This window comes from Centroberyx affinis, unplaced genomic scaffold (assembly GCF_046629955.1).
Source record: "Centroberyx affinis isolate AG114_WGS23_722 - 3 ecotype Tasmania unplaced genomic scaffold, CSIRO-AGI_Caff_v1 ptg003554l_1, whole genome shotgun sequence".
Lineage (NCBI taxonomy): Eukaryota > Metazoa > Chordata > Actinopteri > Beryciformes > Berycidae > Centroberyx > Centroberyx affinis.
In genome coordinates this window covers 1-144179 of record NW_027281489.1, presented here as the reverse complement: position 1 = coordinate 144179, position 144179 = coordinate 1, and the positions used below count along the sequence as shown (strand labels likewise).

At 41.7% G+C, this 144179-nt stretch overlaps 1 protein-coding gene across 1 annotated transcript; it reads right to left on the bottom strand.

Moving 5' to 3' along the window:
* Positions 1 to 52361: 52361 nt before the first annotated feature.
* On the bottom strand, positions 52362 to 134880 carry tafa5a (TAFA chemokine like family member 5a). Its single transcript, XM_071540038.1, has 5 exons — positions 134790 to 134880; positions 105230 to 105379; positions 71172 to 71299; positions 63519 to 63643; positions 52362 to 52482 (listed from the first exon to the last, which is right to left on the bottom strand). Exons 1-5 carry the CDS (start codon positions 134878 to 134880, stop codon positions 52362 to 52364), a joined length of 615 nt encoding a protein of 204 aa, XP_071396139.1.
* Between the last annotated feature and the right edge of the window lie 9299 nt (positions 134881 to 144179).

The window sequence follows — 144179 nt, the reverse complement described above, 5'->3', positions numbered from 1 at the left end:
AATGGGAGCGTTAGACATATTGCAGCATTTCGTAAAGGGGCGTAAAAACTGACTTACAGTAAGTCAGAGTCAGAATCCGCTTATAATAATCTGGTGGAAAGGAAGAAACACCTTGATTTACAAAATCAGCACCTCAAGTGCACTTCTTGCAGAATGCATAACTCCAGGGTAAGAAAGCATACAATAGATGTAAAATGTCATCATCTAAGGCAGTAATTCTCAACCTTTTTCATATCAAGGACCCCCAATTCAGTCCACATTAGGTCCACGGACCCCCATTTGATGAGATTTTGTCTCTCGGACCCAAATCTGAGAACATTTTTATTGTTAGATATGATTTTGTCCAGAATCCCATGACTATCTGTGTTGTAGGTAGAGAGATAACAGAAACCAGGATCAAAACAGTCATTCTTCTGCGTTCTCTAACTGTGTTAACTTCTTGTAAATGTCATATGCTGAAGTTTAACAATTCATCCATTTGCTGGGGACCCTCTGGAACCTCCTCAAGGACCCCTGGTGGTCCCCGGACCCCACATTGAGAACCACTGATCTAAGGGAATGTGAGTAATATGTTATTGATGAAGGTACAGCACTCTATAATGTCAGTGTGTCCTCACTGATGACAGGTGCCTCCATTTAATGAGTTCAGAGACATGTGGGTGACAAATCACTTTGTTTTTTTTGCTTATTTACTTTTTTTTGCATGTAGCCGTGATTTATGCAGTGCTGTCGGAACTAGCAATATTGTCGAGAGGAAACTTTCTGACTAGCAGAGCAAGAAACGGAAACAAAACAAAAATCCCACACATTAAAGAAGACATCAAAGTGTGCGTTGATGAGGGTGCAGCAACACAGGGGCACCAACATTAGGCAAAATAATTTACTTCAGATTATTCAAGGATAAAAGGGTGAGAACGAAGCAAATCAGCGCTTATATTTGTGGAGCATGCTGTGCTTACGCTTTTCACAAACGTTTCAAAAGACATGTTTCATAAGAACAATGTTAATTTATTCATGAAAACAACTGCAGTTGGCACCTTATCAAGGTCCAGTAATGAAGATGATGTCTACATTGTTGATTTGGCCCCTAGAGGAAAAATTTATTGTAGATAATAATGATGATCAAGGTCTTCTTTTTTTGTTAATCATGGGAATTTATGGCCTTCCTCAGTTTGAAACAAGAGACAGAGCAGATTGTCATCAGCAGATGATAGACTTGATTACTAGAGTGACTGAATGTTTTTTTGTTTTAACATCATGTCTCACATGTGGCCCACTGGGTAAGATCTGTCAGATTTAGCCTTGAATGACCAAGGCAATGTGGGAAAGCCCAGGAATGATTTGTCCTTGCCATGCCTCCCTAAGTTTAGGCCACGTTCAGGAGACCCCAGCACTTTGGCAGAACTTCAGTCTTCAAACCTTTTTCTGAATCTTTCATTACAGTTTGCATTTTTTTTTGTAATATGGTAAAGTTCATCTTAATTACAACTTTCTGTTTACTGTTATTACCTGTTTTTGTGAAGCTGTGACGCACCACCATCTGTAAAGACTCCATAGTGTGTGTGTGTGTGTGTGTGTGTGTGCGTGTGCCTACCCACCTGGGTATGTGTGTGCAAGCGATTGCACACAAAAAGCACACACAACACAAATGTGTGTGTGTGTGTGTGTGTGCTTGTGTGGTGTTTTGTCTACTGGTGAGTGTTTAGAGAACAGATTTCTTTGACGTTGACGGCGGCAAAGCAATACAGATTTGGCAATTAACCTTGATGTCACTGTAATTACCAAGTCACTTTAGTAAAATGAATTAATTTCCCAAAAGGACTCCGAAACAAAATTACCTCCTCTCTTCCTGAAGAGAGCCAATATGGCGTCTGATAATTAGGGGAGAAAAAGTGAGCTGCTGCCATATTCCTGTCTCTCATTGTGTGTATTCTATGTAATCTGCCACAGGGGGAAAGCCACCGATCTGCCTGCCGCTCTCATAACTTCCTCTGGGTTCACGCTGTCACGATGCTCACTTGTTCATTTTTCAACTCACCACGTGTTGAACAGCACGCCTTTTTTTCTCTCACTCTGTCTATTCTGCCTCCATCCTCTCCCATCTATTCTTGTCATCCCTTTTCACCGAACAGAGAGGCTGGCCCTATCAATCACCCGACACCGTTTTGTTGCCCTGTGTGTGCCGAGGTTTTCGTTATGTGTAATTGGTGTGTGAGTTACGTGAGGCAACAAGTGGTATTGGCGCTCTCTCTCTCTCCTTGTCGCCTGGAGGATGCCACGCAGGAGGGGAGCAAGTTTCCTCGGTTCGCTTAGTGTGGTCTTAATCCTCAATCCCCCACCGACGGCCGAGGTGCCTGTCATCCCTTAATTGTACGCTGCTTCAATTAGTATGCAAATTTCCCCTCCCTCCCTAAACAAAAAAAATAGGTTGTAAGGATTTCTCAGGTGGCGCCAAATAAGCAAAGTTTTCCTTTGGCCAGACAATCAATAAAGACAGGGTCGAGAGAAGGAAGTACATGAAGTGTTTGCTAATTGAAAGTACTGAGCTTTAAGTCCCTCAACCACACTGGTTCCATCCTCCCTGTTCTCTTGTGGAGCAACAGTCTTAATTGGAACATATGTATAGACTTGGCGGATTTATAATTGACATGTTGTTTTTTGTATCAGCCATTTCTCTTTTAGTAGGTAGTGTGCGAGGTGGAGAGTAAAATGGAAGAGGGAAAGAGGTGTTGGCATGCAACATGTGTCAAGGGGCATATTCAAACCCAAATCAAGCTAATAGCATGGTGCCCAGTTCAAGTCATATTTGACTTAAATAAATTGGTGCACATTTGTATGCAGACTATAGAGCCACCTATCACACAGGATGGAGACTTGGTAGGTGAGAGTGACCAGAATTATGATTACAATGATGATGATGATAATAAGGACAATAAAACAGTTATTAATATGGTTATTTTACAGAGTTTCTACAGTAAGTCTCATTTTCTAATATTGTTTTTGGCTGTCTATGCTGGTCGTCAGAGAACAGCCAAGTACGAGCATTAAAAGACCCATATATTGTACTATTTCCAGACGTCCATTACACTGCTATTGAATCAGGTCTAATGGTACCGCTACATCTCTCTGCGGAGGCTTACATGTCATCGACTTCAATAGACCCAGTATATAGTAATTGATGCCTAGCTGCTATTTCAACCATTCTGCTATTGTAAGGCTATAAGACGTGTTGGCAGTTTTCCTCCATGGTGTTGCATTTCCAGGTGTGCTGTCATATAATGTCTACTATAATGATGTACCTGAACTTTGTCCATGCTGGTTTCCAATAATATCGACTCTGACTACCGGCCATTAGAGCTAATAGAGCAAGCTAGTTGCTTCTGTTTCAAACTAGTTCAAGAGCTATTGCTTAATATAGTATATAATAATAATAATACTAATCATAATAATAATAATAATAATAACAATAAACTTTAATAATAATACAACAATAATAATACAATATAGGTGAGTAAAATAAAATAATAAAAAAAACTGCAAAAGCCCGATAGCCCTTAGTCACCAGCCGGGCTCTGGGAACGACCAGAAAGCCACTATCAGCCGATCTAAGAGGGTGCCCAGGCACATAAGGGGTTAGTAGATCTTTGATATAATTAGGGGTCTGGTCATGTAAAGCCATGAAGGTCAACAGTACAATCAATGCGAAATAGGAAGCCAACGCAGGGAGTTATATGATCTCATTTTCTTGAACCAGTAATAATCCTAGCAGCAGCATTTTTAACCAATTGAAGGCGAAAGAGGGAAGCCTGAGTAATATGTGTGTATTACTCAGTGTGTAGAGGGCATTACAGAAATCTAAACGAGAAAAAATAAAGGCATGGACAACCTTGTGTAAATCCTCAAAGGATAAGAAGGATCTAATTTTTGAAATTAACTTAAGTTGAAAGAAACATGATTGAAGAACCTTCTTAACTTGGTCATCAAAACAAAGGCCAGAATCAAGTTGGCTTAATGTTGTGCGAAAAGGCTCCAAGATTGCAGGCTATCTGACTGAAAGACTTGGGTGTGGCAAACAAGATCATTTCCTTTTTGTCATCATTAAGTTTGAGGAAATTTTGAGAAGTCCAGCAATTGATATCAGAAAGGCAGGCGGTAAGTTGGGTTAGGCTGCTATGAGTAGTGGTTTGTAATGGGATATATAACTGGGTGTCGTCAGCATAACAATGGTACTGTACATTGTGCTTATTAATGACCTTAATGAGAACAGTAATGGCCCCAAGATTGACCCTTGAGGAATGCCATGAGTGAACTGGGAAACAGAAGATGAGGAATTTCCAATAACAACAGAAAAGATAGATAGGAGCGTAATAAGTTGCGATCAGACCCTGTTAGACAAACCCAAGTTTCAAGACGCTGTAGAAGGATAGAGTGGTCTACTGTATCAAAGGCCACACTCAGGTCTAGCAGGACCAGAGTGGAGCTTTCACCTTTATCTGCAGCAAGGAATAAGTCATTTGTCACCATGACTAGGGCCGTCCCAGTACTGTGTAGAGCTCTAAAACCAGACTGATAGTTATCAAAAATGCTGTTAACATTCATATAATCAATCAGTTGAGAGGCAATAACTTTCTCCAACACCTTAGATAAAAAATAAATTTTAGAAATAGGTTGGTAATTGCTTAGAGTGAGCGAGTCAAGATTAGGTTTATTTAACATGGGTTGCACAATTGCATGTTTAAAGGAAGAAGGGAAAATACCAGTGGCCAAGGAGCAATTAACAATTGATAAAATGCGGGGACTGACAGTACGCAATACGTCTTTCAAAAGTTTAGAGGGAATAATATCAAGCTGGGAAGAGGATATATGGAATCTCTAGGCTTGTATGCAGGGCTGAAATCTCTGTTTGTTCTTTTAGTCATGGGTTCACTCAAGACTTCTTCGAGCACTGGCATTATGTCTTATTAGAAGTGCTAATAATGAGTCTTACAACTGGTTATTTATGATATAATGAGCAAAACCTGGTGGCAGGTCACTGGTGAAACAAAAGGCTATACTTTTCGTACTGCACATTACACATAATATGACAGTGGACAGGACACAGCCGGCGGGGAGAGTTGAGTCAATTAGGCACAAATGCAAACCTTCAGCCTGCATTTGAATAGAAGGAGCAGAGAGGAAGCGTGTTAAACGAGTCTTGACCAAAGGCACGGGTGACCCTTCCCCCAGCTCCACATCATTAGCTAGCAGTGTTTCTCCTCTGGTTCTTGGCCACACTCAGATATGCCGCCTGACCATGATGGCATGGAAAGACTAATTGCTCTTGAAATTGTCCAAAGAACATGAATCGTGCGTGTGTGTATGTGTATGTGCGCGCAGGAGTGTGAGAGCATGTGCGGCCTCAACGTATTTCTTCAAGACTGTGGCCGCGCTGGTCCTGACATGTCCAGTCATTTCTAATAGGTTCAATTGCCAGCTAGCTCTGTGTGTGTGTGTGTGTGTGTGTGTGTGTGTATGTGTGTTGCCATTGAGAGTTCAGTGCAGAGGGGGAGGTCAAAACAGAGACAGATGTGAGAGCAGGCTCTCTGACAAGAACCCCCGTCACAGCCATCCGATGTCAGTGCTGCCCTCCCTGTGTGACGCAGGTCACTTCACACGATGTGAGTGTGTGTGTGCGTGTAGGTGTGTGTAGGTGTGTGCAGTGTCACACAGAGGGTACAGAGAGTACAAGGTACAGCAGGCTGTGTGGTGTGTTAGAGAGAGAAAGAGAGAGAGACGATGAAACAGTACATTGCAAAAAACGTCCATCTTAACGAGTCATTTAGGGCGTTTTCTCACCTGCGCTTTTAGTCCGGTTAAATTGGACTCTGGTTTGTTTTCTGGTTCGTATTTTTCTTAAAAGAAGAGAAAAATTCTGCTAATGGGGGTGATAACTCCACTTGTTTCCAATGCAGTTTTACTTGTTTCAGGAATTTTCTAGAAATGAGTGTCATTATCTTGAATAAAATGTCAGAATAAGGCAGATCACTGCACTACTATCAAGAAAATGACAAAATTCTTGAAACAAGTTGATTTGCATTGGAAACAAGTGAAATTATCTAACGCCATTGGCAGACTACAACGTTTTTAGAAAATTACAATTTTAGGACTCAATAATAGACTGAATGACTTGGAGATTTTTTGCAGTGTACAGGCTACAAGGCCACAGTAAAGTAGATTACTGTGAAGGCTGTTTGTACATCTATGTGCGTTTTATGCATGCACAAGTGCATGTGAATGCGTTTGCATGCATGCACACGTGTCTGTGGACGTGTGTGTGTGTGTTTCAATGAGTGGGTGAGCAATAGCAAAGGTCAACAACATGTATGACATTATCACTTGCAGTTCAATGCATCGAATCCATGTACTTCACACAGTAGTCTGCTCTCTCCTCATGTCTCACCCTATACTGGCAAGGTTACACATCCGCATTTACATTCACACTCTGCCCATATTCCACAGGGACATGATGTCACACTGCGCACAAAGGACATGTACTTTTACAGGCATACAATCATAATGTAAGCCTTGCAAAAAGCCTTACATAAAGATAGTTGCAGCAATGCAAAGATGGCATCAAGATAGAATGTGTGAAATGGCTTCAAAACCCATTTCCCCGTTTAAATTGGCGTGATACTCATTATTGATGAGACTCGATGATAATGAATGTGATGTTTTTCATTGCGTTTAATCTATCGGAGAACAAAGAGGCAGAATCTGTTACCATGAGCATAGGCAGCATAGTATTGTCTTTGCCATGCACTAAGAGAGCGTGTGCATTCATCCATTCATTACAATCATTATAATTGTTCAGTTATTTCCTGTTCCTCATCTTGTCACAAAGAGGAGAATATATGTACACCATGCTGTTTACAGCAGTTATTATCTTCAGCCACCAATTTAAAACAAATGCCTCTTTTCACAATTATAGCTATCAGACATTTATATTTTCAGTGTTAAGATTATACAGTTTTAGAACCCTTATGATAAGATATAATACAGTGCCCACCACCAGTATGAAACAATGCAAATGTGCAGACAGAATTCATAATAATCAAATAATCTACATAATAATGAACTTAATGAAGTGTGATGGGTATTTTGAAACACTGATTGAGTTTGCAGCGTCTAACACTTTATAGTCTGCCAAGCTTCATCGCTGATATAGAAGCTCAGTCAAATTCAGAATAAGAATCACTTTGAATGCCACCAAATGTTCAGAAATTTGTCTTGGTGACATTGATACAGAGAAATATATGACCTCTTAAAAATGTCACAAATTAGCAGTTATGAATTTTCCATTTTTGCCTCGGTCCTAAATGACAAACATTCATGAATTCATGTGCTCCCTCTGTGTTTTTCCCACCAAATTCCTGAAAGGGGTGTTTGATACAGTTAGTCCTATAGTTCAAGTGGGATATTTATTATCAGTGGCTCCCTGGCATCAGCATTTTTCCGGTCAAGTTTTAAGCATGCGGTCCAACCACTACTTAGAGACAAAAATCCCCAAACATCCATCAAAACCTTTGGAGAAAGTTGTGTCCACTCAATTTATAGCTTTCATGAATCAAAATTACATGTTTTAGACATTTTAATCTGGTTTTAGAATGATGCACAGCACAGAGACTGCCCCCTTTAAGGTAGAAAATCGTCACTGTCAGGTGAAAACCTCATATCTCCCAAATGCCAAGTCTTCAGGAACTAAGAAAAACAGCTTTGCTTTCAGATTCACCAGCATGCATTTTTGAGTTTATCTAATGGGTTTTGAAATATATAGTGGTCATACAATTTTCTTAATCCATAGAAGACTGTAAACTTTCAGCAGAAGTTAAAACATGAAAATCACCAGGACTGAAGTTACAAGGATATCACAAGACAACAGTGAAATTATATTCTTAGTGCAGCAGATTTAAGTAAAAGTTCTATTTTAATCTGCCTAAATCTTGTGTGCGGCTTTTAACACCAACACAAATCTTATTGAGGTCACTGTTGATTCTCAGGTTCAGCATCAAGCATTAGTACTTATTTAGATTTACAGTACATTCAGCATCAGAAATGTTAATTAAAAGAGTCAATGTGGATTCTTCCTTTTTGAATGTGATTGGACAAGACAAGACACTAGTGGTGATAATGTTTGGTAGGTCCTTGATATAGCGAGTAGCACGCAAACAGACAGCATGTCAGTTTAGTTCACAATAACAATGATCATGCAAAGCCTAAATATGGGAAATATTACTCACTCTCTGATTAACTAGGACAAATAGCAAATCTAAACAGTTCCCTTGTGAACAAACATAGACAGAATGCATTGTTTCAAAGGGAAAAAAAGCACACATGCATAATTAATCACCCCAAATAAAGGCTGTGACTTCTATTGTTTATTGCTGAAAAATAGATCAAATAGAAAGCAGATTAATTGTGTCGTCCTGCCACACACTTTGGCTCTGAGGAGGGTAACTACAATAGGATAATAGATAAATGCAATCACAGAAATACATTAATCACACACTTAGTCCAAAGTCATTCAGTGTTTGACTTTAAAAGCAAAGCTTCACAATGAATGAATGACTGCATGTTTGTGTGTGTGTGTGTGTGTGTGTGTGTGTGTGTGGTGCTCTTGAGAGAGACAGATGGGACAGACCTCCACCAACCTACACTTCTCTCTCCCTGCATGAGCTCTCACCACAATCTGAGGGCTGTTCTAGTGCCAGAGCATCACACACACACACACACACACACACACACACACACTGAGCTCATGTGACATAACTTCTGTTTCATTAATCATCTGTATGTGTAAATTGGCCATGAAAAAAAGAGTATTTGGAGCATAAAACCTTGGACATACTGTCCTTTGCTGTGTTGTGGAATAATAAATCGGATGATCAAGTGAACCTAAACTAGGTCCTATCCTGGTAAGTTTGTGATCAGAACGACCTCACTGAAGTTTAAACAGGACTATTGCACAAAAGTTCCCAGTATTTCATGTTCAACAAAAACCCACTCAAGCACTGAGAGCAAAAATGGAAACGTTTCAACTTTGAGAGTAAAAAAATGCATTGCTGTGGTCAGGTTTTTTTTTTATCACATCTTTGCAGTTTTTCAAAACCAATTTTAACACATATTTGTGTTTATGGGTAAAAGCGTTGGGATATAATGAGAGAGCTGTGTGTTGTGCGCTTCCAATTAGCTCAGTTTCCATGTTGTCTCACTCAAACTGCTCTGATTTCATTTGTTTTGCCAGGGCGTCCACTTCTCACTTTTTTTCTCCCTCTCCATTGCTCTCTTTTTTTATATTCACACTTTCTCTCTCTTTCATAATCACACTTTTTTCCCCTTCCATATGTTGCTTTCACATTTAATGCCAACAATGATTTATCTGTGTTGCCAGAATTAAAAGACTTTTTGAACGCTGTGTCTTGCCCCCAAGATTAACAAATTACCAAGCGGCTTATTAGAGCAATTCATCAAATCAGCGGGCAGTGTTGATTAAATCAAGTTGGTAATAAATGGAATGATCTAAAGCCTTCTGACGCCCGGAGTCCTCACAGCCCACCTGCCTGATTAGGAGGCAATTTATCCCATAGCTTTCCACAGAGTCTCACTCTTTAATTGGGTAAAAAATGTGAAAGTCATTTTGTTTGCATGATGGGAGAAACTGCAGGTGCTTGATGAAGGATACTGGGGCAGCAGGGTGGCCTAGTGCTTAGAATAAAACATCCTGTAACCATAACAGCCAGTCCTTGTGCATCAGTATCTGGATAAGAGCGTCTGCTAAATGCCTAAACATGTAAAGCGGAAATGGAAAGATATGTGCTGTCACTCATGCACGCAAGTTCTACTGTGTATGCAAACAAGCAGGCACACACACACACACACATTAGATTGTTATCTGTATATTTTAGGAGTTTACTTTTTCTCTTTGTCAAAGGTCACACACTTTGCAATCTGTGTATTTGTCAAAGGTCACACACCTTTACACACGCTTTGTAGCACCGCCAACTTGTTTTTGATTCATTTCACTTTGTTTACCACATAATCAAGCTCTAAACTGACTAAATTAGTAGCTACCTTCAGTATGAATGCAGATGAGCTGGCCTCCCTCTGAATAGGGGTGGTTATGCTAATGCGTGTGCAGGTTGGTTTCTGCGTCTGTGTGTGCATGTGCATTCGTGAACGTTTGTGCACATGCGTGTTTGTGTGCACATGTCCGTGAGCGCGCTTGCTCATCCCCACTTTTGTATGATTGTATATCCGTATGCAGTAAGCAGTAGGCAGTAAAAGTGGAGAATGTTGGCGAAAGCAACTGAGCAAGCATCAGATTGCTTGTGATGAATAGTCAATTAACTACAAACTTGTTCCAGGAATGACCAGTGAGAGAGGGAGGGAACAGTGGCTCTTGGAAAAAAAAAGGCATCCATTATCTTGCAGCTAATTATCTAGGCACTGCCATTTCCATCCATGAGATAGCTATGTGATTACAGGGCTTGGCCAATCAAACAGATAACAGGGATTAGAACTGGGAGGAAGGGAGGGGAGAAATGCCTAAGAGGGAAAGAGAAAGAGTGAAGATGGGGAGACAGAGAATATGAGAGAGTGACAGAACATGAAAATGTGGAGAGGGACAGTGGACGTGGCAGGGAGAATGAGAGAGAAACAGCAATAAAGTGCATAGAGAGTGAGACAATAAGGAATCATGGAGATATTTTTTCTGGGACCGCCAGCCTGCAAATCACAGCATATTGTCAGTGAATTTCTTCTGAGTTATTTGCAGCCTGAAACTGTTTGTATTGAACTCAACATGGTTCAACATTAGAGTCTTATTTACTTACGCAGACAGACAAACAAAGCATGTGGCCTTTCAGTTGCTCATTTTCTAAAAAGTTAGAAAGAGGCATATCTGTAGGTTCACTAACAAACTCTTTGGCTTTCTTTGGCTCCATCCCAACTACAGGATACAACATGGTTCTCTGGGATATCCATATGATAAAATTACATGTCTGTCTCTCTCACACACACTGAAACCCAGATATATCCCTCCTTCTTGGGAAAAGAAAATCACACTCCACTCTTCCTCCCTTGTTTTTTCCTACGGAGGTCAGTCAGTCAGTCAGTCAGTCAGGTAACGCTTAGTGAGATGTTGCTTCGTGGGATGGCCTCTAGGGCATCTTTGACTAAGAGATGGCCTCTCGCCTATGGGCTGAATGCCACATTGAGTCCCATACTGATAATGCCATATTGGATCTCACACAGAGCCACACTGTTCGCCGTCAATTAATTTACAGACATCCACATCTTCTGCTGTCCTGCAAACCTTAACGGTAGGTCAGGTTATTACCTGTGGTATGTAATGTTGGTGGAATATGTAATTTAACCGATAAACGTGTCGCACCAGCCGAGCATTGCTCCCTCTCTGAGCTCCACTCTCTGCCATTAATTTACATACATCCACGTCTTCCGTTGCCCTATGAACTTTAATGTTAGGTAACGCTATTACCTGTGGTATTTAAGTGACGTTAGCGGATTTATTTAACCGATAACCATGTCATAATGCTTCAGTGAATTGAACACACATACCGTGGGTCTGTACAGGATCTGTGCTTGTTTTCACATTACATCCCATGGGTTTAACTCAGTCTATGTTGTTTCTGATCATATGTGACCATACAGTATATTACCACTTATATGTGTGTGTATGATTGTGTGTGTGTGGGGGGGTGTTTTAAATTTTTTTCAAAGCACTTTCATAGCAGTCTCTCTTTCTCTCTCTCACACACACACACACACACACACACACACACACACACACACACACACACAATGGGCCCGAACAGCTTGATCACAGTGTGTGTGGTGGATCCTCTCTGATTGGACAGCAGCTCAGGGAGGCTGATTTAATCTGGGCCCAGCGGGGCCTCTCTGATTGGTTAATCCCTGGAGGGTTCTGTCCAGTGTAGACGTGGAAGGTCAGGTTGCCACTCAAACGGTGTTCAAACGGTGTGACAACCAACCAAAACATCAGATTCACACTAACAAACATGGTTCCTCCACACACACACACACACACACACATACACACACATATGAGCGCACACACACTCAAATACGGCATTCAAACACACAGTCACATGGGAGTACAAATACATTAAATTGCACATTCTAACTAGCCCTCCACACACATATACATGCATGCACACACACAGAAACACACACACACACCGAAACACATGCCAAAAGCCCTCCGCACACACATAGATATAAATACACACAGACACACACAGTCACACACATAGTCACCACCCAGACAGAGACCATGAAATATTTATGACCAATATCACACTGTGGAGTCACACACACGCACACACACACACACACTCACACACACAGGGGGACACTCCCTACCCTGTCACTGCCCCCCCCCACACTCCCTTCCCCATAGGACACTAATAGAGACATTTAACTTCACTGTGGGCCTGGTGGGACGATTACGTTTACCCCACTTACAATTATATCACAGCCAGAAGATTGAAGTGTGGTTGACACATGATGAAATCAGTCTGATATTTTGTGTTAAAGTGACACGAGGCATCTTCACAGGTTGGCGGCTCCAAAAGGCAGCGAGAGGAAACTGTTTTGAAAAATTTTAAATTTTAAATCACGTAACGAGACGTCGGTAAACTATAGACAGCATGCTCACGTTTACTGACTTGGATTTATACTAAAGGATTCCAAATGGAAGAAAGAGACAACATATCTTATGTTGGTGAGTCCAGCTTTCTCTGGACTGTTGTTTAGGAGACTCTAGTTTTGATTTGTCCCTTCCTGTGGATGGAGAAGTGCACATACCCGACACCAGAATGTAATTTAGCACATAGGGCAAATCTACGGTATCTCAATTAGGGGGGATGAGATGCTTTTCTCTATTGCAGCCCCACTTTGTCATTTAGGTTGATAATACATACAATCTTGCCTAGTGCAGCTTTGAGCTAGCCTGATATTCAGACTGAATGGCCATTTTGTTACCACTCCATTATTCAGCCTGAAATTGCCTCCTCGTTAGCCATTTTCTGTGCGGGCGAGGGATGATTTTCCCCTAACCAATCACTAGTGGCTGACGTATCCAGCCGCTCTGACACCATTTTCAGAATTCAAATTCAAGAAATCTATTCTGTTGAAATGGCAATGAAATGGCAGTGACAACAAGCTGTTGACGAGGGAAACACCAGACTCTCTGAATCACTCGACAAAAAAAGTGGGCGGGACGCGATTCAGGAGTCTGGAACCATGAGGCTAGCTTTGAGCATGAAGAGCCAAGCCAAGGCGACCCAAACAGAGAAAGTCAGAGCATGTGTGTGTCTACAGTATACGCATGCTTTTGTGTGTATAATCACTTGGATAGTATACAGTATGTGATTATACAGGAGAGCATGCGCCTGTGTGTTTGTTTCTGCACAATTGTTGTGCGTGTTTGTCTTGTGTGTGACGTTCAGTATGTGTGAATATAGGCCAACATTTGCTCTTGCATATATCTGTGTGCTCAGGTGTGAGCACGCCAGGAGTTGAGCGTGTGTGTACATGGTTGCACATGTGCATGTATGTGTGTGTGTGTGTGTGTGTGCTTGTGTACAGCCTTGGTAAAGTAATGCATGGTGATTTGTGAGAGCAGGCCATTGGGATGTGAAGGACAACAGTTGACCACCCAGCTGCTGCTGCTTCTGCTGTTCATTACAGAGTGGGAGGGAGGGAGAGAGAGAGAGAGAGAGAGAGAGAGAGAGAGAGAGAGAGAGAGAGAGAGAGAGAGAGAGAGAACATTCTCCTATCATTATTTGGACAAACACTGAATTTGAAACTGTCCACCAGCAAACCCATTACATGATATCTTCTGAAAAAATCTAATTCTACTTTCTATTCAGTATTAACTCCATCGTTATAATGGTCAGTGGCACTACTGGTCACTTCTGACACTACAGCTGCAACCACACTGTATACCACACTGCTCAAATTTACAATTACTGTACATTTACAGTTTAGACATTTAGCTGACTCTCTTAACCAGAATGATTTGCAATGAAATGCATATAGCAATGGAATATTGAAGGCTGAGTGTATATATATATTATTGAGTCTACTATCCTAAATATATCCTACACTGTCCCTTTGCAATGTATGCAAGACCTTGTTGCCCTTGTTCCACGTGAGTCCATATGTAGTGTGAACTGTATGTTGTCAATATGTTTCTGCACTAAAGTCACCAAGTCTAATTCCTGTACATTTATTGTACTTGGAGATTCAAGTTATTCTGGCTGCAGCATGTGGCAGACTGCCATGTCCTAAGGTACAGTGTGAGCCACGTTTCCCTTTGATCATACCTGGTACTCATTCCCCTCAACATATTCAACTTCTCCATGTCATTTTTTCAATAAAGTAATTCAGTAGATGTTTTAAGTTTCATTTCATAAATGTATTTCTTGCAGACTTATTATGTCAATAAAACTTGAAAACTTAAACTGAATTGAGGGAGAAAGAGAGGGATAGAGAGAAAGAGAAAGAGAAAAAGAAAAACAGAAAAGGTAAATGTGGAGCAAATAGATGGGTGGGTGGGATGAATTTACAGGCTGTGCAACCTGAATGGATGTCCTCTAATTAAGACAAATGAACACCAGCAGAGAGGCAGAGAGGTGTGTAAGAGAGAGACCACAGTGAATCTATCTAGTCCATCTTTTGCACTTTTACCTTAGTTTTTTTTCTTTTCTTTTTTTCACAACTTCACATCCAGTTTTACTTATGCATAGCCCCTTTTTTTTTGTCCGACTAACAATATGGACTGCAGCACACACAAGATCCCACCTCCCTATCCTCTTACATTTGGGATCTATAAATCATGTATGGCAAACCTCACTGGTAAATGAGGTTATACAATGGTAGTCATTGTGAAATTCCTTCTTCATCCATTTATTCTGCATGTCATACATTAATACTACAGGGAATTATTTCCTAAATATTGTACAGTACAAACAAATTAGGTTATTGTTTCACAAAACTCAGTGTCTCTCAGCCAAGTAGTTACCAGGCCATTCCCTGTATTTTCTGACAGCATGAAAAAGTGCAAAATTTGATTTTTTCCAAATATTGACTCTTGTGGATGGAGCAAACATGCTGCAGTAGCTCAGCAAACAGAGTTCTGTTCCAAAATGAGATATTCACCTACTCTGACAAAATGAATACTGGCCTGGCACCATATGTAAAGGGAATATTACTGACTGAGCTATCTTGAGCCTTTTGCTTAAAAAAAGTAACATTTAACAAGATGTAATGTCTTTTTAAAATGCTGCACAATGAATCTGATAGAAATTTGGAACACAACCCTTCACGTGTTGTTAACATTATTAACACATGTTATGTTGAGCAGTAAGAAAATGTAATTTTTTCCCAAACTACTCCCACAGATGTGTTGAAAATGTCTTTACACACTAAAGAGTATTCCACAGAGTATATGTTTGAGGAATGCATCAAGGCACCTGATTTTCCCGGAATTATCCTCCCGGGAACTTTTTTCTTTTCACAGCATACAGCATGTTCAACATGTGTAAAGTGCAATGACCGCACAGCTTTGATAATCCTCTTGTAACATTTTCTTTTTACAGTGTACACCATGTTCAGCATGTGTAACGTGCAGGTACAATGATGTTCAGACTTTGACGCCTTGATCTATGCAGTCCCCCATAAAAGAGGTTCTTAACCAGTGACCCTGTCAGTAGCACACGCTGGTAAAATGCCGGTGGCTGTGTGACCGTGATGGAACTACTGATCTGGGGTCAGATGCTCCTGACATGGGCCTTAAATCACTGTGGTAACATAGTACGTCCCTGGACTCTCCTAAGGAACCACAAAGAGCAAACCGCTCCTGGCTTGACTCACAATACCTGACGCCCTGGAAGTCATTAATACTGGAGCACAGCTGAAGCGTTACTGAAAAAAAAGGTAATATATTACTCTTTACTTGTTACCTACTTCAAAAGTAATAGCTTTATTATACTTATTACTCCATGGGAGCATTTATTTGTTACATGTAACATGTTACAACCCAACTATACTCAAAGGCACAGGAGACATGATGACTAACTCTGCTCAAATACTTATTTTCTGTGTAAAAACTTTGAATGAGTTCTGCAATTCACAATTCAAATTGTAGGTTGGTGTCAAGTTTATATGCAGATAACAGAACACAGTATTCAAATGTTATTGGCATTTGGTACTATGTTGAGAAGGGAGATATGGCTTTTATTTTAAGCAGTGGAATGAAAGAATTTGACCTGAAAAGGCTGAGGCTGCTTGATAAATGCGAAGATGCCTGGTACATTTTCTTAACAGTCAGTGCTCATATTGGTAAAACCATAGTCCCAAAAAAAAAAAGACTTTTGAAAGAGCTGTTTCAGAAAAAGACCGGAGGGCTTAACTGACAGTGAGAACTCAGATACTCTCCAAGGATTGATTGTGTGGTTAGTAAGTGGTGGTGCGGCAGTCTTTTAGGCAGTCTCCAATGCCTTTGATTGGCTCCATCAAAGGCTTGATGAGGAGTTAACTTTGTACCAACTACTTCCAGGTCTTTTGCGGTCACTGCTGATTACATGGATTATCTGATTTTATCTGAAAATTGCATTGCTATGCCTCAAAAAAACAACAACACTTGATGCAAGGATAGTGCCTGTCAAACGAGTAGTTTCACGATAATGATATATAATTTCCAGTGCTCTCTCATTTGCGCCAGTTGTTTGGACATTCACACACACGCCAAAGGCCATCGCTAAAGCCAGTCTTGGGCTGCAGCGTGATTTGATTTTTGATCTGCATTGACAGCCAATTATTCTGCACCCAGAGATGAGTGCTGAACTGTTTTGAAGAAGCGTTGTAATTGGTTAATGAGTCGGAAAGGGAAAGCTTCTTGATCTCATTTCCAGTGCTTAATTAACCTTGGAGTTGGAGATTTCCCCTGGTGCTGGGGACAAGGCAGGGTTACCTCACTCTTTCTCTCTGTCTTTGTCTCTCTCTCTCTCCTCTGTCGCACTCTCGGCTGTTCGTCTCTCCCTCCTTCTTTCTGCCTCCTTGCCACAATGACAAAAGGATGGCTTGCTCTTTTTGTATGTCCTTCTCTTAGGCAATAACCCCTGCTATTGACTCAGACCTTAGCGCATTAGACTCGTGACTGTGTGCAGAGCATGTACGCACAGGTTTGTGCATATATTTCCCAATGCACACCATACAGTACATGTTTAAATGTGTACACAAGTATGTCTTGGCAAATGTGTGCACACATATCTCCTTTTTCTCTTTCTGTGTAACATTTAAGTCCAGAATAAAACCGATATAAATAGTACCAGAGCATACTACCCCCCCTCCCCCCACTCTCTCTCTCCTGCTCTCTCTCTCTCTCTGGGCCAGCCCAGTTCTGTGGCCCCGGGGGTATGAACCCAGTTCTGACAGAATAGATCTCTGTTTCCTCTTCTCCCTCCCTCTGTCCGTCTGCACCCTTGGGCCCACAGAGACCAGCCCGACACCCAGCCTGCACAGCCAGCCCAGGCCAGCATGTCTTCCCTCCCTCCCTCTCTCTCTCTTATATCCTTCTGTCTGCCCTCCCCTCCTTCCTCCCTCCCTCCTTCCATATGGCCTTCTGTCTCTCCCTCCCTTTCTCTCTCTGCTATTCCTACTTCTGTTTATTCTTCATTTTTTACCGCTATTCTTTTCTATTCTGTCCTTTCCTTGCCTTCATTGCTTCTTCCACTATCCCTCCCTCTGTTCATTCCTCTCTTTTTACCTCTATTTCACCCTCCCTTTCTCCATCCCTCCCTCTGCTATTCTCTCGCTTCCTCTCTTCCTCTCTTCCCTGCACTTTTCTGTCCTTTCTGCCCCTTCATTTCTGTTTATCCTTTAATTATCACTACTATTCTTTTCTATTCTGCCCTTCCTTTACCTCCCCTGCTATCCTTCTCTCCATTTATCCCTCTATCTTCTCCCCCCCTCACTTCCTCTCTCCCTCTCACTACCTCTAAATCTCTCTTCCTCTCACCAGGCCTTCTGTTTCTCCTCCCCTCCTTCTTCCCCTCTTTACCTCTACACCCTCTCTCCCTCTTCTCTTCCCCTCACTCCCTTCATCTCCAGATTAATGCCAGGTGTGCTGGTCTGGATCTTTCTCTTTACCTTCCTATGTGCTCTATTCCCCCCCTCTGTTCTTCTTTCCCCAGGTGAGCTGGCATCCATCCCTCTCTCCCTCTCTCTCTCTCTCTCCTTTCCTCCCTCCCTCCTTTCCCCTTTTTCTTTCCTCTGCTCTATTGCCAGGTGAGCTGGTCCCTCGTCCCCACCTGCGACCACCCTCCCCTCCCTCCTCCCTCCTCCATCCTTCCTGTTACCTCCAGATTAATGCCAGGTGATCTGCTTCTCACCGCGTACCTCTCCCTTCCTCTCTTTCTCTCTTCACCCAGTTCCTCCCCTCCACCAGGTGAGAGAGCCACCTTTTCTCTCTCAATCGTTTTTTTTTTTAGCCTCAGCTAGTTGAGTTGCTTTCCACCCTCCCTCTCTCCGGTCCCGGTCCTAGCCCTCCTTTTGTTCTTTATCATTCTTGCCAAGTAAGCTTTCTCCCTCCCCCACCTCTGTCCTACCCCTTCATCCTTGCCCCATTCCCTCCATCTCTCCCTCCTACCCTCCATCCCTCTCTCTGAGACAGAGCCATATGGCCGGGTGCGGCCCAGGCCTGCCCGGCTCTCAGCCTCGTTTAAATTCACAGCCTGCGGGCCATTTTGCCTCTGTGGTGGGACGGCAGACACAGCCATGGAGGAAGGGCGGAAGGAAAAACCCCAGCGATGAGGAGAGGAGGTGAGGAGGAGAAAGCGAGGGCACAATTGTAGGAGGAGAAAATGCAGCCTGGTCTCACATCAAATTGGTTCCAACAAGTAATGCACCCGAATTTTGTATGATATTCTACAAATCGAGTGAAACGGGCAGGAGTTTGACATTGAAATATTGCAGTGGAAAGTAAGGGGTGCCTTAAACTTTGACGACCTCAATTCAATTCCCAAGTGAAGCAAAGAAGTTTTCTGCTGTGAGAGAAGTTTTCATTTTCAGCAAAAGTTTTTCTTATGACCAAAGCCATGACCAAAACCTTACCCTAACCTTAACAAAATTGTTTAGTTGCCTAACCTTAACCCTAACCTTTACCAAAGTTGTTTTAGTACAGTGACAGGTTATGCGGCTGGCCATGAGTAGGTATAGTATGAATCAAGGGTGCAGAACTTTTCATAAGATATCATAGCAACGGTTGTATGAGTTGGAAATGAGGAGAGTAACCAGCAGGAATAAGAGATGGATGGAAAGGTGGAAAAGAAATAAGGAGGAGAAACCGAGGACAGTAGGAGGAGAAAATGAGGAGAAAAACCAGCGGGAATGAGACGAACAGAGAGAAGGAAAGGAGATGAGGAGGAAAATCAGAGCAAAAACAGCAAGAAAAAGAGAAGTGTTGGAAGGAGAGGAGCCGAGCAGCAGGAATGGGAGGAGAGGAGAAGCAGAGAGGAGCGCAGTAGAGGAGGAGAGGAGCGGACCGAAACAGCAGGCATTAAAAGAGAAGAGGTGTGAAATTGAAACCAATAAATCCAGAACAGATTCCCATGGTTGTGGGAGCCACAGCGGGCCGACACGTGGCCTCACTAGTGTTCTCTTTTTAATTTGAGCTGAGCCTATTGTTCTCTGAATAGACTCGGGCTTGCTTAAGACACTCGGGCTAATACCTTAACGGGATTGTGCACACAAATTTCAAAATGACATTATGTATTTTCTTGAAAAGAGAATAAAGGTCCACACTTTCTGACCATTGCAAAGTAGAAGAAAGTGAAGAAATTCAAGTCCCAAATCCCAACCCTCTCTTTCTATTTCCCACAAGCACACAAATAGTTATTTTCCAAAATGTTGTAAGCTATATCCATTTCAGAAGAAAAACGATTATAGATGTGCCTCATTAAATATCCTGAAATTACAGAAGACCTAGTATGTATAGTGTTATCTTTGTTCAACCAATGACTTATGTTTCCAATTCTCCTTTTTAAAGATTAACAGTGACATAAAGTCTTCTCTAATTTCAAGCTATCAATTATTTTGAATGGATGTAATTTTTCTCAAATTGTGGAAATGTCACTTTGGAACAAAACGCTTCATATTCACAAAGCTACCTAATGCACCTTTTGTTACTAGAGCGATAGCTTTGAAATTTTCTGTTATGTTATCTTATATACAGTGTTTTAGAATAAAGCTGTTAACTTCTAGATGGTAATCCTGTTCTATGTGGTATTATATAGTACTTAAACTACATTACACGTACACACATCTATTGTTGGAATAATACGTTAATGGAATTGCCTTATATCTTGACAATGCGGAGGATTTATTCTGGGGACATTGAAAGTGGGAATGTATTTTCAGCTGCTTGAAAATGTCATCACTTTGGAAACGTCAGTTTTTCGATTTAAACCCTCTCAGATGATGTATGAATGCAGCGCAGCAACATGGCACACGCTAATTGACTGAGGCATATTGTGTGGATATTTTCTCCACTCAAGATCTTGAATACCAATCCCCAACTTCCCCCCTCCGTCCCCCCCTTCCCCCGCCCTCTCTGTATAGTGTCGGCAAAGTACAGCGCTAAGATTCTTATAGACTTTAGCTCCGCCAAATGTGCTTGTTAATATTCCCCATCTGGAGCTCTCTTAAAAAATCTGATAAATGATGGCCGGGCTTATCACTGACAGTGGGCTCTGGCCAGCATACATCAGAGTCCAAAGCCCCCCTTCTTGCTTTATAGAGGGCTATTAGAACCTGCTCCCAGGCAACAAACCATACATAGCAAATCTGCCTCTTTAGTAATATGATAATTTATAAAATGCACCAAGTGAGAGAGAGCGAATATTCTGCAGAACTCCCCCACATACTTTGTGCTTAATAGATGGTCTGTGTTATGCCTACTCTCCTCAGGACCGCACCAAATGTGGGAACTCCTGGGGATGATGGAGTGAAAGCCGACCTCAGCCTGACAGCTTTTAATAACTAATGAAAATACTGGAGGGTAAATTTGCAAAGAGGGGATTTGGGAGCTTCCAGTGTACGGGAGACATGAAGAGAGAGGGAGAGACAGATGGAGAGATGGTAAAGGAAAAGGAGGGAAACCAGGGAGGAGAAGGAGAGGTTGTGATTGAGGTTTGCGTTGAGCGTACTGAACCTCGGCGAGGCGAGGGCGTGTCAGATGCAAGCGTTCCGCCATGTTCCCAGCATGCATCTCACTGGGAGTTGATTGATCAGCAGTGTTTGGGTTGAGCCACTTCTTGTTCCTTTCATATCAACACCGATCTCTGTCTCTGTCTTCCTCTCTTTCCCTCAATGTCTGCCTCTCTACCTCTGTTAACATGGGCTCACAGCAGGCTGCCTGCTGCGCCTCATATCTGAATGAAAAAAGCCCACAAGCCTTCAACATCAAACACTTGGAAAACACTGATTAAACTAAAATACAAAAAAGCCGTGGTAAGACCATACCTTCTGTCATCTTTGATGCTGTACTTCATTCACAAGAGGCTACTGATGAAAGTGTGTGTGTGTGTGTGTGTGTGTGTGTCTGTGTCTGTCAGAGTGCGTGTGTGTGTGTGTGTGTGTGTGTGTGTGTGTATGTCCATGTGCATTGGTATCTGCGTGCATGCGCGTGTGTTTGTGTGCCTGCAAGCATGTGCACATATTTGTATGTGTGTGTATGTACACACAAAGGATGTATGTAGTTTGCTTAGACTTTCATGTGAGCAAAGATGAGAATTGTTTTGTAGGACTGTTCTCAATCCTTTGGGGAAAAAAATGAAGACTTTATTTGATTTTGCAAGCACTTTTTTGCTGTTTTCATCGACTTGTGCCCAGTTATTGGAATAATCTGTGAGGAAATATCGTGTTGAGAAACTTTAAAGGTTTGACTAATAACCTTGAGGAACTGTGGATAAAAGCACAGCTGGGTGTGTCAACTGTTCAAGACTTATTAAAAGAAAGTTGACATACAGAAGGTATAATATTATAATAATATAATATAGTTTACCCTTTTGACTTTGTCTAAGATTTTGTCCTTTAAAATTATGACTGCTCTCCCATTTTGAGGTTGGCTTCATTGGGGAATTGTGTATTGAATATATTTCCCTCTTTGTTTCATGACTTATGACATACTGTCATCGTTTCCCAAAGAGGATAATTCAAGGCATGAAAGGACAGACATATCTATTACTGAGAACACAGCAGAGAATACATGCATCCTTCTTATCAGGAGAGTGTGTGTGTGTGTGTGTGTGTGTGTGTGTGTGTTGTTCCTTGCCATCCATTTTCTCCCAGGCTGAAATATCATCCTCTTCCACCATTAACAGATTCCAAGCCTGTGTGCACAGTGATGCAACATCATCAAAACAGGATGTGAAGTCAGCAAAGTAGGTGAGTATTTTCTTTCTGGAATGTACATGGCCTTTACATTGGCATAATTGTCCAGACAGTACATTTTTGTTACACAGAGAGACCTGCACATGTCAGGTACAAAGAAATCAACTGAATTAATCCCAACTGCACTACCTTCTAAAACCAATTGGTAGCCCAAAATATTGATATACTGACCAAAGTAGAGATACAAAGAAAATACTGTGTTAATTGTTAGTAATTGTGGAAATTTCCTGTTAATGAATACAAAACTTAAAACAGAATATTTCAGATAAACATGTGTGAGATTTTCATATTTTATTTGAAATATGTTGGTCTGAATTTGTCAGTGCATTTCATCCCAAAATCCCACTCTCCTCAACTACCTCTATTCTCCTGACAAAGATCTTGTTTTATTCATTGCAACATTTGCAAAAAAAGGCTTATGTTCTCTATGAAAATGCTGTTTACTTTCGAGCAATAACTGTTAAAATCAATTATTGCATGTTGAACATACTGTACCTAGAAACTGAGTGTCAGATTTGACAGTTGGAGCAAGTACAATTTCTCAATGGATTATTGAATTGATTGAAGGGGAATTCCACAGAATTTAAGTATTCAAATTGATTGCATTTCATTGCTGTTCACTTTTATTGCTTCCAGCTGATGCCTCTTCTCACATTTGTAACTATTTTGCGGAAGCCATTTTGTTCTCAGTAAAATTTAAGGATACATGATGGCACAAACGTAACGTATGTAACATGTGCGAGGAACTAGAGTGAAGAATGTGTCCCCGTTTTTGAGTAAATTCAATGTAATATACTAAGGAATGGTCATGCAAAAAAATGTATATTGTATACATATATTCTAAGCAACCAGAGCTGTAGCAAAAGAGCAGTTTTTCTACAATTTCTTTCAGAGTAATTAATATCTTGCATGGCCTACTAAGGTCTCAATACTTCTGTCATCTGTACTGGGAGAGAATGTGTAGGTGGCATGAGTGCACAGGTATACACGTGCATTTATGGATGTGTATTTATTGTTGCATGTATTTATCAAGAGGTTATGCAAAGTTCCCTCACACGCTGCCGTTGCTTGATACTCTGCGCCGGGCTGCGTTGCTCCTGGGGGATGAGACAGACCCAGAAAGGCATTATCACCTTTCTGCCAAAGCATAGGAATTCAATGAATTATTTACCTTACACCAGGCGGGCCCCCAGACAGCTCCGAGACTGAACAACACAGGAGGCAGTTAGGGAACCAGGAGGCCAGGGGCCAGCCGGAGAGCCAGGGGGAATCAGCGGGGGATCCCAAGGTAACGAGCAGGGGGAAATTAAATGAGAAAAAAACTAGGTGCAGGGATCAGGGGAATGGCTCACACATTCATTCACAGATTTGTAGAATGCTTATGCGCGTGCAGCATGCAGGCATCTGCCACGTGCAACACACACACACACACACACACACACACAGATGAATTCACACAGGAATACGCATTTACAGGACACTCACCATAGATTCCCACACTTTCCTTGTAAACATACAGCCTAAACACACATAAATAGGTAGCTAAGCATACACATATTAAGTGGCTGCGAGTGTACATGTGCGCGCACAGACACACACACACACAGACGCACACACACACACACACACCCTAACTATCATCAATCTCAGGCTTCAGAGCCGTTACCCCCTTGAGTCCATGGCTCTGTTTTTGGCTCTGTCTCCATGCAGGTAGGAGGTCTCCTGATACTCACCACTGGGCGAGCTCACTACACATTAATGCAACATACTCCCCCCATTAAGAATCCTCTATGTGCTTCAGCTCCATGCGTCCACCTATACTGAATCCAATTTCTGTCAGTAGACCTACACGTAAATCGTAAGGTGAATCATGGCTCAAGCCAGGGTGACATTTCTGAACGAGACAACAGATACATGTTTGTGTCTGTGCTACGTTTGCATCCGAATGTGGAGTGAATCGAAAGGCAGCGGAGGCACATTCTCTTCCTCCAGTGTTGCAGGACCACACTCGATATCCCGGTGGGACTTCTCAGCGGTTTCTTTTTCTTCTGCGCAGGGTTTGTACTGCTGGCCTATCTTCAAAGCTCTCACAGCCAAAACAAACACAAGGAATTCAAGGGGGGTGGGGTGGGGTGGGGGGGAGTTGGCAATTTCATATCAAAGCAAAATAGAGAGAGGCATGTGATAACCCATTTGGGTTTCTACCAAAATGTAGATACAAGCCGTGTGCTTCAAGTCTCCCTCAAAGGCAAGGTGACCTCTGTTTTTTGCTCGCAATTGTGAATGAAACCAAGCAGCCAAGCAGCTTCATAAGAAACGGACAAAAGAAATTTACACTTTGACGTGAAAACACATCCAAGTATTTGTGAAAAGATGCACACAAAAGCTACATTGTACCAAACAAATCCTAACTCATATACGTATGCAGCAACAACATCATTTAAAAACTGACTGTGGGCCAAGTTCATCAAGCGGCTAAATGAATGACAAAAACATTTCACCATCCACAGATCTGTTACACAAATACCGTCACCACAGACTAAAGTAATCTCTTAAAAATGATGTGTTCACCACTGTCTGTCTACAGGACAACACACAATTGTGTTACATTCTACCACGTCATATCTTAATAAGAACACATACAACATAAGTTATTATAAATAAAAGTCTTTTTAAAAATCCATAAAGGAGTGAAAGGTTTTGGCATTCCAGAAACAGTAATAACCTTCAATAACAATGACATTTCAAATAATGACAAATACAAAGAAATTAAAAAAACAAAAAGCAAATTAAGTAAAAACAGTCATTCTATTAAACTATACTTAACATGTAATTAATGTTCAAATTGGTTTCATGTAATTGCATGGGCTTCAGAGCTAAGATAAATGTTTGCTCGTTTGTATTCTGGCAAGACAACGTTTTAATGCAAGATATTGTCGAACAATTAACATTAGAAGTAGCATATTAAATAACCTCCTCATCAAATTCACTGCACCTCAAAACAATCAAAAGCACAGGCTCATTTGAAACATAATTAGTGTATTAAACTAGGCTACTTGACATATTTTTCCTAAGCCTATATATTTTGTCAGTCAAAGCATGCCAATATTTTATAGCTGTGTACTTATGCAACATCAGAGAAAAAAAAATCAAAATAGTAATTAAGTAAGCCTTCTTTTCCCTTATGGGTGATATAAATGTTTATAGCATGAATTATATTCATATATTCTTTTTCCTATAAGCCTATATATTTTGTCAGACTAACCATGGGATATATCCTCTTATAGCTTTGATTCTGCGCTTCAGTAATAAGAAAAACATGTCAAAAGGGGAACTGAGCCTTCTTTTATGTAATGGGTAACACTTATGAAATGTATTAATGCATAATAATAATAATGTGATACAGTGCTTAATTGATACCCATATGAAAATCCTCCTTTCATGATTAAAGGACGGTCTTCCTACTGACTACGCAACCCTGCTGCCCCAGTGAATGAGTTTTTTTTCCAACTCTCACTGTAAAACCTGGGCCAGTTAAAATGGGGCCGTTGAGTTGGGAGTAGTAGAGGGTGTAGTACAAGTTCGGCACTTTGTTCTACAGCTGAGTCTTCGTCCTGCTTTCACTAGACTATTCCCAGATCAGGCCTGCCCACTCCGCTGCATCCCCCTGTCCGACTAACAAGAGTTAGAAACTTTTCTTCCTAAGAAACTGCTTTGCTTATCTTCAATGACTTATGAATTAAAGACATACAGTATGAATAACAGACACATGAATAGTAGACTTTTTGACACTCCGTCCATCTTACAGTGAACTGTATATACATTTTATATCTTATGTGAAATTTAAACAGCTATGGATTTAACATGTAATCAACTTTATCAAGTTTTTCAAATATAGGTTTCATGTTATTGTGTGGACACTGGAGCCAAATCTTCACCGTTCTTTCATTTTCACTCTGACTGAAAAGGTGATTTTACAGCAAGTTGTGAGCTTGGAATTATACGGTTCTATCTGATTTTTTGAATCAATTTTACTTCATGCTTGTGTTGTGTTATGTTTTCTTTTAAGTGGATATTGGGGTTAAATATAAAAAAAAAGAAAGAAAAGAAACTGCATTTTAGCTTGGTATTATGAGGTTCTATTTCCCATCCAATCACAAACTTCATTGTTTCAGTAAGGACCAATCAAAATCTACATTTCAGCGACGTCCTGTCCAAGGGTATAACTACAATATCCTGAAAGGGTAGTAATAATGGCACACAAGCCAGAAAATAGTACCATTGTTTAAGTTAATGAAGATATCACTTTTTTAGGTTTAATTAAGGCTAATTGCTAGTTTACCAATTAATGATACGCCGGCAAGCACTAAGCACTAAGTTTAGTTACAGAGCCTAATGTCAGATGGCCTGGAATAATCATTATTGTATCCTAAATGGTTATTTCTCTTTATCTACTGATGAATCTGTAGTATGTGGATGTAACTCCTATCCACTGGTTTCCATCCCAGTTAATGTACCGAAACTGTTGTGACACACTCAGTTAGCAAATTAGATGTTGAACGGATATTCTTATCAGGAATACTGTGTAGCTCCAAAGATCAGTTTAAGCAAGATATGTAGCTTATATGTATATTTAATTAGTGTTTTTTTAATGACAGGTTGAGAGCAGCAGGAACATAGAACAGCAGGGAGAGTAGCAGCCACTTCAGTAGAAAAGGAAGACAAAGGGGGAAAGAGAGACTTGACATGAGGGTTGGGGATCAAGGGAGACAAAAAGGCCAGGAAGAGGGCGTCCATTCATCTTAATGACAAGGACAAGGAGTACTACAAAAGTTTTTGCAGAAACTGAGATTTTTTTACTTTTAGTAACACTAGCCAAACATGCTGGTCAGTATATCGCTGAATTTAGATGTTGTAAATTGTTTTAATATTTTAATATTCACAAATTTGTTTGTTATGATGAACTGAATTTTTAAAGTGAAATCCATTCATGAAGTGAAATGTCTGTTTGCAAACTGTGAAACGACAGTGATTACAGGAGCTCATGATGCAGCTCAAGGGTTAGGGTTTTATAGTTCAAATTAAAATATTATTCCACAATTTATTTCATTGGATGCAATCTAGTCTAAATGTGCTTCCAAACTGCCTTGATAATTACATTTTACTACTGAATCATATTCATTGAGTTTCCCATCATTGTTAACAGTCAGATAGAACCATATAGAACCAAACCCAGATTGACATAAGATCTGTCTCTGTTTGGACCTTTTAAAAAAAATCAAATTTTCCGAGGAATTTGATAGTTTGCATTCAGAGTACCATGGGGCTGCAGGCCTTGTTGAGCTATAAAGATTTCACTATGTAACAGTTTTGCCAGCTGGGACATGTTCAGTATCCCAGAACTGCACTCTACCAAGACAAAACTGTATTTTTCTAAACTCTCAAAGGGCCATGAGACAATTACTGTATATATTCAAGCTTTCTTAACACCAGGGCGAGCACAATAACTTGACTCTCCATGAAAAAAAACATTTAAAAACTCTTAGATGTACATGAAATATAGCACATTAAACTGCTTTATCAGTTATATTTACATAAACTACTTAGCTACAGTACTCTGAAACTGTTACATTAATATATAGTGAATACATGAATATGTTAATATTAACATGTCATAAATTTCACATTAATAATATATCTTATAATCATTTGTACAAAAACTATTGTACATATGACTTGATCAAAGTACTAAACTGGTGGATGTATATCAATAATATATGGATTTATTGTATTTACATAAACTACTTGATTTCACATCAAAGGCACAGTACTCTGTGCACTAAAATTGTTGAATACATATCCACATCAATATTTAAGTACATTTCTTTATAAGTTACAATTTTCATAACCCTCACCCTAAAATCAATTTCCAAGCATGGGCCCGTGAAACTGGGGCTGGTGAGCGGGGAGCAGGGAGAGTAGTACAAGCTAGGCATTTTGTTCACTACAGCTGAGTCTCCGTCCTGCTTTCAGACTATTCCCAGGCCAGGCCTGCCTACTGTGCTGCGCTCCCCTGCCTGCCTATGATTTGTGGAGCCCACTGGGGAAGAAGCTAGCTCTCCCATAGGTTAAAATCTGCAAACAATGAGTCCTGTGTCCGTGACGGATGGCCTACATCCCTCCCCATTTGTCTGCGCTTTATCCCCATCTCAGAATCAATTGTTAAACCCCAAAGTTTGCTTAACATGCACTCCCTGCTATGCCAGGGAAAAAAAAGGGGAGGGTGCAGAAAATAGAGGCAAGAATGAGAGAGGGAAAGAGAAAGAGATCAATGTTGTCCCGGAGTAGAGGAGTGGATGAGAGGGACTTTCAGTGTGACTTTCAGGGTCCTAATTAGGAACAGGACGGCGAGCTACCTCTCTCTGTGACATTTAGCTGGACATACTTGATAAATGTCACACTGCTGGATACAGCCACGACAAATGGATGCATCAACAACGGCTTAATAACCTTTACTGATAGTCCTGCCAGGAATTCAAATTCTTTATCTGCTCTCCCTTGCATCCCTAAAACACTGGGGCCTAATAATCAACAATGTGTGGGGGTGGATGCGTGCGTGTGCGTGTGCACGCGCGTGTGCATGTGTGCACATTTGTTCGTGTGTGTTTTGCCAAATTAAGTGTACAAGGCGGCTCTTAGTGAGCGTGAACGCGCGTGCATATCAGTGTGTATGTGTTCTCACACATAGTTGTGTGTGAGCGAGTGCCAAATTATCTTGGCCACGTATCTTGGCGGGGATAGAGGCAGTGAGAGGGAGACCTTTGTAAGCAATCAGAGCAAATGGAGAGTGGTAGACCTCCCTCGTATCTTTCTAAACTTGTTTCTCTACTAGACATGGAGAAGCCAACTGAATTAATCAGCTCCCAAGACATTAACAAACAGTCGGAAAAGACGAAGCAGAAGATTGAACCAATTCCCAATATCCAAAAATACAGTATGTGCCATATAGTAACCAAAAGTAACACCTACTATTACAAAATGATTGATAGCACAAAATTAAAATAAAACTTTATAATAAATAATAGATTACACTTCTACACACTAGATGCTCTATGTTTAATGAATGAGTTAATGAATGATGAAATTAAGTTACCTTCCCCCCCCAAAGGGATATATAGCATTTTAGAAATGAATTTGTCATATGCATACAGTGTATACCAAATGCAAAATTAATTAATCATAAGGTCATTAAAATCAGTGCTGTAATAACAGACTTAATTGGGACAAACAATTCTATTTGAGACCAACAGAGTCTCAGAAAGAGAAATCCTCAGAGGTATTTTTAGGAGTTATTACGAAAGAGCCTGTCACATGTTTCACTCTATTTAATGTGTTGCTTCATTTTTAATGCAGAACACAGTCAAACTTAGACTCTGGCATGTCAGTTTTGCTAGATTCGTTTTGGTCCCATTTGGAACTTGTAATTGGTCGCTGATTAGAAGTGACATCCCAGCAAGTAGCTGGGAGATTTGATAAGCTGTGAGTGTTTGTGCAAAGCCCAGGCCAGTTGTGAGTCAACTGACAACAACATGACATATTTAGGGCACAACACAAATAAAGTGCCATTGGTTTTTGGTCCATTGTTTCAGAGAGCAACTCATTTGACACCACAAACTTCCATAATAAGTACACAGCTTATATGCAATACAGCACTTTCTTACATCTTTTCCTACTTTCCTTTGTGATACTTTTGCTTAGGCCAGTGATTATTTTTAAAAGAACAAACCCCAAATGGACACAGTAAGGCTGTTGAAGGCACAGCGCCTCTTTTCTTTTGAAGTCTGTCTTTGATATGGAGAATAAGTACATAGATTTATATTTATGTTTTTCTCCGCATGTAAAATAAAAACATTTATCTGATTAAATTAACTGTCTAAATATATACTCCTTGGTTTGTTTCACAGATTCTTTTATCAGCTATGTGCACAGCACTCTCCCTGGACCCGGGCTCCTGAGTGATTATGCCTTGTGTGTATGTGTGCGTGCGTGCGTGTGTGTTGTTGTTTTGCTACATGTGTGAATGTGTATGTGCTTGTATGTGTGTGTATGTGTGTTAGCATGCCTGTATTTGTGTGTGCATTCACTTGAGTGTGTGTGTGTGTGTGTGTGTGTGTGTGTGTGTAGTATGTTTCAAATCATGCAGCCTGAGCTGCTGTGTGGTGGCTAATTGCCTCTCCTGAGGAATAATTAGGTGACAAAAGCAAACGTAATGGTGCCTCGGCTACACAAAAAGATATATGTTATGTCTTGTGTGTGGTTCGCCGTGCAGCGCCATTTGTTTGCAATGGAAATCTGCCGGTGGTAAGGATAGGTGGGAGAGGACATAGCAGAGGCCATACATTTGGAGGCCGAAACCTAGAGAAGCCTCGAGATGGCGGAACAATTAATTACAGCTAATTAGATGTATCCGTTATATTTACTGGGCCACCAATAAATCAAATGGTCAAGCTATTTTTGTCCTAAAAGACTTAGTGTAACTAACGCTCAGCAAGTGTGTTGTGTGTGTGTGTGAATATGCAGATGAGGGTATGTCTGTGTGTTTTACGTATTCTTATGTTTGTGTTTATGTTGGCCTTACACTGTATTTTTATACATGGGTGTATGTGTATATGTGTGTGTGCGTGTGTGCTGCTGTGTGCTGCATGTGTGTGTGAGGGTGTGTGTGTGTGTGTAAACTGCTATTTACTGTTTGGTTTGCAGGTGTTCAGAGCTGGGTCGCTGCAGACTCCCTCCTCTTAGATTAATAATCCATTAGTAATCCATTTCACTAATGAGCACTCAGCGGAGAGTCGGGACCGAGGGGGACACGGAGACGGTCAAGGGAAGCCAATTGCATAATTAATGTCTCAGCCAATCAGATGTGCTATTACAGTCTTTCCCTCCTGGAATGAGATGTCACCTGTCCAGTGAAATGTGTGTGTGTGTGTGTGTGAGAGAGGGGTGGGGAGGTGAGGGGGTGTCTCGCCTGTGGGTAATATTATTAATAATGTTTGGCTGGTCTGATGAGTTAAAAAATTAGACGATGAAATAATGTAGCATTACACATTATGAAAATATTACTCAAAATGATGAAATTAGTCAATTAACTAATTAGATTTCCTGTAACGCCGCAGCTAGAAGCCTGACAATTGTTGTCTGCACACAGCGATTTCCTTTCAAATTTCTTAATCCGTGTGAAGGAAATGAACGCAGAGGTGACTTGTTATGATTCTCAGCCTCAGCTCCTCCATTCAACGGACTCAGACTTGGTAAGTATGTGGCTGTCACGCAGTGATGGGGAAAGCGCTGCTGTGTGTTTTAAATATAGTTCCGGTGGGCTTTGTGGCACCTAAAAGCTGTTACAAGGTCTGGCACATCAAAATGAGCTGGTAAACACAGAAGATTCTTCACAGCCAGCGCCAATCTACCATGACTACACCAATCTAGATCTTGTGTTTCAAACCTAAACAGAAGATTTCCCCAATGCTTTCACCTGGCTTCCCTGCGGATCCTTGCTCTCCTATTTAACAGTCAGAACATGATGGAGCCTGACAAAAGAGGCCGTTAAAAATTGAACACCGTAAGTGGGAAAATGTGGTAGGCGGGCCTATTGTTACCTCCACCCACATGCGTGGGAGAAATCTGACACCCTCTTCTCTTTTCCTCTCTCTCCCCCTCTCCATCTCCTCTCTCTCTCTCTCCCTCTTTCTCCTCGCCTCCCTGGGGGAAGCCCTGTATCCCGTTCTTTCGATTGCCCTACATGATGGATGTGCAGTGTGAGGAATGGGCTGTCCCGGGGGCCGCGGCGTCGTTTCTGGGTTAAACAGCATCCTATATCAAACCTATCTATACCTTCACAAGCAGGAAGCCTGTTTACTGGGGCGGGAAAGCACCGCAATCCATTTCTTGTCAGGGTGTCTCGCGGATGCAACAAAAACTTGGACAGCAGCAGCTTGGGGGAGTGTTCGGAAAGGGAGGCAGTGATAAAAATGTACCGTGGTTTGGGGAGCTTTGAAGCTGGGGAACAACACACACGCTTGCAACATCACTGCAAACGTCATTTTTATAAACATCTAATTTTTAGGGAAATTCTCTCAAATTAGGGGACTAAACTGAAAGTCTGATATCATTCTGTGAAGGAGACAAATTGTTTCAGTTTATTTTTACTTGATTGATTTGCTTTTTCATTGCAGTATAGTGCTAAATCTGATAAAATTTTCCTTTAAGACAATCATAGTGACTCTTTTTAATAGCCATGATATCTGATATTTGGTTGTGTAATTCTTGTGGCAAAAATGTAATTGATAGACCACTGGCAAATCCCACATGGACATTGTCATCTCATTATTTGAAATATAACCAATTGTTTAGGGACATGACTGTTGATGACTCTCTCTTTCCAAACCCCACTAATTAAATCAAATGAGAGAACAATACATTCTCTGGCTAGATTCCCAGTGGTTCAATGCTGTGAACTTCCTCTCCGTTGTTAACCCATTTTCAATAACTTCTGTCAACAGAAATGGAAATCAAGTCGTTCATTGTTATGCGGGCGTAGAATATTTGCCAAGATCTTTTCATATATTTCCATATCTGTTCGTGGTCCGGCTGCAGCCTGGGCATTACACTAAGGAATCATTTCTCTGAACAAAATCCCCTGCACAGTGGCATTCCAGGCGTTCACTTTACAATAAAACGATTGTGTGTAATACTACTTGACTACTTGATATAATGCAGTATACATAATGAGGGCTGTTTGTATATATCTACCTGCCTTGAGTCTCCCTGCTGTTGAAGGAATAGACTCACTGTGTTCCTGTTTGTATGTATGTGTACTTGAGAATTCACGTGTGCATGCATGTACTTGTGTGTCCGTATGTGTGTTTCTGTGCGTGTGTTTGTGATTCACTGTAGCATGTTTCCCAGAGATAAGACTGCAGTGCCTGGCCCTCCCCAGCCTTTACCCCGGGCAAACAGTGATTAGAGGAATCTCTTATTCTCTGCAGGGCTTTTCCCTCTGCAGTCACCTACAGCAGCCTGGCGCCCATAGATGTTCACACCGGGGTACAAAGGACCTATAGTAGGCGATTTGATCTTGGTTTGAAATAAGATTCCAAGTCAGCCACTCTTTGAAAAGCGTTATAAACAGAATTTTCTCATGAGGATCCCAGGTGAGTGGACCGACGGGAATCAACAATGCTAATCAAAAGCTCTGCAGGTAAACTTCATAAATAGCCCCTATCCACTCTCTGCCTGCTCTCTTTGGTGTCTTTTCAATTTGGTCCCCTTTTGTCACAAGGCTGGGAGGGAAAACCTGAGAAGTACAGATGATATTTCACTCCATATTGGGTATTAAATTGCAGCTAATGCGGCGCGGGCTCACCTGTGCACCGTGGGGAGATCAGGAGTCAATTAGTGGAATTGGTGGGCAGTCTCAGCCAAGTGGTCCGAGGCGGTGACGGTTTGTGGTGGACCACCGCACTGTGGGAGCCAGGTGAGGAGCAGGGGAGCCTAAATGAAATGCTAATACGGGCCACAGAAGTCAGGGCTCTCTAATTGGAACACAGCTGCTGCAGGGACCGAGGATCCCACGAAGCGCTGCAGAGGCAGAGGAACCGGTGGGTCACAGTGATCAGGTCAGGTTTTGTCTCTGTGTGCAGCTAGAAATACTTGGCCTAAAATGGCTGGCGGAAACCTTTGGAAGAGAAACACTGAACACTTACTCAACTAGAGAATGGGAAAAAGAAACTTCTGGTAAATGTTGCTTGGCATAAAATCTGTATATGCATGTAACACGTCGAAATAAATGTCAAATACAACAGGTTATTAATTTGTACTTTTATTTTTTACATTTATTTTTTTAAACAAGCTAACAGTTTCCCTAAAGATTTTCTGCTTTCAGTCTAATGCAATTCAGCTCAAAATTCACTAAGGTGATTAGCAACAATTTATTGCAGCTTAATGTTTAAAGTAATTTGGCTCATAGGGATTTTTCAGGAAGACAGATGCACTTTTAAAAGCCTCTTCAACGACTTCCAAAAGATTTCTAAAAATAAATAAATAAATATTCTTTTAGGCTATGACTGTGCAAGTGATTCTTTAGGCTATGACTGTGCAAATCTTTATTCTTTTTGCTCCAAGGGGATATTGTTGGAAGTGAGGATTTTACTGAATCACAAGCCAAGTTTCAGGTTTCTTAAACCTTTTCTCAGCCTCTTTTTTCATTACTGTGCCGATTCCTGTGTCAGTGTAACACAGCATGACATGGCTTCGGATGAACATATGGTTTGCTGAAACAAGTGTACTGCCTTTCTGCTTTTATTGTAGGCTGGCATAGGTCAAGCTCAGAGGGAATAGTACACAGATGGAGAAACAACTATAAAGAAGAAATACACAGAGGGAGAAACAGAGAAATAAAGAAAAGTACAAACTTGGAGAGAAGTGGAAAATTCAATAGTCATCTTTCACTGCATTTCATGTCCACCCTTCACCATAAGACTCCGTCCACAAGCTGTTTCCTTCCACATTTCTGTTCAGATGGAAGGGGAATTTGCCTTAGAATAATGCATGAGTTCATTGTGGCCGATGGACAGGTGACTCCTGCCTCAGAAGCCTGCCTGCCTGCCTTATAGACAGCAAGGCGATTGACATGAACCCCCCAAAAGGGAACCTCAGGTGGTGAGGTGTTAGGCGAGCCTTGAAAGCCTTTGTCTGCAATAATGAGGCCATCTCCCACTGTCACATAAGCTTAGTGCAAGACACAGGCAGAGAGGGGAGGGTAGTTTTTCAGATTTGATCCAAGATGGAATCAAGGATTGGATTTTAGTTGGGTTGCTCAGGTAGGAGCCAATAATGAGTTCCTGTTTTGATGACGCCTAACATGCTTACTTTCCTTGAAAGACATTGCACCAACCATGGTGAAGCCTGCAGTGAGACTAATGCAGAAGCGGCAGTACGCCTACAAGATTCAAAGTTGTCCTCTGCCTCAAGCTATTTCTGGTGATTCAAATTCAAGGTCTCTTCAGGGAAAGTCAGAAAAGAATTGCTGATCAGCTTTTTTAACATTCATCCCTAAATTCCTCTAACATAACAGTTTTCCCTTCATTTCTCTTGTCAATACAGTAAACAATTTATGGTGCGTTGCTAGAATAGACTGTCGATGTGCTGTGCGGAACAATTATTTTTCACAGACTCTCCAATCCTAACATGTCAGAATAATGTGTTTCACAGAATAGTTGTCACACTTCTGTCTCTCGCTATCATTCTCCCTGTCTGACATTTAAAGCATCAGTTGTCCTCCAGAAACTGTCCCTCAGTGTCATTTTTCTCTCAACTCAATAATTTCAGTGTCTTCTCTCCTGTCAGCATTTATCAGCCACTTACGGCCCCTAGATGTTGCCTGCCTGGGCACCTTTGGACGCGGGACACAAAAACACACGGACGGGGCTGACAGATAGAAAACTGATTCTTTACAAGTGGGGTCAGAGGACTGTATCCAAACCGTCTGGCAGAGTACACTAATATCCCCATGCTGAGCAGCGTGGTGCTATTGAGCGCAACCATGCGCATCCGTCTCACTCCACTGCACTCAATGAGCCAAACCCATGAAACTGATGGGCGATGGGAGGGAAGGAGGAGAGAGAGAGAGAGAGAGGGGAGAGAGGGAGAGAGAGAATGATGTGCTATTCTCACAAATACACATTATTCCGTCGCATAAACATCAAGATTCTTTGAAATAGAGAGAGTGAGAGATTTGGATTTGCTGGCCAGTTCGCAAGGCTGGACCCCAAATGATGCATATCTAATATCTGAAAACCATTGTGAAAAGTGTTGCTGTCAAGCTGAAAGCACACAGCTCTACTGATTGTCAATTGGCACTTACTGTACCTGCCACTATTTGTCCATCATAGCAACAGCCCAACCACTCCATGACTCCTTGTTCCAAAGCTGAGCCTCTCCATTCCCTGGCCACACTTCCATTTTCAAGATGTCTCCTACCTTCAATAATCTGTCTATACTGACTTAAAAGGTATACTCTGTGCCTTCTGCCAGCTTTGAAAACCATAAAAGTGCGGTGTGCTGTATCATTAGCCTCCAGTCACATTTGATGGACTGTTGGATTGAAGGGGCTGCAAGTGTCTGGAGGGAGAAAATAGCAACCGGTAGGAGTGGAAGTCAGTGTACCCAGTTATGATGCGATGTTCTCTTTCCTGCCGCATTATCTACTCACCCTGACTTACATGCAGTAAAAATGCAGTGCTGCGGCTTTCATTAGTACATGGAGCAAAGATTATGGCTCAACGCAGAGCTATGAATTATGCATGGACTATGCACTGTGGTACGATGCACAGCCCCCCTATTTCCCTGTTCATCCTAACATGAGGAGCACACCCACAGAACATCGCTCAAGCACACATAACAGTGAATGCACACAAACACATACAAATAAATGCAAAAGGGATCACATATATGTACGCACGCACGCACACACACACTCCAACACGTGCACACACACCTATACACACAGGGAGAAACAGAGCAAAAAGACATATTTTAGACCCAAATGAAATGCAGTGACTTGAGAAAAGTGTAATCAAAGCAGCGGCTGATGCATTACAAGGATATAGTAGTGGTTCAAAGGCACAGGCCCTTCCTGTCAATGGTAGAAAAGCCGTGATACGTTGCATATGGTCATACTCTGGCTGCAAACTCTCCACGAACCTCATTTCACCCCGTACCTTCTTCCTCTACCTTTAAACTTTGATTCTTCTTTGTGAGCCAGCTCTTTTGACTTTGTTCTGTGAGAAGAACAAATCTTTTGATATATTTTCTTTTATTGATCTAGTCATGTGGATTGGCAGTCATGAAGGCAGTGTGGCTCGGGCCGCATCGTAGCTGAGTGGTAGGGCAATGTTAGGATAGATCATAGTCTCACAGCAGTCTGCTTGTGCATAGAGGCTTTGCAGTTCTCCTAGCAACCAAGGCTGGCACCAGCCAGTGCCACTGGTGAATTGGCTGGACATAAATATATATAGCAACTGGACAAGAAAAGAGGGATACTTACAAAGAGTGTTGTCATGTGGGAATAGGTCAATTCATTAACACTATAAGTAAAAGTGAATAGTCTGATAAGGTAGATTTCGTTTATAAATATAGGTTACTGTGACACATTAAACTTCTCTTTAGCCCTTGCTGCTTTGGTCTTGTAGTCTGCAAAGCACTATGTGTTGTAGCCTGAGAAAAGTCAGCTCAGTCAACCTAAACAAACAGTTTTTAATTGATTTTGTTAGATAGCTAACTCACCAGTACACTTTGTTAACACGACTACTAGCCACTAACGCTAGCTTCCACTAGATATGCTAACTAGGGTGCAAATCAGATGTGTTATCAAGATAGTGATTGTTATCTGATACTATGGTTAGTTAGGGATAGGGTTATCAAAAAAACAAAATCAATCAGATGTATCAATGGCAAAATTATCAGTCGTCAAAAACAGTACAGAAATTAAACTTTATTAAATTCTGTTGAGATGGTCAAGTTAAGTTTAGAAATGTAATCGTTGAGGACCTCCAGAAGTTTAGATCACCTGAAAGCACTCACACCCACATTCCTTCACAAAAAGTGAAGGAATGTGGAAATCATTATCAGTCCCAATTCACAGAAAAAAAAAGTTGTTCAAAAGGAAGATATCATTTTAGAATTGCATCTCGCAATTACATCGCTTTCAACTCCTCCTGTGCAAACAGTGTTTATGTAAGCAGGCATGGTTTTGAATGATAAGTGCTTCCTTTAATCAGTCTCTGCATAAACCATCAGTGAGTTGTTTACCCCGGCTTGGAGTCAGCCCTTGCTACTAAATCAAAAGCTAGTTGGATTGGATCAGATCCCACACACGTGAGCATACAGGCAGACGCCCACATGGACATGTAGGCGTACGCACCGGCACAAGTGTAAGCACACACACATGAACATATACACACACAAACACGCATGGACGCACAAGTGGATGTACACATTCAAGCGCATGTACACACACACACACACGCACACCCACACTGAATTCACATCGGTGTACCTGAGCAATAACCCGCAGGCCGCTGGCAGCCCACTCAGAATGTTGCTGCCACCATCGTTTTTCCATCACATATCACCCCGATCTCCAGAAAGCCCTGACAGCCTCCCCCAGATTTATCACTCACTCTGTTTACATTGCAGTTTGCTCATTTTCGCCGAATTTCTCAGTGTTTTACGCTCGTGGTTATAAGGTGGCGATAAAGAATAAAGTGAAGGGAAGTGAGGGACGAGCGAAGAAACAACAGTATTTTATGTTTTATTTTTTCCCCGTTCCCTCTGTTGCGTCCTGTTGACCCCCGGGCTTTTGGCAGGCTGGACGGTGTTGATTTTAGCCCACAATCAATTCATTTTAATCACAATGGGCAGCGCGGGGAGCAGGGGGAGCGGCGTGCTAATTGATTGGCAGGTATTTGCATATACAGTATGCGACAAAATGTCACGGCCGGCCTTGGCGGTGACCTGTGAGGGCTGTTGGCAAAACAAACTGATGAGGGTAATTTATCATGCGGCTTGTGCTCTGCTGAGCAGGGGCCCGCGCCCACTATTGTTAGCATCGTCAGTCACCTGTCACGCCACGGTGGCCTCAGCGAGAGGAGAGGAGAGAGGAGAGGAGACGAGCAGACTGGAGAAGAGGAGATGGGAAAAGAGGAGGAGCAAGGGAGGGAGAGATAGAGAAAGAGAGAGCGGGAATGATCTGGATGTGCTGAGGGGAGAGGCAGAGAAGAATGGCACTGTGGGAAAAGAAAAGTGTCAGAGATTTACTGCTCCCACTGTGTTAACTTGCCGATCAATGGATACATTGCATGGACACTAACCACAAACCGTGGAAATATGTTGTGATATGCAGAGTTACTATGTGTGCAGTAATGCAACCAGTGGGGTCTACTTGGACTTGATGGATGGATGGATGGATGGATGGACGGATGGGTATATGGACTAAGACAATTTGTCAGTCCATGTCGAGTTCATTGATTTATAGAATATCCATCAGAAATTATGTTACCAGTTTTCTTCTTGTCTCATGAACACATGTTAAAAATGCATCTCATAGCACTGTGTAGCTCAATATGTAGAGTGAGGCACTAACATTGCCAGGGTTAAGGCTTGGATTCCCTATTGGACCACCCATATAGATGTCCAACAAACAACAAATATTGGTTGCCCTACCGAACTGAAATTGCCTGGGTCCAGACCTTTGAATCCGCCCACTCCGCCGAGTTGACTGATTCTGGTCTGGCATCGTGACATTAAACAGCCGGGGAGGACTAACGATTAGCCAATCAGCGCCACAGGTGGGACTAACGCCGTTGTCAAGCTTGTCAAGCTGTGCGCCGGAACCAAGGAGGAGTAATAACAACAATGGCGACCGCTATAGACAAGATAGACGCTGCTATCGAGGCTCTTCTTAATCGATTTAAAGTACCAATTACTTTGAAATCCGAACAGCACTCCGCTTTGAAGGCATTTATTCAAAGGGGAGATGTTTTTTTCGCATCAGTGTCGACTTAAAATGGCGTTAGATTCAGGCGGATACGTTGGTATCTAGTGATTGGTTAGGGAAAATCGAATCCCCTTCCCCCACGGAAATCGGTTAGAGTGGAAGCAATGTCAGACTGAAGATGGAAATGGAGTGTAACGCGTTGACAATTCTGTCTGATATCGGGCAAGAATTGAAAACCAATGGGATGGGAAAATTTTGTCCGCTCTAGATTTTTCATCATCTCTCTATTTTTCATCATCTCTATTGTTGTAGGCGAATGTGGATCAATAAAAATGGTAGATGGGCTGGTGCGAATTAGCCGAGCAGCTGAGGAGGAGCAGCTATATTGCTGCTTCTTTCCACTCACACCAAGCAGTTGTCTGCAGAAATTCCCCTGTGTAGAACTTATTCTTATAAGGTAAACATTTGGTCATCATCACCATAATTATGCCCAACTACAAGTCCCCATGCACAACCTGAGCAGAAATATAGTTAGGGGGCTAAGGGGAGCCAATGCAACTCATTAATAGTGTGCCGTAGACTCACCGTGATAACATTGGATTCAATCCCTGGGAGAGGTTTTATTTTTTGACCAATTAGCTGCCTCAACAACCTATTGGCCATGAAGTGATCTCTGCAGGGACTTTATCAGGCCATGCTCTATTAAATCAGCTCTCTGGCTGAGCAGTTATGTACCATCACAGCGCTCGGAATGGCTGACTCTGATAGATGCCACTGCCAAATGCCAAGTAATAATGGAATAACGGCTGTTATGTCTCGATGCTGTTGTTTCCTTATTCTGGATGCATCCGTGTGTGTGTGTGTGTGTGTGTGTGCGTGTGTGCGTGCGTGTGTGTGTGCAGATACTTTTGGATACAGACACGTATGTGTGTCCGATTTTTTTCTTTGTGTTTTCCGTGTGATAGCCCATTTTCGGTGATATGGCTGGTTGGAAAGATGATCATAACGCTCAAGGGAAGGAGCTGTTCAGAATCTGAAATAAAGTTTTACAGTATTCACTATGTCTTATTTCTTCATGTGGGCCAAAAGGCCTTGCAATAGCTGTATAATGTTGACAGGTGGGATGAAAATGCAAAGAAGTTGTAAACTCATGCATGAATGCATCTACTGGCTTCATTTATTTCAGGCTGGAGTAACTCAAGGTTGGGGAGGATATTTCAGGAAGCATAATACTTGTTGTATCAACGGCTGCTTTTTTGGCCGATATAATTTTGTTCATTTATACATTTTAGTTGAGGATCAGCTGCATCTTATTGCTTGTAAATCAATGTGGCATTCCTGTCCTCACCCCTCTCATCATCCATCATAGTGTTTTGGTCTCATAGTTCTTGTATTCCATTGGCTCCCTCCCTCTATCTCAGTTCTGTGGTCATAATCCAAAGCCAAGACTAAAGCCAGATCCCCTGGTTGTCCAGACAACAAGCCAGCCTTGATCCTTCAATATGAAACACGGCTGGGGGTGGAGGGGTTGGACAGGGTGAACATGTCGACACAGAAATACACAGCACACTGAGGAGTGACAGAGATGGGCCTGCATGCAGTAATACCCTTCTTTTTTGCATTTTCATTTCTTTTTCCCTTCCTGTAGTTTGCGTCGTGCAGAAGGCGGGACTTGGCAAGTGTAAGGACAGTCAGTTCTAAACTGCTATCATTGTTGGGTTGGCAGTGTGAAGGCACGCTGATCCCTCTGAGCAGGATGATAAAAATCTGTCACAGTCCCCTGCGTGGAGGAGCCCATTGTTTTGGGGATTAAGGAGGATTAAGGGGCGGATGCTGGCGACCGAGGGGCTTGAGCTGTGTGACCCTTTCACTAATCATTATGAGACAGATACAGAGCGCTCAAACTCTTAAAGCCCAAGATCTCATTGGATTATCAATTATTCATGGCTGACGGGAGCAGAGTGAGTGTGAGAGAGGGGCGAAAGAACGGGAGTATGGGAATATGGTGACAAGTGGAAAGGTCCCCAAGTGAAGTGCAATGACTCTCCAGAAAACGCTTAAAATTTATGACTGAGTGACTAACTCACACTGATGTGGGGCTTTAAATTTGCTTAAAATATTAACATCTAATGTGTGTCATCATTTGACTCTTTAAGCTTTTAATCTGATCAACATGCTGAATCCTGAAACAAAAATGCTCACTACAACAACCCATCCAAGGGGTCACCTTCCTCTCATGTCCAGCACAGAATCTGGTGTGCTAAGTACTTGTCAATCATGTTTAAACATCACAATGAGCTTGCAAAAGTTTTCAGATCTTGTTTTTCTCAACAAACAAAGGATTTGAACCAAAACACACCGAGATTCAGATTTGCTTTGCAACGTACAGCTCTAAGATCAAGGTAACAATCTTCATTACTACAAACTCATAGAAACAATCACAAAAAATATAGTCGCAAGCGGCGATTGAGGGGTCCAAGCACAATTTGATAAGACAGACAGATAGACAAAACATTACAGAAGGTAGAAAGACACACACAAAAACTGACATGTTGTGAAGTTCAGACATGCAGTCTAACACCGGCTTTTGTGTTGGCCCGTGACTTCTGTCAAGTTCATCTTTTCATACGGTCATTTGTCCAAAGATTAGAAACTTAAGACATTAGGCTTAGTTATCACAAGCTTAGCAGTGTGAGGTGATAGCTTTAACCCACGGGCCTTGAACCGGCGATCATCAGCATTGCAGACCTATGCATTAACCATTAGGCTACTGAGTCCACAGGATGGCCATTGAGGGAACATCAAAAAATAGGGCCACGTTATGAGACTGTCCAAGCTATAGGCTATTTAGAGCCTTAGAGTATTTTAACTATGGTCAACTATGGTTACAATGCCACCAAATGTTGCATGCTACCTCAGAGTTGACCTGTGCACATATGTACCAAATTTGTTTAAGGTAGGCCAACAACTTCCTGACTTATGGCAATTTTTGTATATTAGGCCTTGCCTACAAATTTTGAAAGCCAGTTGTAGCAAAACGGTATGGACTATCAAAAAACTGCTCGATAACTTTTGTGCAGGACAGTCCAGAGATGCTGTGAGCGAAAATTGGTGAAGATTGGACAAAATATGTAGGAGAAGAAGCGAAAAAACTGTTTTGGACAAAATTCAACATGGCGGAAAACCTTGTGGGCTGAAATGGGAGTGGCCTATATGGATAGATGCGACTTGGCCCAAGGAATCCAGCAATCAAGAATTTTGTTCCTATGATCTACAGTCACCGAGTTAAGGCCTTTTAAAATTTTAAATGTTGCTATAGCGCCCCCTATAGGTGAAATTACACCATTTTTTTTGTATATTGGCTCAGAGTACATACCTGCACACGTGTACCAAGTTTGGTTACCATAGGACAATGCGTTCCTGAGTTATGGCGATTTTTGTGAAATAGGCCCCACCCACAACAGTTGACCAAACTTTGGAAGTCGATTATATGAAAACGGTGTGGAATATCAAAAAACTGCTCAATAACTTTTGTGCAGGACAGTCCAGACATGCTGTGTCGCAAATTTGGTGACGATTGGACAAAATTTGTAGGAGTAGCGAAAAAACTGTTTTGGACAAAATTCAAAATGGCGGAAATTTTGATTGTGGCCCATACGGTTCAGAAGTTATAGGCCAAAACGTAAAGTTGCTTGCTATAGCGCCACCATGTAGTGGCTGAGACTTTGGACCTATCTGCCAAGTTTGGTCGCTGTAGCTCTTAAGGTTTCTGAGATCCAGATACTTTTAGGGCAGAAGAAGAAGAAGAAGAAGAAGAAGAAGAAGAAGAAGAATCCGAACAAAAACAATAGGGTTCCCAGCACTACGTGCTTGGACCCCTAACAAGTACATAAAAAAAGGCTCATGATTCACCCTGTGCATTAACCTGTAGGATCTGATGCCACCGATCTGGCATCAGATGTAGGCTTCCTGCCACATCTTCATTACTAGGCTAGTTCTTTTAAGGCAGAAAACACAGGCAAAAAGTAAACTTAATGTCTTCCAGTGAATGAGTAAGGCAACAACACTATTACACAAATTAAGTACCCCTTTGCTTGGCATCAGATACATATTCATTGTGTAACTCTTTGAAGTCAATTTGAGAGGTACTCTTGTCGAGGCCAGGCCTCACAATATCCAGATACAAAGAGAGATGCTTATTCAACTAATTGGAACTCTCAGAGCTGAACTCATTTTTAAATTTATTCTCCACAAGGATTCCAAGACAATATAAATTCTCTTGCAGTAATAGGAGACATGACTTACTGTGACAGAGCACACATTAATTAGCCCAATTGATTCAGTGACATTTGATGTCTTGGAGCAAATGGTGCAAGTGCAACACCAGAATCAATCCCACACTAAATCAGTTATACAACTGGTGTGCATGGGAAAAAGACACCTGTTGCACCTGTGTTCTGAAAATATGAAATTATTCCACTACTCTTGGAGAACCAAAGATAAATATTTAATGATAAGAACATGGCTTTTCAGCTGTAATAGTGTTCATCACGGCTTCAAATTGCATAGTGCATAGTAATGCAGAGTAAATGTATTCCATGACATTAAAGACTGTCACCTCTGGACCCATAGATCAATGAAAAAATGCTATCACCTAACGCAGGAAGCAACATACTGTAGGGGTTTAACCTTTTACAGACATAGAATCACATCTTACTGTCTAGCGCATTAAGGACTGTACATCCCAGAACAATGTGCACGAACAAGACATGCCTTCATAATGTTCACATTTGGACATAATGAATTGCACACTTTAATTTGTGCATTTTACCATTCCTGGGCAACTGATGTGCTGTGTGTCACATTCATGAATCAGCCTGCTCTCATGAAATTTGGTGAAAATATAAATAACGTGTTCCAAGCATGTTAAAAGAGAAAGAAATACATTTCCCCACCATGAAAGGATTACGTGGAGGAGACACGATTAGAAACAGGCAGCAGGGGGTATCCTAGCTCAGTTTGCTACGGTTCATACCATGTAACTGATATCCTGGGTTTTATATCCAGCCTGGGACCTTTATCGTAAGGGCAAAAAATAATCTTAAAAAATAAGAAAAGAAACGGGCAGTAGTATGACACTAAAATAACACAGTGGAAAGGAGGTCAGGGAGGTGCATGGGTGTATACTTTTGCCATCAACTCTGGTGGCCTGGGGTTAATTCCTAAATCATGCAAAGAATTCTGAAGTTTTTCTTATTTAAGAATGACCCAAACCTTCCCCTAACCTTAACCAAACTGTTAGTTGCCTAACTTTAACCAGTTTTAGTTGCCCAACCGTAACCCTAAACTTAACCGAAGTCGTATGTGCCTAAACTTAACCGTTAGCTAACCTTTTCACATGACAAACACTTATTTGCCCATAATCCTCTTGTGGTGGAGTTCATGCTCATTTCACAATTTTTTTGAAACTGTGTTGTCATGAATTAAAGCCTTCAAACTACTAGAAAATACCATACAATGCCCTTGCTTGGCACCATAAGTTTATTCAACAGAGATTATATTAATTATCTGAATTACTTTCAGCCATGACAGCGTACATTTACACCAGATCATAATCAATTAACAAAATGAACTCATACATCTGAACGACTACACCTGCTAAACAAGTAACCAATAACCAGCCCAATGGAATTGTTCCTTTTCCCCAAGTTCATGACCTTGTTCTTTTTATCTCAAAGACAAAAAGCCACCCCCTTTGACGGGTGGCGGACTTTGTTGCTTTAGAAGGCTTTGAATTAATTGAGCGTACAGAGCCACGATCTCCTCCCTAGTCAATATCGCTTGTCATCCCATTCTAAAGGCATTGAAAGCAAAATGAGACATGAGGCAGTGCTGGTGGTTAGCGTGGTACGCTAACAGTAAGCTTTGACTCAGGAGAGCTTTCTCAGAGGTTAGCTGGCTTTGAGCTTCAGCATGGTGTTAAGCTCAGCAGGGTCCCACAGCTTATCAAAAGCTTCAATCAAAGGAATCAAGCCGGTAGCCAGCTACAGCAGATCTCCAGCACCTTCACTCTACAGCTAAGCTGTGAAGACACACTGAACATCTCCGTTCATGTCTGCGTTTCTTTATGCTTTTGAGAAAAATAAATGGCTTGTACTATAATGTACTCTTTTATTGCATCGCTTAGACTATCAGACTATTTCCACTTATAGGTTTGTTGTACACCAGGTATTATACAACTAAAACAAAGTATACAGAGAAAATTCTGTCTTTATTCCAGAAGGAGATATTGCACAGTAAAAGTTCTGCCTTCAACCTTGGAGGTCATCTGACTGCAACAGTGAAATAAACGATTTGCATTTGAAAAGTTTCTCTTCAGCCTACAGCTGTTCACGAAAGTTACCAATTCCATAAAAGGTTTAGGCTGCGTAGACGCACCTCCACTTCCAGTTTGAAGGCACCAAGTCTTTCAAGAGGTGTCAGGGTGCCACGGCACCAGCAGCAGTCGTGGTGTGAATTGTGTTGGTGGGGGGCACAACCTCCCTCTTTCAGTCTCTTGGTCTCTCCGCCTCCTATCGTCCTCCCTAGGAGAATTGCCTTCCTCCTTGTGTGAAGCTGTTAGTGTGCTAATCGCCTCAGCCTCCCTCCATTATCAAGGTGCAATGTGCCTAGGGAAAAGGCAATCCCTCACTTCTCACCTAGGACATTTTGAATAAGTTGATGAGGGCTGTTGAAAAGTATAGGAGAGCCAAGGTTGTTATAACGCACCATCGTAGACACCAACCTGCCAAATCATCCTAGGTTGTGTATCTAAACAGCAAACTTCCAATAAGATGATCTTTGTGTTTTGGCTTACAGTGGAACAAAATTTTTCTACTTGCACCATATTGCTCTTGTCATAGAACATTAATTCCAAAAGTAAGGAAGGGCCTGCTTAACTTACACTCTCATTCAACCCTTTCAGATTGAAAAGCCCAGGGTAATTGACCTACACACTGTCCCTTCCTCCGATTGCATAGATGAAAAAACCATAAATGACATTTAAAAACTTTGAAATGGCAGGCCCAGCTGAACTCGCTCCTTCAGTTCACTCAAATTGAATCATGGTCATATTCCCATTATGGCAGAAACCACTTAGAAGTCAAAGGGATTGAAAAGTATGCTTCAGGGTAGATGTGAAAGTTGTTTTACATATAGGCCTGCTTTTTTTTCTATATTGCCACCAGTCTCCGGCAGAGAAGAATATGATGATAATAATAATGATATTGGATCCCTGTGCTCTGTTATTTCTGAAAATGAATACTTTAAACCCTGTGGCCTCTTCTTATCAAATGAAGCTTAAAAACATACATTGCTCTGAATGAGCAGTTAACTACCACACGTCCAGAGGGCGAGAGGACTCCTGGCTTTGCGCAAACCATCACAACGACAACTGAGTGAATTAAACTCTGATATGAAATTGCCTGCATGGCAAAACAAGAGAGAGAAACGCATATGGAATAACTAAGATTACCGAGGCGAGGAGAAACATGGACTGCCTGTCATTCCTGCTGAAGACAGAAAACAGCCATTAAAGTCAAGCTGATGGGCCATTGTTTCCCATAACCCATTATAACAACAAACGCGGAGATGAGCTGCACTCCAGTGCCGAGACAGAAGAGTACTGAGATGCCACAGGATTGATGAGATGATGTGAAGATTTGCTTTTGAAATAATTATGGTTGGTTGACAATGCTGGAATAGGGTTGTCAAGCTCCTGACCCCATTATCATTTGAAATGTCCTAACATACTTAATCCTTTTGAAACATGGAAGGATGACAGTGTGATTTAAAATGCCGGCCCTTGCTCATGGGGAACATTGACAGTGGTTGAAGCTTGAATTTACAGACCTGCATTGAAGTGGAGAACTCATAGCTCCAGGTCGATTCCCACTGAACTATTTCTCCTCCCATTTTCACACTCATGCCACTCTGGGTATAACTGCTCCTTTGTGTAAAATATTGTGGTATCAAACAAATGTGTAGGCCTACGCATGTGTGTGTGTGTGTGTGTGTGTGTGCGCGCGCGTGTACCTGCATCAGCATATCAGCATATCTCGTCTTCCAACCATGGGTTGTTCCATGCTAATGGCTGGCCAAGATAAAAGCAAAATACATGTAACAGGATTACAGTAATATCAAAGAAACAATCAAAGAAAAAAGAAAGAAAGAAAGAATCAGCAACTGTAATCAGTTAGTAACTGTAAAAAAGAACAATCAAATTACATATATATATTTTGAACAATATAGATTACTTGTTGGGAGGAAATGCATTTTTATTGTGAGATCATACATACAGATTTATACAAGCATAATTTTACATGTCTTGAAATAATGTTTGATTATTATTTGTAAATTATTTAAATAACCTTACTTAAATTGCAATCAGTACATTGGAATAAATTGTTTGTTTTACTTTATAACCTATTGATTTTTGGGGGTTATCAAGTAATCCAAAGGTAACTAAAAGTAATCTTAATCACTGAATTTGAGTAATATCGTAGAATGTGTTACTGATTATGATTTGTCAACAATCACTAATCCTTTTTAAGTGTCAGAATAAGTTTTATAACCGATCTATGCTCCCTGCAAGAAGAGCTGACCCTATCGCATTATTTACGACAGAGACTCAGAGCAATTTGCCAAGCTAGATATTTTAAATAACTGGACAGCTGAATGGCTCTAATAATCAAATAAAAACAGACTGTTATTTTGAGTTATGCTGAAGGATGGGGCTCATGCACCTCCACTAGCATGCCTGGCCTCTTTGTCATCAATCCTGCCTATAGCACTAAATCCTGGCTAGGATCTATGAACCCCTATTGGTATTGGATTTCAGGACAGCTATGAAACCCTCAGTCAAAGCTTTAAAACATCATCTTTGTCTTAATCCACTGATCGATAGGTCTGACAGGTTGAAATAACACAATAAAGTAGATTTAGTGGTCTAGCAATGTGGGGACATCTCATACTTCAGTAGAAAGGCCAGGGCGCTGGTCTCCTGAAAGAAGTAAAACACTGTCTGCACGTCCAAGCACATCCTGAAATTGTCTACAGTGTCATTCCAAAGTGTCTACAGTGTCATTCCAAAAACCCACTTCCACTATGTGACGGAGCAAAGATGGGTCACACACCAAGACAAGGGATCACACACTATCCGATTTTGTCATTCAAAAACATTTCCCCAATTGTTCATAACAGTTCACTGTAAATACAATTGAGAAATAAATGTATTTTGGAGTGACATTATTACAAGGATAACACTGATGAAGAATTTTGTATGAGACTTCTTTTACTTAATTTATAATTGCACACGTATATTGTTTGATGCAGGCATATTGCCATTTTATATGAGAAGCAGGCATATTGACATTTTATATGAGATTTATTCCTCCAAATAAAACTGTGTAGCAACTTACAACACAGCTCACCACTGGCCACGCCTACAGCTAATGCTGTACACACCAAAATGCCCCGAAGACCATTGAAAAGACTAATTCAGGCAAGTGGAGGATTTAAGCATGTGCACACAGTCACAGACAGACACAAACTGGTAATGTAAAATATTTATTTATTGTTATTTTAATTTAAGTTGCATGTTGCAGCTTTAAATCTATAATATATATTTGTTGTATTTGTTACCACTTGGAACTGCTTTGACCCATTGGTTGTGAGCAGGAAAATCATGGGAAAGTCACAGGGGTTTGAGACACATTGAGACAAAATGATATACTGGCTAATCCCAAAGACTGTGATATTTGGTTGCATGTCACCACCGCAGCAGGCAACGGCATTCCTGAGCGATGTCACACTTGACAAAGCCTTGCCTCTCTGACACAGAACCAAAGAGATTATCTGAGGAGGCAGTCTGCTGCTATTAGTAACTACCTGTCTATCATCTGTGTCTGCTTGATCATTTCAAAATGTACATTCTAGACGACGGTAGGTTGACACATAATCTGCCATAGATGTAAGTGCCGCTCAAAAAGACAAATTGAGACTGGAACCCAGGACGTTTTTTCAAATAAATCACACCGCATGACAAGCTGCCACCACTGATAAAAGCCCATTTAAATGTATAGAGTGGCGTCATGTTCAAACTTATCCCCAGGAGGTTAGGGAACTAACTCTATCAGAAGGGTTCCCCCGGGGGCAGTAAGAAGCTGAACTGCTGAGCGCTCGCTCCATGAAACCTATTGTTAGTCTAATGAACAGACAGGATTTGATTAAAACATTTCAAACATCATTTGGCCCACGATGCGGCGCAGAGAGGCTCCCCCACCGAGCGCACTTAACACCCCGACGGTCTCAGGCGGGAGGCCTCTTACTCCCGCTCAAAGGTGAGCCCACAAATCACTGTAATGCATTCAGCAGGGGTCTCTGTCTCCGTCTCTGTCTCCCTCTTGCTTTCTCTCTGCCACTTGCAACGCTCGTCGTTAAAAATTCATTAGACGCTGTTTGTATCGCCTCCTCAAGGATGTCACCCTTGATGGCCGACTGTGTAGGAAAAGGCAGCTTCCACAGGCCGGAGGGGATTGATGGAGCTCCTAGTGTGTACTGATGTACTCTCCATGGCATTGATGTATACATCAGATCACAGTGTTACAGGCATGCTTGGAGTTTGAATGAGATAGACAATTCTGGTTTGGTGTAATGTCCTCAGACTGTGACCCCTATGAGTTTAACTGCTGTAAGTGCTGTTGCACCTAAAGTGCTACCCTGATGTGTTTGAATTGGCCGTATCGTTGTTTTTCGATTTTAATTGTACTGAACAGGATTGCGGTGATGCATTTCCTTGCTGCTGTTGTGACAAGCTCTGCACATAATTTACTTTGTATGTGTTGTTAATACATGCACATGGCAAATAAACTTGATGTTGATTTGACAAAGAAAACATTAGATGTGAAATGTGTTTCTGAATTTGTGCAGTGAGAGGGCAGGTAACAGATGATGCAGGATCTGGGAAGTAAAACTAGTAAATGAGTAAATGAAACAATTGACTAATGGAATTAATGAAAATGGGCTCATATTACCTACCAATAAACACGGTTTGGGAGAGATGGATTCCATCTGTCTCTCTGGTAGATTCCATAATACAGGGTTATAGTAATCTGATTACAAATAAAGTGTAACTGTAATCTGGTACAAATACTATAAACAAACAGTAACCACAATACAGATATTTTTGAAAACAGGTGAGTTTAGGGGCAAAAGGCATATATAATGTTTTGTGAAACTGTCGACACTAATACCATTTTACACATTTTTAAATAATAATAAGGAAGACACTACTTGTAGATGATGATCTGATGACTCCTTTATCATTATTATATTTTAACGTAATATTCTACAGGTTTAGAGGCATTGGATTGGATTTGAATATTGTATGTTTGTAGTAAATGTAAATTTTACATCTTAGAAGTAGCCTTCCAAACCTTGCCAATAGCAATATACTGTATGATACAGCAACCAATTTTATAGTCTGCTTGATGCAACTGCAGTTCTTGATGTCATGGCTTACTATAATTATTTTGTTCCACATTCACCTACAAAGAGGCACTGATTAAATCTGACATTTGATGGACATGAAAAATATATTCCATAACTGAGTACTTTGAGTTGCAGACCACCTTACACATTTTCAGCAGGGAGCGCTGAGAGACTCTTGACAACACAATCCTAAAACCAAACCAAGAGAAATTAGTCTTGGTCCACTCACAACCAAATTATCATATTACTGTGATTCTGTCAGCACAGGATCCTCCATGAGGCTTCCAGATATTTTTTTTAGAAAGTGCTAAAAACTTGACCTTGTGATTTTTGGAAAAATTTGAATTGAATTTCTCGATAATGACCGACGCTTGCAGTGCATGTAGGTTGCTAAAAGTTATTTCCTGAAGTGGAAGCATAATTTTAATGTATTTCAATGTCAAGAAGCCAAATCCACCCACTGTTCCCTTCCATCCGCTCCCTGCTTCCTTTTGCCTATGCTAACTCCCCCCCAGCAGATAATTTATTCAAGGCTCAGCATTTAGCAGGCCTAATCCTCTCCGCTGATGCTCTTAGGTGCTCATACTGTACAGTAATTGTATGAAAGAGTAAAAGTGGGATTTCAGGCACTCTGATAATCACCTACCTACTGTTTGCCAGGAGCATAGCAAAGGTAGGAGGGGGTGAAAAAAAAAAGGAGAGGGAAAAAAAAGAAGAAGGAGCCAAAAACCTTGACACAGGAGAATCAGCTGTCTACTGGACCGGTGAGCCGGGTCAGGCTGATAGGAGCTTGGCCGGTATGGACGGTGCGCTCAGGCCCAGTCCTGTCCTGCAGCTCCGGCACAGGTCCCCGGCCATAATGGAATCTGACAGGATGTAAATGAGTTTTTAAAAGAGCCGGTGAAGGCTGGTCATTTTTCTCATTTAGCGTTCCAATGTGCTGGCCAGGCCCCCAGCTGTCACCCTGCTTCCCTGCCTTTTCCGGGGATACGGAGGGGCAAAATCCAACACAGACAGCGAACCTTGATTACTAATGCCATAGAGGATGCAGGATGTGTCTCTTTATTTTTACACTCTTTTTGTGTCTCTCTTTCTTTCTCTTTCTTTGTTTTTTTCTTTCTTTCACCGGCCTTGATTACTAATGCCATAGAAGATGCAGAATGTGTCTCTTTATTTCAACACTCTTTTTCTTTTGTTCTTTCTATCTTTCGCCAGCCTTGATTACGATGCCAGAGGATGGAGGACGCATCTCCATTTTTCCACTCTTTTTTGTGTTCTTTCTTTCTTTCTTTCTTTGCTCCCTTTCTTCTACCTCAACACTTCTTGAAAACTCTGTCTGGTGAAAAACAGGATTGGGGCAAGAGGAGGGCTGTACAGAGACATTTCATATATAAAAAATATTGAATAGCAAGTAACATACTTTGTGGTAAGAATTAGGAATAAAAAACAAGAAAAGGGTTTTATGGTAAAATACCATATATCCATTTGGGTGGAAAAATAACGACTGCTCGAAGATTTATTCATGACCAGGAAAAAAAATAGGGGGAAATTAGCTCTAAAGATGATTAAGTTTAAGTTAGCAAATAACCTCAATAAAATTACATTATTAGGATTATTTTGGGGCCAATAATACTGAAACCAGAACCGACTATCCAAAGAAAACAGACAACCCCTGCATGGTCTTAACAGTTACACATGGTGCAGTCACCTAACCCAGATGCTCTCAGGCCGGCTCAGCAGCACCAGTGCAGCATTAATGAGCAGCGATAATGACTAAAGGCTGTTAGTTAGAGTTAAATGGAGCCTGAACACCCAGCTGACAATGAACCATCTCACCACAGAGAGGTTGGTCTGGGGAGTCGAAGCAGAGCTCAGGCCCGGAGCTCTGGAGCTTAATCTGGGACTTTTACAGTGTAAAGCTCAGCAAACCGTTCAGCGGGGTGAAAGGTCAACCCAGGACTACAGCTGGATTATGCAATAATGACGGCTCCAAAGCCAAAATGTTTGAGTGTGCCAAACATTGTTTTAAATATTCTTATTTGTAAACCATTTCAATATACCCATTTTCATATTTTATAAATGTTTTCTAGATGAATGTGATGATAGTCATTTCTTGAACATTTGTAGTATACATGTTCAAAGGGTCGAAGGGCAGCCCAGGACTAATGGTGAGTATTAGCAGTCAGACAGACGTGTTCATATTCTAATTGTCTTGTAAAATAAACATTAAAAAATTGTATGTTCAAAAGTCAGAACAGCATACTTGATATGTAATACAGTAATTATTCATGGGAATTCTCGAGAATTTGAGTGTGAATTCACACACTTGTGAATCTTCCATAAACATTACAGGAAAATAAATGATAGATAAAACCCATCATGAAGCCACATGACTTGGTTTGTTTGTTCTTTCTTTCTTTCTTTCTTTCTTTCGATGGCCTTGATTACCAAATAGGATGGAGGACGCATCTGCATTTTTCCAATCCTTTGTGTTTTTTCTTTCTTTCTTTCTTTGCTCCATTTATTCTACCTCAACACCTCTTGAAGACTGTCTGGGTTCAAGTCTATCAAGAGAAATATTCAACGGCATACTTTATATACAAATTAGTAATTATGTGTATTTCTGAGAATTTAAAGGAAAATGTTAGCATTCATCAAAACAGTCCTCTATCACTGAAAAAAAAGAGAAAAGAAAAACCTTGTGAATTCACAGCCTTGTGAATCTTCCATAAACTTTTATTTTCCATTACAGGAAAATAAATGATAGATAAAGCCCATCATGAAGCCACATGACTCTGGTTTAGTCATTCGTTCCTATGTAGCCAGCACGTCGCCCACTGAGGTAATGTTTTGTCTCTCTCTGCCCTAACCTTGACAGATTATTGGCCATGCTGAGAAAACCTGAACCATTTTATAGGTTGAAAATATTGGCAGGGGAAGGCATCCTTGTGAGGTAAGCAGCTGTGCTGGCCATATTGCGTATCGATCCACCTTGCGCCGCGATGGCTGCACTTAATTAGATTTATATTGTAAACAAAGACTCACAATATGAAATTTGAATTAGCAGGTAAATGTTATCCATCACAGCAAATAATAATATTTTGTGCAGTGTGATGCAGTATTGGTATTGCTGAGATTTATCTTGGCTGTAAATGGAGTGAGAATCTTCCCCCTCAGAGTTTAGTGCAGGCTGTAAAGCTGCGGCAGCCGACCCGGTCTCTCTCTCCTCGCTGCAGGCACAGCTCAACGACAAACAAACACAGGAACATGCAGGAACACAAGCACACAGGCACGTTCGCCTATCCTCTCTTGGGCCGCACAAAGGCAGTAATGCGTCTTCATACAGATGCATACAATAATACTAAGTACTAACCAAGAGAAAAATGCACAGATACACTGAAGGCTTTGAGGCAAGAAAAGAAAAACAAAAAAATATATATACCCACCCAAGCCACACATCCACACACTCTTCTTCTCAATAATAATTATCCCACAATAGGTGACCCAATTTGACTCCCCAATGGTGTCATTCTCTGCAGCACTACTTTTCTACTGTACCTGCATGTACCCGTTGCTCCAGGAAACTCCACATTGTCCTGTCTTAATCAAATTAAAACGTGTAGAGGCGTGACTCCGAACGCTGTCAGAAAAACCTCAAGGATATGGAGCAGATTATTGGAATTCAATCTGATGTAATTAAACACCCCTCCCCCTCTCCCGACAATCAGTCTCTCACAGAGAAAAAAAAAGGCCCCTCCGGTTACTGTGAGGTCTCATTTTCGGCTCCAGATATTCCTCTGTACACACAGGCATAGAAGAAACTGGGATAGGCTGAGCCAGCCAGATCGCTGTGTTAGCTCTCAGAGTAAAAGCCAAGTATGGGTAAGCGTAACAGTGCAGACCTGGATTTAGTGAGCCAAGCTAGGGTTAAGACCAAGAACAAACATTTAGGCCCGTGCCTTTCATGGTGAAACTGAACAAACTCTTCTTGGGCCTTCAGTGTTTATCTTGGAATCAAAAGACCTTGTCGCCTGCATAGACTCAGAGGGGATTCAGATGGATTTCTACTGCTTGTTTAATAAAGTTGATATGTATTCCATGTCTATTTTGTGTTCATATGGCTTGTAAGTGGATGTTGAAGTGACACTGGACCTGTTTTCCCTATCCTATTGCAGCAGATATGGGATCTAGTGCTAGGATTAGGAGAACAATTGGAGAGTTCATTTCCAAAATACTGTGTATCCATTTTTGGAAAAAAATCTGAGTGATAAAATCTGAGGTTTATCATTCAATATTATTATTTATCAACTAACACCATAATTGTTCCATAATTTGTTTTAATTTTTTGCAATCCAAAACAATGCGTATCATTTTGGAACAAAAGTCTCCACATGGAGAGATTTAATGGAACTTCTAGTTGCAGAGAGCTGTGTCTGAGAAAAGTAAATGCAGTTTTACTTCAGGTACTGGAATGAGTTAAATATAGAAATTGTATCATCAAGTGTTGCAGCAAAATTGTTTTTTTTTTTAAGCCACACTGAAAATGAAGCCATGGTGAACTATTCAGCTCTGCAGCCTATAGCAGTACACACAGTCATTACCACTGTGGGTGTTGAGTCAACTCAAAAGCCCTTGAAAATTGTATTGGAAAACCACATGACAGCATTCATCATTCTATAAAAGCGTTCTGTGGAATGCATAATTGCGTGCTTATACAGATTAATGCCACTAACTGACATTTTCATACTGTTAACAGCACTGCAGCATGGTATCAATTATCATTCATTATGGCCTGCTATTGTATATAACTGAATGAAAGCTCCCGTCAGAGATAATCATATTTTCACGGTTTAAATGCTGACTTCCTAGTCAAACTATCTTGACCCCTTACAGGATATTCTCTGTCACTGTGTTTGTTTTATAACATTTATTTATCCAGGAGATATTTGTTGGGCGTGCATTCTCTTTTCCAGCAATGCCCCGCTTCGTATTCATTCGGTTACACATATTCACACACGGGAGCCCAGTGCAGCCATTTGTTTGCCACTGGTGCAGCTGAGGGATGAGGATGTTGATTAAGTGCATCTCGATAGCAGCTGAGGGAGGGGGAAATGTTACCCGCTCACTTCCCCCCACCCAGTTTTTCCCAGGGAGTTTCCTGGGGATTCAAATCAGCAACCATCTGGTCACAAGCCTACTTCTCAGCGTACATTATGTACAGTATCAGCTCATTGTTTAGTTTGCACTGTATGGGCTTTATACCACTCTTCAGGATGAATCTAGAAAAAGGGAAACTTCCTTTTGTAGTCACTTTTGGAGATATGCAGTCAATAAAGATAAGACCAGAATAAGATCAATTGAATTTTCCTTAATAAGTCGGATGACCTTGGACACCAAAACGGTCTATATCTGCAGGTGACGTTTTCTTTCATGTATTTAATTTATTCTTAAAATATTTCATGATAAAAAAGTCTCTTATGTAAATGACTCTAAGACTTCTGCAGTGCCTCCTCCGCCTCGTCTTTCTCTCTCCACGCTGTAGTCGCCGTTGTCGCCGGAGAGAGGCCAGATTTGTGCGAACAAACACAAGCACAAAAATAAATTAAGAGATCAAAACCCATAGAGAGGAAACGAGTCAGTATTCCACACCGTGTACAATACAATATCATAGCAAATTAGCAGATTCCAATGGCTTCCATTGACTACCATAGATATACAATGTTCAGTTGGCTGTAGATCAGTCAGTCAGTAAATCATGTCACTTTCCTTTTTTTCCTTAATGGTTTTGATAGACAGTGACTTGTAGATAACCATGAAAAGAAAGCGGCTACAGATGTGTGAACAGAAAACTCAGGACTACGAGCCAGCAGTAATGAGAACAACAGCATTTGTTCACATCCTACTAAACTGCCATTGTGACCACATTTTATGTCCAATAAGCTTCTCTACAAAGGTACAACATATAAAACTGTTAAATATATAACTTTTTAGGGCCTTTCAAAATACATTTAATGACATTTCTTTACTCCTTCTTTTCAGACTCAACAGCTTTAATACTCTCTTTAGATATTCATAATTTCTTTGATATTATCTGCACTCCTTCACCGGTGACCAACCGTTGCTTATTGCAAGTTGTCCCAACCATAGCTATTGAAAAATGCAAATCAGATTTTTTTGATACACAGTTATATTTATGTAGTACCTATATCTCCAGTTTCAAAATACAGTGGTGGGCTTAGTCTGAGAAAAAATGTCTCCAAAGTGTTAAAGGTACTCCTTTGATTGTGTACGGTACATATGTGGGTCCCACTAGACACAAGGTTCGGTTTGCATCGGTCCACTGTGCACCATGTCTCTGTGCGGGGCAGTCGTTGGTCGGTGGCGACACAAACAGCAAGTTCACAAAGTCTCCGTCTGTCTTTGCCAGATGGTCCGTTCTGTCACAATGATCGTAGCTGTTGTTTTCCTCTTTGGTCTATAAAAATATGGGAGGTTTACTCCAGCAGAAGGCCTATTCACAGCAGTGAGCGCTCAGTTCGGTCTACGGCCTGGCGAGGTGGTCAAAGAAGCCACAGGGTCTGGTCTGTAATGATCCTGTCTATGCTCTGGAACTCCTGCCCTTCAAAACCCATCTCGCCCCTTAAGAGGCGAGGAGAGCGAGACGGGGGAAATCCTTCATTCGGGGCAGTTAGCGACAGCAGTTCCAAACAGAGGACTCCCATTGAGGCAAAACAATTTTCAGGATGTGCAGGTTTCCAATCCTCCGTGGCACAAGGGAGCGCTGCTAATTCACAGAGCAGGCAGATAGAGTCGAGAGGAGGCGGGCGCGACATGTTGATCCAATGACAGACAGCAGGAAGGAGCAGGGAATAGGAAATAGGAAGTGTTTTTCTGGAGGAAACTGCAAGTGGTTTGTCCAGTGTCCAGGGGAGAGACGGATCCCTCAGACAGTCCCTCCCTGGCGGTCCCGTCTCTGGCTGCGTTATGAGACCTGCAAATCAATAAAACAGAGGGAAGATAAGATGCTTGTTTCAACACACTGTCCTCTCAGCTCTTCAGACTGGTCAAATCAGTGTCATCCTTTAAATCAATTCTGAAGACCCATTTGTACAAAAAGGCCTTTTAATAATTTGACCTGCGTGTTTTATACCGAACATAATTTATTTATTTTTATCTTCATATTTTTATTTATTTCACTTTATTTTATTTTTCCTCACTACTGCTATTTTGTTTTGCTGTTTCTTTATATTGCCTGTTCATTAAGCACTTCTGTTTTGAAATGTGCTATATAAATGAAGATTAATATTATTATTATTTGCACTTTGTTCTATTTACTCTTTTACTACAAGCTTTCTTCCAACAGCACAGTAGATCTACCCACCTATCTGATCATTAACAAGAAGACATACATCAGTGTCAACAGATGAGGATAAGCAAACAATGGGGGGATAAATTATGAGATAAGATTGGGGGTGAATATCAACAATATTATATCACAAATAACCAACATCAAATCCACCATTTGAAAAATCTGGCATCTATTCGGACAAAATGATTGCTGACATGAAAATAAAACTCACTTTTGAAAATCAAATCTAGAAGTTATTAGCTATCTTCATCCATTTACTTACTTTATTTGACCCCTTTACTACCATTTTAGAGGATGTAAGCACCTGTTTAAATATTCAACAATGCATGTAACATTTTTTTTTTTTATATAAAAATTGATAATATAGTGTTTTGTAATCAAACTGCTTGTTTTACCCCTGCAGGCTAAGGTTTAAATCCTGCCAGAACCTTAACCAGCTCAGTCTCCCTCACTCAGTTTTCCTACTTTCTCAATATAATGTAAAATAAAAATTAGATAAGCAGACTTGAAGTCGACCAGTCTAGTTCAGAAGAAAAAACAAATCTAACACAACTTTTCAGGTCAATCTAATGTTCTTGCATCAGTGGGAACATCATATTGTCAAAAGACATGGGGGGCAAAACTCAACCTTACAAAACATAACTTATTAATATTTGCAATGTCTTACCCACTCCCCAACATTTTTAATAAATTAAATGGAGGATGTAAAATCATTCCATCCAGTGTTTTTGCTATAAGCAATGAGTGCACCCATTGCTTCCCTAACAACTCGAAAGTGTAGCATTAATTAATTGTACAGTGCTCTGATAGCAGAATAGGAAAAAAAAAAGTCGACAGCTTACTCATTGTCAAGTAAAATGTTCTGGCAGTCAAATATTTAGAATTCTTCGGGGGGTGTAACCCAATAACAAAACAAGTCTCGCAGTGCAGAGACTGAGAAACAATTAATCTACCACAGAAAGACAAATCTGGAAGCCTCCTCACCATCTGGCCCCAGCCAGTCACACAGCCAACCTGATAGAGGCATTGATGCCTTCCAAGATTGTTGCACTGCCGCCACTGACGCTTAATTCATAATAATGAAGTCTTGACAATTACACAGGGTGCAAATTGCCATGAAAGGGGCAGGTGTTGGATGGAGCGCTAGCATGTATCACAGATGAAACAATATTGGATGCTCTGGGAATAATCAAGATCTCAATGAACCCCGGTTTAATAGGGCTAATGTCATGGTTTCGCTGGTGATGGGCATGAAATGACAGGAGTGTAGCAGCTAAAAGCAGGGGCGAGCCACCGCTAACTCCCTGCCTCCGACTGCTGCCCACTTAGGTCTTTAGTCCCGTTGTAAGCACTGTGTCTCCAACTCACACTGCCCCCTAGTGGGGACATTGAGATTATAATGGTTGTGAATGGACAAGGACCAGCGGGTAAAATGGAGGGGGAAAAAAAATCCCAGCATAGAGACATTGGTATCTCTGTTAGAGAGATCTCGAGGGAATTGGAATGCAAATGGATTTAAACAGATGGCAGGCATTGAGACGGTCTTGTTCTATGTAAGCTATCACATATTCTGTCTGCCATGGTATCTTTCTTATTCTGAAACTCATAAATGGTGGACTATATATATATATATATATATTATATATCTTTCTCTCTCTGTCTCTCTCTCACACACACAGACACTGATAGTCTCTCTCTTTTCCTCACACCCACACCGTGGCAAATGGTTCCCTGTAAATCTCACACACAAATCTCATCTCAGGGAAATGGAAGCCTTCTATTAAAAAGGGGAACGAATTTCAGATGAATATGAGATGAATTTGCCCTATGAATAAAATTCACAGGCACTAGGTGATTATTACCTGAGGTTTATCAGGAAACGACCATATTACTCTATTTTATATCTTATAACAGCAAGAGAATATTTTCCATTCTTGTGCCAAGGGAATGCAGAGAGGAAGGAAAATGTGATGCAGAGCCAGACTGGCTATCGAACACATGGACGAACTTTGTGCACAATGGTCCGGCTGTTCTAAACAAGACCAGAAACAGCGTTCGTGGCTTGTATAAGACCGATAACTGCTGGAGGTGTCACAGTAGCAGCTGGAAACTCATGGACAGAGCCCATGGCTGTGTTAATGTGTAAATTGTGCAGACTCTCTCTCTTGTTATGGGTCTCGCAGGCAGACCACTCAATACTTATCGATATGCCCCTGGTTGCATTCAATCCATGGACAAGGAAAACATCTCAGGGACACGACATATGGCTTCTTGTCTCTCAGCAGAGCTGGAAGTGTGACGCTTTGATGTGGATATGAGAATGTGGTGTGTGTATGTACGTGTGTGTGTGTGTGCAGTGTGCTAGTGCACTTGTTTGTAAGTGTGAGCAGGCATTTATATATATATATATTTATGTTGTGCACGCACATTTTAAGTGAGTGGGTGTGTCCACGTGTGTATGTACGTGTTTCAGTGTGTGCCTGTGTGTATGCCAGTGCGTGTGTTTGTGTGTTAGTGTGCGTGTGTGCTGGCATCTGCCTGTATTTGTGCACTCCTGACACTTCTGTTGGCGCCAGAGAAGCCACTGTTATTTACAACACATATGGAGTCGTTCTCCACCTGGGAGTTAGGGGACAGAAAACAAGCGCACCCGAACATATGGCCCCAGCCTGACATTTCCTCTCTGCGTGAACTCCAGCCGACTCCCCTCAAAATGTCACAGCGCAGCGACCCACGGTGAACGTGTGAATGGGCACGCATGAGAGTAAATTGATTCATTTTTCCCCTTCAAACTCTTTATCAAGACTATGACGGATATGAGTAATGCACAGTTCAAAAACTTAGCAGTGCTCAGAATAGAATTCAGTGACATAGACGTATTAAATGAATATTGATAAGTGAAGTTGTAGGTTAGGAACGATCCACAGGTTAATAAGGAATGGGAAATCGCTCATTATATACTGTGATGTTGGATAATGCCTGGAGCAGATACTGTGATCAAAATACATGGAGACCCGTACATGTATGCATCGGCCCCCAGACGCCAGGCCCCATTCCGCATTAAGAGAGAGTTCAAAGCTATCTGGGGTGTTATATCATTATCAACCCTTTCATACTGCATCTCTTCAGAACATCAAAGCAAGCAGAGTTCACTATCTGCATTCTACAATATGTACAGAACTGTAATACACAAGAGGGAAACATTAGAATAGACTTAACAACGTGATCCTACCGTGGTAGCTTCAGCATGGAATAACAAAATGTCATTAATTTGAGATACAAATAACTTTCTCTATACTCTCTATACACTATCACATACTGTAACAAAGTATAGATTATATCTGTTTACATGATGCAAGCTACTGTATTACATATACACTGTATGACATCAAATGACTGCAGGCGATAAGATACCATATTACTTTGTTCTGTATAGCATGGGATCAAACAATTAAGACGAATCAAAGATATCCGACTCTGTTAATGAATAGATGATTATGCTCTTCTATATGATATATTGTGAGTCATCTGAGTTCACAGCATGCATTCCATCCTGTGTCTATTTTTAGTCTCAAATCTACTGTAGACATGCTGTCTGGTCTGAAAAGCGCGGGGATCAGATTTTTTCGAAAGTGAATCATAACATGGACCATAAATGCTGACAATATTGACCGACAGAAGCGCCTGGTTTTCAGAATCTGTATGGGACTGGATATTTTTTACAACTTCGGCCTCATTCCTTTTATTGCATCGTACATTAAATTTACTACATGGCGACTCTCTACTTCCCGAACACATGCATTAATATCAGTCTGTCTGGCGCCTTGTTTTATTTGAGTGTACGGATGCCAAGCTCTGTAACTGACACAATACTTTAAAGACAACATTTAAAGACAACATAATAGAGCAAAAAAAAAAAAAATGCACACATTGATATCCTGTGGTTAAATACACACAAGGGGACTGGTGAGCTTATGGCAAAATGAGCAAGCCAAATAAAGAAACTAAAGAAGCAGACAGTTGCTTTTATTGTATGTGGATTTATGTGTGTGTGTGTGATTCTGTGTGTCTATGCATGCTTGTGTGTGAGTGTGTGTGCATGCTTTATCTTATTTTCTTGTTTCTCTAAAGCTGGAGAGTGAGCGTCAAAAACCCTAATATTTATTGATCAGTTTCTGAACATAAAAAACATTACTAAGAGAAGAAATCCAGTGACCCACTTTATCAGGTCTCTCACATTAGGAATGCTGATCTCAGATCAGTTGTAACTACTTGCTCATGGTGAACGAGACGGCCGAGGTGACCTGCTCAGTGATCCTAGATCAGAGCTGCAAGGCTGGATGTACCCAGAGAGAAAAATCACTGGGGCCTCACATGGGGTTAAAAATAATATTTTTTAAGGGTTGTGTGCAAACCTAGTTTAAATCTGAGAAACACAGTCGCAAATGACAAATTTCCATGTAGAATACTAAGATACCATTGTGTCTAAATACATTATTTTCCTCTCTTTCTGCTCAGAGGCTTTCGCTGTACCTTGCTGCCTCCATGAGGCCCTCGGCGCTCTGTAGCTGCTTGTGTTGCTTGCTGCCTTTTCGGGACCAGGGCTGGTTGGAGTTGCTGTTGTTGTAGTAGTGTTGGTGGCGGTAGATGGTTTTTGGCTGTCTGTCAAGGGGTCGTCAATGCTCTCCGCCATAGTGTGAGAGTGTCGAGGGGGACTCTTGTCGCGTCATAGAGCCTGAGGGGAGAAAGGGGGAGGAGAGGGGGAGGAGGAGAGCGAGAGGGGAGGCAGTATGGTTATCAAGCTCAAGATGAGGATGCTGTTTTGTTTTGTTTTTTCTGTTTCTTTTATTTTCAGATTTAGACACACAGTCACACCATCAACACCACCACCATCACTTTGCCTCACTAAAAGGTCTGGAAAAATTGCCTGTTGTGGCTTTGTACAAACCTGGTGGGCTGTTCTGTGCTGGTGCTAGTTACAAGGCAATTGTTTCTACTGTATACAGAGTTAAATATGGGAGTGTGGGAGTAAAATGGGGTCTGATTCTACATAATGGCTTGCCAACATGGCAGCATAATAGAGAAGCCCTGTGTGTTTTTCCAGGAAGAAAGGAGGAGGAAAGGCACACAAGGAGGAGCTTTAGAAAAATGTGTCGGAGAATTCTGTGAAACTACATTTTATTTAACAGTTCTCAATGTGTGCACATGTGTCTCTGTGCATCATAAGTGCATTCAGTATGCTTGCGTGTGTAAGTGAGCACATGTTTTATCCTATGCATGTGTGCATTTCTGTGTGTGTGTGTGTGTGTGCGTTTGCTTGCTTGTTGGGATAAAAAAAAAAAAAATGCCGCTTGGCTCAATTGAATGGGAGCTGCTGGCAGCCACAGTAAAAGCCAGTAATCACTTCCTGCTTAATTAGAAAACAATGACCTTTTTTGGCCAATGAAAATGTCTGAAACTGGGTAATGTTGACAATAGGGCTGAAATACAGGCAGGGACACTTTCATTGGCCAGTAGGAGCTTGAGGTTTAGAACAGCACTGCTCACTTAGCAGATCAATCCCACTAGCTCTTAGGCTGTTGATAAGAACCTAGAAAGACAGACTTTCTCATTCTCTTTGTCTCGGTTTTCTCTCTCTCTCCCCCCTCTCTCTCTCTACTAACAAGAAAATAGTCACAGTGTCTTTCTCAATTTCCCAAAATGGAGGACTTGGTATTTTCCAAGCGGAGAGGTTGTGCTGACTTGGCTCCCTCCAGATGTAAGCTGGCAGACAGAGCTAATGGTTAGCAGCAACAGGGTCTCTCTCTCTCTTTCTCTCTTCCTCTCTCTCTCTCTTCTTTCTCTCTCTCTGTCTGTCTATGGTGTCCAAGCAGCTGTCTTCTTAGTGGTGATTCTGTTCAACCCACTGTTGGATGTGGCTGGAGGGCCCAGAGGGATCAATTACCAAGGCCGGTACCGACCCAGAACCACATGGGGGAAGTGGTGATGGTGGGGCGTGAGGGGGGATCCCATCAGGCCCAAGCCTAAGCCGGATCCACAGAGAGAGAGAAACAGAGAGAAGAGAAACTGATAGGCGGATGGAGAGAGGCCCTCAGTCCCCGCTCAAAACCCCCAATCGAAAGAGCTTTTTCATACTCGGCCGAACACACGCTCTCGTTGGCAGATGTGTAAATGTGTAAATGCTGTAGAAGCTTGAAGGAAGATGCAGAGGGGTCCGGGGGTTGCCTTGTGTAAACTGCGCCCTTGGAGACGAGGGCTGTTTGTGTGAGTCTGAGAAGCAAACAGCCCTCGCCTCCATGCATATATATGAATGTGCATATGTCTGCATGTAGAACCCTACCCTCTCCCACATACATAGAGTGCCTCAAGTGCATAGTATATGCACATACGTGAACACATACTATCAACATCATGCTCCTGATCAGTTGTGGCAAACACGTTTCTGTACTCTCTCCTCGCTTACTGAGCTCCCAGTCTGCACTCCTCTATTCTACTCTCAACTCATCTCTTTCCCTCCCATACCACCTTCCTCTCTTCTTTTTCTCTCCTCTCCTTTCTTCTCCTCTCCTCTCTGCAGTGAAAAAGTCTTGATTACAGTAATCACAGTCTTTCTCTCACTGGGTGCCACCTCTGTTCACGGTGCTCTGTTCAAAGTCTAAATACCCCAATCAGGACCGACCTAATGGAACATATGATTAAGACCTAGTTAGACACTTAAGTGTCTACACTCAGTGCCCGCAGTTCTATGTGCGCGTATGTGTGTGTTTATATGCGTGTGTATGCATGTTGGCATGAGAGCTCACGTAAAATCAAGTGAAGTTTGTGTAGCCACACAAAATGCCATACTTGTTTTTAATCATTTCAGTTGTTTCAGGGCTGTTTTCTTCATTCTGAGTCAGTGTTTGCTCCACGCAGACCTGTATTTTCTGAAAACATCAACGGTGATGGTGCGTTGTGTAATTGCATGTGAAATGTATAGTAATCCTACAGGACAAGTGAAATGTGTCTGAGTGGATTTCAGGAAAACTATGGCCCTTTTGAGGGACTTACTGTAGATCAATGATTTGAAAACATCGGCTACAGCATGTGTGCTGCACCGTGTGCTGTGTAAACAACATGGCAGCTTGTCTTTGCAGTCACTCATGACAGTTTTTCCTGATGTGGGATTTCGTGCAATTATAACTTGCCGAGACAGAAAATACTTGAAAGGGGTGTCCTTTTCCGTTAATGTAACAGGCTCTGAAAGGCTTAACAACAAGAGCCACCGCTTGATGTTCACCAATTGAAAATTACTTGAATAGTGTTTTACGATGTCTGACTGGCTCAAATCTTCCTCTCTGTTTCAGTCATACTTGCTCTCTCACCACCACGTACAGCGCTCTTTTCTTCTCTCACGCTGCTTTTCTGTCTCTCTTTTGAATTGTAGGTCTTATCAGCCTGTCACAAAAGTCATCAGATAACCTGAGGTGATTTCGCTCCTCTCCTCTAATGGTGTTCTCCCTGTGCCTAGCTCCCCACGTCGGTACATGCGGAGGGAGATAGCTCCTTGCGCCGTTTCATCTGCCAGTCTAAAATGGTGGAGGGCACAACGCGGAGCATCCTCCTCTCAGGAGAGAGACAGCAATAAGCCTTTCACAGAGAGAAGGAGGTATGGGAGATGACTGCTGAGACTACATATCGTTTCGCCAACAGAGAACGCTTCGGAAAAGCAGCAAAGGCAGCATTTGACTCCAGGTAACAGTCTGATAAGATGTATATTCAAATCATTTAGCATCATGGAAGGAGGAAAGTACTTTGGCAGTTAGCAATTAACTCTTCACTGCCTGATGAAATCACAGCATTAAAAAAGTCTCCTTACCTTGCACTTCTCTATACATGATCATTCTAGTGGAAAAGGAACAGTTTGTTACATCTATTGCCAGGATGCTGTAGCTCTTACCCTTGCACTCCTTGCTATTGGTTACTTGCAATCTTGGTTTGCCTAAAATGCAAATGTAGGTCCTGCACCATAAGTTAGAAAACAGTCATAATATTTTTTGCAATGCTACACATTTTATTGTAGGTTAAGTATGTAGAGGCCTACAGTGAAAGAAAATAACCATAGAAATCTGTTTCAAAGTATTTTGAACATACAACATACTTGCAGTTGCACAGTCCAAATCAGTTTAAATGGGAATGTTTTACATCATGTGGAAGTCCACAACCTGTACTGTTTGTAATAATAAACAGCAGAACATTTTAGAGAATGAGATTTGTGAACATCAGTCCTCTAAAGGCTTTATATGGTGCATCTAAGGGATTCCATTTTCTGCAAGGTTAATCCCTAGGAGGAGAAATATATCACTGTCAATGAAACTCTTGATGTTGCAATAAATTATATGCGATAACTGTAGTATTCAGATGTACACCTGTTTTTGATCTGTGGCCTGTTCAAATGCTGTGCGGTACTAATAAAAGTAACCTACAAAACATCACTGTCAACAAGAACCAATGTACATATCAATCTTCATACGTTTGTTCTGTAGCTGGCCTTGGAAAAAAATCTATATTGTGTTGTTATTGACAGGGACAACATGTTCTCTTCATAGCAGGGTCAGACTAAGACAAATAGGCCTGCATGAGGAGAGAGAGAGAGAGAGAGGGGGAGAGAGACAGAAAGAGTGGGAGAGAGAGAAAGAGGGAGAGGGAAGAGTGAGAGTATAAAAGAGAGAGTCAAAGTAAAAGTGAGAGAGAAAGAGTCAAACGGAGCGTGATTTTACAACAGGAGCACATCAAACGGTGGCTACTGAGCTGAATGACATTCTTTAGGTAGAGGACATGCAGCATACATCCAAGCTGGCTCACAACTCCCTGTCACCCATGTTGCCAACCAAAAGAAAAGGTAGAAGAGGTCACCGGTGTCAACTTGAACAACAATCATCCTCCGTTTGACAGAAAAACACAAACTTCTCAAACATTTGACCGGTACACGCAGACCGCCTCGCGACATTTGTCCAAAATAGCCCTTTACGCATTGAAGGGGTCGGAGATGGGGCTGAGTCAGATTGAATTGGCTTAGTCAAATGCCCCCAGGGACGTGTCTGTTTGTCTGTGTTGATGTTTTCATACCAACACCTGACAGACAGGTTGGACATGCTCGATGGACTGTGCAGAAGCAACGATCATCTGGAGGCACTGCAGGGGTGGCAGTGTTTTGGGTTTGCGTGATGTTTAACCTTGAAAAGCCTTAGGCGAGGGGCAATTTGTTCAAAGTTGACCAGAGGGAAGGTGAGCAGGTAAATTGTTTGTTTTGTTTTGCCTCACATTCTCCCTTTAGTCTGCGGTTAACAAGAAGGTTATGCAATTTTTGCTTATAGAAGATTGATGCAGTCCCCCACCAGCCCCTACCTTTTATGCATTTTAAGTGCAATGCAGGGTGGTGAAGTAACGTCCCAAATCTGCCCAACTTTCCCCAACTATCAACAGGACTAGTCCCATTACGCCAGTCAATCAATCATATAAATTAATGTTTTCGAAAGAATTTCAAACAATGACCTCGGTCTGTCTGTTGCCAGTCATTAGAATCCTTGAGAGAGAAAGCTGTGTATACACGCGTGCACACACAGACACACAAACACACACACAGACAGGCACAGATGAGTGCACATAGCTGCCCAGCCATTTGACTAGCTGTCATCAAGCTTAAAGTAGCCAATGAAGCAAGCATGAATACCTGCCACACATTGTCAGCAGAAGCCAATGTGAGGCACGTTGACTGACATCCTAAGCAGCAAATGACATGTACATGTGGGCCAAGGCGTACAGGGCAACCAAGGGAAGGAAAGCAGGGACGGATACATCCACAAACAATTATGAATACACAAGCACTTGGAAAAAGACACCAACAGAGACACCAGCAAAAGAAAGCAAACACACTTAGACACACATAAATGCACACACGTAAGGATACACATGCAAATGGATGCTTAGAAACCAATTAACCTACTATGCTAACACACACATATACACTACACACACGTAGGGCCCCACCATATACACACGACACATCTAGAGCACCAAACTACCATCACACACAAACACTTGCACACTCAAGTATTCTCACACACGTGCAAACACAACCTTACCCTCCCCCCCAACACACACACACACACACACACACACACACACTAGTGCTTATATCTGTCAAACGTAATAAATGGATCCAACTACGTGTCACCTATGAGTGTGTGTGGGCTATCTGCCTGCCCAGATAACAAATTACGTTGTAGGTGGAACATGCAATGGCTGTCACCTTAGTCTCCACAACCAGGTATATTCTGGTGTGTGTCGGGGCACTGAGAGACACGCGGCTCCCCACACGCTAAGAACAAGAACACAAGGGCAGCAGCTGCCTGATAACAAACCGTATCATTTGGATTCAGCAACCTTGGGTGACAGAAAAGCACAGAGGTGTGTGTATGTGTTGGTATGTGTTATATATACACTACCAGTCAAAAGTGTGGACACACCTGATTGAACGTACTATGCTTTCCATTATCTTAAAGCCATTTTGATCTAAAGGCTTCTTAAATGCTTGAAATTTGTTTTCTAGACAAATAAAAATAGTGAAGTTGATGACTATGTATGGATTTCTTTCCAAAGCCTTTGCCTTCCCATCAAGGCAAAGGGTGGCTACTTTAAAGAATCTAAAATATAAGATAGTTTTGATTTGTTTAACACGTTTTTGGTCACTGCATAATTCAACTTGTGTTATTTCATAGTTTTGATGTTTTTACAATTATTCTAAAATGTGGAAAATAGTAAAAATAAAGAAAAATGTGGCATGTCCAAACTTTTGACTGGTAGTGTAAATATGTGTGTGTGTGTGTGTGTGTGTGTGTGTGTGTGTGTCAGGCGGAAGCATGTGTACGTGTGTGTTTTTCAGCAGAGAGGAATAAACAAGTTAGTCAGCTGATGACTAAATCATGACAGATGCATTAATGATGCCCCACTGCTCTCCAGTGTTCACCCATTGACATTCAGAGATAGGGCAGCGCCTGTGTGTGTGTGTTGTGTAACATATGCCCGAATTGAAACATCTCTAATTGCTATAGACTGTGCTAGGTGGGCGGGAGGGCGACAGCGGAGTGTTTTACATCTCTTGTAAAGCGGGCGGCAGGGCGATAGCAGTGGGGGGGGGGGGGGAGAGAAGGGGGGGTGAGGAGGGTGAAGTGGAGAGGAGGAGGTTTGGAGAGCTGGAGAGCGAGTGAGGAGGATGGGCGGGCAAACGGGTGGCGTCTCGGCGAATACACGCAGTGGCTTCCCCATCTGTTGCCATCATTAACATTAAGAGCGGCCCTAATTCAAGCTAATTGCTGGCGACGAAGAAGTAAACAAACCGCATACAGTTTGTGGGGATGAGTGGAAGACGAGGAGGGAGGAAGAGGGAGAGAAGCACTTTCAGAGGCTTGTGAAGTGAATGCCTAACTGGGTGTTCTGTTGTTATCAATGTGCTCGTGGCTGACAGTGAGCAAGCTGGCTCAGTGTGTAATGTGGAGCAAAGGCAACACTTTGAAATGATGTTCAAAGGTCCAGAGTTTGTCTGGCCACATAAATTTTAGGTATATTCACATACTGTAGGTTCTTGAGTCTGATTCATACACAGCTTTTACAGCCTTTACACGCAAGACTCGTGTTTAGCTGTCACTTACTATCATGGATCATATCAGAGACAAAAAAAAAAATGTCTTGAATCAAATAAATGAAAACATAAACACAGTCAGTAGCCAGCCAACAGTGTTTCAACACGGCACCATACTGCAAGTACAGATTGGGATTTTAAGGGAAGCTAACTGAGAGCCAGTTCTCAAAATTTTTTTATTATGCTGTAGAATAGTTCAGCATGTTTACATGACCATTTAATAAAGTCCTCTTTGGCTGCTAGAACTTGTTTACTACTATAGTTTACTTGTGATTGTACAATGTATGGCGGCATTATGAATCAAGGAAATGTGTGGCTTGACTTTTGGCTTTTCACCACAGATGATTTTCTATGGATAGGCTTAATTTTCTATACTGTTGCAATCACATTATTCTTAGAGCGATTGACTTGGCAGGTGCAAGTTTTGAGAATATAAATGCAACTCTGACCCAGAGTTTGTGAGCAGTATGTGAAACCTGGGGGGTAGAAAGAGAGGTGGAACTCACCGTGGTGGTTTTGACTCGGCCTCCAGGCTGTGTACAAGTCCAGCCGGATTTATTGACTAACAGGTCACAGCCCTCGTCCTCCAAACATGGCACCATCTCACACCACTGCTTTTTCCGCACAATACCAGCTGCCGAGAAGACAGAAACAGAGAGAGAGAGAGAGAGAGAGAGGAGAGGTGGTGGGATGGAGAGAGATGGATAGAGAGAGAGACAGGAAGAGAGAGGTGGCAGGGATGTAGAGATGGAGTGATAAAAAGAAAGAGAAAGAGTCGAGGGATGACAGATGGGGTGAGAGAGATATGGGGAGAGATTATAAATGATGGAAAAAATGATGGAAACGGAGGTGTGAAGAAAGATTGTGAAATACATATAGATGGAGAGAGAAAAAGATGGAGGAAAAAGATGGGGGTGGAGTGAAAGAGAGATGAGATATGCAGGTAGATGAAGAGCAATGGAGTAAAGAGAGAGTTGAGAGATATGAGATCGGGGGATGACAGCGAGAGATGAGGAAAGATGGAGGGAATCAGACAGATGGAGAGAGAAGGGGAGAGGTGTGATCAGTCAGGTAAATAAAAACACTCACAGCATAAATGATATTTAATATGTTCACAACCCTTTTCTTGCATTCAACAATAGTTTCAACAAGATAAAGTATTTGGTAAGTTTTGGACATGAGCTTTTATCGTCAGGGAATGGCTTATGAACACACTGCTAAGGGGAAATCCACCTTTACATACTCTTACACACACTTATGTATTATTAATCTGTGATGTTCAATGCATTCCAGGAGTTATTTTGTGATGAAGTGTTGTAATTGACCTTTTTCGTGTACCTTCTTTCTCCCAACATGCCTCTTCTGCTTCTACTTCAGTTAGTGATTTCCTACATTTCCCAGAATGACAAGCCCCAGAGAACAGGTGTGAACCTGTTACATGCAATTGTGGGTTTTACATGTAGGTGTGAGTTAGGCCAGTTATCCGGAAGGAAAAAGAAAAAATGCACCACCTAACTAAATGGGCCAACAAATGCAAGTTATATCACCAATAGCTGTTTTAATAATGTGTTGCAGTTGTAGGGTGTATTTTTTTTTTAACATGCTCTCCGTGCATCACACTCGCACAATTATAAACATTAACATGTGGGAGCAGCCCACTGATGGTGATTACTGAAGGAGGGGAGTGTGTTTAATTTAATTTCCCTGTCCAGATTTTCCTAACTCAAGCTGTTGACATTTGCTTATGAGATCTTGCAATATTTCAGGATGGTTTCATCTATGTTTTTAAGAAATTTAGTGTGAAACATCCAGTAACAAATGCATTTAAAAAAAATATATATGCAGCATTTTGGAACCATGACAACTGCTGTCAACCAGTAATGTATAATAGAGGATGGAGGCCAGCATGTTGCAAATTGGGTAGGCAGGTTTCTATGCTGTTTCTGTAAGAGGCAATGAGGCCTAATGAATCATCTATGAAGAAAAGAAATCTGCGGCGCACCTCAGATATCTCACACCTTAAGCTTTTTAAATGGTGCCACTGTAATCATGTATCAGCACATACAGTGCATTGAGTCAACAGGCAGCCAAAAAAAGGGCTGTAGCATAATCCAGTGAATCCAGGCATGACTCAACATATAAAAATACTCTACTAACCACTCCAAAAACATGAAATTACGGCTGTTGAAGGCCTTCGTCTTAAAAAAGATAAATGCCTGTCTTAATTTAAGGATTATTAAGTACATGGCCTAATGAGGTGCTCTCTACTGTAATGAGAAACCCTTCTTAAGATAAGGTGTCTTAATCACAGCCCTTTGTGTCTGAGGTGGGCTCACATTCTTTGTCGCAGGGACAATCACACACATTGTATTAAAACAAAAAACCTGAGCCGCGCTTTTACACCTACATTTGTAAATCAGAAAGAGAGAGAGAGAGAGAGAGAGAGAGAGAGACAGAGACAGAGAGAGAGACAGCGCGAGAGAGAATTGGAGAACGGTATGAAGACAACATTCTCGAGCATGACAGACCATGTGCAAGATAAAGGAGGAAGGATACATAAATTCATGCTCATATTCATATGCATTTATGGATGGAAAATAACATTCTTTAATGGATACCGGTGAAACTCAGCATGAATTACAGGGGGAATATATACATCATATTTTTTCACCGTGGCTTTCATGGTATGCTGGCTCTCTCTTATAAAGCATGTGGGAATGGTACTTAGTTCCATACCTATAAATTTGCTCTAAGGGCACCTTGAGTAGCTGTCATAACCCAGTGTATAGATCATCAGCAAGCATTGTGCCCAATGCTAATATCTCTGTCCATAAAAACCCATTTCCATAGATCAATCATTGCGTGAAATATGTATACCCTCACAAATACATACACTACATGGCTAAATAATGAACGCATCATAGACACTGAGGTGACAGTACAATAAACAGTGAGCTTAAAAATGCATCACCGATGTAAAGCACTGTTATTGTTAAGTGCATTTTGTGCACATGATGCTTCAGGTTGAATCACCCAATGCTGCTTTGCCATTACTAGTGCTGAAAAGATTAGTTGTTTTATTGGTAAGTATCAACAGAAAATTACTCGATTATAATTTTTATTATAGATTAATAGTTTGTCATTTATCAATTAAAAATACCCAAACATTTGCTGGTTACAGCTTCACAAATGGTAAGACTTGCTTGCTTTTCTCAGTTTCATATTATAAAATTAATACTTTGGGGCTTTTCTGGCTTCTGGTCAGCTAAAAGCAATTTTAAGAATCACTTTGTGATGGGCATTTGTCATTATTTCTGACATTTTATAGACTAAATGATTAATCAATTAATCGAGAAAAATAATTGATAGATGAATCGACAATGAAAATAATCGTTAGTTGCAGCCCTAGCCATCACACAGCTGCACACAATCAATCTCAACACATGAATGGCATATATGGCAACTCCAGGGACAGATACCTAAACACGTGGGATACAATGTGATCTCTAATAGTTAAAAAAACAACAGAAATTAAAATGGATAATCAAGGTGTGGGGGAGTTATAGATGTAATGGCACTGTGTCTGTATTCACACAGTTCCCACCAATGAATTATCCCTCTAGGTCAGCCCTGCTACACAGTTTACACTCAGCACCGCGCTAAGCATGCTTAACCCCACCCCTCCGCCAGCCACCGACAGATAAATCAATCCCATTCAAAACTCATTGCCACAGCTAACACTGTCTCAGCGACAGTGTTGGTGAGAGGATGTAAGCAAGCTAAGGCCTTGTAAAGGATGAGAGGAAGCGAGAGAGCAGAGGGGAAATTAGTGGATGGATTGGAAAATAAAATAAATACATACGCCATTCACTTTGGTGAAAGGAAAAAAAAAAAAAGTCAGTCGTACTAACCCAAGGTCTGGCAGCGCTCTCCAGAAGTCATTTTTTCATCTTTTTGTGTTTAATCCATTGCTGCGAATTTATCTAACGAATGTTGGCAGCAAGGTCATTTACACAATTCACCAACAGTTTCTGTTTCGCTTATGAATTACCACCCACCGGGGTGACCCTCAGCTGATGAAGATGCATAGTCCCGTCTGGTTAATATGGTAATGAGGGAATGAATGTTTGTGTGTGTGTGTGTCTGTCTGCGTGCACTCTTCCCTGCATGTGTGTTACAGATGTCACTCTTGTAAGTGGGTACTACAGCTCCCTCGGGGGTGAGTGGCTACTCAGTTTTGCACCTACCAGTCTTCTGCCTGCCATCCTGATAGACAGCTGTACTTCTAGTTGAACCGATCAAAAAGCACACTTCTGAACTAGTCCAACAAATCAATTACACCCCGACTCCCGAACCAACAACCCCCCAAAACTCACTCCACACATCACAGCGGTCGGCCCACATGGAGGACTGAGCTCTCCATGCTCAATTCTGAATTCCTGTTCCTATATTCAGATTTTTTTTTTTTTGATGTTCGTATCTATTCTAGGATGTAACCCATAGCCGATGCTAATATGAACTGACAATGTTGAAAACACACACGCAGAGAGTAACAATAACAAAAGAGAAGATATGTCACATCCGTTTTTCACCTACGCGTCTCCCTAAAAATATTTTGATTACAAATTCTAATTTGAGCATTCAAATACCAGTCACATATCCATGTGATCCAGATGGGAATTGAAAAAAGGTGCACCTCCATGCAGCTTTCTGATGTTCACACTGGTTAGAAAACATCAGATCTGTGTCACATATGAGGGAAATAAAAAATCTGAATTTTATTAATATGTGATCTGGTTCAACAGGTACTAAAGATACAGGTGTCATTCATGCAAGCGAGATCCATTAGGGATTAAATCTGAACCTCCCTGAGTCTCCCTTCCATAGAATCAGTTGAAGGAAAGTATCTCTACCAGAGGAATGATCGATTGTATTTGTGTATATGATATGTTTGTTTTTATTGCATTCCTTTTTATTGTGTGTGATTTTAGGTGGACTCAAAATCTAACTGCAGCAGCCTGTGTGTCATAATCCTGAATCCCAGACAGATCGAAGAAAAGAAGCGCAGACTTCTTTGCCAAGAGGCGACTAGACCAATCAGTGCGATGCATCATATGAGCAATCGGAAACTGTAAAGGCAACTAAAGACACAACCCTTATCTCTCACATTTGGATTCGCATCACTAACACAACTCGTCTCCCAACAACATTTTTTTTGCTGATAGTGTCACTATCTGTTGCCGTTGGACCATATCACTGCAGTGCTGGTGTGAGGGCAGCGGCTTATGTTGAAACTTGTAAGATCCAAGGGTGAGCGCTGATATGAAATAAAAAAAAAACATCCCTTACACACATCCACACACCCACGCATGTATGAGGGCAACAGACATTAGCAGGCACACACACACACACACACACATACACACATACAGTATTTGATGCAATGTATGTGGAGGCGAAGGTATCAGCAGTGGTTTCATCAGCAGCAGATAAGGAGTGGAGAGGGAGAGAACATTATTACACCCTCCATGGGACACTTATCTCCCCACCAAATGGTAGATCACACTCATGTCAACAGCCGGCATCTTGGCCTAATAAATCCTGTCTAATGCCATGCCAAGCCTGAGATGGCAGGAGAAAGATGGGCTTAGGTGTATGTGTGTGTGTGTGTGTGTGTGTGAGAGAGAGTGAGAGTGAGAGAGAGAGAGAGAGAGAGAGAGAGAGATAAAGAGAAATAAATAAAGAAAGAAAGAAGGAAAGAAAGAAAGAAGGTAAGAAGGAAAGAAAGAAAAAGAAAGAGGACTAGGTCTAAAGGACTGATCTGATAAAAGCCTGGGATAATAAATGCAGTGCAGCTTGCCAGGAGATGATGACTATATGTGCTAAGATAATTAGAAACCATTCAGATCAGATATGGCCTCAGCAGGTAGCAGCATCAGCAGTGTCGAGTGCTGCTGATACTGGACACTAGATATGACTGGAGTGGACATTTATTAAAAAATAATGCCACCTTTTCAAGATAGCCAGTTCAACATGTGCATTTGAATTAATATGTGCGTGTGTAATACACACACACACAAGTGCACACACATGCACATCATGTTTGGAAGTCAGATTTTTCAAGCTTGCTCAGTGAAAAGAACAAATCTTTTGATTCATTACGTTTGTTTATTTCCGCGGCGTGCAGGAGCCATATAGGGCTGTGTTTTTGTGTCACACACTCACAGGAGCCAGGTTGTGTAGCAGAGCACGACACTATGTGTGTGTGTGTGTGTGTGTGTGTGTGTGTGTGTGTGTGTGTGCCTGTGTGATCCGGTGCGAAAAATGAACCGCTCTTTCACGGAGGCTAATCATCATCATTCTTGATTCACTACAATGAGTCGTTTGCAAAGCAGATTGCTAAAGCATCCACACACACACGCACACACGCATGCACACACACATGCACACAAACCTCATACACACAAGCGCGCACACGCTCTTTCTCTCTGCTCTCTGTCAATTCCCTGCCCTGCTGCCCACCCTCTCCTCTCTAATGTATGTGTGTGCGGATCAGACCTCCCATGCCCAGTAATGGAGAGTCAAAGAGCCTTTTAAGCAAATTCACTGTGTCTTCATTTCATACTGGAGTGCTGTGAACCCATCACCATTTTCTCCCTATGCAGTTCCTCTGTACAAAATACAAAAAAGGCACATGAAAGCATGGACACATTCACACATGCACACGCACAAGCACACATTTTGTCATTTTTTATTATTGGTTGCTTTTACTGTTGGTGATCTAGGAATTTAAGCTCATTCTACTGTCGTTCTTGTTTCAAGTCAGTCTGGATAAGAATGTCAGCTAAATGACTCAACTGTAAAATAAATGTAATGCATATTATGCACACACACACACATACAAAGGACACACAAAGGTACAATATGCACACATACACACACACGTGTACACAGACAAGCATATATACATATCTACACATATACACGCGTGCACATGACATACACACACACACACACACACAAACCCACAGACACAGTAATCTCTTTGCTAGCATTTCGAGCAACAGTCAGACAAAAGGGGGCTTGAAAAGGTCCAACTGAGTGCCATTAAGGCTCTGCGATTTGCTTTCATCACGGAAATCCCCTCTCATGTCTCCTTTTAGAGTGGATCTACTATCTGGATAATTAACTGTACTATCTGACCTGCTGTGGTAGCCAGACGTTCCCTCAACCTGAATCAAGCCTAGTCGGAATTAGAGAGGAGACTCTGTGGAATGTGAGAGAAAACCCAAACGCAAAGAAATAAATCCCTGCGCTTTGTAATTAGCCACCAGCTCTCTATCCCCTTTCCTCTCCTCTGCACTCCTCTCATCTCCTCACAGCGAATTTCTCCTTGTCTTGTTTCCCTCATCTCTCCTGTCCTCTCTCCTCTCCTTTCCTCGCAACCACTATTTTTCTCTTTCGCACTTTCCTCTCTTCTCCCATTTTCCACTCTCTCCCCTCCCCTCCTCTCGTCTCGTCGCCTCTTTTCTCTTTTCCTCTCTTCGTCTCTTTCCCTTCCCATGCTTGTTCCTTGCCAGTCGATTGCCTTGCCTGATTTTCATAAGATTATTCCACCCGTTTGGCGGCCTTGATGAGTGTCTGCACACTAAAAGCTGTCAAGCCCCTTTTTAAAAAGCCTGAGGTTCTTGGCGAAGTGAATTTGTGTCCCAAATAGCTCCTCTGCACTCATGAAACTTCAAGAGGCAGAAATAATGAGATAGCATGCTGACTGACATTTCCAGACCTCAGCCCTGTGTCTATGTGAATGTGTGTGCTTGTGTGTGTCTGTGTGTCTCCGTTTTTGCACGCACACATGGGCTTGTGTGTGTGTGTGTGTGTGTATGCATGTGAGAGAGACACACACACTGATATTTGTAAATACTTTTACCACCATTCATATGCAATATATGGAATATGAGAATACATTTTATATTTTGTATTTTTTGTATACTTTATTATCCCCGTGGGGAAATTTGTCCTCTGCATTTGACCCATCCTATACACACGCTAGGAGCAGTGGTACAGCGCCCGGGGACCGCTCCAGTTCTTTTGCCAGTGCCTTGGTCAGGGGCACTGACAGGAGTATTAACCCTAACATACATGTCTTGGATGGTGGGAGGAAACCGGAGCACCCGGCGGAAACCCACACAAACACGGGGAGAACATGCAAACTCCACACAGAAAGGACAGGGGACGGGGTGCGAACCTTCTAGCTGTGAGGCAACAGTGCTAACCACGGAGCCACCGTGCGACCTTTACATATTCTATTACATATTTTTGATCTTTGTTACAACAAGCATGAATGATTTCACAGCAAAATGTTCTACATCAAAAAATAAAGAAAAGAGGCCAGACAACAACAACAAAAAATATGACATCATGCTCAGATTTTCCAAATAACTGCATCCTCACAAACATTTGCTGTTGTAAGAGAAGATCTTAATATGGAAGATTACTACATGTTATGCTTCATATTTAGGTTCATTTCCATGTTAGCAATTAGTTAGAGAGTGGTTTTGAAAGTAGTTTATGTGGGATTTTCATTTTAAAAATAATGGTAATCTCATTTTGGAATAAAATATTGTTGTTAACCATGCAGAAAAGATTTATTTTTCTCACTCTCATTTTGGATATTTTTACATCCTCCTTTTTCCTGCATACTATTTATGCTATGTGCTATTGTGGTGCATAACTGGCAGGTTACGTGGCATGCCATTGCTCCAGGCTTGCTTTCTTGTGTGTGTGTGTGTGTGTGTGTGTTTATGTGAGTGTTGGCCACCAGGTACTGGTGATATCGTTCATTCGCAGATGTGCTCTGACATTTCCCCTCGACTCGGCGCCAACAGCAACCCCCTGCTTTGCGTGCAAGCGCGCACGCACACACATACACACACACACACACACACACACACACACACATACAGACACACAGCCTAAAGGCACTGTGAGCCAGAGGATGAAATGTCAACGTGAACAGGAGTCTGTGGGAAGGAGATCATTTAACAACCAGTGTGTACAGAGACACCAGTACATCAGCAGTGAATGGTAAACTCCTGACAGATACACCTGGAGGCAGCTGGCTAACACAAAACTACCTATTGTGAGCCCATACACAAAGCGTTTGCTTTCCATTTAAATAACATTTTAGTCATTTAATTCTATTTTACTGGACAAAAAAAAAAAAACAACAAAAAAAAACAAAAAAAAAAAACAGAAAAAGTCATTAAAAGCATTTAATTTAAGTTGTGAATAAAACCGCACCTGTTCACTAAGGCAGTAGTGATTACTTTGGGTGTGTTGTCTCAAACACATTCTTCAAAAACAGTTATGTCATCAAGCCTAAAAAGGGCATTAAGCTCCTGAGATTCTTAAAAAAAATAAAAAAAAATAAAATAAATTCTTTAATCTGACATAGTGCAAAATTTTTTAAGTGAAGACAAAAATTTAAGCAAACGTTTCACCCAATCAAACTATCATCTGTTCTCTCTCTCTCTTTTTTTTTTTTTTTTTCAACCACATAGCTAACCACAAGTCTGTCAACTGTATTTAAGTGATGCCCTTCCTGAGCGACTTACAATGAGTGAAAAAACTGAGTAAGAGGTTTCGTTTACATTGCCATTATCAGTAAACTTGTAAAAAATAAAGAGCAAGGGATGAGAAAACAATGCAAAGAACACGGAAATTAAAAAGGGACTGAGTATTTTAAAGGGCAGCAGGATGGGAGTGAGAAGTGAATTTCCCTATGGGGATCAATGCAGTATCTTGCAACACAAAGGCTAAACCAAGCCTCTTCTAATGAGGATGATGATGGCAGCGATGCCATTGATAATGATTACGACAATGACATATCCTCACGATGGAGCCGACGCTAATGAAGATAACACCGATGAAGTTGACGATGATGATGGGTGACACAGTGACATACTTAGACAAAAGTAGAACACCGCCTTCAGCATACAAACAGAAAAAGACACACTGCTATAATTAGTTCACACACACACATATGCCTTATGTTAGTATTGCACCTCTCGCAGACGTCTCTGCTGGTGTGTTTGTGTGTACATGCATGGGTGTGTGTGCGTAGGTGTGTGAACGTCTGCATGCTCACGGATGCATGTGCGCACGCCTAAGCGTCTGTTAATGAAGAGTTTGTACAGCTGGTCCAGGCCCAGACCCTCCAGACTCCCCCTTCTCCTGCTTCCTGGATGTTGATGATTCTTGTCTATTTAGCCTTATTGACCTCTACATCCAAACTAATCCGCCTTAAATTATGCATAACCTTTTACTTGGCAGAGCTCCCCATAAATCTGTTTATTCCCTGTTTGCTCCCATACAAAGCCTGCTAAACAAATTCCAATTAAGCAAAACAGCAATACAGCATGAATGATAACTCAACTCAGTACAGTCCCCAAAGAAGATAAGAGTATAATCGTTGCTGTTAAGTGTAAGACGGCTTATAAAAGGCTATTTGGTTTCCCCCGAATCTGGTTAGTGCTTATTATTTTCAGGTCATCTGTTCTGTCAATACTCAGCAATGGTGTGTGTGTGTGTGTGTGTGTGTGTGTGTATAGCCATGTATATGCATGTAAGAGTTTGAGAGCTTGTTTTCAGTTGTTTGCATGAATACATATGTGTTCTTGTTAAATGAGTGTGCATGTTCATTTGCATGCGTGTGCAGCAGTGAAGTGCGCTTGACCAAGACTGCTCACTCACTGTATGTAAGTGGCTCTCCATAAGATTGTCAGCTAAATGCCTAAAATGTAATGTAAAATGTTTATTGAGCATTAGCATTTATTATACATGAACTGATATACATTTCAAAGATTCATACTTTGCTTGAACTTGTTGGTGTCATTTTCATTCTCTCATTTTCAGGGGTGGAGGAGAGGGGTGGTGTGTGTGTGTGTGTGTGTGTGTGTGTGTGTGTGTTGGGGGGTTGGAGGAAGAATGGCTCCGTCAAGTTGTATTCCCTAGTTTTTCGCCAAAAGCTATAAACTGATCAACTATTCAGCTGGCACTGTGTATGATAGTTTAATAATTAGAGCAAGAAAACAAAATGAAATAGTAATGGTATATTTGATGTTTTCCGCCAGCACACTTCCCTGCTTGAGATAATTATTTTTGCTAAAAAAATTTCACTATACAGAGCACATGATATTCTTATGCTCTGATTTTGAAAAATATCAGGAAGATAAATAGAATACGCACATTATTAGAAAAAAACAAGAATTTAATATGGTGAGTAATAGTGTAAAAACAAAACCGTGAGAGAACAAAGATATTTTGGTTGTTATACCACCATTAGGTTGCTTGTTATTGCACTTTTTTCTCAATTTAATTATTAAATCCTTATTTTCCTGCATCATAAGCATCTGTTTGGACATTCTTCTTTTTCCTGATAGAGTACATTTTCCATTTCTCTTGCTGACATATTGCATATTATGCACTTAGTTTACCATTATATGGACTAAGTATTAAAACATAGTTTGTTTTGAAAAAAGACAGAACAAATTACTTGTCATTTTCTCTAACATATTGTGAAAATACTTTGTCTCAGCATAATGACAATTAAGGCATAATTGTTATTGAATTTTCTTATGCTGTCTCACTGCACTGTGATGATTCATCTCATTTTTAATAAGCACATTTCTTTATCCAATAACAAAGATGAATCAGACTTCATTATACAATGTACTTTTCAAATTACACCTTTTTTTCTTTTAAAAGACGTGTTTGCTTTAAACTCAAAATGGCAAACTATGGTATTGATAATTTCTCCTGACAGACATTAGCATGGAAAAAGGCCACAAAGAAAGAGCGCTCGTGTTTTGGGACTTGGAGAGTAGCGCTTTCATACTAAATTTGGAGGAAAAAAAAAAAAGATTTGAGAAATGTTTAAAAAACATTTAAGGACATAATTTCACTTGCCAGGCAATTGAGCAGCCTATTAACTGAACACATCACTTGGAAGATAAAATAAACCAAGCCCCCATAATATTTAAAGAATTTAAAACATATTTAACAGCAGTTTCACAAAGTTGATAACCATGCGATTTAGGAACCCAGGCAGTGTATTGACTCGAGAATATCCAGTATGCGCCAGGTGTCCTTCACTTGGCCACAGTGTGCATTTCAAAGGATAAACGGTCCAAATATATCTGTCCTGGTACTCTGAATTCCTTAGACCTCTCCCCATTAAGTGTGAGCGATAACTGGGCCCCAGCTGTGCTTTCTGCCACCACCGCTGTTCCAAAGACAGAGTAGAGAGAGAGAGAGAGAGAGAGAGAGAGAGAGAGAGAGAGAGAGAGAGAGAGAGAGAGAGGGAAGGTGGAACTGATTCCAGCTCCCCTCACCCACCACCCCACCCCTGCGGTCTTGACCCAGTTAAGACGGTTCTGTGACTGATAACCGATGTAGAGGCCGTCAGACAAGCTTTATTGAGACAATAAATGAGCCGGGACTCTAGTTGCACCGCAAGGAACATTAGTTATGTATTTAGAGTAGTGCTTGGCTGAGCTCTCTACCCATCCTCCCCTCCACCTCCTCTCCTCCTGTCCCTTCGCCTCTTCTCTTTCTCGCTCTGCTTTGCTCCTCTCTTCTCTTTCCTCCTCTCCTCACCTGACTTTGACTATTCTCCTCTTCTCTCGCCTCCCGTTCTCTTCTTCCCTCCTCTCCTCTCCAGTGATGCTGATGTCTGATGTCATTTCCTCCCAACCTGGCATGGTAGCCGTATCAGGAAGCAATCTAGTTCCCACTCCTCCACCCACACACCCTCACCCTCATTCCTTGCCAGAAAAGTGCTGAGTTACAGATCAAAATCTGACCAATCTGCTTCTACCCTCCTGCGGCCCTCGATTCTATCTTCTTTCCTATTTTTTTTTATCAAACTGCCAAGTTTAGATGAGTGCCAGAACCTTCCCACTCTCATTTTGAACACCTCAAAGCATTTTTACCTCATATGGCCCCGTCAATGCCTTTGTTCTGCTGGTTGGCTTAGAGGTAGAGAGGTCAACTGATAACTGGGGGGTTGCTGGTTTGGCCTGCAGCAGCAACAGCAGGGGTTATTCTACACTGTGAACTGGCAAATGAAAGGTGTTTCCATCCACAGTGCCCTCCATCACTGACAGAGTGCCCTTAAGCAAGGCACTCAACTTCAAATTGACCCAGGAGCGCTGCACTGAAAGCCACTCCAAGCCTCTCAGAAAATGCACATGTGAATGGAGCTATGTATGTGTGTGTGCGTGTGTGTGTGTGTGTGTGTATGCAGGAGGAATGCACAGCAAGACAATTTCCCACAGCGTTGTGTAAAATGGCCAATAAAGTAATCTTCTTTGCAAAGCCCATTGATGGTAATGAACAGTGTTATATAGACACAGAAGAATAGGCTGATGATTACTAAGCTTGCTCATTGTTTCAGATTCACAGACATCATGCCATACACCAATAACTATCATAATTAGATGTACTTGGCACACAATAATGTTTTCTCATAATTACATTTCACAATAATATTAGGTAAAAAAAAAAAATCTCTCTCTTGTGCCGTCTGTATGTGTGTGTCTGTGTGTGCGTACGCTAGTAAACGCACGCATGTTCGCTTGTGCTCCAGCATGTTTGTGTGTGTATTTAGCAAGTGTGGCTGAGTGTTGGGAAGTTTTTTAACTTGACATTTCCAAGGATCAGCAAGGATCAATAGCAAAGGTTAGGAAAACAATACCCCAGGGCTTGTGGAGACACTTAACACAGGAAGCCTGCCTATGACTGCACCCTCGATTGCCTGACCCATTTTTTTTTTTTTCATCCACATCGATTGAGAACCATGTGTTTTGGGGGTAACCGAGAGAGAGAGCCTGAGGGTGTTTTGATCCTGACTTCCTCCGTGCCTTCACTAAGAAGAGCAACACATTCGCAGGTGTATTCAGTTTAAGAGAAGGGGGGGGGGGGAGAGAATAAGGGTGAATATTACCTGGATTCACGCCAGATGTGTTTGTGTCTCTTTCACTTCCCCTCTCTCGCTTTCTCAAACCCACTTTTCTCTTGGCAAGAAGCGGAGTTGCTATCAGCCTCGCCTTTGACATGTCATTTTGTATCGGTGCAGAGGAGAGATCCTGAGTGCTTGACACAACAACAGGGTTGCACATAGTGGGCGTTCTGGGCCCAGAGAGCTGTCAGTTAGTGGCGAGCCGTGGTGGTAAACCTCTGAGACCCGGCCATTATGAGGTCCATCATGCGCGCTGAGGGGGCATTGTGCACCCCAGATTGTAAACAACAAATCGATAGCTCATTTGTCATTTGGTTTGGAAGGAAACAAGTTTTTCGGGGGAGAGATCCACTTTTCCAATCCAAATGAACCGATCAATCTCCGCTCTCTCCCCTGGGGCCTCCCCCTAAGTGAGCAGGGTGGGGAAGGAGTGGAAATGCTTGCTCGCTCGCTCTCTCTCTCTCTTTCTCTCTCTGCCTCTCTCTCTCTCTCTCTCTCGCTCTTTCTCACTCGTTTCTTTCCTGCTTCTCATCTCCCTTTCTTGCTCATCTCCTTTTACACTCTCTCTCTCTCCCATATTTCTCTGTTTATTACTTCCTCCCTCTCTGCCTCTCTCCTCTCCAGCATTGTTTCTTTCCGTCGATCTCTCTGTGTTTTTCTCTCCCTCTCTCTCCCTTTGTCTTTCTGTCTGTCTCTGTCTCTGTCTCTCTCTCTCTCTCTCCCTCTCTTGTTTTCTCCAGCTGTCTTTCTACACCCCCCACCCACATTGCTCTCTGGTGGTGCTTTTGTAATCCACAGAAGAGGGAGAGGAAGAGAAAGAGCGGAGAGGAGAATGGATTCTACTGTTCCGCACTGATGGTATTTTGTGTTTAAGTGGGGGGCAGAATGTTCCTGCCAGAGTGCTGCTGATGCTGAGCAGGACTGGCAGGTGGATTATACCTTGCGCCGCTTTGTCCCCGGACAAATTTAAAGGCAGCCCAACAACTAGGTACCATGGGAGAATGTCGGAACAAGGGAGGCTTGGTTTCTCCTTCTCTCCCTCTCACTCTTTCATCCTCTCAGTTTCTCTTCCTAGCGTGCAACTTCAATCACAAGTTCAATACTGGAATTTCTTTCACACACTCTCTCTCTCTCTCTTACACACACACACACACACACACACACACACAGGTGAGCAACTACCTGCCTGTTTTCACTTCCTGCCGTGCCCCTCTGATTCTCTCTCTCATTAACATAAACTAGTATTACCTCTTGAAATTTTAATAACAAACCCACTCAGTTATAGTGGCTTCTGTCTGCAACCTTTCAAACATATTTAGGTATATAACGCTGAAGTGCCGCACTTTCGTTAACTTTTGCCAACTGTAAAAGCAAAGCAAATCAGATTCTACTCTCTCCTGTGTTTGGAGCATCAGCTTGGCTATGTACTGTATTTAAGAGCTTGTGGGGGCTGAGATCAAGAGGTAGCGTATCAACATGATAGCGACGAGCAAACATAACCCAAAACGCTCTCAGCCCTCTTCAGACAAGAGGTCCTAGAGAAAGACAGTTAAATAATATCAACATCCATATATGCTGGGAAACACAGCCTGTTATAGTAAGGTAAGATAACTCTGGTATTTTAATTGTTTTTTGTGGTTCTTTAGCCAGGGAATAGTTTGGGAAATCACTGAAAATATGGGTGATTCTCTGTTAACAACCATATAAACACCAGCAAAGTTTAGCCACTGCTAATGCCAAATGAATGAGGGCGATAGAAAACATATTGTTGCTCCTGAGTGAAACCCTTATATCTCTAAAATGTCAACTTTTCAGGAACTGAGAAAAGGCTTGATGACAATGTATTTTTGACATTATCCAATAGGTTTTGAAAGGGTTTCATAAGCCCAAGACATCATAGAATTTTCTCAGCCCATAGAGAAAACATGAAACTGACAACAGTTGGAGTTACAATGTTTTCACACGATAACATCGTGGCATGTTTTGTCATTTTAGATAAAATCTTCCACATTTAAGTTATCATTGATGTAACTAGGATGACCACTGATTATGAAACTCTTCATGGTCCCCTAATAATTATCCTACTGAGCATAAGCTGTCACTAAATTGATTGTATGGCAATGACCAGAGAATGAGGAAATGTATTTTAATTTCACTTCGCTCTCAGAGTACACTCAGAAATCAAAGAACCATCTGAATACCTCGTCAAAAACACAGGAGTTATCCTTCAATATCCTGCTCCAAGTTCAACCGATGACGATTAATTGTACCCATGCCATATACCGAGGTGCAAGCAGAGTTTAGCATTGTAGATGAGTCATTGCTGAGGGAGAAATAATGGGCCACTCAGAGTGAATCACCTAAACAAGAGGCTTTTAAGTGGCAAAGCACAAAGTGGTTATAGCACAGAAAATCATCTAAAAAACAACTGTACGACCCATTTGGCACACACAGGTATTTGGGCAGGAGGGCTGTGTACCTGAGAGAGCACAAACAGGCTCACATGCACACACATCCCAGTGGATTATCCCTGTTCTACAAGCCCATGTTCACCCAATCACTAGTCGCTCCCCTGAACTGCCCTAACAATATGTCCACATACACACACACAAAGTACACACAAACTCCGGTAAACCTTGCCAGGAAGTCAGTGTAACAGGAGAGTGGAAGAAACCTTAGTTTCAAATGTTTGATTTATTATGTAACAATAGACTCAAGGAGAATTTATCACACCCATCCCTGTGTATGTTTCTGCACGCATGCAAACAAGCAACTGTGTGCACAAAACCTTTTCCGTCCTCTTCTCCTTCTCTCTCTCTCTGTCTCTCTCTCTCTCTCTCTCTCTCTCTCTCACACACACACACACACACACACACTCCTCTCTCTCCCTCTCCATCTCTATCTGTCGGTATGAGTCCGGTCTCTGGTGGCCTGCTCCCTGTGGGTTCTGTGTAACTCTTCATGTTGACTTTGTCCTGTCTCATGAGATGATCTTGTCTCCCACAGGAATCCCACTGTTCTCGCACATGCACACCACGCGCATGCACACGCGCACATGCACACACCACAAAACACACACAGACACACACACACACACGTATTACTACACTATAACTGTGGGGGCCTGGCACTAGCTATATTCATTCCCTAAACCCTAACCTGAATCACAACCATTAAAGGCCAAGGCCGAACCCTTACTCAAGCCTTCCTAATCCAGAGATCATGTAAAGTGACATCAGTAAACTGCACACAGCACAGACAAGTGTATTTTTACATAAAAATCTCAGTTAGTGCAGCTTTAACGCTAAATCTAACATGGCCTCTTTTCAAAGTGAGGAATAAGAATGTCCAGAGCCCAAACTCCCAAACTAATCCTTATAAATGTCATAATACACACACACACACACACACCAAAGCCATCTGTAAATGTGAATATATTCGCTGTAGATTCAATACCATACAACCCTACAGTATGTTCAATTAATATGATGTATATTCTACGTGTTTGATCTTCTGTCAAAGCTCTCTTGGAACCACAGTATGCACACTGGTGGGTCGATTACGTTGGTTTATTTATAAGTCTAATGTATGATATATGTTGTGTTTATAGTCATCACTTTACGTCTGTGATTAACAATGGATGATTTGATAAAAGACAAGTAACACCTATATTTGGTGTGTATGTTGATGCATGCATGTGTGAGCTCATTTGCATGTGAGCGTCTTTGCACAGAGCCATTGACAGAGAGTTTCGGGCATTGCATTCACAGTGGCAGCCATGTTAGCACCACAAGCCTTCCCCATGCTCATTGCTTTGTGATTTTTAGAATGTTAAACATCTCATCTGTTTGGACAGCAGGGTGAAGTAGTGAGTGGGGAGACCACCCTTCAACCAGAGTAACCGATTTTAAGCCCCCGTGTCAACAAGCATCCGTCCTGCTGAAGTGTCCTTGAGCAAGACGCTGGATCCCTACCAGCTCCAGGGGCGTGTGGTGTTGTGTAACTGACCCTGACCTTTGACCTCCCCGGAGGGGGGCGAGCGAAACAGAGACACATTAGGGAGTACAGCAGAGTATCACATTAAATTATAATTATCTCAGCATGATGATGTTATGAAGGACATTGTTACATATTTGCAGCTAATAATTTTTCACTCTGGGAAATGAGCCGCAACTTATCACCCATAATACAACCAGGCCAAATTCTCTCAATTAACTATCAAGAACACACATACCTCTGTGTGTGTATGTGTGTGTATGTGTGTGTATGTGTGTGTGTGTGTATGTGTAGGTGTACATGTTTGGTTTGTGTGTGTAAACTTTTCTCTTTTTGCATTCAATGACCTTCCACTCTCATCCTTTCCAACAATTCCATCTAGCGACATGAACTCGTTGCTCATTAATAGCATACATTCTGTCAGCATGCAAATTAGCTCGTTAATATTAATGATGGGTGTAATTAGTCCAGATGATGAGGGGGCGGGGCCATTGGCTCACAGCTCCATCCCACCCAGCTGGAGTCCATATGACCAAGTTACATTAGACCTGTTTCCTGATTATATTGGTGTGTATGTGTGTGTACGTGTGTGTGTACGTGTGTGTGTTTATGTGTACGTGTGTGTTTCTGTGGGGGTGGGGGTGTTTTGGTGCTCTGACATTCTCTATGGGTAATGTTATTTATAGGTGTGGAATAGGAGGCCATTTTGGGTGGATGAGAGGAGATAGCAAGAGTTATTGATCCATTTTCTAATTGCACAGGGCTCAGTGAATACTTTGTCTGTGGTGTCTTGCTGCTGTCGGGGTTGAAAGCTGGGGTGTGAAGCGTGATTCACTTCCCCCCCATTTACAGATCGACGACCCAATGAGACGGTGCTCCTTTTAGAGAGGCCATTAGAATGCTGTTGCTGCCATCCCTCTATTGGAAGGGAAGATAAGAAAAGAAGAGGAGACTTTTCAAACACCAGCAAGTGTTCATTGTCACTTCTCTGTGTACTTGCTCATCTAACACTAGAACACCAGAACACTAGTCGTCTTGTTCTCAATGGAATTGAAAACAATATTTTTCTTTTCTGCAGTGATTTGTACTATTCACCTCTATTTAAATGTGCTACATTTTGACATCAATAAATCATTAGCACATTCATTTTGAGACATTAGTATGATTGCAAATCAGACCATTACCGAAAAGCCTCTACATGCCTCCACACTGTATTTTACATTGTAAATTGACTAAATCTGCTGGATCGCTTTATGACAGTGGTCTTCAATTCTGGACCCAGATTGCTGCTGGTTTTATATCCTGCCAGGTAGTTTATTCCATTCACCTAGTGTTCCAGGTGTAAAATAGCCCCGGATTAGATGGCTAGAATGAAAACCAGCAGGTTTCTGGGGTTGAAAACCACTGCTTTGCAGCACAAAGGGAGAGTTTCTCACAATGGAAGTGGAAGGCCAATGGAAAAATCCCCCTAAAAAAAAAAACAACAACAAAAAAACAAATCCAACATGCTTATGATGCCTTACAGGAGAGGGACACATAGCATCATCATCTTTGTGACAGGAAGCCACAGGGTTTATGGGAAATGTGCTCTGAATTTTGAAAAACTAGAACTAACAATACCACTGGCATGAGATAGAGGCTACCGATCGTCTCAACCATGGTCTCGTTTGCTTACAGTAATTATACCAAGGTATCACAATTAATTTGACAATGATATATTGATGTTTAAAAATGCTACACATAGCACCTTTAAATAAACACAAAGGTATGCAACAGAAGGAGCACAGTAAATTACCTCATTCCCCTCATCAAAGGAACACTCTACAAAGCCGTAGCTTGAATGTATACCTTAACATTTAAATTAGTTTCACAACGATGGCTAAACCCCACAGAATATGAAATCTGTATTTGGCGTGACTTAAGGAGCTCAATTTGGGACACAACACATTTCAACAGCTGGGGCCTTTAAAGTGCTATATCCAGGTTAAGTGCTCATACCAAGTGTTGTTCCCCTTGGGATCAAACCCTTGGCCTCAGTTTAGACTCGGAGAGATTTGCGGGGAGCAAGGTTTGCTTGCCTGCGGGAGTGCACACAACACACAATCACTCGATGTGAGGCCTTACCTCTTCCTCTTCCATCTATCAATCGGGACGTGCCCTCTACACCTTCAAATCAGTCTAGCCTGGTCCCATTACACTGCAGTTTATCCATTTTTCAGGGAGGAAAAAGGTAGTAGTTGCTGTGATTTTTTTTTCAATGTTTGGAGAGGAAAGGAAATCTTTCTAAGAATTGCCTCAAAATACATAAACTTGGATGTGACTGTGACGTGATAAAAATGTTTAATTAATCAGTTTCACCACACGCCAACAAGCACGCAAGCAAACACACACACACACACTTGGGACATCCCACGCACAGGAATCACACTCCCCCTAATACTGTCTGATGACTTCGTCTACTGCATTTCTCCACAGTGACATCCTACATACAGTAAATACCTCTGCTTTCCCCTCACCTCTCTGAGCGGATTATTAATACACAGGGACACTTTGCAGCTAACTTAATCAGATGAAGTGAGATGGAGAATGAAGGGGAGCAAGAGAGAGAGAGAGAGAGAGAGAGAGAGAGTGTGTGTCTGTGTGAGACGGAGAGGAAGCGACAAAGAGAGAAAGAGAGAACACACCACATTAGTCCACATATGATTTATTCCCCCCTCTAGGTGAAGGAGACACCATTTGTATTCATTTGCCTTTATTTTTATCCCACATTCATCTTGCCTTCACATGCCTGTCACTGCCGTACTAATATTATTTTGGCCATGTGATGTCCCATAACTGGCTGTTATAAAAATTGCCCCCATGCGACAGCAGAGGATGATGCAGAGGGGGGGAGGTGGGTTCTGTTTTATTTCATTCATTTGATTTTTTTTCTGTTTTTTATAGGGAGATTAAAAGGTTCCCCAGGACAGGATGGTGTGAAGGGTGGGGATAATGATGTCTGTCATCTTACCAAGGGACGGACAGACACACACACGTGCACGCACACATGCACGCACACACACACACCTGAGTGGGTGCACGCATGTACTTTACAGAGAACCCAGCATTTTTATATTACTGCCAAGGTGAGCTAGTGGTGCTCCAACCCAAGGACAAAGACAACTGTGACTTCAATCCTCCTCGCGGGGCTTTGCAGAACAATTAGATGAGAGTAGAGGGTGACTGCAGTTGTGTGACAGTACATGCGCGCGCACTCACACACACCACACACACAGGCAGATGGGAACACAGAAAGATCCATGCATACACAGACCAAGTCCTAGACACAGAAATAGACACACATGCAAACACAAGCACAGGCACACAGATTAAAGGGCTTCTTCAGATCAATTCAGTGCGTCTTCCTCAGCATGTTTCATTGGAAAGAAATGGAGGAAGGAACCTGGCCTTCCTAGTTTCCTTTTCTTCTTCCTTCTCTTTCTCCCGCACCAAGCCCTTGCACTCGGCTGGTACATCCATCCAGCCGAGCGTGCCCAGCTGCACAGCAATTACAGGTGGAGATGGAACAGTACAAAACAACGAGACACATACATTATTAAATGAACCCATGTTCAGATGAAATTGCTAAGCCAGCCAATAAAGGTAAATTACCGAAGACAAAACGCGGCAGCTAGAAAGGGAGAGGCCTGCCCGAAATTGCATTGCATTAATGAACAACATCATTTGTGAAAATGGAGAGGAAACACAGAGTTGCACCTATCAGCACAAGACAGAGTGAGAGAGAGAAAGAGAGGGAGAGAAAGAGATGGAACACAACATTGACTACCTAATTATGCATTTTATCATTTCAGTCACAATAGAGTGCCTCCCTACTTTAGTTGCCCAGTGTACATGCACAGCTGTTCCTCCACTGCTTTAATGAGGAAGATAAAGAATAATCACAACCGTGTTATATTTACATCCACCGACCACCAAATTACACTTCCTACCATAGCATCACACAGAAACAACCCCCCAATCATGGGGAGGGCACAGACTCAGAATCCCCTCCCACATTTACACAGCAATTGCACTGCAAAGACAAAAAATTTGTAAAAAAAAACTATGTAGTTCAGCTATTCCTGGTAATCATTAACGCACACGCCCAAGCATGCTGAAAATTAGCCAACATGAGCTTAATACCATGATACAAGGCAACGGGCAATTGCTTGCACTGTGTCATTGGGGTTGTGCTCGTCCTTGTAGAAAATAAACCATACTCAATAGAAAGCAGGCTGGCGCAGATCACCTTCCCTTTCCCGCTCCCATTGACTTTCCCCTCACGTCCCCCGCAGTCAAAGCCAGCACAGATCCTTGACTCCCGGCAGAGCTGTAATATCATGTTGCCAGTCCATCACATTGTGGCCCCGACATCCATCCATCCATCCATCCACCCATCCATCCATCCATCCAACCAACCATCCCACCAACCAACCAACCAACTGAGCAACAAACAATGCATCTCAACTGGGGCCCCACCCACCCAATTTCCTGTTATCAACCACCAGGCACCTTGGGGGAAAAAAAAACCAAAAAAAAAAAAAACAGGAACTGTAATCACCAAGCAGAGATGAAAGGAAGATGAGTGGGTGCAGGGGAGTGGAGGAGATGTACACTGCAGGGCTCTGACACCCATCATATGGAATCAGCACCTCGTGAGTAATGGGGGTTAAAAAGGGAAAGCGCTTTCTCTCTCGGTGCCAGATGGGCTTGTGTGTGTCGGATAGGAGCTGTGAGTGAGCGCGAGAACGAGTGAGTGAACACTTAGGTTGCAGCCCTTCTTGACAGCCCTCCGTCGGCAGCGGCAATCAAATGGCAATGGAACTCAAGAGATGATTGGCCCATCTTGTCGGAGCTTCCATCAAGAACTGCCAAGCAATAAAAGCCTGCCAATTTATAATCCAACGTGAATATGCAATGTATCACTGAGGTTGTCATAGACAGACACTTGGGCAAATAAGGGGAATAACTGAAAAACAAGCTATGTTTTTTACATCTCACATTTTTATGCTTGCCAGAAAGGCAAGAATCTACCTCTCTCTGTAGCGATTTGAAGCGAACAAACAGGGAAATAAAACATGGATTTGCGACTGGATTGCCTTACGTTTCAGCCTGATCTCCTGAAATTTGGTGAAATGAGCATGATATCTTCAAATACAAATACGTGCTCCGTGCATAAAAAGTGAGAATTACATATTCCCACAACAAAAGGATTATGTGAAGTTTTAATTTTTAGCTTTTTCTTATTTAACGACCAACCACCTTTTCCTCACCTTAACCAAATTGTTTTACTTTCCTAACCTTAAACCTAACCTTAACCAAAGTTGTTTTACCAGCCTAAACTTAACCTTTTCACATGACAAACAGGTGGAAATGGCTTGTCCAATTTGTGCTATCGCCACATAATCCAATTTGTTGTGTGGCTACAACACAAAGTCTATGTTTCAGACTCTGTGCTCATTTCATGAAATTTTATGAGATCAGGTTGTTATATTTACAAGAAAATCTAACTTGTTTTCACTATATAAACATATGTATTCAACAACTGTTTTATGGTGGTCCACTTCCCTAGCTATCAGTTTTCTTTTTTCTCAGTCTTGGGACAACAATTAGGATGAGGGGCTACAAAGCAGAGCAAGACACACAAGTTGGATCTCAGGCTAGCTGGGATACACACTTCTTCAGAGGAGGAGAAATCTTAAAGTCTGCGACATTCTCATAAATAAACGTCCATTTTGCTACTCTGTTGCTGATTGATATGACACTGATACTGATTCAACCTACACCAAATTCACAAAAGCTTTTACATTTGCTACATATGCTGTTCTAAACACTTGAGTTTATTTTCCCGGAAAAATTGCATTACAGGAAGTGATGCGTTTTCCATTTCCAGCAGCAGAAAGAACGGTTTGTTTGGAATAAATAGAAGAAGAACTGGGTAATTCGCATCAACAGTGACAGTCACCATGGCTGAACAAAGAAAAAAACAGTAGCTACAGAAACTCAAACTTCATCAACAGAAAATCCAAGGAAGATGTCACGAATATAGAAAAACACAAGGGTGTCATATGTCACCACTTTAACCATGACACAGTCACAATATTTCAGCAGTAGTTAAAACTATGTAAATAGACTCACTTGAACATGCAAAGAGACGACCTCCCCCTGCTGTAAATTGTAGCTTAGGCCCTGAGGGGGGTGAAGAAGCAGTAATTATTAATTAATTGTTCATGCCCTGTAGCCTCCCAAACAGACATAGCCCCTTGGACATGCGTTCGCGGCAGGGAAACTTTTCTCTTCCAATTAGACCATCGAGGTGGAGAGGGCGAGAGCACGGACCATCAAACACAGCAGCGCCGGCGAGCAGGCTGGCGGGAAGGAGGGAGGGAGGACAGGCGGCAGGCGTTTAGGAGGCGCACTGCGGCATGCCGTGCCGAGAGGCGGCACTGGCCTCCTCGCCGCCCCCGGCCACCGGCGGGGGTTCACCACCAGCCAGGGTGGTGTCAGAGAGGGAGAGAGAGAGAGAGAGAGAGAGGAGAGAGGAGGGAGAGAGAGAGAGAGAGAGAGAGAGAGAGAGAGAAGCTGCTAACTCTCACCAACACGTAGTCTCTGGTGATTTATTCACAATATCTGTGTGGTTGTATGTGTGCGTGTGTGTGTGTGTGCATTTATATGTGCTGTATTTGTGCGTACGTGTGTGTTTGTGTCTGTTTGTGTTAGTGTCTGTGTGTGTGTGTGTGTGTGTGTTCTCAGAGAAAAATAATGCAAAAAGCAGGGTGGGAGTGAGTGACAGTTGAGCTGAGACACTTTAGCACTTGAAGATTTATAAGGCCAAGATGTTAGGATGACTCTGATGAGCTTATCAAGTGATTGGTGAGTTGGCCTTGCTGAGAATCCTCCTCTATGAAGAGTTCCGTAATACTTCAACATAAGGACCTGATAGCTCATTTGAAACCCAGACGAAGCGTGTGAAGTCAGTACACCGAGCCAATATCCCTCTTCATGAACACTTACTTGAGGAGTGCTGATCTTTAGCTGAATGATTTGGCATTAAGTCAGTGTAGAATTTAGCAAGAACTATAAATAAATTAATTTTTGTTCCCCGAACAAAATTACCGGTGACTCACAGTTGCTTAGGTAACGGCAACTTTCAGCGATGGCATTGGAATAAAAAGCAGAATTTGTTAGGGCCAATTGTGCCTGGCATGAAAACAGCAGAAAAAAGACCAAAAGTGGCTGAAAGCCTGAGGTAAATGCAGGTAGAGTAATCTGAATATGAGTGCTTTTCACTGTATTTATATATGCTTATCATGCACTTCTCAAACACAAAGGAACTTCAGTGGCCTCTTTCCCATTCGACCCGGATTAATTGCAATAAAACATAGAGAGCAAGATGCACAATAATAGGGCATCAATAACCCCTGACGTTATCAACAACTCAGAACCTTGGAACACCTGGGTCCACTTCATCACCTCGCGCTTCTAGATTTATGAAGGTGGGGTGCAATGGGTTCTGGGCAGAGGGGATACGTGGGTAATGCAGTTTCATTAAGAGAGAGCATAACGACCTGCCTGAATGCATTATGGCATCAGTATAAGCTATATCATCTGGGTATTAAATATTTACAGTCAATGTATGCATATAGAATGACTCCTGCATACGCATCCAGTGGACTACTTATTCATCTTTGGCTGCATTAACATCCATCATTTTGGGGAAAAAAAAAAAAATAGCTCCGATCTACACATCTAAAATGATAGCTGGCATGAAAGGAAGACACTATGAAATGTTGTTTCAGCTCATAAGTCCTTGGAGGATTATATTATCTCCATTTTATTTGTGTATTTTGAAATATTTAAGGGAATTTGGAAAACATTTTTTTAAAGAAAATATATGCTGAAGGAACCAAATATTAAGGACATCTTTCTGATATTGAGTTCCAGCCCCTTTTGCACAATCCACATCAACTGTCTCAAAGCTTAAAAATCCTTCTCTAACTCATCTGCTTCTCTTTATTTACATCTCCTCCTTTGTAATTGGTCTATATTTAATAAGGGAAATCATTAAGAGATAATGGCTTTTACCTGGATTCACCTCATCAGTGTACTTCATGAAATAAAATGAAAAGTGTCCCTAATACTTTGTACATTCAGTTTATATATATATAAACTGAATGTACAAAGTATTAGGTGTACGTGTATATATGTATGTATATATATACACATATATATATATATATATATATATATATATATATATATATATGTATACATATATACATGTATATAGTCTGATTGTTGGCAAAAGTCCAAAATCATAAGTCATTGTTTAATAAGAACAAAGAATACGTTAATTTTGAAGGAACAGTGGAAACTGGATCTGACACGTTTTGCGAATTCAGCAGGGAGAGGCTACAAAGAGACACAATGCAAGGTTAATGGATGGTAAACTTACTGTAACTCTGACACAGAATGAAAGCAAGAGCACAACACTTTGCATTATTTTTATGCTAATGTGCGCCACTCGTCAGTTTTTCACCCTACGGGGAAAACACAGGCATTCTTTGTATTATATTTCTGCTTGTCATACTGCAAAACACACCCGGCACAATATTTCTGTGTCTGTCTGTGTAAGCCCACAGAAAACTGTTTTGATACCGCTCACTCTGGAGAGATATTTCTGCATTAAGGTTGTGGTAACAAATCCAGAGTGCCCCTTCCTTCCCCAAAAAGAAAAGAAAAGAAAAGAAAAAACACAACCAAAACTCGTTTGGGACTTTTGTTCTGCTTTTTCTCTCATTCTCTCAATCCTCTTTCACAGCGGAGGCTTGGCAGTTGCAGCAAGTTGCCTCGTTCAGGGGAGTTTATGGGGGAGAGAAGAGTTATGAAAAACATCCATAGAAAAAACATGCTTTCTCAACTTTCTTGACTCAACGCTTTGGTTTGGAGTTCTAGAGAGCTCTTACTGTGTGTTTGTAACAAATACCAGCAACCACAGTCACAATTTGCTTTAGGTAAATTCACCAAATTTCTTGTTTACCTCCCCTGTTGTCTAAATAAAAAAAACAAAAACAAAAACAGTTGTATTGTGATGGTGCCATAAATATATTTTATTCATCTACTTTTCTCCTTTTCAAATAATATCACATACAATGCCATGGGTTTGAGTTTGGCTCAAAGTTTGTTATATATCAGGGACTTCTGTGTTTTATCTTTCCTGTCTCTCTCCACCGAAAACTCCACACTATCTAATGTTGCATAAAAATAAAACAACAATTAAAAACAACGTTATTAAAAGTATTTTCTGACCTACAATGGATAATGCAAAACTGAAACGAATATTAGTTTCTAAAGAAGCTAGCAAAGTAACTTAAATTCTAAGCTGACAAAGAAATAACACTTTACAGACTGGATCCTCTATATCTTTTTGGAGATACTGAATGATAAGATAGTTGTTTTTTTTCTTTATTGGATATCTAGCATTTTGGAGATTTGGAAATATAATTTCCTGAAAGCACAGCCTGACCTCTCTTCATCTTCACTGACCTGATTCACAATGGGAATGTGAAATGGATTTCTTTCTTCTAAAGGTTCTCTGGATTTTTTTTACTAGTAACCTCTGCCATTGCATTTAGTAACACAATGTCTCATCAGCACACAGAACTGTACTGCTGCTGCAGATGCAACTTATACACTGTAAATAAAGTATTTTCTTCTCCCTGGCCCTAAAATAAGTCTTACAACAGCTGCAGCCATTTGAAATCGTATCTATAGGTTATTGTGTTTTTTATGTGTTTATATTTTTTGGTTTTGCTGTTGTGATCTATTATAAACTCTGTCTGCAAAAACAACATTCCCTTTAGGAACAATAAAGCCTGAACTGAATTGGTAAATGCATTTCCCAGTGTCTCAGACAACTGGATGCTGATGGATGATTCATTATGGCTTATCACTTCTTGCAGGAACAGTATAGCTAACTGGCTCATTTTGCTGTATATTTCAAAGAGTTTAAATCCGTCTTATTCCAAAATGAGAGATCCACTACTTGGACAAAATTACACTTTTCACAAACTCATTGCTGATATGAAAGCAAAACTCAGTATTGACCAGTTTTGAACTCATAAAAGGTTTTGTCTAAGACTCTCACATTCAATATACTAAGATTTTGAGGATGGACTATGTTTTAACACCAGGAGGATGGCTGTTTTGAATTTCAGCTTGCAAAATGTCCCTCCATGAGTTTTCCTGGACCCACTTTCTGTACCCACCAGTGTTGTTAGATGTTCGAAATCATGCAAGGAAATAGTAGTTAGAAAAGGAATTACCCTCACAGTTGATGGTGTTAAAATATTTCATACTCAATTGCAGATAATGTGTTTTCCTCAAAGTGGATCTGTAGTTGTTTGGAATGTAACCATTTATATGGATGAAGAGTTCTGTTACAAAATTAGATATTCCCCATTTGAGGAAAACCTGACACAATTATTGTTATAACACAAAGTTAAAACAAATTAGGTTTTAAAGAATAGTAGGCAGCTGAAATTGGTTGACAAAATGATAACATTTTTGCAGATGGGATATTTTAGTAATACTCAATGATGCATTTCTGGTCGTGATTTTATTCCCCAAAAAATGAATATATGACATTTTAGAATAGAACTGTAGAATAAAGTGTGAACAGCACCGGTGTGAATAAAAAGGCACAGGATGCAGAAGCGACAGATTGAGGGAGTCGTGGCTCCAGGGCCTGATTGGTAGTGCAAAGGACCATGTGATCTCTCCCTTTCTGTTGCTCTCCAGTATAGAGGCGCAGCCGCCAAGCCAGCACACCCAAGGAGACGCACCCCACCTTAGGCTCAGGTCTCCATCTGTCCCCCCTCTCCCCCTCCTCTCCCCTTGAAAAGTCCACAGCCCTTGGTCAGTCCTCAGTCTGCACCATACATGTGTGTGTTTGAAACGGAGAGAGAAGCAGAAAGAAAAAGAGAATAGAGAAAGAGCGACATTACAGATTCACCACAGGACCATCTTTCCAGCACCAGTCCCCCTGGACAGTGCTGCAGTAGCGGCTAGCTAGCTAACTGGCTGCCGGAGCTGACATGACATGTTTCCCCAGCAGACTCTGGCCCCCTCCTTTCCTCCCTGGATCAAACCAGTGGGCTGATGCAGTATGATTGGAACTCTGGTACTGTCTAATAGCCCAGAGACTAAGCCTGACGCATGCTGTTGTCTCTATCACCGCCTGATTCACTGGAACAATTCTTCATATGCAAGCCACCAAGGGATGTACATGCAGTGGTATGAGCATACATTTTTTAGCTTGCAATGCAGCTTTATAGGTATGGCCATGCATTATGTGTCTTTGTCTGTGTCTCATTTGTTTTTTTTCTCTCTGCCTCTCTTTCACATACACATGCACACATACACACAAAGGTGGATACACATTCACACAGGCATGCAAATGAGCACGCACGCACTGTTTTTTCCTCTCTAAATCACTAACACCATTAGCAGTGCTGTCAGTGGGCTAACCCTCTCAAAACTGGTCACCTAGGGTGCTTTAATCAGTGTCAACAGCGCAGCAAAGGAAGCCCAAACACAAACACATTCACCTCGGGCATGGACTCCCCACTGAGATATCACAGCCACCACAGCACCATCACGACCCTTGACAAGACTCACTTAGTCTCTGGAGTTGCCCCCCACTGCAACTCTGTCACTCTTGCCTGCAACCAACACTACTTTGCTCTCTGTTTTTGTTTCTCTCTCTCTCGTCAGCAACAACCTGTGACTCTCTCTCTCTCTCCCTCTCTCTCCCTCTCTCTCTCTCTCTCGGTCTCACCCTCCTAATAGGAATCAATATCAGCTCCCTGAAAAGTCACCAAGCACAGAGGAAAAGACTCAAGAGCATGAAATTGCAGATAAGAGAAAGTATGTATTTATGCAACACCAGGCTATGCTGGGCCCCCTGTGGGTAGAGCCATCGAAGACAAGGAGAGAGGAGAGGAAGAGACAATGAGAGCGTGTGCGCGTGTGAGAGAGAAAGACGGGGGGGAGAGGAGTGAAGTAGAAAAATATGAGAGGGAGGAGGGCAGAGAGACAGCGTGAGCATATCTTGCCGCAGAGGTGAGATTCTTGGAGGATTTTGTTGTTTTGAAGCTAGTCTCCTTGTGGACTTGCGCATCAAACAGCGCAGCTATGGAAAGCTTATCGTGTCGACGACTTATCTACAACTTTCACCTCCTCAAAGCAATAAACAGACATCAAGCAGCTGGAATATCGGAAATACACAACGCACAACAACAAAGAACAGCTCAATCTTTGGGATCAACACCACTGCTGTGCATCCTCTGTTTTCATTACTATGTACCATTTTGGAAGCGGGGCGAGAGTTTTGATGGAGCTATGGATTATCCTGTGTGTATGGGATGACCTATCTTAACAGAGTATGAAGCATGAAGGACACAGATCGTGTCAGCCAAGGCAAGGGGATATTACAACAGGGAGCAGACCTCAAGGACTCGAGTAGATTAAAACCGATTGAAATCCCATTTGTGGCTTTTGGGGTCTTTTATGCCATCTCTCTCTCTCTCTCTCTCTCTCTCTCTCTCTCTCTCTCTCTCTCTCTCTCTCTCTCTCTCTCTCTCTCTCACTCTCTCTCTCTCACACACACACACACACACACACACACACAATATCCCCAAAGTGAACAGAGTAGAGTGTTTCTCAGAAACAGACAATAAACAAATAAGATTGCATTTGTGGAGACAAGCGTCTCAGATGTGCATGGCAATAATATCAAACTCTGGGATTTAGTAATATGAGCAGCAATAAAGGTTTGTGTGTGTGTGTGTGTGTGTGTGCAATGTGACAACGTGGGAGGAAATCCTAGAGTATAACCTTACACACAAACACTCACACACACACACACACACACCCAAACACATGTGCGTAAACACAAGCACATTATGTGGATATTTTATATTTCAAAACCAAAAACTGAACTTGAATAGTTGTTACTGCACTTGAATATTGCATTGTACAATAAAGATGTATCATTTTGTTACTTAAAATTATACTTGTATATATTACACTTATAGATATACTCATATATTCAAAGCAAAACATTGAACATGAATTATTATTATGATTATAAGTTATAATCAGTTATTATAAGTTGCATATAAGATTTTATACCTCCTGAAAATAGTTTATAAGTAATGGTAAATTAATGGTTCTGCAATTCAAGTAATGTCAAATAAATTGTTATGTAGTTCACCAACATTTTCAAGTGAGTTTGCTTTAATTTCCTGGATGTTGAACTTTTCGATTTACAAATGAACCCTAAGTTGTCAGTCAGTTGAGGATGTGGTGGGACGTCACTGTCAGTCTAATTAAAATAATGTTAAAAATAATTTTAGAATTGTTCCATTTCCAGTTGAGTTCCACATACAATTTTATCCAGACACAAATCTATATACAAATAATACAAATGCAAATCTCTGTAGTTGTTGCACTCAGCTGAGAGAGACTTCCAGTTGGTTTATGATGTCATTGGCAGCACCATTGTGAAGATTGCGATCATTTTAAAACACAGTTCATCCTTCCAAAGTTTTCATCTTGTCACTTTAGCATTGATCTACACAGAAATTGCACACAGGAAATTGGACCCGACTGCAACAAGAGCAATGCCATTTCAATACAAACAAACTATGGACTACAAAAGTAATCTTATCTTAAAAACTATCACACAAGCTTCACTGCACAGAATGAAGAACACAGAAGGAAATCATCGAAACTCAGTTTTGCCATCTGTTCCAAAAGCCAGACTTCACTGCCTATCAATTTAAGCATAATTCCTCATCAGTCTGCAGTGTATCATCGTTCAATTTCACAGAAATACCATAAAATTGATACATTTTTATTGCCTTTAATCACTATTTTGACTGGCATTTTTTGTAGTATATTAAAGCAAGTGACAAAAGGTTGAGAGGGAGTGCATTACATGCAGTGTAGATTGACTCAAGCTCAGTACATTTTATACTTAGTCTGCTGTCTCACAATAAGCCCTATGAAAAAAATTCAAATATATGTATATAATTTCTCCCATGTGTTTTCTTGCTGTTACCCACTAGATGGTTCTACTATGAACCTCTACAAGAGCCGCCCACCTGCTTCTCTCTGCCTGGTCTCTGAAGAGCAAGCTGATAAGCACAGACTCTCTCCTGAGGAAATTGACTATCTAGGCTACATGAACTGCCACAGTGCTCCTTGGAGCCCGCATTTCTATGAATGCCTCCTGACATTGGATAAATACCCTGGATTTATACAGTATCCCATCAAGTCGTCCACGGGCAAATAGGAGAAGCTTACGGACAGCAAAGCGACTCCAGACCGCAGCCACCTCACAACAACGGGACCGGGTTTTGCTGTGAGACTATGAATGAGCAGACAAGCCTTCATGCCAAGCTGTTTGCGTCAAGTCGTCTGCGCTGGGTAGACAATGGATTTGGAGGAAATGATTTTGAGAATGGGACTAATGAGGTGACCTATCCTGAACAAGCTCACATATCCTCTGCAGACCTATGCTACTCCAATCAGGGATACAACCCTGGAGATGCGTCAAGCTGCACACAGTCAAAACAGTACAGTCCACTGCAGGTCTGTCCCGACGTCAGAGCTGTGTATTCAGCCATCACCGATGCCTACAACCTGCCATCCCACAAGCCAGAGGCCACATCGACATTTCAGAATGGTGATAATGGTAACGGCCGCCCCAAAAGGCAGCGGAAAGGCAGCTTGGAGAGTCAGGAAAACCCAAGCTGCAAAAGGAACTGTCTGAGTGCTGGAATGGAGAGGACTGAAGAAGGCGCCAGGGTGACTTCTTCAAGTCAGCATGGAAGCTGGAGAGCAATGTCTCCAAACATCAAGAGAAAAGCCCAGAAATAATTTCCTCGACCACTGGAGGTCTGAGAGGAAGCCAAAACAACAGCTAATGGGCGTCTCTCTCTCTACAAGAAGACTGCTATTTTTTTCTTATTTTATTCTTCTTACATTTTCTTATACTTTTTTGCATGACATATAATAAAAAAATTATATGTATCTAGTATTGCTGGTGATGTGCTATAGCCACTGTCAGAAATGTCAGTGTTTTCTAATGGTTTGATTAATTATTTGAATGCTGGAATGTCTTCTAGTGATACATGTGCACAGAAAGCACTCTAAATGACAGTTATTCAAGTAGTGATGGGTTAGTAAGCTGAATTTAGACACCAGTGAAATAAATTTCACATTTTGTATTACTGCACTGAATTACATTGAATCAAGTTGTTGTTTTGTTTCTGTTTAAATATATTTTCTCACTTTTTTTTTTGAATTTGGCAATGTTGTAAATGAGGTTCCTACCCTCAACATGTTCTGAGATTTAAATAAAGGTTATAGGCTAATAATAATAATAATAACAATAATAATAATAACAACAACAACAACAACAACAACAACAATAATAATAACAATAATAATAATCATAATCATAATCATAATCATAATCATCATAATAATACTCATTTATACACGCACATTTAAACCCACACTATTCCATAAAGTCTAAGCCCATCTTATAGTTAAAAAAGTGGGGGATTTAGAGAAGATGAGATGCAGAGATGCAACTGTCAATTGGTTTGGCTCTATGATCCACTTTGCTGTTCTATGTAGGTTTATCCACCTTAAGCCCCCAGTTAAACCAGCCAAACTCTAACTGCTTGGGACTGATGACTTGATTTTTAGTTTTTAGTTTTAGTTTTATTAGGTAGGTAGGTAGGTAGGTATTTTATTAATCCCCGGGGGGAAATTTCTTTGCCACATTATTATTTGACAATTCACTTTAAAAGGACAATTCCATGGTTGCAACACCAATGTACATGCACAATAAAAAGAACATCAAGGATAACACAAAAAAGTCACAGGACTTATTTCCATTGTGGTCCTTGTTGTAGTTAGATGTCGTAGAGGTGTGTGCGTGTGCGTGCGCGTATATGTGTGTGGAGATAGTGGAGTACGGCATTAGCGGCATATAAAAGCAAAAAAAAAATCAATATACAGAAAATATTCACATTGGGCATTAACAGGCATTGTTCAGACAACAGGCTAAAGTACACCCTTCCTATTATACTAAAACTGGTCCATTAAATGAGCTACGTACATCCCTGCCTACACAACTGTCTTTACAGGGGTATGTTATCTAAAAGCCAGTGTTTCAGTTTTGCCTTAAATGTGACTGGGTTTGTAGTCTGTTTAATGCTGTTAGGAACCTTATTCCAATCCTGGGCACCCGATTGACATAATTGAAAATACTTGTGTTTTCTTTATGCACTTCAAGACCAACATCATCCAATCAAACACTCAGACATGTATCAAGAATTACGTGTTCATGTTTGAGTGAAGACTGAAGTGGCCCCTTAAAGTAAGTGATAGCAAGCCGAGCTGGGACAGCCCGTCCCCTCATCTTACCGTCCACACAGGCGGGTCTGGCTCTCGTAGTTCCAGCGATCTGGCCCTTCTTACAGGCGCAGCGGGCCGTCTGTCTGGCGATGGTCCGCCGTGGTTGGCTGCTGTCCCTGTCCAACGTCACAATCTCACACGTCCCCGCTGCCAGCTGGCCTAGAAATGACATTGCACCGCAGGATACGAGGTCAGAGAGATGAAATCATAAACAGGACAAAATAAACCATTGTACAGTCTCTTCTTTTAAATGTGTTATATTTTATTACACAGATCTCTATGTTTACTTTCTGTTTATGTTTACAATTCCTCCTGTTTTTCATAGTGCTTTGTAGCTAAATGGGTAGAGCATGGTGCGAACATTGCCTGGTTTAGGGGACTGGTTCTCACTGGAACGACCCATACTCAAAAAGCATGCATTCATGGCACTGGTGTGTCCACCTAATGTGTTATTCTGCAACTTGTGTCTATACCAGGACAAATTATTGGTACATGTAAACATAGATGGCAAAGAAATTTGACGCTAATTCTTATTCTTAAGCTTTGTTAAGACAATTAGGACACAATCATATAACAATATAATAAAAAATATAATATAAAAGCATATTAGATCAGTGAAACAACATTAATGGCCCATTAGGTGGCAGGGTGACAGGCATGGACAAACAGTGTGATCCCGTTTTTTCTACAACATAACTGACTTGAAACACTATGGAAATGCAATGTGGACACAGTTTTAAACTCTTTTCTATGCGATTTCACATTGTGCAGGAAGAGCTGCGGTAGCCTTAAGGTTTGACGGGGGCTTGTGCCTTGGAGGTCATCGTCAAGGTGCCTCTGAGCAAAGTGGAGCTGGAGTGGAGCTGCTCAGAAGCCAACAGTAAAAGACTGCAGTTTTACTGGGCAGCTCCCAGATGTGAATGTGTGCGACTGCATGTGATAGCATGTGTGAAATCACGAGTTTAAAAAGAAAATAGCTAAGAAATCCCTTTTAGAATAGAAAAACCCAGTGTCCCAGGAGCTCATTAGCTAAGTTTAACTCTTCTGCTCAAAGAGAATGTACATGTAAAGGTTGGCTTCTGTTCTGGGATCAAAGAATCATCCCGAGCAATACTGAATATCCCAGACTACCCACAAGCTATTTCCCATTAAGGGCCACCTCTTATCAGCACATCTCTATGAAGGTAATGTACTCATTAGCCATGAATGAAACGCATGAATACTGATGAACTTTGTAATTGCCGCCGAGCCCCCCCACACTCACACATCCTCCATGTATTCAATCAAGTGACCTTTGCCCTTCAGCTGGCCCCTTGCTGCTCACAAATTAACCTCTGTCTGTGTGTGGTGGCCCTCAGGTGCCATCCTGGAGAGGCTTATCAGGGTCTAATTGTGATTGGCAAGAGGATGGAAGTTGTGATTAAATCTGGACTTTAGTCCCGTACACTTGGGTGACTAGCTTAATGAACTGAGCCACGAGGGGTCATGCCCAGGGTAATGGGGATCCATCATGACTCAACCACACACCGGTACCTGTGGTGGCTATGGAGGGAGAGGATAGGTGTGTGTGTATGTGTGCAGTTTCCTACACTACCAGTCAAAAGTTTGGACACATTTTCATTATTTTCCACATTTTAGAAAAATAGTAAAGACATCAAAACTATGAAATAACACAAATGGAATTATGCAGTGACCAAAACTATCTTATATTTTAGATTTTTTAAAGTAGCCACCATTTGCCTTGATGGAAAGGCAAAGGCTTTGGAAAGAAATTCATACATATGCATTTAACTTCACTATTTCTATTTGTCTAAGAAACAAATTTCAAGCATTTAAGCATAAGCCTTTAGAGCAAAATGGCTTTAAGATAATTAAAAACATACTACATTCAATTAGGCATGTCCAAACTTTTGACTGGTAGTGTATATTGTTTTTAATGTCCATGTAACATGTCTTTTTTCAGTGTAAAATGCTCTTAATAAATTGTGTGTCTGTATGTGTGTCAAGGTACGCATGCATGCCCTTGTTTACCTGCCGCATCTTTTAGGATAAAGAAGCACACAAACTTCAGAAATATGAGCTACACTCAACAATAAGGTGTAGAGAGCAAAACTAGGTTGTGTATTTCGGAGTAAACAAACTGGAAGTAGCCAATTAATTCACCCACGGATGTGTGCACAATGTTGATGGGAGCTGTCTTTTCTCCCTCACTCTTGCTCTCTGTCTCTCTCTCAATCACACACTTACTGATTTTTAGTCCCAGTCAATGCTGTATATGGACTCATGTCTCTCAGTTTTTATTCATCTCTCCCATGTGTCCCTCTCTCTAAGAAAGGAACATAGTGTTATGTGCAAGCCATGTTTTGTCGATGCATTAGCTGTAAATACAGGTGAACAGAGAAGATAGAAGAGGTGATTAGAGATGTGTGGTAATGCGTCAAGACTGGATGCTAAAAATGCATCGTGTCAACATCATCAAATCTGTCATGTCCTTCGCAGCAGGAGATCAAGAAACAACCCCCCCCCCCACCCTTCCCCCCATATCCTCCTCCTCCTCCCCCATCCTCCTCTCTTCCTCCTCCTTCCCCTTGCTTTTGCTCTGTTCTCCTTCATGCCTTCTCACTTAACTCCCTCCTCCCTCTTGCTACTTTTCTGTCTTCTCTGGCTGATGCCGGATAATGACTTGTCATGTAAGTGCCTGTGTGTATGCGCATCTGTTCATGTGTGTGTGTGTGTGTGTGCGTTTACTCCCCCTCCCACCGCCCTCCACCCGCCACCACCCATCCTCTCTATAGATCACCTACTCACTGCCTTCTTCCTGCCTTCTTTCATTGTCAGTTCCTCTCCTTTGAAACTCTTCTCCAATGCAAGGAGCTGGGAAGAAGATTTCCGCTCTCCACGTCTTATGCAATCGCACGGATCACTGTGGCACTGAGGTACCATGTGTCAAGTCAACAAGCTCAAAGACTGCGGCTGACTTGACTCCACAATTCTCTGTTGTTCTGCTTTCCTGAGTCGGTGGAGCTCATTAACTGCCTGCCTTTCATCAAACACGGGACTCGCTTTCACTGTCCCATCGTAGCTGTTCTGAAGCTGATTGAATTTCAAGTTCACGTTGTTGTCTTGTGTTCTGTCTTCTTTGCTGCTGCAGTGACCCAATTTCTATAGTGAATATTAAAGATCCATCTTATTTTATCTCATTAAAAATAAAATTAAATAATTGTGCTTCGTCTCTCTGTCTAACTTTGCATACGGTGAAGATAGATCTTGAAAACAGTAGATTACACTACATAAATAAACAATAAAATACCCACCACAACACACAGTAAACCCATATAGTAGTTCAATGTAGGCGCATGTTAAGGTTAGAATTAAGGACATTTTACACATTTAAGTTTCAACTGCCACTCATGATGAAAAGTGTCAGGTACTGTAGTTTACTCTGCTACTTCTGCTGTTCAAATATATTTAACATGTAAATGGTTTAATTGTTCTGCAGCTGCTGCAGTAACACTAGATCGCAAGGCACAGGGAAAACCATATTTGATTGATACAACTGATAGCTGCACTATCATTCATACTCAAATGAACTGCATTTTGGGCTTGGCTTGTTCTTGAACGTACCCTTGTGCTTGAATGCATTATAGACCACTTTGCTACTAATCATAATAATTCAAAAAGCTACAACTAGATGAGTATCAGTATTATGAACCAGAGGAGTGAGTTTATCCAGCCTCTTCTCTCTATTCCACTTCCAGAACTCAAGTATTTGAGATGATAGAGAAAACAAATTCTATGGAGAAATGCAGAAGAGAAGCAGAATTTTAAACCAGTTGGTTTAAGTTACCAGTATACTAGTTAACTACAGTTCCTCCAAATATTGTGTGAGGGAACTTGAGGACGCGCCGGTCTTACTCCCCCAGTGCCGCGGGGGTTGACTTCATTCCTTCCCTTCTAAAACAAATTGCTCCAAGCGTCCCTGTGGCTCAGCCGTCTAGAGCACGGTGCCGGGGATACCACATGCATCGCCACTCTTAAACAAAACAAAGCAAATAAATGAACAAAACTAAATCTCCTCAACAAAACACACTGTTTTTAATGGCCTGGAGAGTTCTGCAGAGAAGGGTAGGAACATTTATAGGATTCACAACTCCAGCAAGGGAGTTTGCAGAAAGCACGATTATACATAGCAATTATATTATTATATATAGCAATGATGAATGAATCATTGCTATGCCCTGATGAAGGCCGTGTGTGGCCGAAACATGTTGGCTTGATTTTATCTGTTCGACCATGAACTAGCCTTTCATTAAAGGGTTAGGGCTTTTTAATCATATGAAGAGTGCCTTGGATTCGCCTTTTTTTGACAATTCTTGCTTTTCTCCTATTTTTTGACCAGAGAGCACCTTCCTACAGTAGTGTTTTACCTGTCTTAGAATGTCGTAGCCCTCCTATTAGTATCCTTTTTAGTATGTATAAATAACTGACATTCCATAAGCCATTATTCAGGTTTTACACATTCAAATCCAAAATATCAAGATATAGCCAAATCTCTTCAGTCATCTGGCTAACTGTGTAATCCTGCTTCCTGGAATAGCCCTATGGATAGTGGGATAAATCTAAACCTGGCGGGTGTTCTCAGAAATGAACCCAAAGCTTCTACCACCAGCGCTATGATTTATCATCACCCTTATCAGCTCCTGTTGTCGAGCAGTTGTCAGCTTGGCCAGCCAAATGGCTGATTAAAATATATGTGTGGCCACCCTAGAGTGAAATGAAAGCTCTGACTGTGGCAGAAGATGGATTCATGTGGCCGAGCGTACAGCTTAATACAACGTAATGTTATTGACATGCTCCTATGCTTTATTATTTCTCCGCCCGCTCCCCAGCACATTACAATCGCTCTCCCATACACGGCCATTTGACAAATGTCCAGCGCAGCATACAAGGTAGGAAGACATGATTGATTTTTTCCCTTGTACCTCTTGCCCAGATGTTTGAGAACCATAACAGTATGTTGTTGTTTTTTCAAGAAGCTCAATTTCATCCGTTTTTTTTTTTGTTTTTTTTTATTCTTGCTTTTGCTTGCCCAGAGACCCAAATAGATCTCAAAGCTGCATCTTACTGTCTCAATCTGCTGAATCAAATGCTTAGATATTTATAATATGTGTGGTTCAGGGTTGAAGGGAGGTACAGGGGGTGTATTTTCCCTAGAAAATCTGCAGCATGCTGGAGTCATGCTGGTGTCACATACTGTGCTGCACAAGAGAGAAACCACACACAGTTATTTCCAAACTATTTCTGACTGTCACATTCAATGCAACACCAAAATGCATTCTGCCATAACATTTACTGAAGACACTGAAGCATAGTGAAACAAAACAAGTTTCTAATTAGCACACAATTTATAGTAATATTCTCTGTAACCCTTGTGGCAGCACACACAAGATAGATAGTGACACACGAGGGCTCATATCCAAAAAAGCTCCAAAATGTTTGCTGATGGGAAATCAGCACCAACAGCTCGCAGGCCCTAAGCAATAAAATAAATGTTATTCACTATGAATGGGAGCAATACACTTGCGTTCAGTTGATATTGGCTCTGAACCCATTGAATCATGCTGCATCATTGTATAATAAAGTATCAGAGAGAGCATATACCAACAGAGGGGAGATTTAGTTTTTTGTTTTATTTGGAAATGGCTTATGACATCAGCAATGCAGATGGTTTTGTCAATGGGTTAATGGTGGGCAATTCAAAAAAAAGTCAAAGCAATGTAAGGTGAAGAATGTTAAATGCTGAAATCTAACATATTGATTTGTGTATAAAGCAAACAACGTAATCATGGTGTCTCTGAGGAGCCAATTGAGTCCTGTATGTGTGTGTGTGTGTGTATGTGTGTGTGTGTGTGTGTGTGTGTGGCTGTGTGCACACACTATTGCAAGCCAAAGCAATATAAATGATAAGGAAGCCAATATATGGTCTTACACACGTCAAAAGCACGCATTAGTAGAACCCTTACTAACAAAATCTTTCTTTTCCACATATTCTCCACTTAACCCAGAAACAGTATGGGGCAGCTTGATGTAGTTGGAAAACTAGCACCACATCTGTTCTTTTGGAGAGGGCAGAGTGTGTGTGTGTATGTGTTAGCGTGTGTGTGTCTATGTGTGTATGTATGTGTGTGTATACATGTTAGACATTGCCAGACTAAAATACTATATCACTCCAGCATGCTACAGCTGTTTGGAATGAGAGAGGAGAGTCCAGCGCCAAGACTGTGAGTCTGAAATCCCATTTTGGATCCAAACGCTGCATTAGTAGAACCTTGATGTCTCTCCCCCTACCCCGAGGCCTGGCGGGCTAGTTTTTAAATGAATCCTTTTAACAAGCCTAATCAGAGGCTGGAAGAGCCAACTGAACAGCATGTGGCATAGCGGGAAGGAGAGCGGAGCAGACAAAAAACACAGCTTTAGGTAAAAGAGCAGTCCGATGATGTAAGGCCCGAATGAAATCTCCAGATCGAACTGCACTAAGTGAGGCAGTGAATACAGTAGCTAAGCCAAGGCCACTAACTTAGATGCCAGTTTCAACTTATTTTAAGACTTGAAAAGCCTTGAAAGAAATTTGAAGTCAAGTCCTGTCCTTGATGTTCAGAAGTGTATTACATGATGCGGCAATTCACATGTGATAAGATGAACGGAAACGATGCGTAGAAGATGCAAAGAACAATTGTGGTGACATTACTACTGTATATTATAGTGAAAGCTTGATATATACACAGCGCATGCCATTTCTCATTCTAATTCATTTTGTAGACTTCATTATCAGTTAACATAGCTGTTTTTATAATTAGATCACAGGTTTGATCCCCATGATAGCCAGTTTCCATTTCTGCCTTTGACCAAAGCACAACACTGTGTAAATGTTTGACCCTGTGCTCTCTGATCAGCCCTGTAGTGCTGACATTCAAACACAAATGTATGAAGTTCCTACACAGAGTGTAAAATTGTGACTGAATCGACAACCAGCCAGATATTGTAGCGTTCCACCATCTTGTACTGTGCAGTAAATCACTGTTTCACAGAATCACCTTGGACTATTTCCAAATTGCCTTGACTTTACAGTAGACATTCATTTCCCCCCATCGCTGATTGAGTGACCCAAAACTCATCATACGGCCAGCTTTAAAATTATTAGTACTCTGCCCAGGCTGCCACAAGTCAGAGAAAGTTCTGGAGACAATTCTCATTGGGAGCACTCTCTCTCATCATGACGAGGGAGGGAGAGAGAGAGAGAGAGAGAGAGAGAGAGAGAGAGAGAGAGAGAGAGTCGCGGTGTGGCCAATCTATTTTGGGGGAGGCATGCTTGTCTGAGCGCTTCGCTTGCTTTTTGGAGCCACTCCGAGAAGTGATTTGATTTTCCTTTGCTGCCCTTTTCCTTAAAATGCTTGGGCAAGCAGCAGCCACATATGAGCGCTAACACACACACACACACACATACACATACACAAGCATAAGCAAATCTCTCTCTCTCCCACACACACACAATATGTATATATACACACATAAATGGCCTACTCTCTCTCTCTCTTTCTCTCTCTCTCACACACACACACACACACACACACACACATTCACTCACACCCACACACAAACAAACAAGTAAGCATGCACCCGCAATATGTACGTACACACACACACACACACACACACACACACACACACACACACACACACACACAGTAGCATGGAGTCCAAAGAGCTTCAGAGCTATTATGTAACTCTACCCACTGTAATTTATTGTACTTTACTGCTCTTTACTGAACTGTTTTATTTTTTATTTTTATTTTTGGGCTTCTTCTGCAGCCAATAACACCTGTTAGCTAACCGAATGTTGCCATGCAACCACAGCCACAGCTAAACCTATGAAAGCTGTCTGTTTTCTGCTTCCCACACTTTTCATGAAAATAATTCACTGCTCCCAGCATTCTTTTGCTACTTTCAAAAATACTTGATTTCCATTGTAAATCACAAGGGAAAGACATACAGTAAGCATGGGGGGAAACACAGCTTCTGTACCTTCACTGCATGTTCTTTACTTTTAAAGACTATGTTATGGGATTTCTGCTTCATTAGATGCACGGTACATCGTGATGGATGGATCATTTTATAGACACAATGGAGAGTGACGGGATAGATTAGAGATGAGAGACCTCAACATAACTAAGGCCCCACGATGCCCATCCTGCACTGAACACTGGGGCTTTGAGACAAATTCTTATTAATGTAATGTATTGCTTTTTTTCTATTGTATTGACTTGTGATTAAAATGAATTCAACTGAGTCCCTATCTAGCATAATAGGCTTTTCATAATGAAGCTAGGCCCCTTTTTCCTGGTGTGACCTTGGGTAAAGCACGTAAAGAATGGTGTTTTCCCATGAGACGCCCTCTTTTCCCCAGCGTTAGTGTTTTAGAATAATGAACTCTGCTTAATAACAGGGTGTTGGTGCGAAACAATGAATGATCATCAATTAAAACGGCGGGAGAAAAGGGAAAACAAATGACCCCGGTAACCCTTGGTAACACAGGCGAGCGTGTGTGCGTACACACACACATAACAGTGTCACTTCGCTACTGCAATTAAGCACATTTTGCACCCCAAGAGGATACACCAAAACAGATGGCGATGATGATCAGGCATAGTGCCTTAAATATTGCCATGATTTCACAGGTTAGAGACCCCTGAGTGAATGTGTGAAACTCCCATCATTTCTCTCTCTCAGCACCCTAGGGGGGCAGAAGCAAGGTATGTCAAAAACTGAAGCTCCAGGATTGGCTGGGGGGCTGGTGTGTGTGCATACATATGTGCCAGGGACTGGACGATATATTTAAATTCAATATATCGCAATACAAAAATGTGACAATACATTTTTAAATTCTTTGCATTCTAGAAAGCCAATGCAATTGCTAGAAAAATGTTGTTGTTCAGGAATTGTTCAGGAATAATTCTGCACATTCATACTTTGTTGTCACTTAACTTTTATTTATTACATCGTATCGTGGTTGTATCGAATCGTGAACCCAATATTGTGTATTGAATCGTATCGTGAGATAAGCATATCGTCCCATCCCTAATATGTCTACATGTACAGTATGTGCAAGTGTGTGTATGCATGCGCACTTGCATGCTTGTGTGTGAGCATGTGTGTATCTCTGCGTGTAGCTAGTGTATGCATTTGCTCATGTGTCTACGCGTGTATACCTTTGTGTGTTTATGTGTGTGTGGTGTGTGCATACACTTGCTCATGTGTCTGTGAATGTATACTTGCATGTGTGTGTGTGTATGTGTGTGTGGGAGTGGCGGGGTGCATGGCTCCTTTCATTGGAGCTTGATCAGCATGCAGGCTGAGGCATGAGGGAGAGCGGTGATTGAATACAGAGGCTGCAGGCCCCGGCGCTGCCTTTAATCTCTCCTCCCTATTCAACTTGGCCTCTGTGCTGCTGCTCTGCCGAGCCTCAGCTGGGGCATAAAGACACACACACATCCCCGTCCCTACGACTGCCAATCCCTCCCAGTCCTTCTATCTGTCTTCTGATCTGTCTATCTTTCTGTTTGTGTCTCCATCTGTCTCTCTTTCCCCCTGTCTGTCTCCGATTGCCCTGTGTCTCTGTTTCATCCGCTCTAGGTCTCCCTGTGTCTCTGTCCCATGGTCTCCCTCAATCTGTCTGTCTCTCTTTCTCTTTCATGTTATGGCCCACAGCCAAATGTGGCTAAGTTGTTGTCAAACATCAAAGTGAGAAAATAAACCTCACAAAATATGAGAGGGCTGTAGAGAGAGCATCTTAACCCTGCCTTTTGCTCTGGTTCTTTCCCAAACACACTAAGTCAAACAAGCAGGCATGGCGACAATTAACAGACGCGCTCAGCTGTGTCATGCTGGAAAAGACTGAGTCGTAGCACCAAAAAAAACAATACATAAGCAGCTCCATGCCGGGCCTGATTAGCAGCTTACCCAATTACCATCCCGCAAAGCAAGGGTGCCAATCAAAGACAGGCAGACAGTGAGGAAGCAGCAGCCGTCACTTCATTCAGACTTCAAAGTTTGCGCATGTGTTTCTGTGTGCGGGTGTCAGTGTGTGTGAGAAACAGAGCGAGCGAGCGAGAGAGAGAGAGAGAGAGAGAGAGAGAGAGAGATGATAGACGGAAAGAGATAGAAAGCGAAAGTGAGAGATAGAGGGAAAAAAGATAAAGAGAAAGCAAGAGAGAGAGAGACCGAGTGAGACAGATGAGAGGGACAAAGCGAGGGAGGGGGAGGGAGGGAGGGTGACAGAAAGAGTGGGAGGAAGATAAAGAGAGAGAGAAAAGCAGTGAGAATAACTGTGTGGTCTGTGCCATGACCTCGGTTAGTCAGGCGGATTCCAACCTCCGCTGTGCTGCTGTTCATCAGCCTTCCTAATCCCTCTCTCCTCTCTTCTCTTTTCCTCTCCTGTCTTCTCTCCTCTCCTCTCTTATCTCCTCCTCTCACCCTCTCCACCTCCCCTCTCCTCCCTTCCAATTGAGCTGAATAGAGATGATTCTCTCATGTGAACAAAAGGCCTTCTCCTAATCACTGCAATGACGCCGCTGACAGCTGACTGACTGACAATGAGACAACTACACAGAGCATGAAGCAGACAGCACCTCTCATGTCGGACGATTGTTAAGAGTGACTTTCCATTCATGTGCACGGGCACACACACACACACACACACACACACACACACCGACGTCACGTTCCCTCAGTTGCAACGCGTCACTGACAGACACATTTTTTGGCTTGTTGGAAACTGAAATACCCATACTCAGCAATGCCATCTGATTGAAAGACCTGAGAGGGAGGAAGAGAGAAATTTGTTCCCTTACTTTTTTTGTTCATTTGAAATGTTCTGCAGATGAATAATTTGGTGTCAGATTGATGGCTGCTGGGGGGAATAGGAGGTGAGGGACGCTAGGCTGTCAGACACAGGGACAAGCTGTCAGACACCAGTCATTCCTCCATAGTCACACAACTGTCTTGCTATAGTTTAATATCTGCAGAAGAGCAACACTACCAAATACTGGTGTAATAACAAGAAGAAAGCAGTGTGGCCTAGTGGTTAGATTGTCTGTCCAGTTACTGAAAGGTCACATGTTTCATCTGTGCAGCAGCCATATTCCCCGATCACTTACCTGCTCACTGATCGGAACATGGATGCTCTACCACCATTTTCTGATATTTAATAACCAAATGGTTAGTGAGTATTTGATCATGCTTCAAATCACCTCTCTGACTCATAGCTGAACAGAGTTGAACATAGTTGAACAGTTGACAGTTACTTTTCTGATTACTCCCTGGGGGCAGCAAATTGTTACCTTACTTGTCCACTACTTACTTTTCTGTTACACCCCCAACGGAAACAGCAGCACAGTCAGAGGCAAGAATCTAAGTACCTATATTTCCAGTGAGCTTTTATATACTCGTAGACTCAGCGTGTGCTCACGTCAAGGAACGACTAATTATCACAAATCACAAAAGTTTTTGGATAATTTAACTTTAGTCTGATATTTAACTTGCAAAAATATTTTTTCTGATTGGTAAGAGATATTGATTTGTTACAGTACTTGTTACTGGGAAAAGTAATATATTACTGTGAAAGGTTTTTGAGTAACGCATTACCACCCAACACTGTAGCACGGTACTTGCTGAGGTATCGTAACTGTTATCTGCACTGGTACACAAACAAAGGCTGCAATGAGGCAGTGAGGATGATGCTGCTACCATTATAATAGCAGTTGCTCAAGTAGAATGTCTTGTGGATTTGCAGCCCTTTGTGTAAAGGTTTAATTAGAACTTTAGAAGTCATATTTGTCTTAAAATGTATTATCAAAATGTAATTATGGTCCATGCATCATAAACATAAGTTTGAATGGTAAATTATTGTGTGGTATGCCACATATGTCAGGGGCTTAAATAAAATGGAAAGTGCAAGGCATAGAAAACGCATGGCATATTAAACATCAATAGGAAAGTGGCCATATTAATAGAGGAATTTCCCCAGGGCCTCTTTTTGCACAGCATATATAATTGGGTTACTTAGCAGTTACCACAATCTTTGTAAGCTCAACCATTTTGTTCAGCTAAGCTTGAATCATCAGGTTTGCTGGAAGGCAGTCATTTATCAATACACAGGATCTGATGTAACTATCCCCTGTGCTATAAACTAGAGCAAGTGCCGACATAGAAACCCGGCTTAGATGTTAGAGGAACGCAGGTGAACAAGGGGTTATCAAGTGGGCACGTCTCATCACAGATACTATATTTTGTTGACTTAAGATCAACAGCAATTACAAGTAAGGTGTTTAGAGATGATATCCACGGCCATCTCTTACCACTCAAAGAGAACAACACTGTTTATTTACAAAGTCTTACGTGGCAAGCTACCATTTTATATTTCATTGCTTTTAAGATTCACTGCTATAGGATACCATACACGTTCGCAAGAATATATATTATTATATAATATATTACAGATGGAATACGCTTCCAAGACTCACTCAAATTGGACCTACTTGTCTCCCTAGAGGAGTTTAGGTTACTGCTGAGCGATGTATGCTCATGTTTTTCTTAATAGGCTTTCTTATTATGTTTGTAATGTGGAATGTCTTGTAATTGTAATAATTTGTTTTGAATTTGTTTTACACTCTGCAATTATGTTTATTTTTTATTTTTGAATATCTAGGTATGTACACAGGCCTCTCTTGACAATGAGATCTCGATCTCAATGAGACTTACCTGTTTAAATAATGGAATCTATCTATCTATCTATCTATCTATCTATCTATCTATCTATCTATCAGGTCACACTCCATCATCCAAAAACAAAGCCATAGAGGGGGATTTGAGCCAGGATGCATTCAGACCAGAATATTGGCAGTTCAAATCTCTAAATTGTCAGGGAAAATCTTGATAAGGATAATAATATAATAACAGCCCCTCCCACCACCAACACCACCACCAACAACAACAGCCACTGTCAAATCCTGTAATCAAAGCACTGAACCCCCGTCCGTTCTACTGTATGCAATGTGATACTGTAGTAGTGGCCAACTCGCAGGTATAAGTGTGTGAATCAACCCTCCCTCTGCCTGCAGCTGCTCCCAAGGCAATTTCTGTGGATAAGAACGTGTTCCTAGTCAACTTACCTGGTTAATTAAGGTTTTAAATGTCAATGCAGATATCACATATTGGTGGCAAGCATATAGAATGCATGCTGTGATTCAGGTAGTGCTGTACCTTTGCAAATATAGCAAAACACTTGTGACTAATGAAAAAATGACAGGATTCTGACAACCTCTTCCTGTGTGTGACAACCTACCATCCCTCACCTCCCATTCTCTCAGCCTGCCATCAATCTGCTACCAAGTTATTCATCCGTAGAATAACTGAAATGAATAAATGAAAAGGAAACAAACCTCTCTTTCTCCCCCTCGCAGTTCTTTTGATCGGATGACATTTCTGAGCATGTTTTTTTTTTTCATATCTAATTTCCACTATCCAATATAAACAGAATCGTACAGAAGGGTTGGAACCATGGTCAATACTCAAAGGCACCAACCTAGCATAATGCAGACACCTGATTGTACAAAAACTAGATACAACAGTGGTATTGGAAACTGGTTGATATAAAAGCAAAGCAGAAAGAAAATTGATTATACCTGAAGCATAAATGCAAACTAAGAGTCCATAGTTCAGTAAAGGTTCAGAAATGTATCAGAGGGGAACTTGATATCAACTGAAAAAATACTTAAAGTTTAGTGTTTTGTTTCGGCAGTGAAAAAATTGAAGTGTTGCATCTCTAATTTGCATGGTAATATGTCATTTATTGTTGTAACCTTGATGTATGTGCACCATCCCTGCAAAATAAACCCATCATAAGTTGTTACTCAGCTCATTTTTCACCTTCAACTACCAGCCCCTGGACAACTTTGGAAAAAGCTTGAGTTAGAAGGCGTAAAGTACCTTAGTGAAGTGATCTGTACAGTTGGTAGGAAAGTTCTGCACCCATAATTCTCCTTGAGACATGCAAATACATTATCTCCTCTGAAACTCCCCACCCATTGCCACAAACAGCAACAAAAACAAGCACATAAAAAGGCAAACTGTGTCTTATATTTCACTATTATGGTGGGGGAAGCTGTTTGGCCAGACATTTTCTCATGAATATTTAGGTGGTGGCGTTATGAATATGCATTAGTACGGTGGAGCAGCGCTATCAGCACTGAGATTTATGAGCTGGTGTAGGAGATAATGATAAAGGAGGAGATAACCTGGCCACTGGCGTGACGAACAGAACGCACACACGCAAAAGGAAGTGGATGCACACGCATGTGCAAGGACATACAGACAAACATATAAGCGTGCATAAAGGAGGGTGGGGGCACACAGGCGTACACACACTCATGTTTTTAAGGTACTAAAACTCAAATACATGCATACACATACACTGTTGCAAGAAGTCATTCTACAGCTCAGCTTGTGCAACCTTTTCAGAAGCATTAAATATGACCTCAAAAAGTAACGCGGAAGCATTAAGCATTACAGAGGACACACAGGTAAACATAACTATCCATGAATTGAATCACCGTTAAACCCATAATCTGGTTTATAAGGTGCTAAAACTCAAGAATAAGTCTTCTGTAAGAATGAAATTGAACAGAACAGAACAGAACTGAACTTATGTCAGTGGAAAATAATATAAAATGGCAGCGCTGTTATTTTCAGGGTGTGACTGTGTGGCGTGTTTCTCCTCTGCCCCTGGGTACACTGAGGGAGAGTGTGACCATCGCTTTATCTGTGCAATGCAGTACCTGTGTGTGTGTGTGTGTGTGTGTGGTGCCTCTTAAAGTGTGTCAACAGTGATAACACACCTACTGCCCACCCCATGGTTACAGAGATATCGCAATCTCGTGCCTCAGGTGCAGAAAAGCTAGGAAGAAGAGACGCGTACAGAAAATACTGAAATAGTCTGGAATATTCCCCTGCAGAAAAGAGGTGTACAGATTGGTATGGACACCGTGCACGAACCTCCAGGATACAATTTCATTTTAAAGGGAAGGTTTTGTTGCGTATAGTTATCATTTTCTGGGTAGCCAATGTATTTACCGGCAGCTAGATTCAAAACATTTCAACTGAGCCGGGTGGGTCACCCTGAAATAAACAAAGATGCTCATTTTACAAGTGGATTATTCAAAAAGTGAATGAGAATTCATTGGAAATATTACAAGTACTGTGATAGAAATACTGCTTGATACCTTAATAAGAACTTTCATTATCATGTGAAGTATTTAGGTTAGAAATTCAGATTTAAAACCCCATAGTACCCCGATAAAAATCACTACAGAATATGTGACTGAGATGATTAAACTACCATTGCTGGGCAGAAAACACTGCTCTACTTCATTTCTCATGCATGTGAGTCACTGTAAAATAATTTTACAAGCTTATGCAACCTTGTTAGAGGCACTCAGTATGACCCTCCAAAAAATGTCAAAGGCATTAAAGTATGACCTTCAAAAATCCAAATCTTTCAATATTGCTGATCAAACATGGGTCTGATAAATAATAAATTCTGCTAGTACGAGTACAATCAGGATACTTCTATTCCAGCAAGCTATCCATTGTGAATAAAAATCTTTACCTTTACTATTCAATATTTTAAAAGCAGAGAGGATCCAGTCTCTAAAAGTGTTACATTTTGTAAAGGAAGGACTACTATCCTTTAGAAAGGAGCATTATTTCCTTTAAGTTTGCACTATAAATATTTTATGGGGAATTTAATATCACACTACTTTCCAAAGCCACACAGAAATATGTAGGTTAGGAATTACTGTAGGTTGTATAAAAAAAAAACTGCATATAAAACAATGGCAAAATCATTTAACTCCAACCACTGCTCTACAGAACAAACTGCTGAACTTCATCCCATGTCTAAGTCGCTGTGTAAACCTGTGCTTTCTGGAAAAAAAAACACACCAATTCATTCAATAAAGTGCCTTATGCTAAATGCATAGCTGAATATGCACAGTGGAAGAACAACAATAACGATTCAATAGGGCTGAGAACTGTTAACCTGTACACAAAGCATTCCACAGAATAAGTGGATGAGCAAGAGCAGCGATGGTGCAGCGTAGTTGCTGCTTTTCAAAGCTAACAAAGTCTTTGTGCCAGTCACAAAGGTAGTGCTTGGCAATTGACTCCTGCAATAAAAGAAGACTGCTGCTGCCTGTGAGAGAGAGAGAAGCGAGAGAAGAGAGAGAGAGAGAGAGAGACAGCAAAGGAAAAAGAAACTGAACGAGAAAGAGAAAAAAAAAAACTAATATCCAGTGTGTGTCAGAGCTAGTGGTGACACGAGGGTAGTGCTTTGGGATTTTAAAACCGCAGCACCTCCTTCATTCTTCCCCTTCCCACTGGACTTGTGAATGTCCAGGTTGAGTTTTTTTTTTTTTTTTTTTTTTAAGAGACCATCACAACCTGGATTTTCGTCCCTCGCCCTGCTATTGACAACACAGCATGCTCCTATGGGGAAAACAGCGCTGCTTCAAATACCGCTACAGCATTTTGCATAACAAAAGCGCAAGGAGCAGAGAAAAGAGCAAAGACGTGAGGGACAGAAAGAGAGTGACAGGAGCATGTAAAGTATATGTGCACAACTTCTACAGTATGCTCTCTATGTATGTGTGTGTGTGTGTGTGTGCATCCATACACTTGTGTCTGCATGCTTGTGTGTGTGTGCATGTCCACGTGTGGGTGCACGCGTGTGTGCATTAGTAATAAAGCCGGCGGCTAGTGCCTAAGCACAGACAGTCAATGTGCTTTAATGGAGACTATGTGCTCACTGCGGCGCGGCATAAATGATAAATTATTCATTGGCTTCAACACCAGAGCTATCATCAGGCCTCCACTGTTATTACTGAGCGATGGTCAGCCATCACTTTGCAGAGGCAAAAGAAATGGGCTTTAACTTCAGACAAAATGGTCGAGGCCACTGGGAGGCGGGTGTGAGGTAAGACCTTGTTATGCCAGCTGGATGCCGTTAGAGAAATGAAAAGGTGAGGACAGAGGAGGGGCACGTGTTGATGCAGAGTTCAGCGTACTGTTCTTCATCACTCCCCCACTCTTATCCCTCTCTCCTCACTCATCCTGTCAGACACACACACTCACCGCTCTCCAGCTCTCTCTCTCTCATCCCACTCTCTGTACTGTCTTCTACCTTTCTATCCTGCCCTTTTTACCTCTCCCTTTCTCATAATATTCTGTGTCCAACTCTATCTACTATATCTGTCCCTCCCTGTTTGTTTCCCTGTCCCTCTCTGTTTGTCCCTCTTTCTCCTCTTTGCCCCCACCATGCCTTTTGCTTGCTCCCTCAACCCCTCTCTCTCTCTCTCTCTCTCTGCTTCCCTCTCTCTCCAGTGGAGGAGGTGCCAGGACGGTGTAATTGGTATTCAGGCGCCGTCAGAGCCAATGCAGAGCCCTGTTAGCAGAATAAGAGAGGAAACATCCTTATCTGGATTTCCACGGTAACCGGAGGGTGGGTGGGTGGGGGGGGGGATTCAGCTACGCTTGCCACTCTTATAATTTTTTATTTTTCTTTTACTTTTTGTCTTGTTTTCCCTCTTGTTTTCCCTCGTCGTCCTCCCTCTCTGTCTGTGCTAATTATTGACTGACTCCGTGGCGGGCTCCTAAGCTTGCAGTGGCCAGCCACACACACACGCACACACACACACACACACACACACACACACACACACACAAGCAGGCAGGCATGAGTTTACTGCAGTCCTTAATGACATCAAATGCACATAGGCATGTGCACATGGATACACTCATATTCAAATGAAGGCACACAAACCTGCCTGCACGCGGGTGCACGCACGCACACACACACACACACACACACACACACACACACGCAGACATTACACAACCTTATACAGCCCCCTGTGGAGACTTTCACTTTCACTTTCACAGCTCCCCCACATCTGCATCTACTACTCTCAACATGCACGCACACACACACACACACACACACACACACACACACACACACACACACACACACACGCTTGCACAGCGACACACATCCTCTTTACTCTCCCACTGTCCTCTCCTCTCTTCCATCTCTTCTCAATTCCAGAGGGCTACACTACAAGACACATGTACTTGCACAGCACCATTATGGGGCTATTTTGAGGACGTTGAGTAAATGCGACCAGCTCTTGACTACTGCATCCTTCCACACTGTAAAATGTGACAGTAGCTCCAATGAAAATTAATGGTGGAAACTATTTATACATCAGCTTTTAACACATAGCAAGTAATGGCATAGGAAGTAGGCTAATCAGGGACACACACAAAAAAAAGCTCCGGTAAACAGGAGTCTCCCACTGGAGATGAGTGGGAGCTGTATGTCAAAACAACTAAAAAAAGAATAAAAAGACAAAAGAAACTGAAAAATCACTTTTCTGCTAATGATCATACAAAACACAAAAATGTCAAAAGCGCAGACAAAATAACGTGGCATATTTAGTTCATCTATTGCTTCCTTGAATCTTTCATCTTAAGTTTGCATGGTTGCTGGCATGACTTTTCTCTGCTTCAGCAGATTTAAATAGTGAGGCAGAGGCAGAGACTGATGGAAATGTAGCTCATTAACATACTTCACCTCAAACCTGAGTGGAAGAGGACATTACCTCTGCTTAGGGTGGGAGCTGAGGACATTAAAGTCCAGATAACACCAAATATACAAATGATGGACATTATCTTTATTTGACTCGGACTTGTCACACAAAACAAGGAGACTTTCACTCCAATTTACAAGATACCATTCAAGATAAACTGACACGGACTACTACTACTACTGAGAGAAATCATCAATTGTATTTTTGAAATTCTGACTGATGAAATTCATAGCAACATTAGCATTTTGGAATGAGACCCTTCATGTATTGTTTTCCAGGGGGTTGTGATTTGCGTGTGTGTGGGCATCAACAGAGATGTGAAACGTTTCCCTTGAGAGTCGCAGAAATTTTCCATTTCCACGGAAACACAATTTTATTTAGTGAAACATTGTAACTAAAAGATTGAGTCCAAAAAGTCGAATCACTTATTCAGACATTTTGAGGTACAGTGTTTTCTCCCATCCCCGTTTTGACTCTTAGTAGTCAGTAGTATTAAGAATGAGAGTATTAACATCAATGATAAACCAAAATGAGAGAACCCATTCCCCTGCCGTACTTGAAACAAAGCATAGCAATAAACAGATAAGTAAAGACATCTTGTTACCACGGCAAAATAGTCTCTTTTTCACATAGAAAGTGACAGAGAATCAGCTAACAACCTAAGTCCTTATTTCTCCCATGAAGAACGGACTACAGCAGTACAGAATAATCCTACCAGGCAGTGTAGTTGAACTAAATCTTACAAGGATAAGAACAGTACACAGAATTTGGATGATACTCTCTCTCTCTCTCTCAGCACTGGCGCAGGTTACTAGCACATCCAATCCCTGTCTGCCGTTACCTGAGTCGCCATGGCAACCCTCCCCCAAAAAGAATTTATTTCAGGAAGCAACCCGTCGGCAACAACCTGTGACTCTCTCTCTCTCTCTCTCTCTCTCTCTCTCTCTCCCCTCTCTGTCTCTCTCTCTCTCTCTCCCCACCGTTCTTCTCTTTCTCTGATGTTCCCTCTTCTTTTTTACTTCAACTCCTCTCAGTCTCCCCTTTCTCCCTCTTCCCTTCTTTCTCTCTTTTGTTACTCCTCTCTTTCTCCTTATATATATATATATATATATATATCACCCTCCCTCCCTCCCTCTACAACATTTTATCCGTCTGCTCCTCTTTCCGCCTCATTTGCTGTCACAGTCTGTATGTCCGCCTGTCCATATTCAGCCACTACATTAGTTCATTTGTAGCTACAACCAGAGGAAATGGTGCATCAGGCTCCTTTTACTGGGCTCTTATCTGTACTCATGGTTGGGGCTATCTGTGTGTGTGTGTGTGTGTGTGTGTGTGTGTGTGTGCACAAGAGAGTGCAAGTGTGTGAGAATGTTTAGGTCTGTGTGTGTGTGTGTGTGTGACACTATGTGTGTGCACAAGAAAGCGTGAGGGTACGAGTCAGGTGTGTGTGTGTGTGTGTGTGTGTGCGCGTGTGCATGTCTCTCTGGGAGCCTGCATGTGTAACCGTTTGTGCCAATTATTTCATTACCGGCTGACAGATTTCTCTTTCCACCGTTACTGCTCCCTAGCCACAGGCTCCGGCAGGCACCCCAGCAGACACACACACACAATCTCTCTCTCTCACACACACACACACACATAGCAACCAGTTCAAGTCCATCAATTAAGGAGGCAATTTGCTCAAGTGGTTCCACCTGGGCCAAGAGGCAGGTGGGTGGCTATGCTCTGTTTGCCTATCAGACACTATTAGGGCTGAGATGTCACTGGTTTTACTTCTGCCCGCGATTCTACAATGTCAGTTCTGCCTGTTTGTTTGCCTGCATGTCAAATTAGGCATGTCATATGTTGTGTATGTATGTCCGTTTGTGTGTGTGTCTGTGTGTGATATGTCAACTCTTCGGATGATAAGTGGAAAATACTCCATGTGTCAATGTCTGGCATCAAAACAGATTTTCTGAATGCGGTGCATGTGTTTGTGTGTGCACGCACAAGTGTGTGTGTGTGTGTGTGTGTGTGATGTGTCAGGTCGTCAAACTCTGCAGACGTGCAGAAGAAGCAGCAGATGCTTTTTTTTTCTGATCACACACATCTCCATCTTTGACAAGACAGCTTAAGTGCTTCCTCTGTGTGTGTGTGTGTTGGTTTTGTGTGTATGTGTGCGTGTGGGGGGGGGGGGCTCATGCCTATATGCATGTGTGTGGCCTCTGCAGCAATATTTCATCCTCTCTACAGTCCCATAAGAACCTGCTGCACTGTGTGTGTGTCTGTGTGTGTGTGTGTGTGTGTGTGTGATGTGACCATTTGTGCCTGTGCATGCACATATACACACTTTGCTTTCAGCATTTCTTCACTCTCTTGAAGAACAGTGTGTGTGTGTTTGGAATGCGTGAGTCAACCTTCACAAACACACACCACACCATACAGTCACACAGTCTGTTTGATAAGGAAGACTTACAGCTACAGAAATTTGCTCGGTAAGGCACTAAAGCAAAAATGAGATTGTACACATAGTCAGCCAACTTATGTATTGCATGAATGTGTGTGTGTGTGTTTATGGCTGCATATGTCTGCATTTGTATGTGTCACTACACCTATGCGTGTTATCTTGATGTGTATGCACCTCTGTGGCCACCCGCATTCAAAGACATTTATCTGCGATCCAGAGACAAACACACAGGCAGATAGAGCAATGTAAAGGTGTGTGTTTACATGCCGACCTCATTGTACACACGCGCTCCGAGGCATGCCGGAATGCATGCTGGAGGTAAATCGCACCGACAGGACCTACATGTCAACGTTTCCCTCTCCCCACCGTTTGATTTAAGCAAGGGCATTCTGCTTCCTGCATCCCACAAGCCCTATTTTCTTTCAACTCATTGGATGTGATATTATCCTTGGGCTTGTGTGGCGGCGCACAAGGTATAATTTATTGTCTGTTCAGCAAGGCAAATGTGCAAGCCCGGCATATTTCATTTGCTGAATACATATCATTATTAAAATATGAAGTTTCCCCCCTTTTTTGTGTTTCGCACTGTGTGGCGAAATGCTATCTAGGGTACGTCTGATTCATACACTGACCGTGAATTTCTTGGTGTTAATAACCCCAGAAATATGGAATATCGTGGGATGTGTACACTGTATGTGTGAGGAGGAGAGGTCAGTTAAGTCAATGTAATGAAAAGGAAAATGAGAGGATATGGGTGGCTAAGTAAGACAGGCAATGCACACATCAATGCATAGCAAGTAGACCAATGTGCATTTGTCAGATGATGAAACCTTGAGGTGTAAGCACTGGGTTTGAAGAAGCACTGACCCACATGCCCCCTCATACATACTTTTATTTGAGCTCAAACTGACAGTTAGCAAACGACTGGTTTAGCACTCACAGCAGTATATATAACTTGTAAATGATTGTGTACATACTGTATATATGCATTACCTTTTACGTGAAGAATGAAGTGTAGGAGCTTTCAGAATTCCCTAGCAGCGGTACTGTGAAGAAACAACACACCATGAAAGAAAGCTTTCTGTATTCATGAGTTTGGTTTTAACAGTCCCTGCAGGTCCAATAATGAAGTTCCTCTCCCCCATGTGGAATGGACCGTAATGATTATGATGAAGCAGAAACGCCGCCTGGTTTTTTGTCCCTGTTGTATCGACAGAGCTGTAAACATAAGCATAAAACTATATGTAGCAACGATGTAACTGTAAAAAAGGGCTATTAACAGACACCATGCTCACGAGAGAGAGAGAGAGAGAGAGAGAGGAAGAGAGAGAGATAGAGCGGAGTAATGTCTCAAGACACAAGATTCTATTCAAACTCCAGCTCCTCTGCCACCACTCAAAAAATACTCAAATCTCAAAACAGCCATTTAAAAAATATTCCACTCCACAACTTCATAACACAAGGGATTCAAATGAGTAAACAAGATATAACAAGCTATCATTCAAACAGCAACCTGTTGGATCACATGCCATTCGACACCCTACTGTTTGACAGCTAGGTCAATTAAGTCGCTGTTGATCACCATAAGAGCAGCATACATGTTGCGTTATCTCCCTTTTGTTGCATGACTAACATCCATATCAGCACCTTTCCCTCTACACTGCATAATGGCATTACAAAGTAAATGAGTGACACAGGTTATTATGGCCAATAATGTTATCGGTTGTCCTTTACAGTGAGCTAAACCCATTTTCTCCTATTGTGTTAGATCGAGAATTGGAATTGGAACCCTGCATGCAATTTATTCAAGGGTGCAACAAGCTAAGGAGATGTGACGTGCCAATGTTTTTTAGTGATTTTCATTATGTGTCATTCTATTCTAATTCTTTTTCAATTGGACCATAAGCGCTGCCGCCGTGAGCAGTGGAAGAGGCAGGAACGAACAAAGGAGGATCTTGCTTGGCTGCAAGACATCCCGAGAAAGAAATAATGATCTTTATGAAATTGCTTTAGACACAATCTGACAGCCAAGACAAAGCAAGTGGCTGGCCTTGTTAAAATCGATAAAGCCTCCATTAGTTTTCTAAAGAGAAACATGCAATTTGTTTCAGTGGCGCAGCATAGCATTGGTAATATTCTGCCCCTTCAACAAAAAAAGCTAATGCACTATAGCCACCCTAATGTCAGATAAAACCTACATTTCTGTCAGTTGGAAATGGAAAACCGCTTCGAACACGCTGGATCCATAAAGCATGACCAAGCCTGTTATCACACATACCGCATTTGTGTCACAATGGCCTCGAGGGCCTTGCTTTTGTGAAGACAGAAAAACCTCATTTCTAAATCCATTCAGATGACTGCGATCTGACGTACAAAGAAGATCAAACTTCTTAACTAGCTATTGATCACCTAGATGAAAACAGAGAGACAGCAATTAATCCAATAGAGGGATGACCTCGTCTCTACCTTTGACACGGCAGAAAAGCACAAATTGGAACTCGCGAAGTGAGAGCGCACTCCTCACCCATCATTTCCTCAATAGTTTGTGGATGTATCACACAGGACCCTGGTGGTCAAAGAATCAATAGTCTGGAGAGGTGGCTTATGAATAAAATGGACAGAGGGTCCTGTTCAGCGCTCCTAGATCAGCACTCTTTCTGCGTGTATATCTTGATAAATATGAGCCCAGGCCGGATCGCCTCCATTATTTACCAGGCATGGAGGGGAGGGACGGACTTCTCTTTGGGAGACGGTCATGATGGATACATTGCCAGTGCTGCAAGAACGGGCCTGGAGGTCTCCGCCCTTCCCCAGAGGAAAACGCTGATCTGAGAGGATCTTTCTCCCACCAGCTGACAGGCCGACAGACAAATGGCCCGGCCAGTCTCTAACCTCATACTACTGGCCCTCCTTCTCCTCGTCCTCCTCCCCAGTGTGTGTCTTCTGCCAAACACTGGCCCTCCTCCTTCTCCCCGTCCTGTGTGTGTATGTGTGCGCATGTACGCATGACTAATCATACAGCTGACCTCTATCAGATTGTAGTGACCATAACAACATTCCCTCACTACTGCATGAGATTTTATTTAAAGATACAGTTGCAGATATTAAAATCACTCGAGCCATTTTGCATTTTGCCACCTCGCATCAAGGAACGCCATAGAAACCAATCTAAACAGTCTAGTAACTTACCACAACCACACTGTTTCACATTTTATCAACAGAATCCATATTACATTGATGTGTCCGAGGATGTAAGAAGCACCATCAAATGTCGTTGCTGATGCAATGTTTTTCACAGTAGCTCCATTCTATTTCTTCAAGCTTGGATTGGTAGGGCCTCAGGGAGTTTCAGATGGCACTTTGTGGGTGGAAGGGCAGGGAGAGTGTGTTAGGTCGATCTCTCTCTGACATCACTATTTCCAAAGGCCAATGAGTCTCTCCTGTAAAACTGGAACCCAGAGAGAATCCACACAGCCAGCTTTTCATTAGCGTCTACTTCCAACCGCTGCCTTTTTACTGTCCCACAGCACTGCCAAAATGCAATCAATAGGACCTTAGGAAAACAGGGTGCAATAGTGCACACTTTTTACTGTCCTAGACCAAGCACAATCAATAGGAACTGTGAAAAACAGGCCATGAGTAAATATTGGAGATTTCACACACGGCGATGAAAAGTGCCCACGGACACAGGACACAAGGGGGTTGTTTGGAATAGGTTTAGATTACCTTGAAAAACCACCGTGGGTTTCTGCCTCAACTGTGATTGATTCATCCAAGTGAATTAATTAACAAACCCTTTAAGTAATGAATCAATTAAGCAATTGATTAATGCGCATTGCCCTTATGGATTACGGCTGATACTAACCATTAAAGATAAATTGTGCTCAATTTAAATCCGTCTACAGCAGGTTACATGTGGTGGAAGACTTGGAGTACCTATGTATGCCATTGCTGTGAAGGATTTTACATCACTAAGGATTTGTAAGGCACAGTAGTCGTAACGTGCACGTTGCATGTGTAGGCCTATACCGAGGGAGTATTACTGCTGCATTAAATACACGCACATTATCTTTATGTCACTTGAGCCTTAAGCTGTGCTTCAGGGCTAAGTTCTCCAAAATCACTCTTTCTGCAGATAAATAATAGATGCTAAAAAGAAGGAGAAATACTAATGAATATCCCTCTGTTATCAGTCAGTTGCATTCAAGTCACACCTGATACTGCACTTCACTAGTGCCTTGACTGTAATTACACAATCTCCATCTTTTACATGCAGGCAAACCACCATGCCTCGTAACGGCACAGCCAGAAAGCTGCATTTAGCATTCTATATTTGCTCCTGTACCACCAGTTGAATGCATATATTTCAAGGAATATAGTCAAGGCAAAACAAGGAATGGTGAAAGACAGAGGCTACTTGTGAGTGTAGACAAGAGGTGTCCCCCTTTCTGAACTCATGAATAAAGACATGGCAGGGCTTCCCTTTCTCCATGGGCCATGTACGTGCATGACACGGAGGGGAGAGCGTTTGCCACTGCTTGACCCAGATATCTGCCTGAGGCTTAAAGCAGAAAGGAACTGCCACGCCACGCCATGCCATTCTAATCCATATCTCTTTAAACCCAGCAAAAAGGAATCCCTGGACCCTACTTCTATCTGTGCCAAAGGAACAGATTCTGGTTGCCTGTTGTCATGCACTCTGTATGAATACACATATCTCTGTCACTTTGGCACACTGCGTCTCACTCTGTGGGTTTAACTGAGAATCAATAACTGCAGTCAGGCAGACTGGTGGTCTCTTTGGGGGAGGCAGAGGACGCCACTGGTGTGTGCAGACATGAGGCTTTCTGAACTCATAAATAAGAAATATGGGACTCCAGTTCAACCTGCTACTGCCACACAGACATTTTGGGCAATATGCCTTTCTTTGGTGTACAATACACACAGTGATGGTGTCAAACATGTAATAGGTGACACCTGAGTGGGCACAATGAAAACAGAAATTGAGAGAGAAAGGCACAGACCAGTAGAGGGAGCTACAGGTGATCCTCTTCATAGAAGTACTCACTTTTTTTTAAATTAAATTACATTTTCTAGCTTTTCAAGTCGGTTTCCCTTGATACATAATAGGTTTTTATTCCAAACCCATTTTGTAGCAACTAACACTATAGCCACAGTGCAACGACATCAGGAGGCAAATTCAGGTCAGTCATTCAAGATCAACACATTTCACTCCTGTATGCCTGTGTAAACCTCCTCAGGGTCTACAGCACTTCAGAAAATCATTTTCCACAAACCATATTGTTCTTTACTCTTTACTGTTTTTACCCAGCACTATATAATGCATAAAAGGAAGTAAGTGTTCTATTATTGTGACAATTTAACTTTAACAATAAATTTTCACATCTTAAATGCAAATTTTCACATAACTCCAACAATCCTCTTCTTGTATTCAGGAAGAACTATATGTCATCTTAAGGTAACTCATAACTTTAATAGTAACCCATAATGTGCTTTAATTTCATGCCAGCAGTCATTTCATAAGAGTATATATCATATAGTTATCTCATCTTTGGAAGGAAGCTCTTCATTATTCTACCTTATCCCATGCTAAATATGACTGAACTGGGTTCGCCAGTGAATTCCCATGCCAAGAACTACTTCATGAACCTGTCAGGGTCTCTATTGCCATGTGACAAATATCTTGGCCAATGAAGACCGCAAATGGGATTTGCTCCATTGCTTGAATTATTGAAGTGGACAGCGTGAGAAATTTATAGTGCAAAATTCATCCACATTTTCTATGCATAATGTTTTAATATGTTGGCGTTCCCAATCCACCCTCTCTGCATCCTCATTTCTCAACACATGAGATTCCGTGTCACATTATGCAAGAGAGCTGACGCAATGAGGTATACGACTCCCAAAAATACACCTTCCTGACATATTTGGCTATCTTAAGGCTGACAGAGGGATGACATTTTGTTTCTCGGTGTTTACAATAAAATGTCAGAGCTCTCCCATTGGCAACAACACTGCCTTCCTAGATATCTAGCTAGCATGCGCTCCCACCCTCCCCAATATGGTAATAACTCAAGCTACGCACTGTCCGTAGGCTATCTTCAGATAGCATACCACCTGCATACACATATCTACCACCAGCACTGGCATACATGCACACGCACACTTATGAACACACACATAGACAAAGTGGGTGAATGTGTGGCATGATGGAGGAGAGACTAAAAATAGTTGTTTTCTTTTCTTGTTTTTCCTCCTCCTATTGTTCTCTAAATGTAATTCACATTGGAGTGGGTCGTGTTTCACAACACTAATGTTTTATTGTTTGTGAAGGAATACTGTGCGAGACTAGTAAAATGGGTCTGTTCGCTTTTAGCCCCCCTTGTGCGTGCCTTTCATTATGCTCGTCCCCAAAAGACTGTCACTAATGCAGTCCTTGGAATTCATTATATCTCTACGTCTTAGCCCTTACAGCTGGCTGTGACCTTGGCCATTCTTACAGCCTAAAGTGAGCATGTTCTCAAACCTCCTTTGTGTCTCTCTCTCCCTCTCTCTCTCTCTCTCTCTCTCTCTCTCTCTCTCTCTCTCTCTCTCTCTCTCGTAGATTTCAATGAGAGGGGACCTCATAAACTGTAATGAACTTCAATTGCATCCTCCTCTTACAGAGCGACCAGCAACATACCCCAAAGCTAAAAGCTATTCTGTGTCAGGTTTTGAAAGCAAAGAAAAATGCAGGCTTAGGGGAAAAACACCTCACTGTAAAAGCACAACATGATACTGACAAACAACACAGCGGTGAAGGTCAAAAATATTGCCTTGCCAGTCAACAAGCTCAACAATGCTGATGGCCTGAATCTAATGAGAGTCCCTCATATTAACACAGCCACGAGCAGCGCTTTTGTCATACTGTGAGGTAGCCGCACAAATCTCCTCGTTTTGACCTCTGTAGAAAAGGCTAGCATGCCACAGTAAATTGAAAATCCAAACGCACACAGGCAGGCTTGAGCATGTGCTGGAACAAAATGCCGAACTACCCCCCTGTCTCCTATCTTGGCTGACAGACAGGCTCTTTCTCTCGCTCGGCATGGCTGGAGATTCCCCTTCCCCACAGTAGTGATGGACGTACCACAGTGGGGAGAGAGTGTTTGCCACTGCTTGACCTGAATATTTGCCCAGGGCCGGAGGCAGGGAGGAGACGGAGGGCCATTCCAAGCCATGCCTCTCTAAATCCAGCAAAGAGGAGAAAACCCATGAACCCTTCCTAAGTGCCAAACAGGCTCTGCTCACCCCAGGGTGTGCATGCATAGAGCTGTTTTTTATGCCAAGTTCATTGTTACGAGGGAAAAATAGGTTATTCTATATACAGTGCAGTCATTTGACTTTCATAAGGAGTTTGACGCTGTAAGTGTACTCACCCTCTGCCTGAAGATTTCCCTCTAGACATGTGTGATATTTGTATTTATATTTTGGGGGATGATATTGATGGCTTGTGACAAGGAACAATCTCCCACACTGAAACATCTGTTAAGTTTTGATGGATGCTCTTTGCTCTATGATGACTGCAGGAATCATTAAATTACACGTCATTACTAATAGTCACTCTGGAATGTCGGCAAATGAAGATCAATTAATTACCCCTATAGCTGAACCACATGCTAATATGCAGCCATGTCCGCAGGCTATGTCATTCATACAGCATGACTACGATGACAGACACACCACAGGCACGGTATTAAACCACTAAGAATCGCTGTAGGGTGTGTGAATGATTATGGGGGTTGAAATTTATCCAGGCTTGAAAACAGGGATAGAATAGATGCTAATGGAACGACATCAGAACCGCTTGACCTCAATGTTACCCTTAAGCTAGACTCTAGTGCCATCTATTGAAAACATTTACTATAAATCATTATTCTATTCTATACAGCGCACTGTTGTTTTTAAGGTTACTTTTTTTTCAGCACAGCTTGTTGATACAGTAAGTTATTTCTTCGCTCATGCAAAATTGATCAATCGATAAGCCTTGGGGATTGACTTGTTGATATGCTGTGATTGAGGGAAATTACAGCGGAGGAAAATTAGAGCTGAGCTAAGATCTTCTCTGGTTCATGCAAGTGATTCTGGTTTAGTTTCGGCCGGATTTTTATGTTATTATTACTGAGAGAACATATCGGAGATTAATTGCGATTGCGCCGGAGCGCGATGGACAAATTCCGCATTGTGATGATGTTTTTGCTGAAAACTTCATATAAAATACGGGGAAGCCGACAAGTGTCATTGCCAATAGCTTCATAAAACATCACCAAGTGAAAAAAAAATGAGGGGAATGCTGATTGATTACCTTCTTTGAGCAGGCGTGAGTGGATAAGGAGAAGGAGAAAGCAGCATATCGCCGCTCCGGTGAGTGCCCACGCAACTCTGAGCAGCTGCATCCTGGCGTAGGGAGGTTTCTGACGGACCGAGACAGCCGTGGAGGGGGAGAGAGACACTCCAGCTCAGCTCACACACACACACTGACTCCCATTCTGTTGGCCATGTAATGTTGCTCTCATTCCCTCACACAAAAATCCCACTTTATAGTCCGACTGAGATGTGATAGAGAGGAAAGATCCCGTGGATCAAAAAAAATATGTGCGCTTGATTCGCGGTCGGTGAGTCAGAGTGGGTACCGCTCCAAACAGAGGGGCAATTAACCCCCTATCACCGCCTGAAGGGCTGGCATCTTCCCCTAGACCACTTCTCCTTCTTCTTTTGCTTCTTCTTCTTCTTCTTCAACAATCTCCCTCTGTGTTTATCGGTGTCTCGGTCACGACAGGCTCGGCGGAGTGGGGTGCGCCCCTCGATGCGTCTCCGTCTTCGAGTGCGCACGGCAGTCCACGGCGATGCGGTGCGCAGATGATGATCACCGCTCTCCGCTGCATGTTACGCACATCTCTCCCACTGCTGGAGAGGCAGAGGCGAACACTGCCCACCAAGTCGCCTTGCAGCCTCTCTCTCTCTCTCTCTCTATTTCCCTCCCTCTCTCTGTCGCTCTGTCTTCCTCTCTCTCTCTCCGTTTCTCTCTCTATCTTGTTCTCACTCTGTCGCTCCGTCACTTTCCCTCTCTCTGCTGCCCCCCTCCCTCTCTTTCTTCCCCCCTCTCCCCCCTCTCTGTCTCCCTCTTGCTTCAGTCCAATGCAACTCTTGCCATTTTACGCACGGGAGTAGGCAGTTTCGTAAAGTATGCACCCCCCGGATAACCCTCGTTTTGTTTCAGCTGCATGTCGTACCATTTGAAAACAGGCTATGCAGTTGAATTTTGTGTTCAGAAGCACTGTGGTAGGTAATCCCCTTTATCTTTCTTTGTAGGCAAAAAAAATATCAAATTGCGCAAGACCTGGCTCCCTAAGGTGCTGTTTCGGTGACTTGTTTTCTCATCAGATGATCTATAGTGATCGAAATAGTTGCAGGCAACGAGGACCAGTGCATATCAGCGCGACCCCCCCCCCCCCCCCCATCTCTCTCTCTCTCTCTCTCTCTCTCTCTCTCTCTCTGCGTGTGTTCCTCAGACAAGAGCGACTTTTTTCCTCTGCTCAGCTCCAGGTTACGTCACGACTCCCCCAAATAATCTCCTCCAGCTACAAGGCATGAGATAGTGCTGCTATAATAGGATGTTTCCACTGATGTGGTGATAATAAAAAAAAGTGAGCAAACCATGCGCTCTAATCGGTGCTTATCATAAGGCAAACAGTCAAAAAAGGACTACAAACAAGAATCAATTAAGGAAAGTATTAATTTGTGTTTTTTGCTTAAAATACTCTACCTTCATACACACTCCATAAAAAGTATTACCATTATGATGTTGAATTTATGTCAAAGATAAAGGAGGAGATAAATGGGTTGTACCATCCACTGCATCCCTGGATGTGTCAAAAAATGTAAACATAATGTTTATGGAAGATATTCTGCACCTCCATATTAGTAAAGCTTCCCAGCAATTGAAAAAGCAATAAGCTTTGGGTAACCTAGCCTGAGGCTCATTACCAAGAATATTTAACATCCCCCAAACCTATTACACATGTAGCCTAAAATTTCATCATATTATATAAATAAAGAATTGATACCGTTTCAGTTGCAGATTCCTAGAAGCCTGTTCTACCCTGCTCACACTCTGACGTTTAAAAAGATATCAGCATCGTATGACTGAAACCAAACCATCTGGAGGAGGGCCAATATTGAATAGCAAAACAATGGCTTGTGTAATCCCCTCCCGCTGAGCGCCGACACGCAGCCATTGTTTCTGTTTTATGTATATTTGTATGCTGCTGGATGCAGTTTAAATCTCATGTGAGGCGGGGTGCTTATGTAGCAAGAGATGAAAAAAAATACTCATTCATTCATTTATGCATTCATTCATTCGTTCACTCATTCATACCCACAATGGGAAGACATCAGTCAATTTGCACACAATAGCACATATGGTTGTTCAAGTGGCCTAGGCATCTGAGAGCAGTGTTGCCTGCGGGGAGTTCTGAGTTTTATTCCTGCATCCGTCTATTTATAATTGAATCAGAGTGACATGGTTGGACGACTGACGGCACCACTCAAACCAGCAAACTGTCATTGCAGTGTCAATAAGGTTGGCCCCTGCAGCTACTGTAGCACTAATTAGCTGATAACTGTCTCTGTTGTCGGGCATGTGAGATTGTCTGCGTGTGTGTGTGGATGTGTGTGTGTGTGTGTGTGAATCAGTGAAAGAGAAAGGGAGGAGATGGGAATTTGTTTGCAAGTCAAAATGTGTGTGCTCGTATGGATGTGAGTCCATGCTTGTATGTGTTGTGTATGTGTGTAGGGAGGGAAGTATACTGTATGTGTGAGTATGTATGTATGTGTGTGTGTGTGTGTGTGTGTGTGTGTGTGTGTGTTGGAGAGGGGCCATGTTTTATTCCTCTACAGAGACGTCTCCCAGCCTCTTCTCTCACGCTGTGATCCATCAATCTATTGGACAGCAATTAACGGAGACCTGTCCAGGAAGTGTCTACAAGGATTTGGGGTGGGAGAAGAGTGTGTGTATGAGTGTGTGTGTGTGTGTGTGTGTGTCTAACATTACCATACAGTATGCTGAGCCTATACCATACTTGCCCAAAGAGCTGCACCCTATAAATAACTTAACATAAAGCCTTATTACAAAACTGTGGGAAATATTGGGAACACATTGTACTGTTTCATTTGACAGAAGTACCCAATTACAGCTATTCAAAGGGTTGCCATCTTTACGCACCTGGTCCTGTCATCTTGCCTGGTGTGTGTGAACCTGTAAAATGGTCCCAAAACGCCCACACCATATGTACAGTGTTTAGTACTTATTTAAGCCAGCAACATCTCTTGCACTGTAGCGATGAGGAAAAGTTCAAAACATTTGAAAGGAATTCCAATAGTGACTTTGTTGCTTTTACACCTACCAGTAATTAGGCTTTTCTGTTAAGTTATTTATAACATGGAGCTGTGAGGATCAACATTCGCTTCACTCCTAACTCAGCTGTAGCAAATAGGCGCCTCAAGCTTCACACAGTACAGCGCGGCCTCTGAGAGCACAGTACGCACGGTTCAGTGTCTAAAATCAAGTTGTCTGGAGAGAGAGCAGGGTGAATGTAGCCGGAGTTTTGCTCCATTTACGCATCCAGGCTCTCTCTTACAAGTCAAGCTGTCAGCAGCAATAAAGAAAAGAAAGGGAAACAGAGATGGATTACGCTGTGTTATAATGGTGTATGAAACTGTTATATTGGGGTTATAACATATTGTATCTCGTCATGAAGCAAATTAGAAACTGCCCCATTATTTGATTTAATCTGGTAAATGATATATTATGTGTGTTTACTGCACTGATACTGTGTTCTGATTAATTATTGATATCCTGATACTATTGTGTGCCCAAACTAAGGTGTAAATAATGTGTAATGGTAAATGTTATAGTATGCTTGCATCTTGTCTCGCTTCTCCTTCTCTTGCTTGAACTTTAATTTCATAACAAAACACATGGGCTCATTTTTTTTTTTTTTTTGGAATTGTTGCCTAGGGGACCAGCTATCCTGTCTAGACACTATTGTAAATCCCTGTTAGATGGTTTTGTGCATTTTTTCTTAGAACTGTTTTTATATTAGAAGCAAATATCAAAGACTTTTAAGAATAGTTTTGGAGTGCTATGGAATCCCTTTTTTTGTATAGCATTTTTTTTACCATATATTATGAAAGCATTTTTTTCTCCTCCATCCCCACACCTCCCACCTATACTGCTGTCGCGTCTACTCTCTCACTTTCTCCTCCTCTTACTGCCGCCCCCTCACTGCTATGCCTTTCTTTGCCAGGAGCCAGGAGAGGCGTTACTTGCTTTGTCCTCTGTGCAGGTCACTGGCTACGTGCCAGACAGAGCCCATGCCAATAAAAGCCATGACTAATGGCCTAAAACTTCTACATTCGCTGTGTTTCCCATTATTTCCCATGGCCGATAAATCTGGAGGAGGACTTAATCAGAGGGAAAAGCTGGAACATACGGCCCATGTCCAGCGGTGTGTCCAACACAAAGATTCCTACAATTTAATCAGAGATGAAAGTTGAGATGGCAGCTGTCAATATGACTTCCCTGGTGACCCAGTTTGTCCTCAGACAGGTGGCACCATTATGTTTGCGCAGATGAACACACTTCTGCAGTCTGTCACAAGACAATGGCTGCCTCTGGGCCTCTGAGATGAGACAGAGTGGGAAAAAGTACTTTAGGAACCTAATCGGAAAATCATTGAATAATCTAATCTGAAACATCTCATCTCAGAATCAATTCCTGCCGAATAGCAGGTTATAATCTTTGAATAATCCGGCAAATAATCCAAGTTTCATAGGAATGGATAGTTATAGGTTTGTCAGAGTTTTATACAAGAGAAGTAGGACTCTATTATTCCTGCTGGTGTCTACACATATTGGAGATATCACGGCTTGATTTCCTACCTTCAGGAAAGGCCATTTGCTGTAATTCCTTCCTGTACAGTATGAAAAACAACTTCCACAGACTAAAAAATTGCCCGAGCTAGATAATCCATCACAGTAAACATGAAGCCTTAATTTGGCTTTGTCAAAGTTTCTGTTTTAGTGTTATTTCATTGTGCCCAAGTTGAGTTTTTCCATATCAGTGTGGGAAATACGTTACAGTCTGCTTACTGTCAATCACCTGACACCCACAGGAAGAGATGGAAGTTTCCGCCAGGAAATAATCCTTCAAAAACATGTCACCTTACAAACTATATTGTCACATCCATGTCTTCTTATTTGGGTCATCTTTGTTAGCTGGAGACAACAGTTAATTTTCAAGATAGATTTGACACTGTGAAGTTTGTAAAGGGGAAATGTAAACTAGAAGTTGACAGAAGTAAATCGGCTACAACTTTAAAGGATACCAATATTTTCTTTTTAGGGATATTCTGACAAAGACAGAGAAATTACTTTGGATGAACAATACACCTCTTTTCTATTCTATTCTATTCTATTCTATTCTATTCTGCAGTGTCCAACAAAAAGTCTGCACTTGAGTCTTGGGAAATAAGGTCCTTACCTAATCTTCAGGCTTACTGCTGGAATTCACAGCACAAGCAATATTTTTAAACTTTAGGTTGTCTGAAAAAAGTTCACAGTTCATGTACCTTTGTGGAGGTTTCTGTCAAAGTTTTTAGCATAGGTTCAATTCATGTCAATCCAAGTTCTGTTAGAGAGGTGTGGGGAAATCAAGGTATTTGTTATGAAGCACACTTCTGCTCTTTCCAAGGGTTTGCCTCTCTGAGAATTTCATCTCATTTTCAGTGAGGGGCTTCTACAAAGACAGGATGGAAATGATACTTCCCTGTTTCTATCTATCCAGAGCATGGCGGGACCTGGCCAGACAGCCTTTGATGGTGTTGTAGTTTGATTATTTCGGTTGAACCAGGTAGGATGGATTATTTTTTTTCTTCTGTGATTGGATTTATGGTCCACAAGAATGTTTTTTTTTTTATTATTTCTTTGATAAATTGGATGATACAGTGACTTGTATGTACATTTTGATATAAAAATCCTTAATCTACAAAGCATCCATAGTTTAAGCAACCTGCTCTTCTTAATTGGAAGCAGTGTCAGTCACACTGACAAACAACCAAGTTATTATTCACACAGCTGTAGTTATATGATGTGGTATTGACACAGGCACACACATATGCAGACGTGCACATGGGCGTGTGTGTGTACACGGACACACACACACACACACACAGACACACACACACACACACATTTTGTTATGCCTTATTAGGGAAAATGCAATATACTGAGCTGACAAACACTTAGCTTCTTACATTTCCTATAGTCAGAGAAAAAACAAACAAGCATCCACATGAACACACTCATCCATCCATCCATCAATCCATCCATCCATCAATCCATCCATCCATCATCTCTCATCTTTTAAGCCTTACCTAGCCTGATCCCATTCGTAACCAGCTTAAGTGCTGCATTGCCGCCATGAATCATTGTTTATATGGTTGCTGATGTTTGCTTGCTGAATATTCATTGCTTTTTCCAAGTTTTCAACACCCGGGCATCGCATTAACTATGGAAACAACTAGCTTCTGAAATACATGATTCCATGGCATCAACCAGGGAGCAAAGAAAAACAAAACAGGCTGACTGGCCACATATTTTCAGAAAACTGCCACTGCATGAGAATGTGCTACAGTTGTTGGTTTGGCATACTGTCTTTCACACGTTAAAGCACTTTATTTAGAAGACAATAAAGTGCCTAAATACATAAAATAGGGCCCAAAATGGATAGCAATAATGAATTCATCCCTTGTCATGTATTTAAAGCAGTCTCTTTTACTGCCTGTTTATCTTCCCTCTCAAAAGACAGAAGGCAAACAAAAAAAGAAGGTGTAGACAATTAAATCTACAACAAAAAAATGCCTCAACAACAGCAAACACAAGTTTATTTACCAAGTGCATCCACTGTCCCCAGGGAGAGATGTGGTTAATGACACCCAGAGGATATGTCTAAATATGCTAAAATGACAGTAAATAAAAATAGGCTCACTCACTTTGACACGCGGCCACAAGAACTTTTCTGGAAACTTAAACCTGACAAAGAACAAGTGACAGGCAGATACAAGCTGAATAATCAACCAAGCCCGCTGTTTGATCTTGCCTCCAATCCTTGCTTTTGCCAGGTTTCACAAAGCTCATTATTTTTTGAATATGGGGAATAATGATTATGAAAAAACACTGCCTTTGAGATTGCAATCTTTACAAGTATGTTCAATTGAAGTTAGTATGAAAAGTAGCCTGTGCTCCTTCCCATCAATCCAATTCATAATTATGTTAAAGCCTGTAGCTGGCAAGGAAATCTGAGATGATGTCTATTATAGACAACATCTCAGATTATTATTATTATAGACTTTTATTTCTTCTCCTCCTTCAAGTGTTGGAATGTCAGTATTCATTATTCAAGACATAGCATGAATAAACTTACAGTCCAACATTTCTCCTTCCTTCAGGTATTGAATTTACTAAAGCCTTTGTCCTATTTGTTCTTAATCTCATGTGATTTGTAAATGACATTCTAGTTTTTCTTAATCATAAGCAATCTTGTACATTTCTTGAACATTTTGAAAAATATTTTGGAAGATGGAGGCCAGTAAAAATGGTGTGTAATATTAATGAGATAGATTAAACTAATGGGTTTGGAAGTCAACTGCATCTAAACTTAAACTACAAGTGTTGTTGTAACTTTGTTAAGAGAAGCACAATAGAAACATAGTTATTATTGTTATATATTATTTTTTACTTTTAAAGAGTAGTTTAGCTAAACATTTGTCATGACAGAAAACAATGCCTTGATCAGGGTGTCCAGAAAATCATGTGTGACATCAATTAGAACATGGAAATCTCAGTAGGGTTGGCTTCAATTCTCTTTCAATACAAGCAATTCAGGAAGTAGGTTGTCTTTATAATTTAAATATTGACCAACTTTTGCAATGAGAAGGATGTCATATTCAACCTATTAAGAAGTAATTGAGAATCAATATTCTATCAACATCAAATGAAGCACAGTTTCTATTTATATCTGAATTGACTGAAAGAAAAGTTAATTGACCAGAGTCCCAATTCTCACAGCGATCTTCTATGTGTGGAACATCCTAACTGGTGATAAACGTGGTCAAAATCTCCTACCAGGCCTTTGAGGGAAAAGATGACAAAGCCTGTCAGAGCGTTGAGAAGCAGGGAAAAGAGAGAAAAAAAAACTCTCCCAAGAAGAAAGATTGGCCTCTGCTATGAGGTCTCAGCGTACAGAGGAGCTCATCTGAGAGCAAACAGGTGAACACAGCAGGCGTTTGTACATACAAGGCAGGCAGGAAAATATCAATATGGAAATGAGAGAGCGAGCGAGCGAGAGAGAGACAGAGAGAGAGAGAGAGAGAGAGAGAGCGGAGGCAAGACACTGATCCCAGTGATAACATGTCTCCTTGCCCGACCAAAGGCAATAAAGATGCATCAGCACTTCCTGGAGTTGAAACGCTCAACTCGCCCACCTTGGGGAATGCATGCCGCTCCTGTGTAAGGTGCTGTGAAGGAACCCATGAGAACTGGCAAATGCCTTGAATATATACACTATTAAAGAAAGATGAGTTGAAATATCACTTGACATACTGGCGTGTCGCTCACAGTGACACGCCATGAAAGCGAAACCAATCCATAATGTATAAAAGGGCCAATCCATAATGTCTGTATGGCATCATGTGTTTAATGCCTCACTGCTGATTTTGTTTGCATGTTGATTCATTGATTCAAAGGTTTTTTTTTAACACTGAAATACATCGTCTGAGCTTGTGATTGTGATAATATAACAACTAAATATGTGTTTTACAGTACATGTATATTGAGGCTTTAAAAGATTTGGTACTTATTTTGAGTTATGAGATGTGGAATCTTATTTTCCACCAAGTTTCCAAGTCTTTTGCAGAACATGAGCAAATATAACCAAAATGTTGATGTCAAATAAACTGGATTGTCTATAATGCCTCATGGGTCATTTTACAGCATATTTAGTTCAGGACTATTCAACCTACGTTATTTCAGTGTCTTTTAAAGAGCACACCAAATAAATATGCACAGTGGGAACTGCATATGCTCACTGTGAGATGGAAAGCAATACAAGGAAAATTGAAAAGCAGCAATAGCTTTAAAGCAGAGGAAGCTGTGGCCTCTGTGGCCAAAGCAAAATTCAATTGTGAAAATAGAGTAGACGATGATAATATTTGGTCGCAGCATACTCTGGCACATGGCAAGAAAAGAGAGCAGTCTCCTCTCTAGATTGTTGTAACCTTGAGTCACCCTGGCGTGCCTGCCTTCATCCGGGAGAAAAAAGAAAAGGCAATTGAAAAGAAATGTGATTATCAGACGAGGAGACGGAGAGAGAGAGAGAAACAGAGAGAGAGGGAGAGAAATGTCAGCGAACAAGAGACAGACGGAGAGAGAGAGAAAGAGGCAGAGGGGAGCAGGAGAGCCAAAGAGAAAGAAAGACGGGGGGGCGGGTACGGAGGACATAAAAAAGCGAATATTGTGTCATTCATAGCATGAGAAAGACAGAGTAAGCGCCGTATGGAGTGAGGAAAGTGAAGGGCAAGTCGACGTTTGATTTGTAATTTCGCAGTGATGCTTCGGCGGAGACTCGGAGACTAAC

Bases quoted from the DNA above. Each gene is read 5' to 3' on its own strand.
- tafa5a (XM_071540038.1), bottom strand. From the start codon at position 134,880: ATGCAGCTGCTCAGAGTTGCGTGGGCACTCACCGGAGCGGCGATATGC. The intron at 71,300-105,229 runs GTAAGATGAGGG...TCTTCTCGGCAG, and splicing joins CAGACCCGCCTGTGTGGACG to CTGGTATTGTGCGGAAAAAG. The intron at 63,644-71,171 runs GTGAGTTCCACC...CTTGACAGACAG, and splicing joins GCCGAGTCAAAACCACCACG to CCAAAAACCATCTACCGCCA.